The following is a 144179-nucleotide window of genomic DNA, read 5'->3' as shown; positions in this document are numbered from 1 at the left end:
TGCTTCAGTGCTGCTCAGGTGGTTTGTAGGTGAGGAGGAATACAGCAAAGACAGTGCTCCTCAACTAGGAGGTGGAGTTAACTAACACAGAGCTAGTCCCAAATGAAAGTCCCCCTCTGAGCCTGAGCCTGCCAGTTGGAGCACACACACCTGCAGGACACCACACAACTCTCAACAGAGATGTTACCTGAGATCCTGGAAGCAGTACAGCTTTGCTGGCATGCAACGCTGGGGCCATGTCAGAACTCTCTTGCTCCCTGGGGCATCCCCATGTGACTGCACTACGCGCTGTGAGCTCCCGTACAGGTGTCCTCATTTCCTCAGCTGCACTTAGGGATGGCAATTCCCAACTGGAGCAGAAGAGAAGTTCAGTAAGATTTATGAATTGTCCTGCTGTGGCAGTGGAAGCCCAAAGGAGAGCTGAGGTAACACACGTGCTGTTTTATGCAAAATAAGGGAATGGGAGAGCTAAAAATCAGCACTGAAAAAGCTAACAGGTGAGTTGAAGTATGGCTGATCCGAACAGCAGCTCTGAGCTCTTCTTATTTTTACCAGAACATTCTGTTACATATTTTTAGAACAAACTTATTTTACTTATGACAGAAAAGAGGAGAAATAAGGAGAACAGAAACCTTCCAAAAGGCCATCAGTGAAGCGCAGAAACAATACCAGAATTAAGCAGCAAGCAGTAGATGCAAACAGAAAGAAAGTCTAACATAATGCAAATGTTTGTAACTATGGAGATAATGTACTATGAAGCAACCTGCTTATAACAAAATTTCACTTACTGGATTACTTCAAGTATTTAATAACTTGTAGTACTGCCAAAGCTCAGACTAAACTATAGTTATTTTCCCTGTCAAAAGCTATTCAGCTGTGCAATGTCAAGTCACCAGAAGTGTTCTTTATTGCATCCGTATGAGAAAAACCCAACCACATTTCATTTTCGTAGGGTAACAGTTTTCTTCTTGTTAGCATGCTATGAATGTTCTTATAGATCCAAAAAAAAACCCAAACCCTCATGTTTGAAACAAAATGTTGGAATGGTTCAAATTTAAAATAGTTTGTGTTTGTTTGTTTGACTGGGAAGACGATGAGCAATCGAGCTGTGTGATCACAAACAACACAGACTGGTGACAAAGCAAATCAACTTACGAAACAGAGCTTTAGTTGGGAAGAATTTATATAAATATATCCACTGGGGGTGTTTATCCTCCAGGGGGGCCTTAGAGCTGCCTTCCCATACATGAAGGAAACCTCTTTACTCTGCTCTTGTCAGACCCCACCTGGAGTACTGTGTGCAGTTCTGGAGCCCCCAACACAAGAAGGACATCAAACTGTTGGAACAAGTCCTGAGGAGGGCTATGAAGATGATTAGAGGGCTGCAGCAGCTCTGCTGTGAGGACAGGCTATGAGTTGGGGTTCTTCAGCCTGGAGAAGAGAAGGCCTTGAGGAGACCTTGGAGTGGCCAAATGGGAAAGGTTCATCTGCTTATAAAGTTGTACCATCTTGTGAAATGAAGTAGATTGTCTGACTTTCAGAACACACAAGAGGTTTGCAGGTGCAGGTCATACGTACGAGGTTAGCCTTTTTGACGTTCTACCTGATCTTTCGCCTTCGACATAGTAACTTGTTAAAATGCCTATGAAAGTGTCTCTTGCCTCTTGTTGTACCTGATAGTTCAGTTCAAAACTAAAATACTGCAGCCACCAATCTTAGAAAAACTGTAATTTAGGACTTTTCTTGAGGTATATTGACTGGTGGCAGATGAAGCCTTCTATGAGCTGTAGTCTAACAAGCTGTTGAAGATACACAATCTTCTCACCTGCAGCTTTGACCCAATATTTTTCTGTCCTCTTCAGAACAGCAGTAATACTGAACTAGGTGCCTTTGGAATTATTGGTCAGCTACCATACACATTTAAGCAGCTACTGAAGGCACAGCATAATTTAGAAGGTCTGCCTCCTCGAGGCTTTCTGTGTGCACATGGGAACATGGCATGTTCCACATATGGGGTGCTTTTGTGATCTAGGACCAGCTGCGTTGGTTTGAGGCTGATGAAAGAAATTAGATCATTGGTTGTAAAAAGAAAATAACAATGAAGTCTGTATCACCCATTGGTTTGCTAAAAGGGGTAAAAAGCCAAATTGTAAATAATTCTGCTCTCTTTGCTCCTGAGCACTTGCTCCCTCTGCTTCTCTCTCATCTCTTCCACTAACCTTGGCTGACCAGGTAATAGGTAAGCCTTGCTGGTTGTTTTCTGTTTGGGAAAGAGAGTGACATTGGCCCCTTCTGGGCTTCTTTTGTTTGTCTGGGAGAGGAATTTACCCTGTATGTATATATATATATGTGTGTGTGTATAGATTGTATATATAATATACATATAAAAAATTAATCACCCTGTATTGCTGTATTATTTCTAAATTGTATATAACTGTAAATACACCTATGTTATATACATATGCTTGTAAATTTAGCTTTGCTGTAAATATAGCTTTAGCTTATTTCCAATCTGCCTGAGTTGGTCTGGTGAATTTCAATTGGAGGGGGAAGTTTCCCAACCCATTACGTCAGCATAAGGTCAGATTCTGGCCATGTTTTCATCAGGTTTCGGTGAATATGCACTCAAATGATAGGAGGATGAAGCGGATTTGGACATTCCCTGTCTTGCCTTCTCATGCAGGCAAAGGCTACAGGTTTTAACATCCTTGCTTTTACAGACTTGAAACCCCACAGAATTGTTTTGCCAGTTCTTTATCTCAACCTGGAACATGCAAGCAGAAAATTCTTCCTTTTCTGCACTCCATTCATTGTTTAAAATGCTCTGATACAGTAGAAAGCCTTAGTTTGCACTTGTGCTTTTATAGTGCCATACTGACAAAACTGAATTGTGGAAAATAAAAATCTTCAGTTCTGATTCTGACTACTTTATTTTGTTCTCATTTAATTTGTCCACAACTGATGGACAAATGCATGCAGAGCCTTTGCAGATTTGTGTCAGCATTGTGATGGAGAGCTCTGGGCCTTTAACTACAGAATAATAACCAGGAGGGAACTGCTGCTTTGCTTATGTAGAGAACTCTAAATTACTTTCTAAGAAAACCATGCCTGTGCAGACATCAAGGCAAAGCATTTGTTTCAATGCCATTCATATAGCTATCATGTACTTTTATGCTTTAATGTCAGCCACTGCTTAGCCCATCTGTCTGATCTACAGAATTGCACATGCAGGGGATTATATTTAGCCAAACATATCTGGCACTCTTTTTTTAATACAATGTCTTGCATGAAAGAAAGTCACAGAGACTGAGGTCCATAGAGGGAAAAGGACCAGAAAACAACTTTAGAGATTGCAGGTAGAGGAGTGGGAATAAGGAAAGCTAGAGGTAGTTTCTCCCCAAAAGTATGAAAGTACAGGGAATAATCTGTGTGCTGCCACATGGAAACCATAGGAAGAAGGCATCAAGATAAAGTTAACAGAAGCATTTACAAGAAACATATGGCTTGTAGGGAAGGCAACACACAGAAGGAATGCAAAAGCTGGTGAAGAAGCTCTAACAGCTGATATCATCACAGAAATAGACAGGAACTTCTGAAAGACAAGATGGTGCCACTGCTATTTCTTGAGATAAATAAGCAGCAAAAGAGCTGTCAATACCAGGACTTTAGACTGAACAGCTAGCAAATCTTTTACTACACCCATATGTAAGGAAATTGACAAATAGAGTTATGCAGGTATTCATTATTCAACATCAGATTGTGGAGAGAAAACAACAAATACTCCCAATGCTGTGTATTTGCCACAAACTTGGGTTTGCACTGATGCCATTCCCTGCACAGTTCTCAAGAACTGTTTCTCAAAAGTCTGCTCTAACTGAATTCAGTAGAGCAACTTACATCAATTTTAATGTAGAAGGGTTGGGTTGTTTTTTTTTTCCAATTAGGATATAAAAAGTTACCTCTTTACAGTTCATCTCCTGGAATACATTTATTTTTAAAGTGTGTTTTTGAGAGATTATTTTAAACACATAGGTAGCCTGTTAGCCTTTTTATCTTGCTGGGTTATTACCACAGAATTAGCAATAGCAGAACCATCTATGGCACATTTAGTATTCAGTACAGACTTTGCTGAGCCCTAAGGGAATATAATCCAGCAATGAAGGAAAAATATTCCTCTTTTCTTTTTCCACTGGGTTGCTTTCATTTCCTCTTGCCTTCCACTGGAAGACATCAGAGTTTCCCAAGAGAGGCCAGCTTCAGAGTCTGAAAGCCAAATGACCTAGAACAGAGAGACCTGTGGCATTATTACTCCTTTTTTATACCCATTCAGCTTCTCCTGCTTGTAAAAGCTATAGACAGGAACGAAGAGGAAATGTTTGCTAAATATTCCACTTGATCACAGGCAGAAGCTACACTGCGAGGTTGTATTTACTTTATCGTACATGAAGTCTTGTGCAAATGAACCAATATTAATGCAGGTAGACAGGATACAAAGGCAACCAGCAGGTCAAGAGTGCAGTAAACTTGACATGCCTGTCTGCATAGCTTGTCCTTAGCACAGAAGACTGTGCATCACTGGGAAGAAATTACAGTGAGCAGTTAGCCCTCGAGTAAGATGATAAAATAGCCCATCAAAATCTTATAACTAAAATTCCAAGTGTTTGAAGTAAAGGTTTAGAATAGTTCTGGTTTTCTTCCTTGGTGTTTTGAAATTACAGGGTGTGATGAAACCTTATTTTACTTACACCTCCCTATCTCATGAAAGGTCACATTAGCATGATAGGATTATGTGAATATTACTTGAAGACAGTAAATTATCACATTATTTTTACACATGCTGTTGTTAGGATTTCAGAAAGCAGATGGCAAAATCCCAAACTTAAGCAAAGTGTAAACTGCTCTGTCAGAGCTATGGTGCTCTGGGCTTACAATTCCCTTAGCATTTGCTTCATAGAAAATAATTCTTGTGCAGCTTTTGCCTTCAGAGCTTGCCATGGAGAAGAGGATTTTTCCCACATAACTTCTACTATTTAAAAAATCAGTTTTGGCTAAAGTCACTGTCTCAATTACTAAAGAGCTCCTGATCCAGCCTGATCTAGGGTAGGGTGTACCTGCCCATGGCAGGGCAGTTGGAACTACATGATCCTTGTGGTCCCTTCCAACCCTGACTGATTGTATGATTCTATGATCCCCAAAAGCTTCATTTCTTCTCAATCTAGAAGCTGTTAAGTCAGTGGCAATGTCACCCACCTCTGCCCTCAGGTGAGTACCAAGGCCAGACACCTAGACTTGTAACTACCTGTTCGTTCTTCTGACTGGTTTGAAATCCTTCTTCCTGCTAGGAACAGTGGGATCACCCTTTCTAGCCAAGTAAAACTGAAATCCCCAAGTGTAACAGAGGGTCTGTGGACAGTCAGCTGCTTGGGAGTGACTCGGCTCTTCTGTGAGAGAAGGAAGAAAAAGAATTCTGCAGAAGATGCCACAGGGGAGCCAGAAGAGGCTGCTAGTTTGGATATGTAGCACTGGAGCCCCAAACAACTTAGGCAGGCCTGTGCCACACTGCTGCTGCTATTTTGTGGGAAAGAGAGATGGGGAACAAATTAGTCTTTGGAAATGGTACTGCATCTAATGTTCATCCATTGTGCCATTAGCCACTGACCTGGCTAGCTCTGCTTGCCCCTTACTTCCTCCAGGCTGGAACAACGTCGTCTTGACATCTACATCCACTAACATTCAAGAGGCCATCAAGCACAGTTTACACTCTAAAGAACAAAACCAATCCCATATGATCTAGATGCAAGGAAGATCTATGTTGGTGATGAAATGTCTCTCCTATCAGTTGTGGTTTCATGCATGTTTATCAGATGCAGGTAGCAAACAGTAAGGAACTTTCCAAACTGTAGATATCATCTCTTCAAATAGATGGAGCAGGGTAGACTTAGGTTAGGCATAAGGAAGAATTTCTTTCTTTACATTCCTCCACAGAGATTTTTATATGAGGAAAGCAACAAATGTTACATTTAAATTGTTTTTAGCAAGCTGTTGGAGGCTATTGGCTGAGTGCACAGCTGGAAACACAGAGAATGGGCACAAAGCCTGTACATAAAGGGAAGTGGACTGTCTCATCTGGTCTAAATCACTTTGACTTTATAGAAGGTTTTCAGTTTATACCAGCTGAGGACACAGCTCTAATATCAAGAAGGGAGGGAAAGGAAAGGAAATAGAAAGAGGAGAGGAGAGAGGAGAGAGGAGAGAGGAGAGAGGAGAGAGGAGAGAGGAGAGAGGAGAGAGGAGAGAGGAGAGAGGAGAGAGGAGAGAGGAGAGAGGAGAGAGGAGAGAGGAGAGAGGAGAGAGGAGAGAGGAGAGAGGAGAGAGGAGAGAGGAGAGAGGAGAGAGGAAATGCCATCTTCAGAAATCAAGATATGGAATCAGCAAATTTTACTCCTACAAGTAATCCTTGAAACCACATCTAACTTTGGGACTTCAATGGGATTACTCAGTAATAAGCAGAGCAGGGCTAGCACATTTTAGATTAATAATTTCCATAGTGTTTTCCAGGGTCAGCCTGCAGAGTCATTCAGTTACATTTGCCCAAAGCTACATAAATGAATAAACTCAGAAAACAGAATCTGTTCTCTGGCTAATATAAATAAGAGAGGTAAAACCGTAGAGCACAGATGGGGACAGAAGTGCAAGGAAACAATTAAAGATTTAAGAAACACTTTAAGTATGCACAGCATTAATTCTTCCAGGGACTGTCTTCCAAGGACAACTCAAGGAAGCAGGGTCTGTTTTCAAAATAAATGTTAGTTCCTTGGCCTGAAGCACAGGAAAACATTGATGAAAGAGACAGCCATTGGTTTACTACACATTTTCAGGATTACTGATCTTTTCTGCCACATAAGTGATTGAAATTAATTATTAATCAATGAAATTAATTATTAATCAATTAATTATTAAACAATGTAACTTTTAAACAGCAGTGACTTAAGATTCCACTATTTTGACCTTGGGTTGGCAATGCATTTTTCTGTATTGACTTCAAGAGAAGCAGTTTAAACAAGCGCCTCAGCTTCTAGCAGTTCATCTGGATTGAGAACAGCAATGAGTTTCCATGAGCAAAACAAAAGTCTTACTTGGAAGTGTCATTTGGAAAAATTCCTTTTCTTCCTTGCTTTTGTGAACCTGGGGATTCACTGAGTTCCCAGTCACACTAGTGAAAATCCCACATTAGTCTAAACCCATGTAAGGATTTGAGTGCACCAGAGGGAAAATCCAAGGGGAAGTGTTATGTGAACAGCACATGCTGCAGGCACCTGGTTAAGCAGGTCACCTTGAGTCTTGAGTTCAGCTTTAAGGGACACACAGTTCAGAAGAAAAGTACATTGAGCAAATCCTGGTGACAGAGGTAAGATGGCCTGAGATGGAATGGGATATGAGAGGCTCAGAAGAGCACAACATAAAGAAGAGATGACTGCCAACCCAGAGACAATCCATGCAAAAAGGATTCTGCAGCTGACATCCTTTGTCCTATGTCATCACAAAGAATCCTAAACAGACTTCCTGGACACAAGCATCTTGCTGTCTGCATGTTGAACAGTCTACCTGAATACACACACATTGGTGAAAGAGCACAGGTTTGTTTAGGTCTGTGTGTCCACACCTGCCCTGACCATTGGGTCCAACCCCAGAGAGGTGCTCTAAACGGAGGAGGAGGATGTGTTGGGGCAAAGCAGCATGAGTTTCTTACCATGTAGCAGGATGGCATGTGTTTGCACAGTAGGTCTGCACCCTTCCAGGAAGTGTCAGATATAAATGAACTCATAATTCACCCTAAACATGCACAGTACAGCTGGGACTTATGCCACAGATGTCTGACACCAGTGCAGAGCATCCAGCATGCTCCTGAAGCACAGGACTCACCCCTACACTTCTGGTAGAAACCTATACTGCCAGTGCTTCAGAAGTCCTGGGTTGCCCAGCATTCAGACACATAAATAGCATGTATCTAAAGCTGGGTTTGATAATCATGGTCTTTTATCCAACAGCCAAAGGGCTAAATCACTCACACACTCCACTGCTCTGCCTGCCCTGCCAGAAAGGCATGCCTTCTCAGCAAGTGCTGTAGCCTTCTAAATAGAAGTCTTCCTTACATGGCTTTCTCAGTCTGTTCTTGAACGTGTGCCATCTTGTAGAACTACCTAAATGGTTTCTGACAGAGAGAATTTCATGCAGATTTTCACTTTCTCTGAGATTTGTAATGTTGAGCATCATCATATCAGTCAATTCTGTGAGATAACAAATGTTTAATTAAAATAAGACAGCCTCGATGCAGAAAATATATTAATTGCCTATCCCTCTGCAGTTATGCACACTGATAGAATTATCATCAAACTTATTGTGTTGGCCTGGCAGATGGCAAAGACCCAAAATTCAGCAAGCAGTAGAAATAAATGAATCTGGTTATCTCACACAGACATGAGTGTCCAAATCACTGAATTAAAGGTAAGCTGTGTAGCATCACCATAGCCACCACAGGGGAAACAAGTAAACATGAAATGCTACCCAGTAGTGATCCCCCAGCAAAGAAAATCACTTCACAGAATCATAGAATTGTCAGGGCTGAAAGGGACCTCAAGGATCATCCAGTTCCAACACCCCTGCTATGGGCAGAGACACCTCACACTAGATCAGATTGCTCACAGCCACATCCAGTCTGGTCTTAAAGACCTCTAGGGATGGAGCTTTTACCATTTCCTGAGCAATCTGTTCCAACCTCATGGTGAAGAACTTCTTCCTAACATCTAGTCCGAATCTAATCACTTCCAGTTTTGCTCCATCCCCCTTAGTCCTGTCACTACCCAGCATCCTAAGAAGTCTGTCACTATCTTCCATCTATCTTCCCTATGCCATATTCCATCTGTCTTTGTGGAAGTTTTCTCATGCCTAGAACGGTCAGTTTTCCACTCCAAGTTTATTTGGGTCTCTCAGTTCCATTATTTCAGGTGCTAAATCTATTCTAGTAAAGTGGGTTTTTTTTCAGTTTTTCTTCTGTATTTTCTTATAGATTACAATGTAGGTGCACCTGGAGAAGAGGCCATGCTTCTCTAGAACAATGAAGTCCATGAAGCAGTTGATGACCCATAAGTCACACCTTCATAGAATCATAGAATCAACCAGATTGGAAGAGACCTCCAAGATCATCCAGTCCAACCTAGCACCCAGCCCTCTTCAAGCAACTAGACCAGAGAAAACAAAGGTTGATCCACCACTGCCAGACAATCCAGTCTGGAGGTTAATCAGTTCAGGCATCACATCATATTTATTTAGCTACATTTCTACTGCACAACAAGCTGCTTACTACTGATTAAGATATGGTGTTATGCCACATAAACACACCAGTTTGTCCAGTGATAGTTTCAGCTTTCTAGCATGGCATGAATCATTTCTATCTAGCTATAAGCTCAGTGATGCAATCAAATACCGGAGACTATGGTACCAGAGACTTCTTTTATCACAGTATCACAGTATCACCAAGGTTGGAAGAGAAATTAATCACCTTTCAAGAAAGTCCCCAAAGCAAAAGTTGGATATCATCACTGGCAACCTGGCTGAAAAATTGGGTTTCACTTTTGTGGCATAAGAAACCACCTTCAATTAGCATGAGAAACAATCCATCCTGCCATAAGATCACTGTTAAAATCAAATATGACAGCACTTCTGAGTGCATAACTGTTTCAGAGAACTTCTAGAGATCTAAATTCCCCCACTTACAGAAGTCAGAGGGTTCAGCTGTTTAGTTCTATCTACTTTGAAATCAGCCTTAAATACATAAGGATACCACACAGATTCCCAGAATGGCATGGACCCACTTTTAAGTTAGAGGAGACCACATTGATTATCAAGTCTGATCTCCTGCAGGCTTTGTGGGAAGAATGTTTTTTTAGTAAAGGCATATTTTGAGCAACCTCAAGCAAATTCAACTGTTTGTTTCACACAGTGGTATAAAAATACAAGAATGAACTGGAAAAAAATCATAGTTGCAGTTCCCATAATTACAGCTGTGGTTTAGAGAAGACCAGAATGATGGCTGTCATGTAAGCCTTTTACATTTTTCCTAATTAAAATGGGTCTAAGCTTTCTCATAACTCTCTGCTGGTGGTCTGGTTATGTGACCACAAACTTTTTATTCTCTTACCTCATTGCCATCAGAGCCAAGTAAAACTTGTTTGTAGGTCTTCTGGAATGCATATTACATTTATTGCTGGACTGCATAGTTTTTTAGTAATTAAATAGATCTCAGAGAGCTCACTGAACCTGGCTTTGCAGCCAGAAGGAAGCAAAGGGGATGGTGTGGAGCAGAGGGCCAAGTGCAGGGTTCTACAGTTTGACCACAGCAACCCCAAGCAGTGCTACAGGCTGGAGACAGAGTGGCTGGAGAGCAGTCAGGAAGAAAGAGACCTGGGGGTACTGGTAGATAGTAGCTGAAGATGAGCCAGCAGTGTGCCCAGGTGGCCAAGAGAGCCAATGGCATCCTGGCCTGCATCAGGAACAGTGTGGCCAGTAGGACAAGGAAGGTTATTCTGCCTCTGTACTGAGCACTGATCAGGCCACACCTTGAGTGCTGTGTCCAGTTCTGGGCTCCTCAATTCAAGAGAGATGTTGAGATACTGCAACGTGTCCACAGGAGGGCGACAAAGCTGCTGAGGGGCCTGGAGCACAGCCCTGTGAGGAGAGGCTGAGGGAGCTGGGGGTGTGCAGCCTGCAGAAGAGGAGGCTCAGGGCAGACCTCATTGCTGTCTGCAACTACCTGAAGGGAGACTATAGCCAGGTGGGGGTTGATCTCTCCTCCCAGACAACCAGCAACAGAACAAAGGGACACGGTCTCAAGTTGTGCCAGGGCAGGTACAGGCTGGATGTTAGGAGGAAGTTCTTCAGAGAGAGGGTGATTGGCATTGGAATGGGCTGCCCAGGGAGGTGGTGGAGTCACCATCCCTGGAGGTGTTCAAGCAAAGCCTGGCTGAGGCACTTAATGTCATGGTCTAATTGATTGGACAGGGCTGGGTGCTAGGTTGGACTGGATGATCTTGGAGGTCTCTTCCAACCTGGTTGATTCTATGATTCTAATGGCATGCAGCAGCCTAAGGAAAACTACATAAAGCAGGAAGGGTGGTAGGGCAAATGCTAGATACAGGGAGAGAATCAGAGCATCAGCTAGAGATTGATTGCAGAAGTCACAGAGCTAGCTGGAGGTGATGGAGAAGCAAGAGAAGCAAGTTCCTCCTCCTTTGGAGGATGAGCAAAGCAAGAGATCAGACAGACACAAATAACCCAGATCATCTTAGGAGACATGTAAAAGGTGCAGTTTTAAAAGGAGTGGTGAGAGGTTGGCAGAAATGACAGAGAATAGTAAAAACAGTTAGTGGTGACAGAAAGGAACTAGTCTGTTTCAGCTTAATGTATGCAAGGTCTCAAATGCTATACAGTATATAGAAACTTAAAAATTACCATTGCCAAGGTAATTTCCTCCCCATCTGGGAACATGTTTTCTACTTTCATTTTGTTGTCATTGTTGCTAGTTTTGATGGGTTGTTTTTGAGTCACAGGGTTCAAAAACATGCAAAGCTGCAAAAAGAAGAGACCGAAAATTAGCTTATTACTATAATAATGCCTATGAAGAACATAACACTGGAAGTATAAATGCAAATGTATATCAGTAAAATTTTTAAGCAGTGATTTCAACACAGAAACAATTAGAAGGAATTTTTCACCACAGGTGCATTCTTGTTTTTTTGCCTTGTTTGTTTGTTTGTTTGTTCTGTTTTATTTGGTGGAGTTTTTGTTTGCTTGCTTTAATGGAATGGATATAAAATAACTGCATTAGGGTGACAACGTTGCATTGCTGTGGCTTAACAGGTGTTTGTAGCTAGAACTGTTGAATTTTTCTGTTTATAGCAACAGGTTCAAATACTTTAAAAACGTCTTTCAGGAGCTGATCAGCAATATACTTCTAGATTCAGTGATGAGATTCCAGTCAGCTTATTGCTGAGATCCAAATCAAAGCCACGAAAGAGTTACTCTCCAAGGTTCTCTTTGCAGCTGAAAAGTGGCTGTGTTAAAAATAGTCATGTGATGGACATTCCTTTTCCTGCACTGCCAACACAATGTCATCTAAGTAAATCCATACCATATTCATTTTTTTTCAGTGACATTTATCCAACACCACTGCCAATTCCAAATTAGTTTGGAGTTCACATTTAAAACACAGCACCCTGTTATAGAGAAATAATAGTGAAAGCCTGTCAATTCAGGCCAGGGGTATAGAGTAAGTAAAAGAGGACAACAGATACATTTAAATCACAGTGTTTGAGACCATGGTTATTGCAGAGCTGAGTGGACAGCTTGTTTGACAACAGGAATAAGCATCACTACTAAATTCTGTGATGCTGAGAAAAGATTGCAGAAAGATACCTGAGTTTTGAAAAGGCAGTTGCTGTGCTGTTAAGTGTCACCTCACATTTAGAGCTCTGAAACTGCCAGGGAAGTTTTCACAAAGCAGAAGCAAATGAATTCTGAAGTCTGATCATCTCTGGCACCCTTACACTTTCTCAGATGACATTTCTGCCAGTAGCCTCTCAACGAAATGCTCTCTGACATACATATTTGCACTTCTAACCAATCTCAGAATCTCTGTACCTTAAAAATCTGATGCCCATTTTGTATGCTGGAAAGCAAGACATGGGGATTCAATTAACTGTATTTGTAGAAAGCTTCAATGTTGAAACCAGGAGAAAAATACCAACAGTAATATTTTTAGGCTTCTGCTACTACTAAAGCAAAACAGAACAGCACAGCTTGTGGTACTTTATGGTTCTGATCTTCTTAAGAGTTCCTGGCTCTTTCCTAGAGCTGCAGTTCTGGGTGCCCAGCCCCTTCCAAAACTAGATCTATTTTTATGCATTCAGCAGAGAGTCTTCCAAATCAAAAGCCTATCTCAGTTCTCCCTGTCCTGATCTCCATCATTACCACTCAAGAAAGGGCTTCTTGCAACTGTGCTTAAAACCATTTAAACTTAACTGGCATTTTATAGAGTGTCTTGACTCTGTTACCTCGTGGACATATTAAAGCCCAAACAAAAGCACAAATCTTAAACTCTTTAGCTACTAAACAAAACCACTCTGAGGAATTTTGAAGATGTTCACAGCCTTTGTAATTTGGGAAGCGTGGACCGCCCATCAGCTTCTCTCAAGCCTGAATCTCCTTCTGGCTTGAACATATGTGGGCCAGCTGCCTGCCCTTGATAGAAGGAGTTAGTTTTGAATCCCACTTTCTGTAATATTGGGTTAGATATTTGTCTGAAGGACATCTTGGCATCTGCAAATAAACATCACATTGGGAAAGGCTTTGTGTAGATCCTCAGCCGTTTATAGGAGAGCAGGATGCTTCTGAATAAAGCACTAAATTTAGACTGAAACTTCTCATTCACCAAAACAAAAAACTATTCCTTTCCCCCCCCCCCCCCCTTTTTCCCCCAATCATTAAAAAAATCTTTCTTCTTGTATTTACCAAACCAATTCAGCTTTCTCCTTGAGTGTAATAGCACAAATTGTTCATCCAGGACCAAGGAGAAGGTAAGCAGCAAATATATGCTCAATTTATTAATTTTTTTATCCAGCCAGGATGTGTCTTCTGCTGAGTACTTCCAACTCTTCTAGTGAATAGAAAAGGGTGTTCAATGTTCTTTAAACTAACTTTGATGCAACTTGGAAACAATTAAACAGGAGCTCACTAAACAGGGGTCATACTAATTGCAGTCTATAAAACTTACGAAATGAGTAATTAGCTGTACTAGTAGTTATGCATAGTAAAAAAAAAATGGGGGGGGGGGGGGGGTGTGACACAAAAAAAACCCAACCAACCAAAAACACCACGAACAAACAAAACCAGTAAAAATCCTGCTTTTTAAAAAGTGAGACTCTGGTTTGCATTATTCTGCTGCACTGAAAATGTGTATTTCCTCACAAAACAACTTTTCAGCTGATGTAGCACTGTAAGTGGATATTATTGCTTTAAGTGGTTATGTTATTACATTACTGAGTATAAGCATAAATGAGGGCAGATTTTGTGATGTTGAAGTGATAGGGAGAGGATAGGGCCAGGTAGGTGGAAAGAACCTCTATATCACTTCCAGAAAGGATGCTCTCTAGAATTTGTCTGTTCCCTCAGGAACATTCACAATTCAAAGTCACTGATTTTAAAATCATGGAAAATGTAAATTCTATGTCACTGAAAATCTTTTGAGTCTTAGCCTCTGTTAGTAGGATGTAGGAATTTTAAATTATGGAAAACATAAATTGTGTGCCATTGAAAATGTTCAAGTTCTAGCCTCTGTTACTAGGATATAGCCCCACAGAAAGAAATTTTACATTTCTGTATGCCAGTAATGATTTCAAGCACATATATATCTTGAAAAGCAACAGAAGAGAAAGAGCTATGCAGTGTACACCATAGAAGACATCAATACTGCAATTGTAGTGGGGGAAGAACTGTGTGCAACCACTGTGACCAGGTTGTGCTAACATTACTGTACAGTCTTTTCATCTGCCTGTCTGAACAGATCATGTCCTAATTCCCAATACTAAGTTCCTTCTATGGGGTTCCTACATAGGCATGCCAGGATAACACAGAAGTATTTGCCTGGCCTGGAAACAGAAGGCAGCTATGATGATAGTGTTCTGTGAGATGCTATTTTCATTCCCTTTTAGGTAACACTGGATACTTACCTATACACAAAGTTTGGCTCCAACACAAGAGGCCGTAGTAGAACTTACAAATAATATTCCAGCGTGCTCTACAACTCACAGAACCATAGCAACTTTGTTTCCAACCAAGATACAGAAATACTGTTGCTGAGTTAAACGTTCTGCCTACCTTTAGGTGGTGTCGCTGGGGCAAAGTCCTCTGTTTCAGAGAGATGGCAAACTGCAGATTACCCCTCTGGTACCTGGATCACAGTATGCTTTTCTCAATGACTTTGAAGAAATTGTCCATCTGGCATAACTTGATTATGCATTATCTTGAGACATGACAACATTATTGTTACTACCATCATTTCTTCAACATGCTTCAGACCTTAAACTGCCTAGCACTGCTCGAGCTCTTCCTGGTGATGCCAGTGACAGGACAAGGGGCAATGGGTGGAAGCTGAGGCACAGAAGCTCCACATAAACATGAGACAGAGTTTTTTTCACTGTGAGGGTGACAGACCACTGAAAAGGCTGCCCAGGGGGGTGTGGAGTCTCCCTCTCTGGAGATATGCAAGACCTGTGTGGATGTGTTCCTGTGTAATCTGGTACAGGTGATCCTGCTGTGGCAGGGGGGTTGGACTGGATGAGCTTTTGAGGTCCCTTCCAGACCCTGACATTCTGTGAATTAGAGACAAAAGCAGACATTTTTTAGGGTTTTGGCAGCTGGGTGGAGAAACAACACATGTGTTAGGAACATATGGTCTTGATGGGCACACATTTAGTCATTTTCACTTTCCAGAAATACAATATTGGCTCTGAGTTGGTAAAACAGTGAGTTGCTCTCTTTCATTTTGGCAGAGCAGGAGACTCTCATGCTCTTTAATATCTGGTGATATTTGTAGTAAAGCTTATATTGCCTAGATACCACAGGAGTCTTCCTCTAGTATAAGACATACAAATAGTTATTGAGGAGGACATCAATATAATAATCAAGACTTGAAATCTCATTTCTGCAGCCTGCCATACTGATCCTAATAAGATGACTTCCTTAAGCAATGTTATGGACAGTGAGTGTGACTCAGTCCTCTGGTTGATGTGTAGATGGGAGGAAATGCTGATTAAATAAGCTAAAAGGTTTAACAGCCAAAGGCTGCAGACCAGCCTATCCTTCATGCCCTCCTTCTCGTTGAAAAACTGTCATCATTAATTACAGTGGAGCACAGGGATCTCTGTTGGAAAGGGCCTTGTCATTGGTGTGGAGAGGGAATGACTGGTAGCTGGAAGACAAAGCAAGGATGTCATAACTGTACCAGCCATCAGGAATGAAACAGTAAGTGGAAAAGAGAAGAGGCAGCAAGAAGGCTTTTCATGCCATGTGGTTTGGACACATACATGACTCTTTCAGGACATTGGTTAAGTCTGCAATGCTACCTTTATGACCTCAAATTCCTTTTAGGCTGAAATGTTGCTGAATGCTTTTCATTTACTAAATTCATCAGTAAATATTGATTTCTTACTGTGTTTTCATGAAGCTTCCCAAATATGAGGAACTTCCTTGAAGATGATAACAAAAAAGGAAAATTAAGTCACATTTACACAAAAGTTTCCTTGTACATCAAACATGCCTAAAGAAGGGGGGGGAAAGAAGCATATTATGTAAGATTATTTTTTACAGAGGAAGATTTTAAACGATTGTGAAACAGTCCATTTCTGGAGCCTTATTTTTTTTCTGTAAGTGTAGAAACTCAGTTTAAAGAGACTTCCCTGTTATTATGTACACACTGTACAAGAGCAGCAGATTCCTGTGGTGGTGTGTGCCGAGCAGACTCATTGCGTGGGCATTTGTGTGGACTCAAGAGAGAAAACAAAGCTGTAATGATTAATGAAATGTTTTCCGAGTATGCAGGTCTCTCTTTCCACCTTTCCTCTCCCTCCTCTGGCCAGGCAAAGGTCAGGGGGAAGATAAGCATGGAATGGAATAAAGCAGTGTGGCAGCAGTGATTGACAAAAAGGCATAAACTTTACAGTTTGCCTTAAAAACCCTCAGCAAGCCCAACTACCCTCAGACATACTGCCTCAGTGCCCTCCCTGCTAAGGAGGAGAGGGAGAATGTTGTCCAGCCATGGTTTGCTGGGTAGAAAGGTGAACAAGTTTGTTTCCCTCCAAGTGGAAAGGTACTAAAACCAGAAGAACCATTTTGCTATGGACATTGAGAGACTGCATCCTTCTCACACCCAGTTTGCCCAAGCACTTACACATGTGCACACTCACCTTTCTCCTGGGACACTACTGAAGAAAGGATAGCAAAAGCTGACAGCCAAAGAAATCCTGGTTCAGCAAAGCAGCAAGTGTTAAACATTTAGATCTTTAAGCCTTCCAAGTAGAATCACAGAAAGTTACAAATTGAAATGGACCTTCAGGATATCATTGAGTCCAAGTCTCTCTGCCAAAGCAGGATGACTGAGGGCAGGCCACACAGGAACACATCCATGTGGGTTTTGAAGTCTTCAGAGAAGGAGAATCCACTACTTCCTAGGCAGCCTCTTTCAGTGCTCCATCACTCTCGCTGTAAAGAAGTGGCTCTTCATGTTGGGGTGGAACCTTCTGTGTTCTAGCTTGTACCCATTGTTTCTTGTCCTGTCACTGAGCACCACCAAAAAGAGACTGTCACCTTCATCTTGACACCCACCTCTCAGATATCTATAGATATTGATAAGATCCCCTCTTAGCCTTCTCTTCTCAAGACTAAACAGCCTCAGGTCTCTCAGTCTTTCTTCATAGGAGAGATGTTCACATCCCTCAGCCGTCCTTGTAGCTCTCCACTGGAGTCTCTCCGGCAGGTCCCTGTCTCTCTTTAGTTGTGGAGCCCAAACTGGACACTGTGTTCCAGATGCAGTCTCAGTAGGGCAGAGCAGAGGAAGAGGAGAATCTCCTTAGACCTGCTGGACACACTTTTTTTAATGCACCCTAGAATACCTTTGGCCCTCTTGACCACAAGGCCACATTGCTATCCGATGGATAACTTGCTGTCCACTAGAACTCCAAGGTCTTTCTCCATGGAGCTCCTTTCCAGCAGGACAGCTCCTAAGGTACAGGCAAAAGATTTTGATGAAAATTATTAGTTTCAATCAAACAAACAATCCTTGACATAAGACCAAACAGCAGACAGTGGTTCTACAGCTGAGATATGGGAAACTTTAAAAGAAGCCAACACAACATAAAACTAAATCCTCCCTTTTACCTTATAACTGTTCACCACAGAACACAGCATGTGGCTTTCTTGCACCCTGGTGAGCAGCACCGCCTGCACATTTGCTGTACTGGAAGGTCACACAGCACTGCCAGAGAGCAAGCGAGCTGTCAAGCTTTCAGTGATGGACATTTCCACACAGCTCCATTCAGTGACTAGAGGCAGCTTAGGGTAGCAGGTTCTCAATCTCGATAGGATACACGACACCACTCCTGCTTCAGCAGATATGCTGCACATAACCCATGCACTTAGAAGCTCTCCTGAGCTGTCAGTTTGAAGGCAAATGGAAAGTTCATCAATGGTTCAAAAATGCTTTTTGTGGGCCACTGTTGTTTATGTTGGGCTGTTCACTCCAGAGGCTATTTTGGAATGTGCTGTCATTGGGGTTTGAGGTTTTTCAGAAGAAAACCCCTGGTTTGTATTTACATTTAACATACTCTTTTTAAGGAGAAAGGGGAGAGTCATTTCTTTTGTATATTTAGCCAAGATGCACTTTATTGTTACATTTTCAGTTCTTTATCCTGCTGTGCCTCATATTTTTAAGTCTTTGGTCTAAAACATATACTATGGGCCACTGAGGGAGATTTTGTTTCTCCTTTGCCCACCTCACTCCCACACCCCCAAATAGAAGGAAGTTGTATTGTCTGAAGTAAACATCTTAGCCCCAAGGAAATGAGAGGATAATATGATATAGCCTCAGATACCTACAGGATTAGAAAACCAAAAAATAGTGAAATCAAGAATGAAAATTATTTCCTTTTGAAAAAATAAATAATTTTAAATTCCACAAAAGTGTTCATAACATTTAAAATTATCATGTCCTTTATCCATGGGATTATACATCCCACTTCTTTCCAGCAAGGGACCTGTTTAACCTGTAGGCTGGAGTGGTAGTTGTAATTCTCTTGGTAAGTGGCAAGGGAGTCAGTGGGCTGTAATGTGATACAGACTTGTGGTCTTGTTTAGCAAAAACACATAAAAGTAATCTTTGCCACTCTGCAGCTTTTGATTCCCTGTGATAGTATTTTATACATGAATCATGTTCATTTGTCAATGGGTAACAGCTTTTATGTCCAATATTCATGGATTAATATAACTAAGAAGTACAAGTAGGAAAAAAAAAAACTAGATTTCAGGCAATCAGAATCTTAAGAGTACAGGCTAAGTAAATTCAGAAAAGATGACTAAATAATACCTCTACTATCTAATGTTTCCCATTTTTTAGTTAAAATATTAGAACTTAGCAAATGTGAGAGTTAAATCTATTATGCTACAGTTTCTCTATCATTTCTGGTGCTGCAAAATTTAGCAACATTTTTGGTTATCCTTAACTGTAATCTGGGGGGGGGGGAATAGGAGACTAAGAACTAGAACTACATTCTCCCCCACTTGTAGACTAGAAAATGGCTTGGCCAGAACAGAGGATCAGGGTCAGTATGCTTTTATTTTGACACAAAACAACGTAGCCCATTTAAGCTTAGGGGAAAGACATTGCATTTAGATGGATTTTCAGTACAGACCACAGAGAGGCTATTCTGTACTTTAAATTAACAAGGACACGCATTCCAAATTGTGCTCTGAAGAGGATCTGGCTTTGGTGGGGAGAAGTTTGTTGCTACCACAACAAGGACTTATGAAATATTTTAATAAACAGTAAGGCTTTGTCTGAAGAGAGAGCCTTGACAGCCAGTATGCAGAACTCAGATATATGCACAATATGTTCGAACTGAAACACTGTTGTATTCTGAGAAGCCATGGCAGACTAGTGGCTGAGATCCTTATTTACACAATTGTGCACTTATTGAAGTGGCCTTTCCCACAGCACTTTCAGAGGGGATTTAACTCCATGCCAGTCATGTTTTCTCCTATCTTCTAGTCTGATGGGAGCATTTTTTACCCCTTAAGTAACAAGGGGTTTTGTGTGGGAAAATGTTTTCTCATTATACCTTGTAAAGAAAGGATCTCTCGCTCTGAAAGCTCATTTTGTCATTAGTTGCTCTAATCCCATGTTCTGTGTGCATGCTTATTCCAAGGAATACCCTCAAACATTTATGGATCATAGTTTCTCTCTGTTAAGGTTGCTGAAAAACTTCTCAGGAAAGCATTTATGGTGTAAAAACTGTATCATTTCTTCCTAGCTCACTTAGTACAAGAGAGAGAAAATTTGGAAATCCTTAAATTTGTTTTACCAAAACCTCTGCCCTGTTCTGGGCTTTGAATATCCACAATTCTGGCCATCCATGAGCGACATCAGGCTCAAAAGAGACTGGAATTCAGAATCAGATCTCTGGTTACAGCAGCATGGACATTGCTGAATGGTTCACACAGGAGGACATACTCTGACACCGCTTTCTATCTCTGCAATCTGCTAGGAAAGATAGATGGGAAAAAAAATCTGCTTGGTACACTTACATAGAGAATGAAAGTCATGGAGACTCCCTTGGAGTTTCATGACTCATTAATGAAGATTAATTTTGCCCTCCAAGCTGTCTCATTGTTTACATCCACTGAAGTCACACATAACGTTTCCATTGACTTCAGAGGGAGTTGGATGGCGCTAGTGAGGTTCTTATAGTTTCAGAAAGCCATCCAACTCTGTCACTGGATTCAAGAATTTGGCTTGAAAAGTCGTTTTATATGTGGGTTTATTACTGTGGTACTAAACAGAGCCACTTGTAGGTACCAAGATGTTTTGTCTTCTCCTCACATTGTAGTTATATGTATGATCTTAGTGCCATGGTCTAGTTGAGCGGAGAGGGTTGGGTGCTAGGTTGGACTGGATGATCTTGGAGGTCTCTTCCAACCTGGTTCACTCTATGATTCTATGATCTCACATCACTAATTAAGATCAAATGCTCTCTTTATAATCCTGTCATTAATAAACTGTAAAAATCCTCTCCAGAACAAAGCTAAGGAAAAATCCACTGCAAAGACCACTCGTAAGAGCATAATCTTTTGGGTTTTTTTTACTGCTGGCTTTCAGATGCTGCCTCAGGGACTTCATCTGGGTGGTCAAGTAATTCTGCCTGATGAGTAATAAACAAATAATTCTACACTCAATTCTGTTCTATTCCCACTGAGTGGTAGCTCCTTATGCAAGCAGATCCACTTCAGTATTTAGGCATGCAGTTAATCCTAGCTATTTATATAGCTAGATACCACTCCCTGAAACAAAGGATACAGCATTAGGTCATGCATTTAGAAGTAGAAAATTGCCTAATAAAATGCAAAACCTCCTGTGTTGAAAAGATAGGCATTATATTCAGGACTCAGACACCAAGCTAAATACAATTTTCAGTTAAAAATAAAGCTTCACTTCACATCTAAATGCATTTTCTAATCTGAGTGGGACAGTTGTGAAATTTGTATTCATGTGTTTTGAGTAACAGGGACTGTTTTAACAAGTGGGTTATCACTGCTGCTTGGATCTTTCACACAGTCAGGTACTAATGCTCACATCAGCTTTTCTTGGTGCTAAGAATGTTTCATTGGACTCAAGATGAATCTAAAATCAAGTACATTTTGCTGTGCCTTAAGATGAATCTAAAATCAAGTACATTTTCCTGTGCCTTAAGATGAATCTCTGTTGACTTTTTTTAATGCTCGTTTATGTTCCAGGGCAACAACACTTCAAAAAACTTTCTTCCTGGTCTTAATAATTTGTAATTGTAATAACACAAGTGTTAGGAATGATGATAAAGAATTATAAATTTATATCAAAGAGGGTAAGATAATTCCCAGGAACTATGTGCATTTCAGGGCTACTGTGGTAATTGGCACCTGTATTTTAACTCCAGAGTTAGCATCATAGAACTGTTGTGGTTGGAAAAGACCTATTAGATTGTCAAGTCCAACTGTTATCTAACTCTTCCAAGTCTGGGGCTAAACTATGTCCCTTAGCATCACAAAAAACTTCCAGGTATGGAGATCCAACCACCTCCCTGGGGAGTCTATTCCAGTGTTTGAGAATCTTTTCAATGAAGTTTCTTTAATATTCAATCTAAAAATCCCCTAGTGTGACTTGAGGCCATTTCCTCTCATTCTGTCACTTGTTACTAGGGAGAAGAGACCAACACTCACCTCACTACAAGAGAGAGAGGTTTCACCTCAGCCTCTTCTTCTCCAGGCTAAACAACCACAGTTCCCACAAGTGCTCCTCACCAGATCTGTTCTCCAGACTCTTCATCAGCTTTCTTGCCCTTCTCTGGATATGTTCCAGCACCTCCGTGTTCTTTTTTTCCATCAAGGGGCCCAAAACTAAACTCAGTACTCGAGGTGTGGCCTCACCAGTGCTGAGTATAGGGGATAATATCTTCTCCTGTCTTGCTCATCACACTATTACTGATACAAGCCAGGATGCTGTTGGTCTTCTTGGCCACCTGGTCACACAGGGACACAAAGGGGGAAAACAACACATGGAAGAGGTAATGAATATCCTGATTAATATTACAATAATAAAGGAAGATAGAATAAATCAATTATTCTCCGTGGCTTTTGGGCAGGCTCTGCCTTGCCATAGCTTGATTCTCCAGAATGACTACTACATTGTCATCAAACAAATAAAATGTGGGAAGATCACAGCTACCAACTTTTAACTCTTGTAAGACATATTCCTTGGTTTGGGATCTATCAGTGGCCTGTTAAGCTTTTATCCTTTACTAGTTTAGCTCATCCATTGTGGTTTCTTTCAAGAATTTTAAAGTTTAAAGCACAGACTGTGAGCTATAAAGGGTAGAATTTAGTTCCCATGTATGAACAGGGGATGTGTGTGGAGAAAATTTCTTCTCTAGTGCTCTGCTTTCTTGCTGAATTCACTGGGAACAGTAGAAGTTCAGAAAATCTGAAAACAAATCTCTGCTATTTAAGCCACTTAAACCACTGCAATTCTGAATTTTGTTGTCCAAGCACATTAATTCAAATTAGCATAATAAATTGAGCATTTTGGGGCTTGGCTCAAGAGATCCTTTAAAATCTGGTTTGCCTATTGATTCCTTGGATGCTAACTATCACAGCCTTTTTTCCCTGTAAAGCAGTCTAGAATAGAATGAGAACGAGCAGTGTTTGACAAGAAACAGAAGTATGCAATGTGAAACACTGAAAGCTCACATTCTCCCTCACCTCCACTAAGGGTTTCTTCTCTCTATTTTTACCCCCACCCAAGAAAGTGGAATTCTGGAGGCACCACCCCAGCTCTTTAAAAGCCTGTCTATAAGGGAAGCTGTTGCTTCATTTAGGACAGAAAACAGAAGGACTTCTTTTTTTCCTAGATATAACCATAAATCTCAGTGGAAGGCATCAGTCCCAGTTCATTGTGCCACAAGGCTGACTTCTGCATCTCACTGGTTTCTTTGAAGTCATCCGAGCAGATGAGGGAAGTGATTTGGGACATAGCTGTGCCCTATGATGAAATCTACATTTTTAATAGAACTCTGAAGGCATCCTTGCAGAGTGTGTGCACCAGTCACATCACTCTTCTGCTCATTTAAGGTAGTGCCTCTTCTTTGTTGCTACTACTTATGACTCGACCATGTACAATTTCTCCTAATGGAAAAGCCACAAGGCACAAAATTACTTGAATTTTGGTGTCCACACCTATTATACAGTGCTACTGTCAACTCCAATGGGAGTAGAGCTGTTAGAGCCACACCATTCTATGACAGAAAGGCAACTCTGGTTTAAGGTACATAGATACAGGAACACAAAGGCATGGCTGTACTAAAGAAAAACAACATACAAACCAACCAAAACACGTAGTTAAGGGACAGATATCATGCAGCGGTTTTAGCTCTTGGAAGTTCACTTGAGTGCTATGGAAGCTAAAATATCACTTGGTGTGGAATAGCACAAATGAGGCTGAGAGAGATGCACAAACCCTGAACAATCAGGAGTAAAATCCATGACCAGACACCCAGCAAGCCAGCTGCTATGTCCTAATGTCCTTCTTGAATAAACAGTGGCAAAAAAAAAAAAGATGCAGCACATCACTGAGGACAATGCTGCTATATTACTTGTCCTGGGAAGCATATGATGTCAGAAGGTCCATCAGACTACAAACAGAACTTTTTAGCACAAGACCTTACCCTCACCTAGAGATGTCCAGAAACAAAGATGAGTGGACTTGTGATGGGTGATTAGTGTGACCTCAAGGTGCAACACAGTGGCGACTCACACTGAGGGGGTTTAATTCAATCAACAGTAAAGCACTGTTGTTTTGCCATAAGAGGCAGAGAAAAGTGAGAGCAGAGAGAGGAAAAATAAAGAGGGAGGGAGAGGTCTGTAGCTACCAACAATGCGAGGGTCTCAAAGACATCTCTGGTCCCAGGATGAGTCCTGCTGATGCTTCTGATCTCTTCTTCTCTTCTTGATCTTGTTGTTGCAGCCTCCTTCAGTTGTTCTTCTCATTAAAAAAAAAACAAAAAACAAACAACGAAACACCTTTTTGTGTATCTAAGGAGACATCCTTTACATCCAATTTCACACCTGCCAATGACTGAACTCCACTTCTCTCCATCCCTCATGGCCCCCATGAGTAAGGCTTCCATGCATGCCCAAGGAGGCATGCCCAAGGCATGGTCTGCCTTGGAGGCAGGAAGCCTGAGGCCAGGAGATGTATTTTCATGTTATAATGACTTTATAATGAGCAAAGTTCACTTAAGTTCATGGTTTCCTTAACAACACCAAAGACATCAGCCTCTTACAACAGTACTTCCATTCTTTATTCTGAAGTCTTAGACAATGGAATCCTCCACCACACCTGGCACATATGGACCATTGGTATCAGGTTGATCTACTCCCACAGAGGCCCACATCTATACCACATTCTATTGTGCGGGATCAGTAACTTACTATGGGATAGGTCACTGCAAAAACTCTTGCTTTTAGCCTGAATTTTAGCCATGTCCTTGGGGTAAAGGGGTCCCAGTTCATGATGACAATGATTCTAGAATCATAGAATCAACCAGGTTGGAAGAGACCTCAGTCCAACCTATCACCCAGCCCTAGCCAACCAACTAGACCATGGCACTAAGTGCCTCATCCAGTCTTTACTTCAACACCTCCAGGGATGGTGACTCCACCACCTCCCTGGGCAGCCCATTCCAATGCCAATCACTCTCTCTGGCAACAACTTCCCCCTAACATCCAGCCGATACCTGTCCCCCAGCACAGCTTGAGACTGTATCCCCTTGTTCTGTTGCTGGTTGCCTGGCAGAAGAGACCAACCCCCACCTGGCTACAACCTCCCTTCAGGTAGCTAAAGACAGCAGATAGATAATGCTCTTCAGAAGATGCTGCTCTTCAGATCATTGTATTACAATCCTTGCAATAAGAAAGCAAACTTTGCCACCTTTCACGTAGGTAACTATCATGATCTGATGCCTCAACTTCTGACAAAATTCAATCTTACATTAAAATGTTTCAAAGCAGGAGGTCCTCCATCTAAAAACACAAAATATAAATGTGATATTGTATTTTGGTGAGACACAAAAATGTAACTGAAGACACTAAAATAAAATGCAGAAAATAATTTTGGAGAAGCTGCTTTAATTAGAATGACATCAAAGAGTCCTTTACTGTATCTTGTCTTAAGTAAGCATGCTGTCACTCTAATGGACTGGTTTTAATTTATCCAAAGCACTCAGAGGGGATAATTTATACTGCCATATTTCTGGTGAACACATTTAGGACTAATTTTGCTTTCCTGAAAGGCACAACAGGTTTTTGCTGACTGAACTGACATGCAAAACGTTCCCTTATAAGTCCACAACTTTGAACAAGCTATTTAACTTGGATACTCCAGTCAAGCACCTGCAACCCAAATCAGAATCTATTGCTTTCAGTTTAAAAAAAAGCCTTTTCACTTTCTTGGGTTTTGGGGGGCATTAAAGTTTTTGTTGTTGCTTGTACTGTGTGGGGGGGTTGTTTGCTTTTTTGGTTGTTGGTTTTGGGTTTTTCTGGGGGGTAGTTGTTTGTTTTGGTTTTGTTGGTGGTTTGTTTTTTCTTTTCACCTTGCATGTTTCATTCACTGCTTAATTCATAGAAGCATAGAATCATAGAATCAAACAGGTTGGAAGAGACCTCCAAGACCATCCAGTCCAACCTAGCACCCAATCAACTTCACCATGGCACTAAGTGCCTCATCCAGTCTTTTCTTCAACACCAGCAGGGACGGCAACTCCACCAGCTCCCTGGGCAGCCTATTCCAATGCCAACCACTCTCTCTGGGAAGCACTTCCTCCTAACATTCAGCCTATACCTGCCCCATCACAACTTGAGACCGTGTCCCCTTGTTCAGATTGCTGGTTCTCAAGGAGATTTGTGGGATGGTCATCCCGAGAGCCAGAGGAGCAAATACTCCACAGTTGTTTGCTGCCACTTCAGCCACACCAAGGCAACCCTTTACAGGAAGGGAGGTTTTTGCTTTGGATGGTTTTCTAAATGCTTTCATTAGTTCACTGAATAGCCCCACACACTGCTGCTCTTGGACAATGAGGATGAGGTATCTCAATAGCTTAAACCAATCTAAACCAGCTCTGCCATGATCCTCCCTCCCTTTCTCTCACAATCTCCACTTCTCTTACGCTGGTGGTGATGGTTCCCAGTGACTGGGAGCTGGTTCAAAGGGCTTAACTAAAACCTCTCAGGGCTTTCTCTAGGGTTTCCTGGCACTCTCATTGCCAAGAGTGGTGCAAGAGAGGCTGTGGGGGAGCTAAAGCTAAGTATTAAGATGAGACCACGGCTGTGCTGACTCAGATTGGTTTAATTTGTCACAGAAGTACAACCTGAGGGTATGGTAAACACTATCATAGGGGATACAAGGTGCCAAGGCAGAGGGGGGGAGTGGAAACTTCTGAAGTCAGCTTTTCCAGCAATACCAACATCTTTAGTAATTTCAGCCACAGGGCTAAGATTGGTATAGGTGGAGCCTGTAGCTGCTTACAGTATGTCCTGCCACAGCTGCACCCCCTGCATGTTCTCAGGCTGCCCATTCCAGTAAGAGGGGAAGTAGTGGGAGCCAGAAGGCCATCAGGTTTGCCACAGCTAGGAGACTGAGAAACCTCTAGAGGCCATATTCAGGCAGCTTTTAAGTTCTTTTCTTCTTTTAAGTAAAATAATTGTTAAAGACACTGCTTGCTACACCATTTCACAAGTTGGGTTGCTGCCTTTCTTTCTAGGCTTCCACTTCTTGCATCTACAGTATACTAAGAAGTATTAACAACCAACCCTATCACTTGGATCTTTTCTTCCCGTGATTTCTCACTGGGAATATTTCTCTACCTTTTGAGAGCAGAACTGCAGATCAAAGTGAACATTCAGGACTCTCATTCACCTACCAAAAGGAGTTTATGTTCAGGCAGAGAAAACAGTCAAGCCTGCAAGGAAAATGCTACATCTGGTCAGCAGAGAACTGCAGATTCCCTTTACAGACACAGCACTGTGAAAACTGATTCACAGTGAGGTTTTCAAACCCTCTTCTAAGCACCACATTTGAAAACAAGGATTGCCCCATACACTGAATTTATGCCTTCAGGGAATGGTGATTTGAGAAGCATTCCAGAATTGGAAGAGACAAGTCATCAAGGCCAAAATCAACAGTATCATGGAGGAATTCAATTATGTTCCACACAAATTAATCTAAAAACAGAGGGAAGGGGAAAAAATAATAATGGCACTTATATAAGTTATTTGTTTTGGCAAGTATCCTGCTCTATTCAATTCCATAGGAGCTGCTAGAGAGTTTATGGAAGTTCAACATTTTTATTTCAATCCTTTTGGCCCATTTCAGAGGACAGTGACCTGTGGGGAGTATTATGAATGCTTACTCAGAAAAATAGCTGAAATACCACTGTTCACTGTGACTGTTCAAATGAGAATAAAGAATGATTTAACTTCTGGCCATGACCAAAGATGAATGACAATAGATAATGTGGGGTTCCTGTCTCAGTAGACATTCACTTCAGCATCTGCCACAATCAACAATAGAAGGAAATAGTGGAAACCCATAGCAGGATTTCCTTGACAATTCACTTTTATTCTTTCTTCCCTAAATTCCCTTTATTCTTGCCTAGTAAAAATTGTATACATCAGTAGGAGCTGGAAGGAATGAAACTTCAGGTCTGAAAATGCTTCAATCCATCAGCAAGGAGGTGTGGCAGCTGGTCAGTCTGCTTTCACAGAGGAAGGAAGACACAGCCTTCACTCTGAGTCGTGAGAAGCAGCCAAGGAGGGAAACATCCATGCTTAGATATAAAAACCAGTAGAGTAAAGCCCTAGAGAAAAGTTATGCATAGAAGGTGCCATTATGCAAAGCTGCTCAGTCACCAGTGTCCAGCAAACATCAATGTGTATCTGCATTGACAACAAGAAGATGAGACACTGCCTGTATATGCCTTAACAACTGGTGGATTGTAATAGAAGCAAATCTTTAGAGGCAAAAGGTTGTTCCTGAGGAACTCAGTTTCAACACTTCATCCATTAGAAAGGGTGGATTAGTCTGGCCCAACAGGTCAGAGCTGCTATGAACACAATGAGGAGCTTCACTGGATCTTTTAATTTGAAAGCTCTCCAGTTTGGTCCACATTGTAATATGGTCTTTGAGCAAAAAAATTGCTAAAAGTGGGTGTAAGAGGAATTCATTTCTGAAACTAACTCCTGACATGAACTAAAATGGCAATGCAGACAGACCTACAGCAGCTGTTCTTCCTCTGCTTCTCTAGCGAAGGGATTGTGAGATTAACATCCTGATAAAAGCCAGAAAGTGATATGATGACCTTGGAAAGGAATTACCAATGATGATCTTTGGAAAGTCAGACATTATCACCCTCCCCTGGTTTCACATCAGAGGGGTGACATCTGGTCAGGAGTTGTGAGATCACAGCAAACCCACTGCTGAGAATACCCAAGCAACTATAACATGACACTAGTTCTCCATCACAAAGGAAAACACCTGTGTGAGAGAGTATATAGTTTAACCACGTAATACATCTCCAATGAAAATCACTCCTATCCATCACTTCTACAAGCTTTTTGAAGTTTCTTACAGAATGAAGGCTAAAAATGTTTCACCAGAGAAGAGTATCATGAGCAGAGTTGGTGAAAATAAATGTTCTCTTTCTATTCCTTTTCTTGTTCAGAGTTTATTGCGATTCATCGTAATAGCACAAACACCACCAGCAACACTTAGTTGCACAAGTAAGATGCAGGATACTGAATCAGGTCTTGTTTGGCTGCCTGGCTTTTTCTGAGTTAGCAGCAGGCTCCAAATAAAACACTTTGAAGAGCTCAGAAAGACTATTGTGAAAAAAAAGGTTGCTATGCAATAGTGTCTTCTACCCACTGTTGAACAGTAATGAAGCCAAGCCTCTGGAAATGCCAGTCATTTATCTCCAGAAGACCAGAGGAAAAACAGTTCTTTTTGGAGGAGACATGAAAAACTAACCTGGAAAATGCATGCTGTGCCCATCCTGCTGACATACACTATATAAGAAACAAAAAGGAAAAGAGGCTGATCCTTGACTCTGGCTTGGCTGTTTGGCCAGAAATGTAAAGCAGGCAATGTTAGTTTTCTGTCTCTGTATATACATCAGCAGAAGAAATCAAGAATTATGGCTGGAACAACAGTCTCATTATACACAGTGAAACTCTTCTTGTAAAAGACTTGGGATGCTTACATCTTTAGGAATATGTGGGCCTAGTTAATCATCTGAAATCCATCCCAATCTGTATTTCTTGATTTAGCAAGCTCATGAAGCCATTGAGTGGTTTTAATTCTGGTTTTGTGTATTTTTTTTTCCACATGGATAGCTAAGCAGCATCAGGCTGTTCGATACCATCATTTTTAATTCACTGAAGGCAGGGAAAGACACAGATTGAAGTGCTTCATGCACCATAATTTTGGAAATAAATACATAAATAAAATAAAGCAAAGCAGCAACAATCCCCCCCCACACACACACACAAACCAGGATCAATTGAATTTAGTACAAGACCTGACTAATTTCATTGGAGCTGAGATTTTTCTGTGGTCCAGGGAATGAGAATAGTTCTTTCCTTTAGTCTTTTTTGCCTTGCAGTGCCAATATCATGACATTTGACTCTATTGCTGGCATTTAATGTGTGTCAACCAACACGAGTCCCATTATCATAAAAATTCTTATTCTAAGGGGAGGTATTTTTCATTACTGTTATTATTTTAATTAAAATCCATCTAGCAACACCCACACAACTGGATCATGGTTCTCTGGCCTGTTGGAATTGGATGACACCAAGGAAATCTTTGAATGACCATTTTCATTCACTTTCAAACAAGAACTCTTTCTCTTATGCTACAGCTTCTGCTTTCAGAATTTGCACAGATGATGACTTCTGAAAATTTCCAAGGCAGCATTAAGCAAGAAACCCAGTGAACCTGTGGGTTCAAAGGCTGCTGAACGAGACACCTTTATGCCTTATCAACTTCCCTGGAGGTGTTCAAGAAAAGACTGGATGGGGCACTTACTGCCATGGTCTAGTTGATTGTTGATAGGTTGGACTGGATGATCTTGGAGGTCTCTTCCAACCTGGTTGATTCTATGGTTCTATGATTTGATCTTTTTGAACAAAGCTCTTGGGTTGGGAGAAGCACGAGGAAAATTAATACACGAAAAGATACACTTTGCTGTTAAGTCATTCTAACTTTGATTAATGAGAGCTTTTTTCTTCTATCAGTGATCAAAGCTTCCACTGAAACTAAATAGCATACATAATACTGGATGAAACTGCAAACCCTAGCCTCAAGGGAAGCCTCCAAAAGTGCACATGTGCGCACACACAGAGGCACTACCATCTCTCAAAATACTTCTACATGGCTATCTCTGAGCAGATCTGGGGATATCTCAAAGCTGATATGACTGTACTGAAATTAGACACTTTGTAAAAGGGTTTGGAACGAGCAGATGGGAACATGTGGCCAAACTCATCTCACCTGTATCAGTGCAGATTAAGATGGATTTTGTTGGGGTTTTTCTGACAAGCTGCAGAAATTGTACCAAATAATTCAGTTTCTGGGAAAATGGTGCTTTTGCAGACCTGTGTTTCACCTGGCAAAACATTTCAAACAGGAAAGCATTTTTGGCATTTTGCTCAGAAAGCATTTCCATTTTGAAACTGACTTTTTTCCCCCTCCTTTGATATAAAAAAAGTGTTACATAGATCAAAAATAAACTGAAATTTATGGATCATTTCTTTGACCTTTTTGCAAATGGGAAAAATCTCACATCAAGTTGTCAGTTCTATTTCTGAGAAAAAAGAAAGGCAAACAGGTAACTTAATACAGTGCCCTAGTCAGCTCAACACTATCCTAACTGTGGCAATGCACTCACTTTCCATGTGTCAGGTTTGCTTAAGCCCTAAAATCAATTAACATTTTCGGATTGTTTCATTTCCCAGATCAGAAATGGCCTCCAGCAAATGTTACAAATTCCTTAAAGATTTCTTGTATTTAAATAAAGGAAATTACATGGAGCTTTACAGAAAATTTATACTCATAGGCTCAGATTAAAGACAGCAGATTCCCACTTGCAGTGAGTACATTTTTCATTACTTGAACAGCACAAAGTTAGTGTATAGACAAGGTCATTACTATTTATCTTCATTTTAACTTTCCATTTGCCTTCTAGGAAGATTTAAAGCCTTCTTAACATAAACCATGAAACAAAACCTATGTTATGCTGCCATTGTTGCTTGCAACAACCTTTCAATAATATGGTAAATTAAGGGTTTGTTGCAAACAGAGCTCAGTGCACTCAGCCAGATCCCACTGGCCTGCAATTCCAGCTCTGACAAACCAACTAATCTTACACATCTGGCCAAAAGGGAGTTAAAAATTGCAGTCCTTGAGCTAACTCCTTTTGAGCTGAAATGACAATCCATTTTCTCTACTCAAGAACAGAAGCAGATGCTTGTAGTCAAAACTGCACTGCCTATGAGGGCATCTCTGCAACTACCTTACTACTGCAGACTCTCTTTATTTACTTTGTGTTGACAACTTTCACATTTTTTCAGTCTAAGCTTGGTCTGGATTTGTGAAAAGAGGAGGAAAAAAAAGAGTGAACCACTGAGTATGCATTTTTTCTCCAAATGACCTTTAAAAATATCTTTATAAGACCATAAATATTACTGATTTTTAGCCTTGAGAGTTTACCTTTTTAGCTTAAACTCCAGTTCTGGTAAGACACAAATTCACATTCTGACAGTTTGTTTACAGGAGGCTCACTGCAATAATAATAATAATAATAATAATAATAATAATGTAGTACACTTAGCAGCTTATCAGGGTACCATACAACATTATTGATTATTGAGGAGCTTTTAACATACAGGCTTGATGTTATGTGTACACATACAGACCCCTATTGCTTTGCTCAGTTGAGCAACCTTCAACATTGTTATGACTCCCAGTATCACTTCACAGCCAAGACTGCATGATGGAGTCAAAGAGCTGATCCAGCATTCTCTAAAGTCAACAGAGATCCCCCCAGTCATTGAAGTTATTACTTCTTGATTTCTTTTTGCCTTTGTAAAGCATATGAAACTTTATCTTCCATGTTTAGTCTTCCCTGAAAGATGGAATTTTTAAGGGTTAAATAGCCCCATGAATTGTAGCATGGAGTGCTCTTTACAAGGTTTTAAGAGGTGGTAAAGTAGGTCCTCCAATTGTGATTTCATTTTCTCAATTATCTATTTATCTAGGTTAGACCAATAGATAGCTACCCAGATTAAACAAGTAGCTATCTAGGACAGGAGAAGAGAGAGAGTGAAAATATCAGTCCTAGGTAGACAGGCTGGACTGATGACGTTATTATCGGCTTTGTATTTGCTTACATCAGGCACAGGAAAAACACTTTAAACCCCTCTGTTTTCAACAGTAAAGCTGAAGAATGACCATGGGTTCAAGTTGTTCGCTGAATTTTACTGGATAACATGCCTATTGAATATTGTTGTCACACACATAAGTCACTGGGAAAAAGCAGCAGTTATGTATTGCCAGCTTTCGTAAGGACAGAAAGGGTATTTACTGCCAGGCCACCACTGTTAACAAGTTCTCAGACCTTCCCCACATGCTCTGAAGGACTCAGTCATTGTGTTGGAACTGCAGTGCATTTCCTTCCCAAACTTGAGGCAGGAAACAGGAGCACAAGGGAACAAAAGAGGAAAGAGAAGTCCAGAGATAGTTCCATTATAACCACATGTGACACCGCAAAATGTTTCCGTTCTCTTCCTCCATAAACCCATCTAAATAAAACTAAGCTATAAAGCAGGCCAAGAAGTCATCTTTATCCCTCCTTGGAGATGTCCTGTTTTACTCCATATTTAAACTTTTTTCATGTTATTGGTACATTTACTTTTTTTCCTTTCCTGCTTAGCAAAGCCTCTGAAATGCCTGATTAGCCAACCAGGAAAAAGGAAACCATCCTGATTACCTCCCTCTCATTTTAAAGGGGATTCAGTGGATTTATTGCTTTAAAATGCCTTTCTTTTTTTTTTAAACTTATTTCACATTAGTGATCATTTTCTCCTGGAAAAGTAATCACTCTAGTCTAGCAATTGAAGATTAATAAATTACTCTTATTGCTAAACCAAAGTCACTGGAAGAATGCCTTCACTTCAAGCCTCAATGGATTCCAGCAGGCTTTGTATTGGGATCTCTAGGGGAAGCATAATATGACACTAAACAGATTTTCCAGTAATCACATTTATTCCTTTCTCCCAGTGCAACAAGGCACATCAAACATCACTCCTTAGTCATCAAGAATCTTTTTAGCCCTCCAAGTATACTTGTCCCAGTTAAATGCATTTACAAGCACCTTAAGGATATAGTTTAAGAGCTCCCCTCACTAATGTAGAAACATGAAAAAAATTACTTCACACTTCCACTGAAACAGTTAAGTGATGAAATTTCAGAAGGATCTTTCCATAGCAGGATTGGAAGTATTACCTCTGGGTTAATGCATATACCAAAGGAAATTAAAAGAGATTGCAAAGCAAAAGTAAAAGTAGAATTAGCTCTTACTGGAGTCAGTGGCAGAATTCCTTTAAAGTGCAGTAAGACATGGCCAGTCCCCAGCAGCCTGGATTCACTACAAAGCCAAGGGAGATTTCAAAACATAAGCAATAAATATAAGGAACAGCAAAATAAATATTAACACTGAGAAGTTCAAAATCGTGCCTACTCATATTTAAAATACATCTCCAACTGCAGATTTAAATTTGTTTCTACCATTAGTATCTATGTTATTAATACAAAGTAAGGATCTATTTTCTTAGTCTAATTAGCTTTCTTTTTTTTTTTGTCACAGTCTACATGCAGCATAAATGCATTCATATTTGTATATATCTTCACCATGTGTGCCTGCAGAGAGGAAAGGACCCTAGCTACATGGGCAGGAAACAGAAAATGTTCCATTTTCCAAGTTTATCCTTGCCTTCAAATCATTACACTGCCAGATTTTATCAGGAACGCTGCCTTAAAAAAGTTAAAGACAATTTCAGTTCCAGATGGAGTCTACAGTGATGTTACAAAGATAATATAAGGAACAGAAAGTGGAAGCAGATGTGTCATTTTCACAGAGATGGATTACATTAGCCTAAAACTCTCCCAATGTTATGTGAATTGTGACATCTGCAGCAGTATTTTCAGACCTGAGCAGACTTCTTTCCCTCACTCTGTGGATTTTCTGGTTTGGATGGTCATTTCTTTCTCTACAGCTTCATAGCCTGATCCTCTTACTGACTGCAGGACTCCTCAAAATCAATTCCCAACAGAATCATAGAATTGACCAGGTTGGAAGACACCTCCAAGATCATCCAGTCCAACCTAGCACCCAGCCCTAGCCAGTCAACTAGACCATGGCACTAAGTGCCTCAGCCAGGCTTTGCTTGAGCACCTCCAGCGACGATGACTCCACCACTTCCCTGGGCAGCCCATTCCAATGCCAATCACTCTCTCTGGCAAGAACTTCCTCCTAACATCCAGCCTAGACCTCCCCTGGCACAACTTGAGACTGTGTCCCTTTGTTCTGTTGCTGCTTGCCTCCACCTGGCTACAGCCTCCCTTCAGGTAGTCATAGACAGCAACGAGGTCTGCTCTGAGCCTCCTCTTCTGCAGGCTGCACACCCCCAGCTCCCTCAGCCTCTCCTCACAGGGCTGTGCTCCAGGACTCTCACAGCTTTGTCGCCCTCCTGTGGACACGTTGCAGTATTGCAACATCTCTCTTGAATTGAGGAGCCCAGAACTGGTCACAGCACTCAAGGTATGACCTGACCAGTGCTGAGTACAGGGGCAGAATAACCTCCCTTGTCCTACTGGACACACTGCTCCTGATCCGGGCCAGGATGCCATTGGCTCTCTTGGCCACCTGGGCACACTGCTGGCTCATGTTCAGCTACTATCTACCAGTACCCCCAGGTCCCTTTCTTTCTGGCTGCTCTCCAGCCACTCTGTAGTACACACTTACTTGCAATTTCAGCCACAGACAAACCATGACTGCACTCATTAGACATACGAGTTACTATTTTATTTCTAAAGCAAAAAGACAAAACTGAATGCCTTAGAAAAGCCATCCTCTGACCCCACTCACAGGACTGCCACCACCTTTACACCATCATTAGATTCTCTGCTGTGTGGCTATAGCTTCTTATAACCTTGAGGGAATGACCTTCCTGTATGAAAATTAGCTCATCATAGAATCAGTCAGGACTGGAAGGGACCACAAGGATCATCTAGTTCCAACACCCTTGTCATGGGCAGGGAACACCTCACACTAGATCAGACTGCCTAGAGCCTCATTCAGCTTGGCCTTAAACACCTCCAAGGATGGGGCTTCACCCACCTCCCTAAGCAACCTGTTCCAGGGTCTCACCACCCTTATGCTGAAGAACTTCTTAACATCCAGTCTAAATCTCCCCATTTCTAGTTTTGTTCCATTCCTCCAAGTCTTACCACTACCTGATAGGTATCTATCAGATATTACCAGACAGGTATCCTATCTGTCCTGCTTTACATGAGGAACCTGAGCCTGTCTTTTTCATTTGGTTTCCTTCCTGGCCAATCTTATTGCCCTCTAAGTACTCTATCAGAAATAATTTTTTTTTTTGTTTGGTGGAGTATTTTTTTGTTTGGTTTGGTTTTGGTCTTTCATATCTGTTTTCACTTTCCCCTTGAGCCAGAGGTTTGTTTTGCTTTGTTTGGGTGGTTTGGGTGTTTTTTTTTAACCAATATGGCCTTCTCTCTCAATTGTGGCTTTTGGAGCACTTAGTAAGCTATTCCTAAGCAGCTCTCAATTATCATTCACATTTTTCTTTTCAAATGCTTTCTCCCCTGTGACTTAGCTCTTAATTGCTTTCAGTTTTATGAAGCAGTTCTTTCAAAGCACTAAGGGGGAGGGGTGATTTTTTTTTAATGGTTTTTCCTAGTTTGAACACTGTTTTGCTTCCATGCACTCAATGTAATATTACTGAAGATGCAAAGCTAAGCATTAGCTACCACTGGATTTAAATTTGTGTTTTACCTACCAAGGTAAAATGCAGCAGAGGGTTTGATATTCCAAAAACATTTTCCAAATTAAGAGATGGGGGGGAGAAAAAAAAAAAAAAAAAAGCAAAACTTTAAATCCTACAATTTTTATGATGTTGAAAATAGGCATTTAAAGCACTATCATTAGTGCTGCAATATTCTTAGGAGAAAAGCGTAATTGAAACCAGTGTGATTTGTAATTTTTTACCAGACAAGCAGATAAATCTTTTTTTCTATAAGACTGGTCAGATCTTTTCAAAAGACACACTCACAACGGTACTTCAGCTTTCCATTGTTGTGGGAATCTCTCTTTTGGATGCTCAGTGAAAAGGCTGTCAGGCTTTTCAATAGAGCATCCAACCTTTTAGGGAACCGGGAGGAGAATGGTGTTTTGAGAGAGCAAAAGTACATCAGTGCTGAACTACATCTCATCGGTAGATCAATAGGCAAGCTGTGTCATCAAGCTGAATTGACAGATGCTTCAGTTTGCTCAGAATTAGAGCTAGATGACAATTATATGTGTGTGTGTGTGTGTATGTATGTATGTGTTTAGAATACATCCAACCCCAAATTTTTAAATCAATTCAGTGGTGCCATGGGGAAAAACAAGAAAGACTGAGAAAAAAAAAAACACATTCTTTTTTTGTGCTTCTAGTCGAAGTTAAGTGCACATGAATGTGGTATTTATTGCTGACTCACTGGAATAAGTACAGAAATTTCTCCCAAGTGTTGCATAATTCAATTATGGGCTTTGTTTAATGATTCAGAGCACACTTCAGATCATTTTTCCAATGATCTTCTTAACTAAATAATCACTATTCTCTCCTTAACAAGATTAAAAGATATCTAGTAACTCGCATGAATTACAAGAGAATTAGTCAAAGTAGTCACTTGAATAGATCCAGTGTGAAACAGGCTGAAGTAATTTGGGTGCCAAGATCAACTTCCAAGTTATTGCAAGGAAGCTCTGAAACTATTAAGACTGAGTTGAAAGATTGTCAAGATCATACTGCCAAGTAATTTTAATGAATTAGTTGAAAGAGGTGAGGGATGGTCACTTATCGGACCAAAACTGGCAGCCTTCAGGTCTAGAGGCATATCAAAAGTGGAACACCTCTGCTATGAGCATAGGCTGAGGGAGCTGGGGTTATTTGACCTAGAGAAGCAAGGAGTTCAGGGGGCCCTTATAGCTGCCTTCCAGTACCTGAAAGGATCTTACAGGAAGGCTGGAGAGGGACTTTTCATAAAGGTGCCTAACAATAGGACAAGGGGAATGGTTTTAAGATGAGGGAGAGTAGGTTTAGACTGGATCTTAGGAAGAAGTTCTGCAGTACGAGAGTGTGCCACTCCAGAATAGGCTGCCCAGGGAGGTTGTGGATGCCACTTCCCTGGGGGTGTTTGGGGCCAGGTTGGATGAGACATTGAGCAGCCCAGTTGAGAGGCATCTCTTCCCGTTGCAAGGAGGTTGGAGCAGATGATCTCTAAAGTCCCTTCCAACCTAAGCCATTCTATGACTCCATGATCCTGCGATTCTACAAAAAGTGTTTTGATGTACACGGTTTGGATTCAACTACATCTCTCAGCACTGATGTTTCCTCTATGCCTGGGCAGTAATAATGCTTACGAAGGGACCTGAGTGGAAGGGAGAGTGTTTGTTTTACAGGGTAGGCATGGAGATGTCTGTTCTTCAGTGGCAATCACACTGACACATCAGCTGCTCTGCTGAGTGTTCCCAGTTGAGAAGTATTTCCAGAATAAGAGCAGAGTTAGATGGTCAGCCACTTCCATTCTGTGTACCAGAGGGAAAGTACAAAATGTTCCAATCAGTTAGTCTGCATATCACTTATCATGGCAAGAAGTGAATAGTTTAAAAAGGTAAGAAGATCAAATGTTTCCTTTTCTCAGTTTGCTAACTGATTTGAAGGAAATGAAAGAATACAAAGTGGTTAGAAATAAAAATGCTATTTGAGTTGAAAGGAAAAAGAGATGTGTTTTTTAAAAGGAGATGTCACAGACTGAATTTTGATGTAGAGAAAGAACTTCCCTCAAAGTCTCTGTAGTAAGAGCCTCAAACAAAAATTAGACTTAAGGAGAGTGATTAATACTTGCCTCTAATACCTCAACGAGTACAATAATGTCTATACCTGTGGGGACATTGGTTCCATTTATTAAAAAGTTTTAAATCTGCATCATATTGTTCCTAAATAAGTGTCTGACCAACCAAGTTGCAGAGTGATGTTAGAGGTGGTACCTTCAGTCATTCCTTTTCCTCACTTCATGTTAAAGCACAACATATTAATTGGATATAAGAACAGATCGCAAATCCACTTTCCCATGTCCCAAGGCAATGGACCTAATTATTAAGCTATAAAGTAATTTTTTTTTGGGCTTTGAAAAATAGATAGCTTGCATAACATGGCACCACTGACAGAAGAGGGTATCCTGTAACAGGATCCTTTGGAGAAGATGACTAGAGAAATCTCCCAAGCGCAGGTTATCTATTTTGTGTGTGCAACACTGTTAAAACTTTGTGGAGCTGAAAAGTGCTCAAGATCTAAATATTTCCTCTGTCTGAAAAAGTCCTCTGATGTCTGGTTATTATTCAGAAGTCTGCTCAACCCTCTTCTACCAAACACTATTGAATGATGACTCCTACATGATTACTCTGTATTAGGAACCCTAGAAATCACACACCTAGAAACAAACTTTCAACAAACCAAGGCAAGGGAAAGTCAAGTTTCTTGATCACAAGCATCACTAAGCAAAAGGCAGGGCACTGATAGGGGTTTAGCCAAGCCAGCCAAGCTTCTGATGCACATCCAACAACAAGAGTGTGTTTTTTGCCAGTCATCACTGGCAGTTGCTGCACCAGGGCCTGGATCAGATTTCCAGCTCTCCATCCTCTGCACGAGTACCAAAATTGCAATTTGGCTACTATTATGAATGTTGTCCACAATGAAATTATTTAAAGCTTGCAGTTATTAAAGTTTTCCTGCACAGGTATAGCAAGAAAGACCCAGTGAAACCATTCAGTATTCCTGCAGGCTTCTGCCAGATTTCCATATGCCATCTGTCCGCTGGAGCTCCACTGTATGCTAAGTCTCTGCACTGCTAAGGCCCAGTAAAATGGTTGGTGATCTTCTCTGTCTCCAATACCCACATTGCTAACACCAGCTCAAGAGCTGTGCTTTCTATTGTCAATTTCCATTTTACAGCACTACTGTTAGTCCCTAGCTGCCCGATGAGTCACCTTCCTTCCTTAGCAGTTCCATGCTAGATAGTGACACTGGGAATCTCAGCTTTTCAAAAGGGATGCTCTAAAGTGTGTTTTGAGGTTCCAGTCACCTCCCCAGCAACAAAGCATAAGTATGACAAAGGACAGGAGAGATGACAGAGGAGGAAAGGGAATGGAGATATCTAATGATGAAGAGATACCAAGAGAAAAAGAAAAATATATACTTGCATACAGACATATATAAGCAAATTAAAAAGGAAGTCAATGAGAAGGCAAAACAAATCAAAACCAGAAGTAAGATTCAAAAAATGGTAGTGGAAAAGATTACAATATAGCCAGGTAGGGGTTTGCCCCTTCTCCCAGGAAACCAGCAATAGAACAAGGGGACACAGTCTCAAGTTGTGCTGGGGAAAGTATAGGCTGGATATTAGGAGGAAGTTCTTCACAGAGAGAGTGATTTCCCATTGGAATGGGCTGCCCAGGGAGGTGGTGGAGGCACCGTCCCTGGAGGTGTTGAAGAAAAGCCTGGCTGAGGCACTTAGTGCCATGGTCTAGTTGACTGGCTAGGGCTGGGTGCTAGGTTGGACTGGATGATCTTGGAGGTCTCTTCCAACCTGGTTGATTCTATGATTCTATCAGTATTTTTTTTCCCTGGTGTAAACAAAGAGCAGTATCAAAAGGCATTACAGTTTTTCTGCTGATGCAGGAAAAAAATCCTAGCTCCACTGAAGTGAATAGCAAAAATATTTATGACAATTTCAATACAGGATCATCATCCCTGGTTTTACAAAAGGTACAAGCAGAATATTTCCAACCTGATCAGACCACTAAAATTTGAAAAGTTGTAATAAAAGAGAGAGAAAATACCACAGATTGAAAAAGTTTAATTAGGAAGTCATGATGGATTGTGTCAGCTTTCCTTCTATTCAAAATTTAATCTGATGTAAATCTGAAGCTGACAAGGGTAATGATGATTAGGAGAAAATACAAAACAAATGCCCCTCTCATTTCATTCTCATTTATGCATTGTTATATGCTTCAGCTGGCTTTCAAACAAATTGGGCAGAGGGAGAGCTCTGAAAGAAGTAGCAGCTCATCTGATTGCCAGCAGTTTTCCAGAATAAAGAGGAAAACATGTTTTATTTACAGAAAATCAGCTGCTTCAAAGCGGCAGAATATGTCTGCAAGAAAGAAAAACAGCGTCTATGGTGACTATAGTTAAGAGGCTGAAGCTCTGCAATTGAAAAAGCATCCCCTCTAAATGAATAAGACATGTAGGAGATCTCTTTCCTCCGCTGGTAATGGGCACAGACAGCGATGCAGTGTCACAGCTGCCCCTCTCCCCATGCCAGTGACAGCAGTGATACTGTTGATGAAAAAGAGATTTCCCTGGGTGCACGCAGTGCTCAAAACCCAAATAGAAAGGGACAGTGTCAATGAGTTATTTTAATAACCATAGGAAAGCTGAGGAGATTGTCGGGGAAATGAGGGCTGCAGGGAGAGAGACTGCACTGAAGACTGAAGGAGATGTATCAAAATTCTGGAATCAAGGGCAAAACTCCTCCTGGCATCTACAGGGCTAGAGGCTCACCCACAGAGTGTAAAAGTGAATGCAAAACTTACTAGAGTGAGCAAGTTGTATCCACAACAGAAATAATTCTGTCAGGGAATCATGCCTCCTAATAAACCTGTTACAATGATTTAAAAGCAAATCTCCTCATTGCCTACTAAAGATGGTGTAAACAAAGCTTAAAATGACCATGACAAAAAAGAAATTAGGGACTGCTTGATATGGCAGCATGTTGTTTTGTGACAAGACTTCCTCCTGAGCTGAACAATCTGAAATAAACTTCAGAGCACAAGACAGATATGTCACTTCAAGTATGTCAGGGGAGCTGCTGTGGATAATCTCCCTACACACCCAGGGACCCGTGTGAGTGAGGGTCTTCCCAAGCTCCAGCATAACTGAATAACATATCTTTAGCAAGCCTTGGTCAGAACACACTAATTAATCACCTTATTTTACCTAGTAATAGGAGTAATGTTACCACTGAAATAAAATGGCAGGGGCACCAAAAACACAGAGGAGTAGTAGCTTGGATGAGAAGCTTACATCCTGGTTTCCAACAGCTAAAATCTGTGCCAGCTTCTTCCCTCTCTGCTCATTTTCCCCTACTGAAAAGTGGCAGTGATTGATGTCTTCTCCCACCCAAAGTATGCTGCGGTTATTGCTCCTTATGGTTAGAATTAAGCTAACAGCCCAGCTCAAACACTCACCCGTTTAGATGAAGTATTTATTAGCCATGAATCCCTCTGTTCTTACACCACCTCAAAGTTCTTGTGTACGTCACTGAGGAACAGAAAGGGAAGGACTCTGGTGTTCGATTGGAGGCTCCAGCACCAAACCCTCTAATAAGGAGAGCAAGCATGGAACAGCTCTGAAGGCCCAGATGTTTAAACCATATGAAGCTGCAGAAAATCATAAAGAGCAGTTGAATTACAAAGGAGGGGAGGACACAATGTTTGTCTATGGTTACACTACTGTAAACTTTGAAATCTGTACTATGGAATCCATTAGGAAGCCCATAACTTTGATTTAAAAGTAATGGTTGTAAGGTTCTTACTTGGCTGTTATTTATGGTATAACGAGAAGGTACGTTACTAGAATCCCACAAACTCCAGAGATGGATTTCATTAAAACCATCCTGATGAAGAGTAAAACTGAAGGAAAAAGGAAATAACCATTTTTATTTCATGCCAATTTATTTTCATAGGGGGCTTTGCACAGCAGAAACCTAGGAAGATGAAAAGAAGGGGGAAACTTTTCTCTTTCCTCCATAGGAGAGCAGAGCTTTTTAATGGTACTTGAAGGGCGGAAATTACCTACTTCCAGTTGCTTCTATATTAAGAATCTGGCTACATATCCAAGACTTGTCTGAAAAATCAAAGCAATGTACAAATTCAGATCAGGATTGATTTGTCAACATATTGGTTAAATAGAAAATTTGTTGCTAAAGAATGGGCTGTTAAAATGAGTACTTGAAAGTCTGCCCTGGTAGGGTCCTTCAGGGACAGAACTCAGATGCTCGCCTTGCCTTCCTCCCTGCTCCCCTCCTGCTCTCCCTTTTCTCTACTCTGACAGCTGTCCTGGGGAAGCAGAAATCGCAAGACCACTAAGGCTTTGGTCATTCTTTCAGGTCATCTTTTCACTCCAAAAGGCCCACAGACCAAGTCTGCACAAGGTGAAACCAAGACTGTTGAGGTCTTTGAATATTTCAGGAGGCTTCTCTTCTCACTAGACTCAACGGAACCCCAGAAACTCACTCATCCACCCCTGCCCACAACTGTTCCTGTTACAGTGGTTCTTTCAAGACAGAGCTCTTCCAGGAAGACTACTATGACCAGAGCAAAGCAACTGTCTTCTCTTACTGATTCAACTTCAAAATAAGCACCAGGGGAAGGAGATTGACAGAAGCCTGGAGGCCTCATCTTCTCAGTAATAAACCAGAGCTGCACCAATGTTAACACAGGGTGCACAGTGGGAAAGCTCGGCTCCTCTCCTCTCACAATACAGGGTGGTTCATGCTTGTGCTATCACGAGAAAGATGAAGGGTCACATAGCATCACTTTGTGGAGTGCAGGTGAGAAAGGAATGGATGATCAAGCACTTGCATGTGATTATCTTATGAAGACTGGGGAAGGATACAATCCTTCCTGAACTGTTAACTGTCTAGTGTTATAATTCAGGACATGATGCTGTCTATAGCTGTGTTACAGTAAATAGAGGAGGTTCTTTTCTCAAACTCTCTATTTTCTAGTTCAAATGGCCACTTGCCCCCAACTAGTTCCATGATGCTGCTTTCCTCCACTCTAGATGATGTCATGCTACTTTTGGCTTCCCAAAGCTTGCTAGTGCTTTTCTACTGACAGCCCACGCCCATCACCTCCCAAGGCAAAGGACTAGTGCTGGGTGCAGCCTTCCTGCTGAGTGCTCAACCACCCTCAGGTCAGAGGAGCTAAAGCTCTTCTGGCCTCATTGGTCCTTTGATTCTAAGCCATAATTATATTTTCCAATGACAGGTTGTATCAGTAGCAAAGTAGTCATAATTTGAGCTTTCTTCTCCTCAGTTGTTGCCTACTGATGCACTCCTGGCTCATTGTTCCTAGGTGTGAGCCTTTGTGCTCCATGTTAATGTACACCTATACCCCTGTGGATGGTTGGAGTCCACCCACTCTTCCACTCTAGCAGCCTCATGTTTCAGTCCTTACCCCCATTAGCAGCATTGCCCAAATCTGTGTCACCTACTCATTTTGCAAGGGCTGCCAGTGCATTGTGCTGACACTCACAGCACACTGAAAGCTTGGCTCTGCAAACAAACCACATCTTACCAAATACCTGGAAAATTAGCTATTTTTGTATTGCAGCTTTTCACTATGAAGTTGCATCCACTGGAGCACACATGTGCTTCTCAGATGTACTCCCATGTTCACACAGAATATGAGCATTTAAAAAGTAGGTTATAAAACTGCTCGGTCATTTTGGTAACTTCACACTCTCAGCTATTAAATTAATAGCTTGAGCAGCTGATCTTTTTTTTTTTGTTGAGATGATATGTTCTCAGACAGACTGTAAATCCAAATTATGAAGAGACTCTGATTCTCTCATTCCTTGTTCCAATTGTAATGTTTTAAACTGTGGATGTTGATTTATTAGGAGGTAAATAGTCGTTGTGAGAAAATAAGAGCCATGAAGTCCTTTTCAGTCACTTATTTTTAAATCTACAGATTCTTTGACCATCACTGCCTTACAGTGACACCTTCTGGAAATTCTATGAGGAAAGGGAGAGCGGCTCCAAGGAGGAGCAGCATGTGTAGGATGGCTGTGAAACGGCACAGATCCACTTTGGAGCACTCCTTTCTGGCAGGCTTCCGAAGTTGCAATACCTATGCAGTGCTGTTGTATCCATTATGCAACTTTGGCTCTAGTTAAGAAAATGAACTTATCCTTAGGCCGTGAATCTGGTCGTATTTGTTTTGTTCCATAAAAACATTCACATGTATTGTGCCAGTAGTATTGTATCCTTCTTAGCATCTCAGAGGTAAAAAACAACCCAGCAGAAATTATTTTTGTTGGATTAAAACTATTTTGTTTCAAATCCTCTTTAAAAGCATTGGTCTATCTTGAGAAGGATGCTTGTGTTAATGCTAAATTCTTCAAGGAAGAAGAGTAGTTGAAGTACACACACTTCTAACTCAGACAATGAAACACAGGGAGGAGAAAGTCAAAATTCATTAGAAAAGGACAGCAGAAGAGACAAGAACACATTTTCTATTTCTAGACAGCAGTTCAGCTCTGTTACACAGCTCCCAGATTCATCCTCTGCTCTCTCATTTAACTTAAAAGGGAGATACACTGGCATCAGCAGCAGTTTCTGAGGCCACTCTCAATGTGCTGTTGCAAGAGCAGCTCTGTTGTGTCCCACTCAACTTACAAACAAGAAGAGCTTTGAGGTTGGTTGCCATTTAAGCAAGCACAAGTTTTACAAGCAAGGTCTGGGATGTGGGCACGGCTACATTTGGTTTGTCAGTGGTGCCTGCTCAGGAATGGTGTAGGAGTAAAGACAGTTTATTGCAAAAAGCTGAAATCTAACTGAAAGCAGAGCCCTAGGCTCCCACAAAGAGTAGGGCAGGCTGAGGTTCCAGATTCTCAGCTATGGACGTCACAAGCAAGAACTCCAAAATGTCTCAACATCCTTGCAGCTGATGACCCCAGTGCCATGAGTCTTCACCCACTTGTGTAACAGTGCAAGCTGTAAATTTCCAGCTCACTAGTTAGTATACGTAAGCATGAAATCAGCACAACCATGATGATTTAAACCAGATGAGGATCTGACCTTCAGTTTGGACAAAGGAGCACATGGGAGAGGAAATTGTATTATATGGGAAAGAGCCATTACAACTGCAACAACAAAGCATTAGGGAGGTGAGATCAGCTGTATTCACAGAGGACTGAACCTTGTGCCCAAAGCCACCAGGGATCATTGACACTGACAGCCCAAGCACAACATCTTCAGTGCTGCTACCACCAAGCCTTCAATCCTGAGAGATTGTGCAGGCTGGCAGTACTGTGTGGCAGACCCTGGCCTGATCTGCTGGTTGTGCAGACAGGCCATGTCCACCTCAGCTGCATCCACCATGGGGACATCTCAGGCTTGCGATCCCCAAAGATGTTTAGGCTACACAATTGGCTCATCTGGTCCCACCATGGAACTGGCCCATGGTCAAAATTTGCATTCATTCTCAAGAAAATGAAAATCATCCCAGTGCTGCCAGCAAGAGAGGATTTCAGTCTGTAAGAGCCTGCTGAATTCACAGCTGAGAGCTTCCCAGTGAAAATCAACCAAATTATTAATGTATTTCTAAAGGCTTCCATTATCCTTTGTGTTTCGATAGATCCTTTTTCTTATCCCATCTTACCCAACCAGTCTCAAAAATTGATTGTACTTATATTGCAAAGGGAGTCAAGGAGGCTTTCCTATGCAGACAGTTTCCAGCAGAAAAGAGGAAAAGAATACATGGAGCAGTAAAAGAAATCTCCTGTAATCAAGATTCATCATGGATTTAATCTAAAACCCATGACATTTCCAGACCTGTGATTTTCATTTCTTATAATGGATTTATAGTTGGGTCCTCCAACCTCAGCTAGAAGGTGAGGTGCTCAGGTGACAAATCCCCAAGAGCTGGGGGATTCAGAGCTGTAGGATTTGTAATAATGCAATCTCATCGTGTCTATGTTATTCTAAAGGCTGTGCCCTCTTGTACCAATGCAAGGAGTGCCAGGAGAGATCACAAGGTTGGGTGTGATAGTGGGTATTATGGGGACTGCGAGATAGAAGGAAACGTAACACGTAATCACTGGACCAGGAAAAGGAGGAGAAGCAGCAGGCATGATCTGAAAAGAGTGAGGAGAGACCAGTAGAGTGATTTGCATGGAAGGAGCTTAGAGCTGAAATGCAAGCAGATGGCTATCATAGAATTTGATTTGCTTTTTTTAAAAATAATGGTAATCAGATTTATCACAACAAACTCAGACCATTTTCTGGCAGCAATATATGCCCTTGCTGAGACTCCAGAAATGCCACAGCGGTAAAAGCGCTAGAGAAACTGGAAGAAGAAAAGGCTTTTGTAAGGAACAGCTTGAGACAGTGACTGTGGGTTTTTCTTTTCACTTAGGTTCTGCTGAGTGTTCAGCAAAAGCTACTCAGACACAAGGGATGTAGGTATTTTTCACTGAAAACTATGAGTCACATAGTTATGACAAGAAGTTAATTTCAGCCTAGGTGTAAACCATTGATCTTGAAACAATGAAATTAAAGAGAAGAAGAGAGAGGGAAACTGACACAGAAAGAGAGTGAACTTGTATATTTGCAAAAGACAACATGCTGGCTGGCATCACTCAGGGAAGGACAGGGAGTCTTCTGTACTGTATATAGAGTTCCTATAAGCTGCCCCTCATAAAATATGCAAGCTTCTTTTCTAGAAACAATCTTCAAAAAGGAGCCTTCTACTGTAATAGTAATCCATATTCATTTACTACAACAATAACAGAAGTCAGTTTGCCAGTTGGTGTTTTGCTTTTACTATAAAGCCTGAAATGGAAACTGTGGCCTTGATGAAAACTGTAAAATTCCAGTAAATGGGATTAGTCATCCTTTTGTGTGCCCCAGTTCCACATATCAAATAACAAGCAGTGACACCCTCAGCTACCAAGTAGAAGCAAACAGACTTCAAAAAGGGGGAAAAAAAAGCCACAGAGAGGATGAGTAACATTTGACATTTTCATGTCCGGAATTTCTGTAAATGTCTCTCTCCCAGAGGAAAAATATCTTCCAAAATATTTAGTTCATTGTGGTATTTCTCTTTGATATAGCACTGTGAAACCCAGAGGGGAGAGAAACCCTTAATGAAAACATCTTAATATATAGTTAACCCTTTGCAACCCAGGGTGGTTTAAGACATTTAAGGCGGCCCAGAGAGGCTGTGGGGTCTCCTTCCCTAGATACTTTCAAGACCCACCTGGATGCATTCCTGCATGATCTGTCTTAGGTGATCCTGCTTTGGCAGTGGAGTTAGACTCAATCTCAAAAGGTTCCTTCCAACCTCTACCATCCTACGATTCTGTGATTCCAAATCAAGGTTAGGATAGCAGATGGTAAAGCGGAACAGATTTCAATCCAAAAAACTGGCAGTTGTGAACTGCTCCCTGCCTTTTAATTTCACCCTCAAGAGAAGAATTCCATTGATGAAGAAGCTACAATCACACAAATATCATATGCTTAATTACTTTGGTTTTGATGGAATATGAACCTCATAGATTGACTTTCTTCATGTCTTGGTCCTGTAGTACATTGAGTCAAGCCTGCTGCCTTCTGCTGCTTGTGCATGCATGACAAACACATTGAAAAGGTTGTGTATGCAAGTTTTTGAGTTGATTATCTGTTCTTACTGAATAAAGCACCCAACTTTCATAAGATTTCAGCATACTGCATGAACTTTAAGCCAATTTCCAGTGCAAACATGCTTCCAAGCATGTTGTGTAACAAGGTTTTAGTATGATGATCCATAGTCAAATTACAGGACAATAAAAATTTGTTTAAAATATGTAGCTACAAATTTCAGAAACTGGATCAACGTGAAGTCAACTGTACCAAACTCAAATCCTTAGTGCTTTTGTTATTTTAGCTTCATGCCATGGATCAGTAATAAAAATCCCAACATAATACCACACTAGCATCAGTTAAATCCTCACAAATACCAGTAAGTTCACAGCATTTGAAAGACTCTAAGTCATTTATCTCCATCTTGCAAGAAAGCCATGCACCACAGCAACACCACTCTTCAGGCTGTTCCTTCAGAAACTCAGCCCTAGACATCTTCCCTAGGTAATGTTGGCATAAAAGCTGGAATGGGAGAGCTCTGACCTGCAGGATGCCCATGGCCTGTTTCTAAATGGCCACTTGAAGTGCAGAGAGTGGTATGAATCCTGGAATTGCAAGATGTTGCCATAAAGGGCTACATCTCAGTCTTCCCCTGCAGTCCAATTGGCCCAATAGGACACTGTGTAGGTGAATAATGGACTAAGCTTTCATAAAGCCATCTACTCTGCTTCTCTTTGGCACCCACAGCAGCAGGTTTGCACCTCAAAATACCATGTTTGAAATAATAGTCCCAGAAAACTAGTCCCTACAAGAATGGTGATTACCACATTCCTATTAGGAAGGATGAAAATTTACCTTGTCCTTTGAGACAGAGGGGAGAAACCATACTACATAAGCAGGTAATTCTTTGTGCATTCCGTGCAAGCCTTTTAAGGACCTTAGACTGCAATCCATAGTATTTCAGTGCTTGGTTTTCACAGGTTTGTCTTGTATTTGATAGAAGCTTGTTCCAAAGGAGCAGAAAGTTGAATGAAGAAAGTTAAGGTACCCTTCACTGTCCCAGTTGTTGAACCACAGATCATGCCAGGCAACATCTGTGGATGAAAGCGCAGCTGAAACAGGCTGGCCAATGTAGTTTATACAGCAGCAGGAAGAGGTTGTGTTCTCCAGGCTCACAGTACTTACAGCAGCACAGGCAGAGGGAGCACACGTGTTGCACAACGCCTGGCAAACCCAAGTCAGGCTGGAGGCAGAGCTGGCAACAGTGCCAGCAGAAAATCCCAAATGAAATGTCCTCAAAGTTCTTCTTTTAAGCTACAGCTGGTTGCCAACTGTTCAACAGCTGCAGAGGAGGAAGAGGAGGAATAGGGAAACTTTACGATTTAACAGCATATAGCTATGGTACAACTAATTTCAGAGAGGCATGAAGGAAGAATGAAAATACATTAAACATACATTGCCCTCCTCACAATTTAAAACAAAATAAGAGAACTGTAGCAAAATAACAGGACCACTGAGCAGCATGAAGCTTCTGAGCCACATGAAATAACACATCAGCACAGGTTACACTGTTTGCTGGAGAGGAAAAGGAAGAGAGTTAACAGCTCTACAAATATCCACAGGAGATTTTTTTAAGCCCACAAAACACAAATGCACAAACCCCAGAAATTGTGACATTTAAAGAAAGCAAAGGAACATGGGCAGATGACTCAGGACACCTGAATCAGAGCATGATTACCAAATGAGACATAAGATTCATCACTACTCTGCTTTTTGCTCACAGCATCCGCTGACATGAAGACGTATTACCCATTAAGCTAAATTAAGATGCACAAAGGAAGAGTGGCTTCTGGGAAGAATTTCCAGTACAGCCACACAGGCATGAGTAGCATAGGCCATGCAGTTTGATACAGAGCAGACCCACTACAGAATAAAAATGAGTATCAGAGCTTCACGCTTCCCCAGGCTGCCTGCTTTAGCAGGCCAATAGGTACTGCACAAGGAGAAAAGCATGTTGCTGCTTTTCTAAACCTACTGATATGGGAGATTCAAACTCATATGCTGGCAATTTCCTCATTAGCACAGCACTAGTGCACTATTTGCAGATTAAGTTACTAGCCAGCATGTGCACTATGTCCCTAAGCTGGCCCTTAATAGGAACATATTGACACACACTCCAGCAGATGGAACGCGTTAGATGTTAAATATAAAAGTTGTTGTTGTTTTTAGAAGTCTACGTAACTTCACATACACACAAAATAACATCCCACAGACTGCATATTAATCATGTTTACTGTTCTCTGGAGAGTATTAGTAGACTTTGAAGTTAGCCTACTGTGCCAAGCTTCTGTCAGTTGAAGGCATAAATTTTCTTCTTTGCCTCTTGTTTAACTTTTTCTTTTTCTCCCCACACCCAACCCTCAAAGAAGCAAGGTTGGAATGGAAATAGCTTATGAGATGTACGAATGGGTGACTTGACTTTGAAGGTATGCTATCTAGTAACCAAAACACCATTTCCACTCAGATAGGTGTCTTCTTGACTCATTCTGCAACAGAATGAAATTAATCCAAAAGTAGAATTCTACCCATTAGCACACCATTACATAGCCAAACTCCAAATCTAAGGCTGCAAGTTACCTTTAGAAAGCTGTGATTATGAATTAAGCATCTGAGATACGATTTCTGCAACAGTGACCAACAGACCTCCTTTAAGGAGGGACATGTTTTACATCATAGAATCATTAAGATCAGAAAAGGCCTCTATTGGAAAAAGCCTCTAAGATCATCAAGTCCAACCACCATCACTTCCATCAGCAATACACCATGTCCCAGAGTGCCACATCGTCTTCAGTGATGGTGACTCCAACGCTTCCCTGGGCACAGCTCAAGGCCGTTTCCTGTGATGGTCCTGCTTGAGGTTAGTCATGATAAGGCCACAGAAGTCCCTAGGTCTCGAGGGGACTGCCCTGGCACTTGCTTAGGATAATGCTGTCTCTAGGCTTTTCTCTGTATTCCAGTGCTAACGCTCTTGTTTGCTACACATCAGTTTGACATTGACTTGCACAGGCTGAAGGAAAGGATCACTGTAAACTACACTCTGGTTTAGAAAAACACCATCCCTTTCTCTTGCCAGAGCAAGTGTCCTTTTGTGTCAATCTACCCCACCTTCAAAAATGCTTTCCAGAATAGCAGTGAAAATGCCATATAGGAACAAAAAAAAACGTTCCAGTCATGAAAAAACTGCAGCTGCTGGAACATAATGACAAGATGTGCTGACAAAACAGCACAGAAAGCCATGCAGCACGTCCTTCCTACCTTAAGGCACGATGCCATCTATCAGTTGAAAACCCATCAGCTGATGTAGGTATGCACAGACATGGCATCAACAGGAAAATGTCTCCAGGACAGTCTGCAAGTGGCTAATGCTCCTGGCATCTCATGCATCATGAGAATCCTGGTACAGTGGGAATATTGCTTGAGATTCTCTTGGCAAGAGTTGCTGAGAATTACCACAAATGCCATGTGGAAAAGCATTTACTAGACATCAAAGCATAAGCTCTGCTTGATAAGAACAGCTCAGGAAAGTCAATCTAAGCCTTACATATTTCCGCCATTAAAAACAGTCACCATCAGGGCAACAACTAAACCAAACAGTACAAAGCCATAACCCCATTCCTTCACTCAGAAGAGAGACATGGACTGCATATGGACAAGAAAGACACACTGAATATTCCCTGCAGTTCCATTTGTAATCCACAGATTGTTTGTAGCTATGCAAAGCTGAGATCTATCTCAATCTGCACTGCATTTTTAAACTTAGACTTCTGATTCTGACTGCCTGAACTGTACTAAAGCAAGCTGCCTACAGTAGCCCGAAATCAGTGATGTGCATACATGACCCTTAGTCTATTTTTCATAGCAAAGAATGACTAGAGTCAATAGCTGCCATCTGACTGCAGTTGTTTAAGATCAAAGATAGCTCTCTCAGCTGGAAAGAAGGGGGGGAAATTGCCTTAAAAGCTCAGAGTCTTTTTCCTCTCCCTTCCCAAAAGGCAGCCTGCCCACAGCTAATCAAACAGAAATTAAAATAGTGTGCAGAAAGAAAAAGTGCATCTGAAGCTACCAGAAGCACCAAAAATAGCAAATCTGGCAACACATACTAAAGCATTTCAAGAATATTAACAGCTATCTTTATTTACTTATTTTGGTGTGAAGTGGTGTGGGGTTTTTTTTGCATAGTCAGTGTTACAAGTCAACCTGGTGAGTGAACCTCCTCCTTCAGGATGGAACTTGGGCCACCATCCTGGGTGGAGGAATCACGAAGGGTCTTCTCTATGCAGCCATCATGGGAAGCTGTTCAAACACTACTTTTGTTGACTGATGGTAGGTTGGGAATGTATAAAAGACAAGAATGGGAGCATGGAGGGGTGTGGGTGTTTCAAATAGAGATGTGACAGAGAAGATTGCCTCTCAAGATCTGGGAAATTATCCTTAAGTCAACAATACCTGGAAAGTCATTGGTTGACTCACCAATGGGCAAGTAAATGTTTCATTGTTTTTTGTTTCTTTTTTCCCAGGACATGTAGCTGAGCAAATAAAGGCTTTTGACCATCTGAGTTGTGAGATTCCATGCCAAGGACAGTGCTCACTCTCAGAAACATGAGGTTTGGAAGGTACCCATCTCCATCCCCTTGGAGATGCCTGTTCCATGCTGTGCCTATAAACACTTGAGTCCCAAAACTTTACCCCAGCTTGAGATCCTCACCATTTTCTACTTTGCTTTCTTTTTCTTGTGTGTGTGTGTGGCATTGTCTGAGGATAAGAACCTCAGATTTTATCAGAACATTTGTAAAAAGATTAAAGAAAAATGCCACATTCATTTGGAAACTGAATAAACCATAAGACTTTCTAGTTTGAGGCCTTCCCATTACATTCTAAAGACACACTGAAGAGGAAATATACTGGTAGGTCAGACTAGTTAGTGTCACATCATGCTGTGAAAGATTGTACCATCAAAACAAATGTATGTTTTTTCACAAAGGAGTAAAATTAGGGTAACAAGAAGCTACCTGAACTCTTTCTTCCCATTTCTTTTATCTCAAATGTAACCTCATAGGAGTATCATTTAGTGAATTAAACAGAACAACCAAAAGGAAGAAAATGCCTGCCAGCACGCTTATTGCATCCTTATTCTTCATGTGCCCAGAGTATACACACTCTTTCACCCACAATCCAGTATGGGTAAAGATATAAGATCAGAGACTGTTTTGAAGGCTTTAGAATTTGTTTTCACTTTGAACAGGCTAATTATCAGGGCTAAGATACAATGCAGAGGCAGTTTTTTGATGAAGCTGAAATTGCCACTCTCCTGGGCTGGGAAAGGATATTACTTAGAGGCCTCTATTAGTCACCAAAGCATTTTTCTCTTAAATGTGTGAAGTTTTGACCTTGGAGGTCAGTGATAGACTGTGCATCTGTTGTTGCTTGGTTTTCCTGAAAACTTGTAACTAAGCACTCAGGCTGATGTTTTCCTGATTGCATTTCCTTTCTACAACAACTTGCCCTGCCCCACTCAAGAAGGGATTCAGACAGCCTAGAAGTGCTTTTTGAGACACTCAGGACAGAGTCTGCTCCATTATTAGAAAGGAGGAGAACACAGAGAGGCAGGAGGAGAACAGAGAGAGGAAGGAAGAGAAAATGTCTTAAAAGAAGAGTGAAAAAGGAAAAAAAAAAACTATCCTACAACAGGATCCAGTCAGCTTGTGCCAGGCCACAAGGGAGCACAGTGTTTCTAATACAAGCCAGGATGCCATCGGCTTTCTTGGCCACCTGGGCACACTGCTGATGCATATTTAATCGACTGTCAACAAATACCCCCGGGTCCCTCTCTGAGCCACAGCTTTCCAACCACACCTCCCCAAGTCTCTAACCTACCATGGGGTAAAATTACAGCAATTGCTACCAAAATTAACAAAAAAACCCCTTCAGAAATAAATATAAAAGTTTTGAGAAAGAATTCAAACAAATGGGGTAAAACTGCAAAGAACAAGTTCTTCTCTAAGACTCTTTTCTCCTTGCAAAAGACATCAAAGCAGGAAGCAAAGCAGTGTGACACATTGAGGATATAGATGGTAAGTGTTCTTGCTGCCAGTAACTATTTTGATCTCAAATGTGTGTTTCAGATGGCTTATACAGAAGGAAGGGGTGGGGGTGGGGGGGGGAATTGTACAGAAGTATAGAACTCACTTCAGCTAAATACAGAGGCACAATTTCTTTTCTTTTCTTTTTTTTTTTTTTGGCTTTTCCTTCCATACAACTCAAATTGCTCCTTTTATATGTGTGCATACTTTAAAGCAAATACCCTCCAAAACGTGTTTGCATTTATTCCAGCTGTGACACACAAGAAAGGCTAAACACTGAGTATCCTGTACATATCTTCTATGTTTAAGCCCCAATGCTTTACACTCCACAGCTTTGCAAAGTTATACAATCACTCTACATGGAGAAACTCAGCTGCTGTTTACCCTCCCAGCTGAGCATGGTTATCAAGACAGTGCCTAAAATCACTCAGAATCACAGAATAGTTAGTGGTTGGAAACAGCCTCCAGAGATCATCTAGCACAACCACTCTGCTAGAGCAAGATTTTACCATGTTAAAAAGCAGCCTCCAAGAAACAGAAAGCAGTCTCCCAAGTCACCATGGAGATGATAGATACAACATATGGATGTTTCAAATTCAGATCTCAGATTTCAAAGTTTCTTTTTCAAGAGAGAAAGAGAGAAAGAGAGAAAGAGAGAAAGAGAGAAAGAGAGAAAGAGAGAAAGAGAGAAAGAGAGACAGAGAGATAGAGAGAGAGATAGTGAGAGAGAAAGAGAGATAGAGAGATAGAGAGAGAGAGAGATAGAGAGAAAGAGAGAGAAAGAGAGAGATAGAGAGTGAAAGAGGGAAAGAGAGAGAGAGAGAAAGAGAGAAAGAGAGAGAAAGAGAGAAAGAGAGAAAGAGAGAAAGAGAGAAAGAGAGAAAGAGAGAAAGAGAGAAAGAGAGAGAAAGAGAGAAAGCGAGAAAGAGAGAAAGCGAGAAAGAGAGAAAGAGAGAAAGAGAGAAAGAGAGAAAGAGAGAAAGAGAGAAAGAGAGAAAGAGAGAAAGAGAGAAAGAGAGAAAGAGAGAAAGAGAGAAAGAGAAGTTCAGCTGCACTTGATTTCCTGTTGTCATATCCTTAAACCCTGCCAGTGAAAATGTGACTTAGGAATAGCATTAAATGCACATGCTGCTCCTGTGAGTGTGCTTGAGCATAAACCAAATTTATACAGACACAGAATGGGAAACTTTTCAGAGAGGTCACAAAAAATAACTCACACTAGCTTTATAAGAATTTATATACTTGGGGAAAAAACAACCATAAATTAAGTCCATGATGTGATCTGTATCACCTTCTGGCAACAATAATTTGCTAAACAGACAAACCTTTGCACAGTAGCACGCTGTCTGATAAATGTCCAAGTATTTCAGGCTTGATATCCAAGAAAATGTTCTTCTCTTTCATACATTTTATGATACCACTGCAGAAGCTGTAAATGCATTTGGCAGAGGGTTGTATACATTTGCTAATCCTTCCTCGTTCGCTAGATGGCACCAGCAATCCATCTGCTAACGAAGAACAGAATCACAGCATTAACCAGGTGGGAAAAGACCTCTGAGATCATGGATTCCAACCTATCACCTAACCCTTCTAATTAAACCATGGCACTAACTGCCTCATCCAGTCTCCTTTTAAACACCTCCATGGATGGTGACTCCACCACCTTTCCGGGCAGCCTATTGCAATGCCAATCATTCTTTCTGTGAAGAATTTCTTTCTTATGTTCAGCCTAAACCTGCCCTGGTGCAGTTTGAGGCTGTGTCCTCTTGTTCTGTCACTGGGTGCCTAGGAGGAGAGACCAACCCCACCTGGCTACAACGTCCTTTCAGATAGTTGTAAAGAGCCTCCTCTTCTCCAGGCTGAACATCCTCAGCCTCTCCTCTTAGGGCTGTGCTCCAGCCTCCTCACCAGCATTGTTGCCCTTCTCTGAACATGCATTCAAAGCTCACTGATGTTTTTGCCTGCAAAGCAATTATGGCTTTCAGCCGTCTCTAAAAGTTCTTCTAGGTTTTACCTTGTCATGTTTTCCCATCTTGAGGACAAAAGGAGTTATTCAAAACACATATGGGAGTTAAATGCAGCACATACCTCTGTCACTTTATAATGCCCTGCATGGTGATACAACCACACAAAATGAAAGATCCATCACAGAGGGGAAAGAAACAACTGATATGTATCTGAAGCTTGACTTAAAGTGCTCATGCTTTACACGAGTTTTAAACTGTTGGTGAAGGAAAAATAAAATAACAAATTCTGAAGCAAGGCAGCAGGGGGGAAGAGATGTCAGTTTCTAAGTGTTATGGAGCCTGAGTTGTAATAAAAATACATAATCCTTATTTTGTTAGTAATCAACAACCAAATGGCTACAAAAACTTACAGCAATAGCCTGTGCAGAAGAGGTTTGCTTATCTTTATTGAGAATCCTATGTGAAAATGAGAGGAAATGAAGTTAAAGCCCAAGGTCTCTTAACCTGAAGAGTTAATATCATGGGATATTAGAGAGAACCCAGTGCTCTCCACCGAGGATCACACAGTAAGAGGAGAGCAGATGTGCCAGCCCAAGAGTTTCTCACTAAAGCATGCAGAAAAGATTGATGGAGTCAAGAACATCTCATAGTAGCCTTCCAGTATTGGAAGGAGGCCTACAGGAAGACTGGGGAGGGACTATTTACAAGGTCTTGTAAGGACAGGATGAGGAGTAATGGGTTTAAACTGGCAGAGGGGAGATTTAAACTAGATGTTAGGATGAAGTTCTTTACACTGAGGATGGTGAGACACTGGAATAGATTTCCCAGGGAAGTTGTGGATGCCCCCCTCCGGGAGGTGTTCAAGACCTTGAGCGACTTGTTCTAGTGGGAAGTGTCCCTACCTATGGCAGGGGATTGGAACTAGATGATCTTTGAGGTCTCTATCCACCTAAACCATTCTATGAAATTCAGCCTGGTCTCTAGCATTTGTTTGGAAAGAGAACAACTTGCAAAGCTGATTATAAAGAGAAAGGCAGGAGAAGAAGGAGGGGAAAAAAAAAAAACCACAAAACCAAACCAACCAACCCACACTGATTTTCCTTTGCTGGCCAAGGAAAGCAGCAACCTTTGCTGCATACCTCTCCTGTTTCTCCAGCACACTTGGTGGATTACTCTCCCTGGAGACCCCAGCAGCTTGCCCACGGGCCGTGGACATGGTGGGTGCCCACAGGGAAGGAAAAAGCAAAGCCAAAATAAGAAATGCTGTGGCACTGGTTAGTCCAAATGAAGGCCCAATGGTTGTCTATAGAAAGCCAGTGCCTGGTTCCCTCAGAGATCTTCTCTTTGATGTAATGGCCACAGACAGGTTCTGCTATACAGCTCCTTTACATTTTCACAGCAGACAGAGCCTGTATGCATGAGAAACAGTTTTTTAAGTGATCTGTGGCCTAGCTTTGAAATATCTGGAGGCTATTGTAAGTGAGATGTAGAAGGGAAGCCAGATTGCCAATGCAGGTCTGACAGGTACTCAGTAGCTAGGAAAGAAGTGCACAAGGCTCTTGAAAAGGCTTATGAAAGCCACAATTCACATCTAATTGGTGCATCACAGAAAAGATCCATTCACATGTGTGTCTCAGACAATGTACTCCAGCCTTGCTCAGAAAGTAAATCATGCACCAGGTTTCCAGATGATCAAGAGGCCTTTAGGATTGTGTTTTCAAAGGCACTTAGCAGTTTTGAGACTTCTGAAAAATCTAGATCTTAGGTGATGAAATAGGAGATGAGATAAATCTGACTCTGGGAAGATGTTAGACCCATAAATATTAGAGATGAAAATCCCTGTTAAACCACCCCTTCCGTATCAAATGCTTGCAGCACTTCCATGCAAGGCCCTTTTTAAAATCACATATTAATATTCATGGGAGTGGGTGCTTCTGAGTAGTTCCTAAGGACCTTTAAAAGTATTTATTTGAATGTTTTTCTTCTTGCAGTTTGTCACTTGCTCACATATCAGAAGTTCAGAGAAAGGCACAGAGCACCACTGTGCTCACAAACAGCTCACTGAATAGTCCCTCTGCAGCTGTAACTCAGCAGGAAAGCTAAGCTGCTTGGATGTGTTAATTAGTTGGCAGCTCTCCTCAAATTTTCAGCAGCAGTGCCTAGTGCTATAGGTCTGTCTCCAGGCATACACTTTCATTCTGCTGTTTCACTGAGCAAATCCTGTGAAAGGAAGAACAAGCGCTCAGTTTAAGAGGAGTTAATGCATTACTTTATGAGCACTTCATAGCTGAGAGTCTAAAGTCTTCCTTTCAGTGATGTAACTGAGACAGCTGCAAAATGCTAATAATGACCTCCACTAAAGAAGTCAGTTGGTTCAGCCCAATTCCCAGCAGAGGACTAACACAGCTATATCTACCCTTTACCTATCTGACCTAGCCCAGGGAAGGACACAGTGTATGTCAGCCTTGTCCCACAGAAGCTGCAGACAACCTGCTGTACCTGAGTGAGGTTAACCCCACAAATGTGACACTGCAGCTACAGCATGACTGGATGTCCCTGTCACACAAACCACTCAGGAGCATTTGGGCGGGTTGGACTAGATAACCTTTGGAGGTCACTTCCATTCTGTAAATCTATGATTTGCAGTCTCCAACTACCATCAGTTCATTAAACATGGAACCTGGGCAACTTTTTTGTCCTGTTTCATGCTGTGTCAGTGCCTCATCTCCTCCTCCTTCGCATGTCACCCAAAACCATAACTGTAAGAAGAGGACTTTTATTTTTTGTTTTAAATTCCAAGTAGTACCTGGAACAAATAGCTCACCTGGTTCTTATTCAAGGCAAGATTTTCTAAGCTCTGGTTCTGTACATTTACTGAGTTAGTTTAAATACCTTTTGGAGTATCACGCTAAGTTTCCTCTATGCTGAGGATGCTTGCAGACAGCACCTTCCATGGTGTGTGCACTACCCAGTTTTTAGAAACAATGTTAAGACAAAACCAAAGTCACTTCTGAGCACTGGAGGAGTTCAGTTTCCAAAAGCTTGGGAATTTTCTTTTCCTATGATTCACCAATAAACAGCAAGTAATTTGTACCAGCAGCATTATTTCTACCTCTGCTTCTCACACTCCATAAACACACTGAGCAAGATTCTTTCATGAGCAGATTTTCATCTGGCTCCATTGGAGAACTGCTGAACTACCTGATCTGACATTGTATTTGCTGTTTTATCACAGAATCACAGAATATCAGGGGATGGAAGGGACCTCAGAAGATCATCCAGTCCAAAGCCCCTGCAAAACAGGATCTACCTATACCAGGTCACACAGGAATGCAGCATTGCTGGCTCCATTGAAGAAGTGCTGAACTACCTGATCAATGAAGTGACTTGTTTCTGGCATTGTGTTTGCTGCTTTATCACAGAAAAACAGAATGCCAGAGGCTGGAAGTGACCTCTGCCAGAGCAGAATCACTGAGACCAGATCACACAGGAACTCGTCCAGGTGGATTGTGAATATCTCCAGAGACAGAGACTCCACACCCGACTTGGGCAGCCCGTTCCAGTCCTCTGTCACCCTCACAGGGAAAATCCAAGTTCCTCATGTTTACATGGGACTTCCTGTGCCTCGACTTCCACCCATTGCCCCTTGTCCTGTCAGTGTGCATCACTGAGCAGAGCCTGGCTCCATCCTCCTGGCACTCACCTTTTACATATTTAGAAACATGAATGAGGCCACCCCTCAGTCTCCTCCAAGGTAGACAGCCCCAGCTCCCTCAGTCTCTCCTCGTAAGAGAGGTGTTCCATTGCCTTCATCATCTTTGTGGCTCTGTGATGAACTCTCAAGTAGTTCCACGTCCCTCTTGAACTGGGAGGCCCAGAAGTGGACACAGTACTCCAGATGCAGCCTCATCAGGCAGATGGGCAGGAGAACCTCTTTCCACATACTAGCCACAGCCCTTTTAACGTACTCCAGAATGGCCCTTGCCCTCCCAGCCACAAGAGCACATTGAGGTGGTCATCAGCCTTAATGGCTGGAACCAGCCTCCTGTTGGACCCCCAAACACACCTTCTACTGACAAGGGCCCAAGGGACATGTCTCAGCTCAGCATTGGATGTCTGGTCCCTGCCATGTTACAGGTTCTGGCTCCTGACTGGGGCTGGAACTTGCACTGCAGAGCTGCTCTCCTGGCTGGAGCCCTCAGCCCTGTGTCAGAGCTTGTGCAGAACTCAGCATCACACAGCAGAACTGCACTCTCCTGCAGTTCTCTGCCTTCACCATGAGTCGAGGAACCAAGAGCCTGTTACTGGCCTGAAATGCCAGGGCTTTTCCAGATCCCAAACACTTGAAAGGACACAAACCACAAGGGATACAAGTGCAACCAGGATTTGACTTAATTTTATGCTCCATTTATTTAGTATGCCAGGTTTTGTATGCTGGATTTTTAAGGTTTGTTTAGGGGTTTTATAATGGTTGTAAGTTAAGGAGTTTTTTGTTAGACTTTCAAGGCTTATCAGGCTCTTCTGCTGAGGCATTTTCGGGTTGTTAGATTTTTTTTTTGTTCGATGTTTTGTTATTTAGATGGTTTAGGTTTGTTAGATTTTTGGGGTTAGATTTTTGATGTTTGTTAAGAGGTTTTGTTTAAACTTTAAGGGGTTTTTTTTTTGTTCATTTTTTGAATGTTTGTTGGAGGGTTAATTTTTTACGATCATTAGGTTTGTAATGTTGGTTAGTTGTTTTTTTTTCTAGTTCTGGTTAAGAGTTTTGAGGTTTGGTTTGCTTAGGTTTTTTTCATTTGATTAGGGTTTTTTTTTTTTGTAGAATGTAACATTTATCAGGTTTTCCAAGTAAGGTCTTCTTGGTTAGATTGGTTAGAGAGGTTGCTCTCTTCTCTCAGGTGCCCAGCGCCAGAACGAGAGGACACAGCCTCAAGCTGCGCCAGGGGAAATTTAGGCTTGAGGTGAGGAGAAAGTTCTTCACTGAGAGAGTCATTGGGCACTGGAATGGGCTGCCCGGGGAGGTGGTGGAGTCGCCGTCCCTGGAGCTGTTCAAGGCAAGGTTGGACGTGGCACTTGGTGCCATGGTCTAGCCTTGAGCTCTGTGGTAAAGGGTTGGACTTGATGATCTGTGAGGTCTCTTCCAACCCTGATGATACTGTGATTTAGGTCTATGCTAATTTTGTTTCTTTGTTTTTAGGTTAGTTAAGGGTTTTGTTAGATGTTTAAGTTTGTTAGGGTGTATTGGTTGTATTTTCCAGGTCTGTTAGATGGTTTCGGTTTGTGAGATTTCTTTTTGTTACATTTTTTACATGGGTTATATTTTTTTAGGCTACCTTTATTTTAGGTTTCTTAGGGTTTTTTTAAGGTTGTTAGGGTTTTTTAAAGTTTCTGAGGGTTTTTTTTAAGGTTGTTAGGGTTTTAAAGTTTCTTAGGGTTTTTTTTAGTTTCTTAGTGGATTTTAATGTTTGTTAGAGATTTTTTAAGTTTCTAAGGAATTTTTTAAGTTTGTTTGGGGATTTTTAAAAGTTTTTTAGGGCATTTAAAGTTTGTTAGGGGTGCTTTTAAGTTTATTTGGTGGTTTTGTTTAATTGTTTGGTTTTTTAAGTTTGTTGATTTTTTTTTTAATTTCTAAGCTTTTTTAAAGTTTTTTTTTTAAAGTTTCTTAGGGTTTCTTTAAAGTTTGTTAGTTTTTTTTTTGTTAGGGTTTTTTAAAGTTTCTTAGGTTTTTTTAAGTTTGTTAGGAGTTTGTTAGGGCTTTTTTAAGTTTGTTTCTTTGTTCTAAAGTTTGTTAGGGTTTATTTTAAGTTTGTCAGGGATTTTCAAGTTAGGGGTTTTTATAAGTTTGTTATGGTCTTTTACAGTTTGCTGGGGTTTTTTCAAGTTTTTTTCCTTTTTTTAAAAGTTTGTTAGGGTTTTTTTTAAGTTTGTTGGGGTTTTTTATGTTTCTTTTTTTTCAGTTGGGGTTTTTTTAATACTTTGTTAGTGTTTTTTACGTTTATTAGGGGGTTGGTAGGGCTATTTTAAGTTTGTTCGGGTTTTTTTACAGCTTGTCAGGGATTTCAAAGTTTGTTAGGTTTTTTGATACGTTTGTTATGGTTTTTTTACAGTTTGTTAGTTTTTTTTAAGTTTGGGGGGGTTAAAAGTTTGTTAGGGTTTTAAGTTTGTTAGGGTATTATGTTTGTTAGGGTTTTTTTAAGTTTGTTAGGGTTTTTTTTAAGTTTGTTAGGGTTTTTTAGTTTGTTAGGGTTTATTATACATTTCTTATCCTTTTTTTCAAGTTTGTTAGGGTTTTTTTGAAGTTTGGGATTTTTTAAGTTTGTTCGGGTTTTTTTACAGCTTGTCAGGGATTTCAAAGTTTGTTAGGTTTTTTGATACATTTGTTATGGTTTTTTTACAGCTTGTTAGTGTTTTTTGAAGTTTGGGGTTTTTTAAGTTTGGAGGGTTTAAAAGTTTGTTAGGGTTTTACATCTGTTAAGCTTTTTTTTAAAGTTTGTTAGGGTTTTTTTTAAGTTTCTTAGGTTTTTTTAAAGTTTGTTAGGGTTTTTTATACATTTCTTATCCTTTTTCTAAAGTTTGTTAGGATTTTTTTGAAGTTTGGGGTTTTTTTTGTTAGGGTTTTTTTAAAGTTAGGGTTTTTTTAAGTTTCTTAGGGGTTTGGTAAGGCTATTTTAAGTTTGTTAGGGTTTTTTTACAGCTTGTCAGGGATTTCAACATTTGTTAGGTTTTTTAATACATTTGTTATGGTTTTTTTACATCTTGTTAGTGTTTTTTAAAGTTTGGGGGGTTTAAAAGTTTGTTAGGGTTTTACGTTTGTTAAGGTTTTTTTAAAGTTTGTTAGGGTTTTTTTAAAGTTTGTTAGGGTTTTTTTAAAGTTTGTTAGGGTTTTTTTAAAGTTTGTTAGGGTTTTTTTAAAGTTTGTTAGGGGTTTTTTAAAGTTTGTTAGGGGTTTTTTAAAGTTTGTTAGGGGTTTTTTAAAGTTTGTTAGGGTTTTGTATACGTTTCTTATCCTTTTTTTAAAGTTTGTTAGGATTTTTTTGAAGTTTGGGGTTTTTTAAGTTTGTAAGGGTTTTTTTAAAGTTAGGGCATTTTTAAAGTATGTTAGGGGGTTGTTAGGGCAATTTTAAGCTTGTTAGGGGTTTTTTAAGTTTGTCAGGGATTTCAAAGTTTGTTAGGTTTTGTGATACATTTGTTATGTTTTTTTTTACAGCTTGTTAGTGTTTTTTAAAGTTTGGGGTTTTTTTAAGTTTGGGGGGGTTAAAAGTTTGTTAGGGTTTTACGTTTGTTAGGGTTTTATGTTTGTTAAGGTTTTTTTAAAGTTTGTTAGGGTTTTTTAAAGTTTCTTAGGGTTATTTAAAGTTTCTTAGGGTTTTTTATACGTTTGTTATCCTTTTTTTAAAGTTTGTTAGGACTTTTTTGAAGTTTGGGGGTTTTTTAAGCTTGTTAGGGTTTTTTTACAGCTTGTCAGAGATGTCAAAGTTTGTTAGTTTTTTTATATGTTTGTTGTTTTTTTTTACAGTTTCTTAGTTTTTTTTTAAGTTTGGGGTTTTTTTACGTTTGGAGGGTTTGAAAGTTTGTTAGGGTTTTACATTTTTTAGGGTTTTCTAAAGTTTGTTAGGGTTTTTTATATGTTTGTTATCCTTTTTTTAAAGTTTGTTAGTTTTTTTTTAAAATTGGGTTTTTTAAAGTTTGTTAGGGTTTTTTTTACAGCTTGTCAGGGATTTCAAAGTTTGTTAGGTTTTTTGATACGTTTGTTATGGTTTTTTTACATCTTGTTAGTGTTTTTTAAAGTCTGGGTTTTTTTTAAGTTTGGAGGGTTTAAAAGTTTGTTAGGGTTTTACGTTTGTTAAGGTTTTTTTTTAAGTTTGTTAGGGTTTTTTATACATTTGTTATCCTTTTTTTAAAGTTTGTTAGGGTTTTTTTTAAGTTAGGGGATTTTTTTAAGTTTCTTAGGGGTTTGGTAGGGCTATTTTAAGTTTGTTAGGGTTTTTTTACAGGGTTTTTTTTTTTAAGTTTGGGGTTTTTTTAAGTTTAGAGAGTTTAAAAGTTTGTTAGGGTTTTACATTTGTTAGGGTTTTTTTAAAGTTTCTTAGATTTTTTTAAAAGTTTCTTAGGGTTTTTTTAAAGTTTCTCAGGTTTTTTTATACATTTGTTATCCCTTTTTTAAAGTTTGTTAGGATTTTTTTGAAGTTTGTTTTTTTTTAAAGTTTGTTAGGTTTTTTTTAAAGTAGGGGATTTTTTAAGTTTGTTAGGGGTTTCATGAAGTTTGTTAGGTGTGGGAGAATTCTCCCGCAGCAGGACATGGACTGTAAACATGAGAACTTGTGATGGGAGAATGTCCTTGAGCTGGAAGCTACAGTGAGCAACACACGCACACCACACCTGCAGAGGGGACTGGACCTGCCGGCCCCTGGGGCAGACACAGCTACAGGGGGCTGAGCCTGCCAGCCCCCTGGGGTGGGAACCACAGGTTGTTTTGGCACAGGGCAACCTATCTGCACCTTGCACGTGGCTCTGGACCAGTCTGTACTGTCCACTTGTGCCAGCCCCAGGCTGATTGTATACACCTCCTCTGAGCACTATGTAAGAGGCCTTGCTACCCTAATAAAGTGTACTGATGCATAGAAGCTGCTGAGTTGAGTAAGTTCGTTAGGGGTTGTTTAAACTTTCTTAGGGTTTTTTTTTACGTTTCTTAGGAATTTTTTTACGTTTCTTAGGAATTTTTTTTACATTTCTTAGTGGCTTTTTTTTATGTTTCTTAGGGGTTTTTTTACGTTTCTTAGGGGTTTTTTTTATGTTTCTTAGGGGTTTTTTAAGTTTGTCAGGGGTTTGTTAAAGTTTGTTAGTGTTTTTTTAAGTTTGGGGTTTGTTTTTAAGTTTGGGGGGGTTAAAAGTTTGTTAGGGTTTTTTTTTAAGTTTGTTAGGGGCTCTTTTAAGTTTGATGGGTTTTTTTTTAAGTTTATTAGGTTTATTTGTAATTTTGTTATCTTTTTTAAAAGTCTGCTCATTTTTGGTATAGTTTGCCGGGGTTTTCTAAGTTTGTTAAGGTTTAAAGTTTATTTGAGTTTTATTTCATTTGCTAGGGGGTTTGTTCAGTTTGCTAGGGGGTTTGTTAAGTTTGCTAGGGGGTTTGTTACTGTTTCTTAGAGCTTTTTTATGTTTGTTAGGATTTTTTTTTAACTGTGTTAGGAATTTTTTTTGTTTCTTAGGGTTTTTTTAAAGTTTCTTAGGTTTTTTTAAGTTGGGGATTTTTTAATACTGTTAGGGGTTTACGTTTTTTAGGTTTTTTAAGTTTGCCAGGGGTTTGTTAATGTTAACGTTTGTTAGTGTTATTTTTAAGTTTGGGGTTTTTTTTTAGTTTGGGGGTTTTGAAAGTTAAGGGTTTTTTAAGTTTGTTAGGGTTTTTGATAAGTTTGTTGTTTTTTTATAAGTTTGTTATAATTTTTTGATGCTTGCTAGGGTTTTCTTTAAGTTTGTTAGGGGTTTTCTAAGTTTGCGAGGGTTTTTTTAAGTTTTTTTAGGGCTTTTTAAATTTTTTGGTTTTTTTTTTGGTTTGGGGTTTTTAAAGTTTGTGAGGGTTTTTTTATAGTTTGTTAAGGGGTTTTTAGAGTTTGTTAGGTTTTTTTGTACTTTGTTAGAGTTTTTTACGTTTGATAGGGTTTTTTAATGTTTTTTTTTCATTTATTAGGGGTTTTAAGTTTGTTAGGGGTTTTGTAAGTTTGCGAGGGTTTCATAAAAGTTTTTTAGTTTTTTTTTTTTAAGTTTATTTGGTGTTTTTTTTAGTTTGTTTTTTTTTAAGTTTGTTAGGGTTTTTTATAGTTTCTCAAGGTTTTTTTAAGGTTTGTTAGGTTTTTTTAGAGTTTGTTAAGGGGTTTTTAAAGTTTGTTAGGGTTTTTTATAGTTTCTTAAGGGGTTTTTAAGGTTTGGGGTTTTTTTTTATAGTTTGTTAAGGGGTTTTTAGAGTTTGTTAGGGTTTTTTATAGTTTCTTAAGGGGTTTTTAAGGTTTGTTAGGGTTTTTTTTATAGTTTGTTAAGGGGTTTTTAGAGTTTGTTAGGTTTTTTTTATAGTTTGTTAAGGGGTTTTTAGAGTTTGTTAGGGGTTTTTGTACTTTGTTAGAGTTTTTTAAGTTTGATAGGGTTTTCATAAAGTTATTTTTTTCATTTCTTAGGGGTTTTTTAAGTTTGTTAGGGGATTTCTAAGTTTGCTAGGTTTCTGTAAAAGTTTTTTAGGGTTTTTTAGAGTTTATTTGTGGTTTCTTTTTTAGTTTGTTAGGTTTTTTTTAAATTTCTTATGTTTTTTTAAAGTTTGTTATGGATTTTTAAGTTTATCTTTTTTTATAAGTTTGGGGGTTTTTTATAAGTTTGTTATCTTTTTTTATAAGTTTGTTGTCTTTTTTATAAGTTTGTTATAGCTTTTAAAAAGTTTGCTAGGGTTTTTTTGTTTAGTTTTCAGGGTGTTTTAAAGTTTGGGGTTTTTGAAAGTTTGTTAGGGTTTTTTTTTAAAGTTTATTTGGGTTTTGTTTAATTGGTTTTTTTAACATTTGTTAGGTATTTTTTATAGTTTGTTAAGGGTTTTTTACAGTTTGTTGGGGTTTTTTAAGGTTTCTTAGGGAATTTTTAAAGTTTGTTAGGGTGTTTTTAAGTTTCTAAGGAATTTTTTAACTTTGTTAGCGGATTTAAAGTTTGTTAGGGGTTTTTTAATTTTCTAAGGAATTTTTAAAGTTTTTAAGGGATTTTTTATGTTTGTTAGGGTTTTTTCCAAGTGTGTTAGTGTTTTTTTCAAGCGTGTTAGTGTTTTCTTTAACTTTGTTAGGGTTTTTTAAAGTTTGTTAGGGGATGTTTTGTGTTTGTTAGGGGATTTTTAGAATTTTTTTCTTTTAAAGTTTGTTACTTTTTTAAGTTTGTTAGGGGTTTGTTAAAGTTTGTTACTTTTCTAAGTTTGTTAGGGGTTTGTTAAAGTTTTTTTTTTTTTAAGTTTGTTAAAGTTTGGTGTTTTTTTTAAAGTTTGTTAGGGGTTTGTTAAGGTTTGTTACTTTTTTTAAAGTTTGTTAGAGGTTTGTTAAAGTTTGTTAGGGGTTTGTTAAACTTTGTTACTTTTTTTAAAGTTTGTTAGGGGTTTGTTAAAGTTTGTTACTTTTTTTTAAAGTTTGTTAGGGGTTTGTTAAAGTTTGTTAGGTTTTTTTCGGGTTTTTTAAAAGTTAGGGCATTTTTTAGGTTTGTTAGGGGTTTTTTAAACTTTGCTAGGGTTTTTTAAAGTTTGTTAGGGGTCTTTTTACAGTTTGGGTTTTTTTTAACTTTTTAAGTTTTTTTCGGGTTTGTTAGGGTTTTTTAGTCTGTTAGGGGGTTGTTAAAGTTTGTTAGTTTTTTTTTAAGCTCGGGTTTTTTTATAAGTTTGTTAGGGTTCTTTATGTTAGGGGTTTTTTTAAGATTTTAGGGTTTTTTTTTAAACTTTGTTAGGGTCTTTTTACGTTTGTTAGGGTTTTTTCAAGTTTGTTAGGGTTTTTTTCAAGTGTGTTAGAGTTTTCTTCAATTTTGTTAGTGTTTTTACAAGTTTGTTAGTGTTTTTTTCAAGTTTGTTAGTGGTTTTTTCAAGTGTGTTATGGTTTTTTTCAAGTGTGTTAGGGTTTTCTTCAAGTTTGTTAGTGTTTTTACAAGTGTGTTTGTGTTTTCTTCAAGTGTGTTAGGGTTTTCTTTAACTTTGCTAGGGTTTTTTAAGTTTGTTAGGGTTTTGTAAAGTTTGTTAGGGTTTTTTAAAGTTTGTTAGGGTTTTGTAAAGTTTGTTAGGGTTTTGTAAAGTTTGTTAGGGGTTCTTTAAATTTTGTTAGGGGATGTTTTGTGTTTGGTAGGAGATTTTTAGATTTTTTTTAAGTTTGTTAGTTTTTTTAAAGTTTGTTAGGGGTTTGTTAAAGTTTGTTACCTTTTTTTATATTTGTTAGGGGTTCGTTAAAGTTTGTTAGGGTTTTTTTCGGGTTTTTTAAAAGTTAGGGCATTTTTTAGGTTTGTTAGGAGTTTTTTAAACTTTGCTAGGGGTTTTTTAAGTTTGTTAGGGGTCTTTTTACAGTTTGGGTTTTTTTTTTCACTTTTTAAGGTATTTTTCAAGTTTGTTAGGGATTTTTTAAAGTTTGTTAGGGGTTTTTAAGTCTGTTAGGGCTTTGTTAAAGTTTGTTCGTTTTTTTTAAGTTTGGGGTTTTTTAAAAGTTTGTTAGGGTTTTTTATGTTAGGGTTTTTTTAAAAGTTTTTAGGGTTTTTAAAAACGTTGTTAGGGTCTTTTTAAGTTTGTTAGGGTCTTTTAAAGTTTGTTAGGGTCTTTTTAACATTTCTTAGGGGTTTTTATGCTTGTTAGGGTTTTTTTAAACTTTGTTAGGATTTTTTTTTACGTTTCTTAGGGTTTTTAAAAGTTTGTTAGGGGTTAAGTGTCTTAGGTTTTTTTTAAGCTTGTTAGGGTTTTTTTAATTTGTTTGGGTGTTTTTTCAACTTTGTTAGGGGGTTAAGTTTCTTAGGATTTTTTAAAGTTTGTTCGTTTTTTTTTAAGTTTGGGGGGTTTAGAAGTTTGTTAGGGTTTTTTTAAACTTTGCTAGGGTTTTTTTTTCAATTTGTTAGAGGTCTTTTTACAGTTTGGGGGTTTTTTAACTTTTTAAGGTATTTTTGAAGTTTGTTAGGGATTTTTAAAAGTTTGTTAGGGGGTTTTATGTTAGGAGGTTTTTTTAAGATTTTAGGGTTTTTTAAAAAACTTTATTAGGGTCTTTTTAAGTTAGTTAGTGGATTGTTAAACTTTGATAGGGTGTTTTTTAACATTTCTTAGGGTTTTTTATGCTTGTTAGGGTTTTTTAAAACTTTGTTAGGATTTTTTTTTACGTTTCTTAGGGTTTTTAAAAGTTTGTTAGGGGTTAAGTGTCTTAGGTTTTTTTAAGCTTGTTAGCGTTTTTTTAAATTTGTTTGGGTGTTTTTTCAACTTTGTTAGGGGTTAAGTTTCTTAGGATTTTTTTAAAGTTTGTGGTTTTTTTTTTTAAGTTTGGGGGGTTTAGAAGTTTGTTAGGGTTTTTTAAAACTTTGCTAGGGGTTTTTTAAGTTTGTTAGGGGTCTTTCTACAGTTTGGGGTTTTTTAAAGTTTGTTTGGGATTTTTTTAAGTTTGTTAGGGGATTTTTAAAAGGGCTTTTTAAAGTTTGTTAGTTTTTTTAAGTCTGTTAGGGGTTTGTTAGAGTTTGTTAGGTTTTTTTCTATAAGTTTGGGGGGTTTTATGTTTGTTAGGTTTTTTTTTTAAAGTTTGATAGGGTTTTTTTAGAAGTTTGTTAGGGTCTTTTTTTAAAGTTTGTTAGGGTTTTTTTAAACATTTCTTAGGGGTTTTTATGTTAGGGTTTTTTTTAAACTTTGTTAGGATTTTTTTTTAAGTTTCTTACCTTTTTAAAAAGTTTCTTAGGTATTTTCTAAGTTTCTTGGGTATTTTTTAAAGTTTGTTAAGTGTTCTTTTAGGTTTGTTAGGGTTTTTTACAGTTTGTTAGGGTTTTTTTTTAAGTTTGTTTTGCTTTTTTTACTGTTTGTTAGGGTTTTTTAAAGTTTGTTAGGTTTTGGTTTAAGTTGCCTGCTGCGAGATTGCACTGGGCAAGAGAGACAAGGGCATGCATGGTGCTTTAGAGGTGCCAAAGCAGCAGCAAGAACCTAGCCAAAAGAGCCTGCAGAAGCCCTGACAAGGAGCTGTGATCAGCGCTACAGAACCAGAATCAAATCTGGGAGCCTACAAAGATTTCTGGTCCTGCCTATGCAGCCTGAGAGCCACATTTGTGCAGCATGAGCAGAGGCACCTGGCCAGAATGGCCCAAAAGAGGCCTGGGCAAGGAGCTGTGCTCAGTGCTGCACAGGAAGGCAAAAAACCCCCGGGGACACTTAAGAGTCCCTTGTGAGGGAAAAAAAGCCTTCCTCCCTCTTCCTGGGGCATGAGCAGCAGGCAGTAGCCCGGCCCGAAGGGAGCGGAGGAGCCCTACCAAGTGGTCATGCTCAATGCTGCAGAGGAAGGCAAAAAACCCCCAGGGCTCAGTGCCAGTCTGCCCCGGGGGAAAAAATTCCTTCCTGACCCCAGTGCTGGCGATCGGCTACTCCCTGAGCATTGCGGCATGACCTGCTGCCTCCTCCCACAGGCTTCTCATGCCTCCAGGAGATGCCCAAGCCCTCTGCTCCCTCCAGCTAGAGCCATTATCTCAGGGGCTTCCCGGAGCGGCTACATGTCCCTGGCCTGCTAGGCTCTGGGGACAGGAATCCTTCCCGTGCCTGGCAGGACACCTTTGGGTGCTCCAAAGCACTGGGACCCCTCCAACATCTCTACCAACCCATTGCTTACGACTACAACTGCTACTGCTGCCTCTGCAGGGGATGGCGATGGTGAGCGCTGCAGGCTTCCCGAAGAACATCTTCTCTTGGTCTTGCCGTGCAGCTGGAGAAGCCTCAGGCACTTCCAGGAACTGGTGGCTGTCCTCATCTGCAGCAGCCTGCTCTAGCTTTGCTCTTCCTCTCTCAGCCCTCCCCAAGGAATTGCAGCAGCTCCTCAAAGCCCTCCTCTGGGATGTGCACAGGCTGCCCCTGGGCCAGGTCTGGCAGCAGGCACCGCAGGACGCTCCCTTTTAAAGCCTCCCCGACGCCGGCAGTGCCGTTGCCAGGTGCCGGCTCTGTGACATCAGGGCCACAGGGCCCCGCCCGGCACTGTGCCGCTCACCGCCCCCGGCCCAGCGTCCTGCCCAGGAAGCCTTCGGGGAGCAGGCTTCAAGGCATCCCCTATGGCCAGGAGACGTGGGGGGCCTGTCCCTGCCCTTGCTAGGCCATTCGCTGGGCCTCCTGCTGGGCAGCCCTGCTGTGTTCTCTGCTGCTCAGCCCCCAAGGACAAGCCCTGTGCTGCTTCTCCTCCCTCAGGCCATGACAGAAACCAATCTTGCAGCCCACAGACAGGCCCTAGCAGCCGGCCCTGCTCGGCGCCACAGCCAGCACCCGTGAGGCTCCCTTGGTCTGCCTGCCCCTCTGAGTCGGTGCCCACATCTGTGGGGACAGAGCCGTTCTGGCTGTGGACACTGAAGTGCTCAGGGCCTCACTGTACCGGCTGAGTGCTCGCAGCTCTGTGCGGCCTCAGAGGGTTCATGGCAGAGCACTGAAGGAGCCAGCAGCTGGCACAGCAGAATCCCTGCTCAAGCAGCTGCAAAAGAGATCTCCAAAGCCAGTCCCTGCTGCTGGAAGCTCTCCTGTGTCATTCCAGTTTTCAAGAGGGCTGTGAGGGGAGATGCAGGGAAATAAAGAGCTGTTGCTGCTCTGCCCTCAGACCTGGAGGAACTCAGCAGAATCTCCTGCTGGGTGCTCTAGAGAGGCCTGTAAAGAGCGAGTCAGGCTGCAGGCACCAGCACCATGGCTCCTGAAGGGCAAATCCTGGTTGAGAAGTGTGCTGTCTTTCTGACTGCTGGGTGAAGTTTTTTCTGAGTTTTAGTAAGGCTTTTGGTAGAATCATAGAATCATCCAGGCTGGAAAGGAGCTCTGAGATAATCAAGTTGAGACATTTTGCACACTCCACCAAGTGTCACTCCCCCATGTCCCCAGGCACCAGATGTGTTTGGCTCTTAAACACATCCAGGGATCGTGGTTCTACTGCCTTCCTGGGCAGCCCATTCCAGTGCCTGACAACCCTTCCTGTGAAAGAAAGGTTCTTGGTGTCCAGCCTAAACCTCCCCTGGAGCAGCTTGAGGCCATTCCCTCTCATTCTGTCTTTAGTTGCTGCCTCCTTTCTGGTAGCTGCAGAGAGCAATGAGGTCTCCCCTCACAGCGTCCTTTCCTGTGGACTACACAGCCGCAGCTCCCTTGGCGGCTCCTCACAGGACTTGTTCTCCAGCTCAGCAGCCCTTCTCTGTACCCGCTCCAGTGCCTCCATCTCCCTCCTCTGCTGCAGTGCCCCAAACTCAACGCAGCACTCGAGATGTGGCCTGAGCAGCCTTGAGCACAGCTCCTGTCCCTCCCAGCAGCCTATGGACAAGGTGCCTGACAGTGGCCCGAGCAGGTACACAGTGTGCTGGGTGAGGAGCTGGCTGGGCAGCAGGGCTAAGAAAGGACTGCAGGCTACACCCAGGTGGCATTTGCTGCCTTATCACAGATTCACAGAATGTCAGGAGCTGGAAGGGACCTCAAAGGATCACAGAGTCCAACTCCCCCTCCAGAGCAGGCTCACACAGGACAGACCAGATCACACTGGAATGTGTCTAGGTGGGTTTTGAGTATCTCCAGAGACAGAGACTCCACATGCCCCTTGGGCAGCCTGTTCCAGGGTTCTGTCACCCTCACAGTGGAAAACGATTTCCTCATGTTTACGTGGAACTTCTTGTGCACAGACTTCCACCCACTGCCCCTTGTCCTCAATAAGAGAATCACTCTTGGATTGGAGCTGATGAGCAGTGCAAGTGTTAACCCATAGAGCTATAATACTGATCTATTATCACAGTGCTTAGATAAATATTTGCTAGCTTCATTTCCAGGCATTATATAGGGGAAATAAGAAATTAGGAAAGCTAAGTATTACTGGTTCACATCCACATTGATTAAACTATCTCTTGGAAACAACAATTATAAAGAGATCAACTCTGAAATGTTTGCCCTTTCTTATCCCCACAGGAGAATCTGAGTCATTACACTGCCCTTTCCCTTTTTCAGCCAGCAAAGACAGCTCTAACTAGTTGAACTTCCCAAACCTGTAATTGATTAATATCTCTGTATTCTATATTAATTAATTCCTAGAATGCAGAGGGGCATACAAGCAGCCACAGAGCTGGCTAAAGGCCATGAACATCCTTCACTGTGATTTCAGTGGCTTTCCTCTCCCCAAACACCACAGGCTCATCATGGCAGGGGAGCTCAGTCTCTGCCCAGCCACGAAGTTACTGAGCAGATAGCCAGAAAATCAGACAATAATACTTACTGTCATATTGACTCATACTGGGGTTTGTCTGTGGTTTCTTGTTTTTTAAATAAAGAAATCTCAAAATTGCAAATGCAACCCATGCAGATTCTTTTCCAAGCCCTGCCCAGAAGGTGGCAAGCTTGTTTCGTATCTGTGACATTTCCAGCCAGACTCCTGCCAGCAGGACTCGGACTTGTGGCCTGCAGAATGAAGGAAAAAAATAATCAAACAAAAAACCCCCAAACCCAAACAACTACTCAGTTTTAAACTGACAACTACAGGCTAACTTTAGGTACAAAAACAGAAGGAAAAACAACCTTCTCATCTCTAGAGGTGAAAGTATCATAAAACCAAAAACAATGTAAGTTGTTCTTGGTAGATAAAGTTATTATCACAGTATCACCAAGGTTGGAAGAGACCTCACAGATCATCAAGTCCAACCCTTTACCACAGAGCTCACGGCTAGACCATGGCACCAAGTGCCATGTCCAGTCCTGCCTTGAACAGCTCCAGGGATGGCAACTCCACCACCTCCCTGGGCAGCATTCAGCTGTCCTTGTACTTTATTACAGCTAGGTCTGAGAAACTGATCACAGGTCAACTTTATAGGCAGAACTTTTCAAGTGGAAGGCTGTGCAATGGAAAGTTTTTTGCTTCTTTGCTAAAGGTGCAGTTTGCCTGCCTCACAAAATGAACTTAGAGGAGCTCTGTACAGCAGAGAGAACATAAATTTTGCTTCCTGGATGAACATGGAGTAACTCAAAAGCAATGGGTACCTGAACACACACAAAGAAAAGACAGTTATTTGTGTAGATATTTGACCAAAAAAAGAGCATGTGACAAAGCAATTCAGCCTTGGTTTGCAGGGGAAAAAAAGAGACTAATTTCCCACCTCAACACCTTACTCAGTGAAAGAAATGGGAGACTTGCAACAGATGAATAACACTGGTAAAGGGGCTAAAGAGCAAGCCTTAAGTGGAGAGGCTGAGAGAACTGGGATCCTTTAGCTAGAGGAAACTGAGGGGAGACCTCATCACTCTCTACAACTATGTATGTATCATCCTTAACAGGGAGCAGGGCAAGACCAACTAGGATCTGCCCAGGACATCCTTCAGCAGCAGAGGCTTCAGTTGATTTAGCTGCACTGTAAAAGGTCTGCTGCATTATTCCCACCACCACACTGGAGTGCAGAGTGGAGCTGTGTATGACTAATTTACAAAAGACAGGGCAGGAGTTGTTCATCTCAGACAGAAACCTTTAACTAGGCACTGCTGTATCTAGGTAGCAGGGATTTTGTAGAACAGAGAGGCAATTGTTTTGGCAGTCTCATTTTATTGATTTATTTGGGTAAACTATCCAGAGCTGATAAAATAAATCTCTGTGTTTTCTCCTGTGTGGAACCTTGCTGCACTTTCAACTGGGAAACCTTGCTTCTCTTGACTGAACATATGGCTGGGGCTCTCAAGAGAAACATTCCACCAAATTCCTCTTCCTTCCTATTCCTCACAGGAATATGACATGTCACTTCTCCTTACAGATTTAGTTTGAATGTTACTCCTCATGACTGTTCAAGATGTACTGGGACAGAAATATTTAGCATAGCAACTCCCTTTTTACTTCAGGAAAGGGAGAAGACTTTTATAAGTGATCCTACTTCTGAATCAAGTGCTTTACATGTTTTTATGATGGGATTTCTCCACACTTAGAAAAACACCAGTTCATCAGGAGATAGTGCATTCCCCCACTGGTTACTTCCCTTCCAGGCTTCACTTTAATTTTCTTGGCACGACAATCTCAGGCAGCAGCATCCTTCAGCAGAGAGAATGGAAGACAGCAGCCTCCACAGGCTGACCCACACATGCTGGAGGTTTACTTGAGAGTTCTGTCAGCAGCAATAGGAAGACAGGGAAAATTATTTTTCCTCTCAGCCCTGTGACAGTGTTTTGAAAAGACAGCGCTCAGTGTAAGGGTTAAAAACAAACACGGAAAAGTGAGTTGGTTGCATAGGGCTAGGCAATAGGTTAGACTGGATGAGCTGGGAGGTCTATTCCAACCCAGTTGACTCTACGATGATTCTAAGTTAAGGGAGAGCCAGCAAGTCAGAAATCTCTTCTAGCATTTTTATACAATCCTCTCACTTGGAGTTTACCTGAAAGATCTGTCAAAATCAGGTACTACCATCCACATAATTTTACTCACATTAGTGTCAGTAAGTGGCAGAAGTAAGTATGGGCAAACAAGCTAAAGCCACTGGACCTGATAATTCTATTACATCAAACCTGCAAGACTAGGGGAGAGGAAAAAGGATATACAGAAATTCAAAACACAGAGAAGCTTCCAATTTCAGTAGCACAGTATTGCTAAGTATCAAGGAGAGCAAATGTGTACAAAACCCAAATCTCTATCTACTTTAGGTAGGTAAATCTCACACACTGCACCAGAGTCATTAACACAACGCTGCTGTGAGCAGACCCAGGTCTCAGCAGTAGCCACCAGGCTTCAACTGGGCATCAGACTCTTTGCTCCACATTTGCTTAAAGAAATGTTTGTTGCACACAAAGTAGGGTCTAAGAGGAATACAAAATAGTAAAAAGAAAGGAAAGAGTGAAGGGAAAAAATAACCTTAAAACATCTACTGCTAATCAAAATGAGAGTCGGAAGGTGCAATATCACATGCCAAAAACTGGCAAAGAGGACTTTTCAGACTCAGCTATTGTCATGGACTGAGTTGGATCTGCTGCAGTGATTCATACCATGCTGCAGTCATCTGCTGCTTCGAAAAATCAAAGTGCTAACTCAAACAAAGTAGTAAGGGACTTGAAGCTCAGGTTGCAACATGGGAGGCTTCCTGTTCCTGCTTCTGTGCTTTGGCTTTGTGAGTGTTGGCTCTTTTCTGCTGGCATGGCAGCACAAGGTGGGGGAGCTAGGCACCACTGGTTTTGGTTTTCTGGTTTATGCTGTTTCTTCCTTGTATTTCACTGCACCCTTTTGCAAATAGGCTAAACTAAGCTAACAATGCATTGTGTTATTAGATTATTAGCTACAGTAATTATGCATCACGACTAGGCAATCTTACGTTACATTATACTCATCTCTTTATCTCAAGTCTGAGTTGTGTGGTACTTTTCCCCTCACGTTAGTGCTGGGGGAGCAGAAAGTTCAGCCCTTCTTCTGAACTTTTACAAGCTATGGGGTCTCCCTGCAGCTTAATTTTTCCCAGTTACTGCTAGGAAACTAAACCCACCATGTAGTCTGAAAACAGCTACAGCAGGAAAGCAGAAAACTAGAATAGTCTAAGTTAAAAATATGATCTTTGTGACAGCACTCTGGAGAGGTAGGATTGCACTAGCCAAGGTCAAGGGGAAAAGCAAGCTACAGTATCCTATATGATGATAGCCTTGATATGCATTGAGTTTCAAGCTTCAAGCAGCAACCGGCTGTGACAAGAGTGACTTTTCCCAAAATTCCTCTTTAGTCATCATGGGCAAGCAGAGGCATACTAAAAATCAAACCCTGAGAACAAAAAGGCCTTTTCTTTGCCAATATTCATCCTATACCCATGAAATACAAGCAGAACAAAGGTCTCTTGCCCAGTAGGTGCTTGTACAGACACACAGAGGCGAGAGACTGACAAAAGAAGGCAACACCAGAGAACAACCTGCTGAAACTAAGTAGTGTATCAGGCCATCCTTAATACAAACAAGGCAATTACTCTGGGGTTGGGGAAAAGAGGACAGAGTTTCCAGAGCTTCCTTACACAGGCCCTGCAAGCTGCCAGGGCTGACAGCTTAGCCACCGCTTCCATCCAGGTCTTCGCCCTTTCCACCTCCAAGATCATGTGCCAGATGCTTGTTCTGTCAACACCATCTGCAACCACAGACTGCACTGATCAAAATCATTCCTAAACTAAACCATGTCCAACTTATTTTTCCCCCCATGAAGTCACAAAGGAATAAAAGGAAATAAAATAGAAATAAAAACCAAAGTCATCAAAACCAAACTTACAAAAAAAAAAAAACCAAAAAAAAAAACCCAAACCAAAACAACCTTCATGTGGCTCCTCAGCTTAGGACTGACTTTCAGAAATATGTTTTCATTCTACTTCATTATTATTCACAGACAGCAGTTAATATATTCACAATATTCACCTATGGAGAGGAAAAGCAGCAAGATCATTTAACACAGGGAATGTGTCACTATACAGGGTCTCTCCCAAATTAAAATGTCAAAGCAGTCATATTCTTGCACCAGTAACAGCAAGCTAGGAACTGAATTTTGTGAGACAAAGAGCTCATCAGGATGGAAGCAGGTTTCAGTGGTAAATCAGAGCTGTTAACTTAGATTAAGCTTCTGCAGAGCAAATTACCAGCCTCTTTAATAAGACCCACCACAACATGTAAATGCTGTCATTTTCAGAGAGCTGACAGAAGACAAGAAATACTTGCTCAGGGAGAACAGGGCTGGGCAGTTTTCTTCTTTCATGACCTGGAACACTAAGATCCTGCACAAAGGGAAGCTCTGGATATAAAACTGATTTCTGTATCTTGCAAACTCAGCATCTTTCAGTCTGTCTCTTAATTTTGCCAGACAGCTATGCAGCTTATTTTCAGAGATAGCTGCTCTAGGGAAGAAGGATTACGCTCTTACAGCCTAAGGGCGAAGAAATTCAATTTGCTACCTCCCTGAACATCACTTTGGGAGTGCCTTAAACTTTTCTGGGGCACGGAGGGTGGGATGCTGGATTTCTCCAATCCTGCTATTTTTTTGTGTGCTTACACAGAGAAGGGAAGGAAAACATAGCCCTTACATGTGACACACTCACAGCACAACTGCCAGGCAGCCTCTTCTGCAAATACCATTAGGAACTTTTCTGTTCTAAACCCCACAAACTTAAATCAACATTAGCACCATAATTATTGCAAAGCTGCTGAATGGGCTGCTCTGTTACCTAAAGTCCATTTTAATCCCAAAACAACATAGTTAGGATGGGAAAGACTTTTCAAAGGCATTTGAAGTATGTATACTCCATTTCAGGTCCAGGGAATCAAATTACCAGCCTGTAAGCGAGATAAGGCAGCAAGAGAGCGCGGAGACCCCGGGTGACTGTGGGACCTGGGTAATTTGCTCAGCTCAGTCTTTGAGCAAAGCCCCCAGCAACACCAGCTGGAACGTGTGCACTGCAGTCCTTGACAGCTGGGAGGAGAAAAGGCCAGTCACAAATTAAATTAAGAGGTGTAATATACTGTGAGAAGAAAAACAAATTGAGATTGTGAAAACAGGTGCCAACTGACATTTACTCAATACTCAGTCACACTTTCCTTTCTCTCTGTGTGATTAGCAGCTAAGCTGAATTAGGATAGATTTCATGCTTCTGTGACCTTCTAGAACCCCCCTACAGAAAAAGAAAAACACCTGTAGCTAGAAGGGTTTTTTTTTTCCAAGAGGGTAAAAGTGCCTAACTACTGTGGAGCTGAGTTGGCCAGACTGACACAGTAAGACAAAAACACATATTTGTGGCAAATGACTACAATTAGATCAACTGGGTTTTTTTTTTTTGCACAATTAGCCCAACACAGGGCTTTAAAATTAGCTCCAGGCTGACAAAATAAAGGATTTATTATCTGCATCATTCAAGGCTGTCTTAACGCAGTTATTGTTCAGAGAATAAGCTGAACCCCTGGGCACTATCCTGGAGTTCTTGGGAAGAGCTGAAGTGAAACACAGTGGACTCAGCCACTCTTGCAGAGCCTCCTTCTGTTTCTGTGCCTCTGAAAGGAGGAACATGATTTCACATTGGCTTCATTCAGGGCTCCCTGAAAGAGGTGCTTCAGCTGGCAGGCTGCAGGAGGTGACTCCAATACTGCTACACCCGAACATCATATCCCCAGCAGAGCTATAGGCTGGGCACGCTGCATGCTAGGAAACAAACTTCTTCCACTGCCTGGGCAGCCCCTCCTGTAGAAGCACTGGGTCTCCCATGAGCTCAGTGCTGAGCCTGGCCAGTCGCAGCTGCAGGGCTCACGGGAGGTTTCTCAAGGCTTCTCCTGCTCAGGGCAGGCTCCACATAACTGGGTCTACCGCAGATTTTCAGCAAATTGACCTAAAAACAAACCAGTTGTTTCTCTTGAGCCAATTCACATGCCAAGAAGGTCCTTGACTTGCAAAAAAAACCCCAACAAACCAAAAAAATCAAACCCAACAACCCAGCCCTTCTGGCAGCATAACATTAAGTAGATGATGCGCCAGGTCTAACTGCTAAACCAATCCAAGACAACCCCCTCATACACTCCCAGCTTCAGTAAGTTCAGCAAAGCCTCCTGTGAAACAAAAGGAGGTCACTAAGCAGGGTCTGTGGCCACAGAGAAACTTCCAAAGCAGGCATTTCCCCCTCTCCCCAAAGCACCTGCATCACCAGAACAAACAACACTGCTGAAGCTCATCATTGGCTCTGCAAGGATATACCCACCTGGGATCAGACTTGGCTGCAGCAAATATTCAGCCCCATTTTGTAGGGCTCAGAAACACACTCGCTCCCTGCTCCCCTCAAACCTAACTACAAAACACGAACCACCACCATCAACACAACCCCCAACGTGCTGCAACAGAGGTCCCAAGTGGGTCAGGAAGGGCTACACCTTTTGCCTTTCTTTAAGCTCACTGACTTTACATGACAATGTGAAGTTCTGGGGCTGCTAAAGGCAGCAGCACTGAATTAACATTTTTCCTCGCAGGTCTCCACAGCTGAACAGAGGATGGCAGGCATGTACCATAAGACTGCTTGGTGCAGACATCAGGGGCTGTAGAAATAGTTCACATTCTCTGGCCTTCAGTTTCATGATCATTATCATAATGTTTTTGCTTATTCCTTGCACACCTGCTGTGTGTCAGTTTTCCTCCACTGCTGCTCCACTACCCCACACACTGCTCATACTTACATATACATTCATATTCTGGATTCCAAGCAGATCTCAGGCACTATTGGCCCATCACACGCTGATAAAAAAAAAAACATAGCACATCAAATGCTTTGTAGAGAAAGAGGAATGTAGACAGGGAACATGGTTCAGAGTTAGATTAAATGAGAACAGAGCTCTGAAACTTGCTGTTATGAAGTTTTGCATTGAAATTCATAAATATTTCTGAAGTATTTGTTTTCACCTCATACAACCAACTACACTTTACAAAAAGTCAGCAGCAAATCAAGGCAAGGGACAAGCTCCTTCAGTTCTGAAGCCATAAACCATAACCAAAACACTCTGCAGGGAGAAATAAGAACAAATGGAAGGGGTGTAGGTCTAAGAACTACAACATCTGACTTCTTTTGTAACCTCTACAATTCAAGGGGAGCTATACATGGAGTTTGATCCTCTTTATCCCATTTCTTCCTAACTGCACTCAGTAACTTCATTGCTCATCCACAAGTAACTTACAAATTCATAGGTTGCATTGGATTGGAAGTGACCCTCAAAGGTTACCTTGTCCAAACCCCTTGCAGTGAGCAGGGAGTCTACCAACTATATCAGGATGCCCAGGGCCACACTGACTCTGATCTTGAGTGTCTACAGAGACAGGGCCTCAACCACATCCCTGGGAAGCCTGTTCCAGTATTTTACTGAACTATTTAATGCCATCATAGAATTACGAAGACTGGACAAAACCTTTAAGATCACAAAGTCCAACCACAACCTGACTACCATGACCACTTGAAGTCCTTGAAAACAGAAAAGAAAATGCTGTCTTTGGAAATCCAGTTCCAACCTTACCTTCAAACCAAAATGTAAGTCTATTAACCTGCTAAAATGAGATGACCTCTGCAGAGAAAGTTTTGAACCTACACCAGTGCTGGATGGCTATTAAAAAAACAAACAAAACAAAACAAAACAACACAACAAAGCAAGTAGTAAAGGTTTTTCAAGTTCTGGCCATTCTGTTCATGGAGTAACAAGCAACTCACAGAACCATCTCCCACAGAAACAGAAAGCATTCCTAATGTCCATGCTTTCATGAGAATGTCTTACCTAAACTGTGGTTAAGCTGGTAACACAAAAGTCAGCATCACACACAGAACAGTAGTGGTTGGAAGGGACCTAAAAGGATCACCTAGTCCAAGCATCTCTTAACTCAGCATTAGTAAGTTTCTCTACCTCAAGCTGAGACAAGTTGGCACAAAGACTCAAGAGAGGACTCAGGACTCACTTTTGAAACTGCTATAGTGAGAAAGAGCAAGTCAGGCTTTGAAAGCTGCATTCCTCATTCCCAAAAGCTTGACTGCCAACAAATTCAATACAATCTCATTCTTAAGATCAGCCTCAGAATTGATGCACTATTCCAGTTCTGAAATGTGAAATGAGGATTCCAGATAGTCCTTTCTGAACGAGGTACGAAATAATTTGACCCATGCAGATTATCCCAAAGTGCCAGAGTAATTGAAACAGTTATTTGAGATATTTGAATACAAAACTATTCAGTGTACAAAACTGCAGTAGCATAGATGTTTCAAGTGCTTCATGAAAATAAAGCTTAATTTCTTGCAAAATACATAACAAAAGTGAGCTTGCTTGCAGTATAGAATTTCCTTTCTGCAAGAGACAGATCATGAAATTTGTAGCTCAATAATGCAGTGCAGAGTGATGCTGATTATTGAACTTTACAGACTCTTTAGCAATCTTCATTCACTGGACAGCAAAACAAATCAGACCATGTGACAGAGTGGGGACTTAAGCCACAGAAACATATTACCCTGACTTTAAAAGTTTATCATGGAGTTAATTTTTTGCCATGAAGTTATCCCTGGATAATAGCTTCAAAAAATGAGAACTTGCAATAGTCTAGATGGGTCTGCATCTTGTATCAAAAGCATCTAAGCTAGTGAAAGCAGTGAACATTTCATTCTAGGGCCACAGAATTAACATCTCTGTAGCTCAAGACATCTTTCTGAAACATGCGAAACAGCTGGAACAAATATATCAAGGGTAACAATTGCACTTCCATGATAGATCCAGTTACTGCAAAAACAAACCCTAGGGGAAAAGCTAAAGACACACAACAACAACATGAAAAAGCTCAACCCTGCTACACCATCCAGTTTTGGCACAAGTCCTTTTGAAACACAGGACTCTGCAAATGCTGGTTGAAAATGATTGTAGAGAGTAATTTGTTGAAAGCAAAATCAGTTTATAAAGGTTTCTCAAAGAAAATCTCTCCAAACCAAGAAACGCCACCACAAAACTAACTAAAGGGAATAAGTGCTGTATTTAACAGCACTTATCTTCACTAACACCTCCCTGCAGACCTGAGGAACCTGCTAGCGAGGAAGTGATTTTAAGAATAATCAGAGACAAATAATCATCTTGTTAATACTTTATTAGTGTATTTTTTTAGCTTTCTATTGGACAGAACATAAAGGCAAACTCCAGAAAATAAAATTAAAAAAAACAAAACCAACCAAACCAAAAACCTCAGAGTCCACTGCCGTTCAGCAGAAGTGACCACGGCAGTTTGCTTCATGTCCATCCTTTGTTACAGAAACGAGAGGAGGCGGGAAAAGCATCAATAGAACGATTAGGCACACAGCTGACACTTACTGTACAATGATATTTATAACAGCTATATTCATGAGATGTGCTCTTCAGATTACTCCCTTGGAATACATGAGCCCTGTTCAGATGAGCAAGGATCACTGAGAACAAGGGAATTAACAACAGAGTAACAAATAAAAGACTTTTAAAACAAGTCCTTAAACTAATGCAACAACAGAATGCAAAGTTGTTCAGCTGTGAAAACATTTGTTGGTTTGGTTTTGGTTTTTAACCTAGACTTCAAACCATTAAAAACTCACTTATTTTACACTTACTCAAATACACATGCATTAAACGAAAATATTGCACAAAATTCAAATTTAGATTGTGGAATTCGTCCATTTTCTTTATTTTGGTACACATTCTGGTAGCACTTAAAATGTACTGTTTAGTTCTATCAAACACCAGCAGCACAAGCTTGAGGATGAACCGAAGGAAAAATTTAATTGCTCCTTTTCTCTTATAAATAATTAAGGCTAAAAACAAGTGCATTTGTTGACAATGGCACAACTTTCAGCAGCCAGCCCCAGCATCCAAAGGCCAGAAGGTACACCCAGCCACTCAAGTGCTGCGTATTAACATTCAATTTTGGAGACTTCCCAGGATAACAGGCTGCATGGTTTGACAGGGCAGGTATTTTAAATCGTCGACAGGAAAGCCATTAAGAGACAAAACTCTGTTTAACAAAAAAAAGGTATTCATTTGTGATAATTGTTGCCAGCCAACAGGCACCACTGAATTAGGAAGCCACATTCTGTAATCGAATACAGAAGACAAAGTTCAATACATATATACGTACGCACACACGCGTATATAAATGTGTGCATAGGTGTATATATATGCAATAAATTCATTAATTAAAAGACTAATAAACACGGTGTATTATGTTCAGTTCACATTCCTAAAGATATTATTTTCTTACAGAAAGGTACCAGATAATTAAAAAAGCACTCCCAAATTTGCACGTGATCACTATTCTCATGGTACCTACAGGGAGATAAAAGGTTCCACAGATGCGACAGAAGAGTATTTGAAGTGTCACCTTTCCTACTGCATAACAAATTCAGTGATTCAAAAGACAAATTAGATTTGGTAGGATTGATGATATGTTGACTATATCGCCACGAACAACTGCTGAAGGACCTTTCAGCCGGCAGATGTCAGGGGTGCTGGAGCACCTTGACATCAGAGGAAGAGAGAGGCATGTAAACAATAGGAGCTGGCTACGTTTGATTACATAGAACTCAAGAATTTTGTTAAGTTCAACAGCACTTAAATCATCACACTTCTACAGAACCTGCAGAGAGGAAGGGGGAAGGGTTCTTACATATTTACCGACGTGTTTTCCTAGGGATTATAAAAGAGATTTCATTTACAGTATTTAGTTTTGCAGTAAAGGAAGAAAAACAGAGAACAAGTGCACTTGAGCCCATGCATACTGTAGGAGAATGTCAACAGTACAAGATGATCATCATTAAGCAGTATGATAGAAGGCTACATTGCATTAATAGAGTCCATGAGAAAAAAAATGATCTCTATAGAGGCTTCAGTCCATTTAACTAGGTCCTCTGAGAGCCTTCTGTCTTCCCTCAGAACGCTTTCATAAAAGGTCTATGTTCCTCCCTCACATAAAAGGATCATTTGTTCCCATTAAGATCTAAGTTCCTACAGAGATCCTCGATCAACAACTGTCTCTTACCCTGTGTTCAGCGTTCAGAAAGAAACAGACCCTATGGGATTACTTTCTAGTCACCCAGACAGTGGTGCTCAAACAGTAGGGGACTATGAAAACACAAACTGGGATATGCTGTGGCCAAACAGGATTATTCAGTCATTTGGTTTTAATTGGACGGAAACTCTTCAATGAAACTAACCAGATGGACGTGGGGCCTCGATTTCAAATTGGTATTAAAATTTACACTATGCAAAACAATAAAAAAAAATATTTAAAAAAATATTGCAGTTTTATCTCCTTTTTATTTTCATATATACACTGAGATGCAGTCAGGAATTTCCAAGTGTTTGCCAATGACTAATGAAATCCTTTCCCTGTGAGGAACCAACAAATTCTAGTATTTTTCCATAAGAGGCTTAGACACTAAAGGGTAGGGAATCTTTCCATTGAGCAGGACATCCAAATAGTCTCAAATTTAGCGGAGAGCTGTGTGTAAACTATATCTTAGTGCAATTTCCTTCTAACGTGATGTCTATTCTTTTTGAAACTTGTACCCCCTTCCTTCTAACAACCATCAGCTTGACCTGTATTCACCAGCTGAACGTAAATATGATGGCCCTTCTCCACTGAAGTTACATGCAGTATGTATGCCAGGTGCTATAAGAGCAGCATATAGCCCTTAAAGCTACAGAATAATCAGAATAAAGGGTTTATTTCTACTGTACCTCTGCCTTCACTAAAATCTCCATTAGATCTAATGTTAGTTTATTTTTCAAAACAAGAAAGGTGAAGTAAATGTAACATAAAAGCCACATTACCTCAACTTTTCTTTAATAAATGTACTTTTATGATGGGACTATAACTATTTCTGCCTTCTCCTATGAACCTGCTGTTCCAGAGACTGCTTTTCCTGCTAGCTCAGCCATCACAGGAATGTTAAAAAGAGCCTTACAGAGCCTCAACAGTCGTAGCAGAACAATTCCACCCGATTCTCAGACATTGCACTATCTCCCAGTGCCAATACATCTTTGTCTTCCACTGTATCACCACAGTTGTGCTTTACTTGGACAGTCTGGCACTTCTCATTGCTGGTAAAACATCGACTCAGGAACGGAAGGAATCAGCACTCTTCTATACTGGGCTAAAATTCTTCTCAATGTCGCATGAACACGCACCAAATTAAGACACACAAACCCTTCTGGTAGTGGTTGAATTACAAGTGAAGATGAGAAGATCCACAGGTCTTACAGATGCATTAATAATCTAATATGTGACACTAGAAGACTGGTGCAGAAATAACAGCATGTGAGTTTGAAGCCCCAGAGAATCTGCCCAAGTAATTAGTCCTGGACAAACATACACCAGCTTAGTAGGTTTGAAGTGTCACCTTTTCTGCAAGGAAGGCGCTTGAGTAGAATGTAGTCTCTGCTTATACCTCTGCATCTGCTTTGACCGTGAATGCAGTTTGTTGAAGAGCTCATGGAACTTATTTTGTGGAAATAAGGTTTCTAGAAATCTCTCTAGAAACACATACACCATTCTCTTATTCAGTTGAGTGTGCTGGAACATTTCAAAAACCCGGAGAATGCCTTTCCGTGTTGTCTCGGCGCCTATGATGTGTTTCAGTTCATCTGCAAAAAATGAAAGTTACACTCAAGTTTGAACTAAATTCTGATTCTGTGCTAACAACAATCTGAGTATTAAGTCTTTCAAATTACACAGATGGAAATTTGATGCAGCAGTGCCTCTATGCTACATAACCTGACAAAACTAGGAGGTCTCTTAGAGCAGTAAAGACTTTTGACAATTACTTCACTTCACCTATGTGGGACCATGTTATTTGACATGAAATCAGGCTGTACTGCAGCAAAGGCATTCCATGCAAACTTAAATCTGCTAGTGAAACTAAATACTGGGTTAGTGCTGAAACAACTACAGCTGCAAAGTCACAGTATTCACATATTCAGTGCTTAAGTTATTAAAGAAATCTATTTTAAAATGTAAGTATAGTTCAGAAGTTGACATTTCTGTTCAACAATCAACAAGAACACTGACATTAATTCTAGCAATAACATACGATAAGAATTATTAAGTTTCAATCCCTGACTCGCTTACCTGGCATTACCTCCAGTAATTTGGTCTTCCCTGCCACTCTTGTTCTCATTCTAATAGCTTTGTCCCTCTGTGGAACAGTCTCTGCTAAAATGCCATTTGGCCAAAAAGCATCTCTGTAACAGAAACAAATCTGTCAAAACACATTAAAATTTTATCAAGTGGAAGGCTCTTTTTAATCCCTCAAAGCTATCTCAAAACCAATACAAGAAAGTAATTTACACACAACCTAACATGCACACTTCAAGTATCAGAAATGAGAAAAGACAAAAAAAGACATCAAAAGCAAGAAGCACAACATATTCAACCTATCTACAGCTCTCAGAGGCATTTTAGTAAGGAAATCAGATGAAAGGAAAAAAAAATCAATAAATCATCCCATCAAAAACACTGTATGTAACAGAGTTGCTACATATATTACATGTGAAATTTGTGTTTCACAGTTGGTCTCTTGTCACTGAGACTCTAGGCATGGGTCTATTAATTGCTTTAGATCTCTGACAGTAATTCACCCATCGACAATCAGAGGAAGAGGAGAAAACTCAAAAATATTCTTCATATGACAATTTACAATTTGTGTGTGCCAAGTGGGAGAAAGTCACAGCAGTATACACTCAAACTGAAGCTCTCTACAGTAACAAAGAAAAAGAACGGGAAGGATACACAGCTACTAGACATCAGTTGGCAAATACATAGCAATATTTAACATCTACAGTAGTCATACCTGAAGCGTTTCACCGCATCTGCTACTTGCTCAGGAGAAGTCATCCAGTCAACATGATCAACTATTTTTCTACGAATGAAAGCAACAAGTCTCTCTCATTTGATTTTTAAAACAGAGAACAAATAAGTGTAGCATTTGAAAGAGCACTCTAGGCCAAAAATACACTTGCAGCTTTGTTCAACTCTCTAAGTCCTACTAAAAAAATGCACAGCAGGAAGGCAAATAATGATTGCCAAGATGAAAATCTAAACTCACTAATCACTGCTAAAGCCAAAGCTGCCTTCTTTTAGAGCAAATGTATGATGATTAAGCAGGACTGAAAACTGATGCTGTGCCTCCCATTAGCATTAGGTAAGCGCTCTGCTTGTACAGCTCTCTTCAAGTTGTTTCTATAAGCAAACAACCTACTTAAAATCTCAAGTTCCCATGCTCACCTATGTAGTTACTCATGTCTTTAACAGGACATATACACAGATCATAGCAGTAACTCATGGCTTTGACTGGAGATACACACAGATTATATCCTTTCATCTCTAGTCATCAACACTCAATACTCAAATCTAGTATGTTTATACAGAAACTATTTATGCATCTGTATCATCATAATCTCACAATTATTTCTTTAACAAATTGAATTAAGAAGCAGGAAACCCCATTTCTGCTGCAAAATACCATTAAACCCCAACAATCTGCTAGGGCAAGGTATGACTGCAGAATCAAAGGAAGCTTTATCTGGGAGAGTTCCAAATGCAGAAGCAAAATAAGGAGTTCTGCACACTTCTCTACAACAAGAAAACAGAATATTGTAGGATAAGTAGTGTGCAATCTGAAAACAGCAGTAAGTATTCAGAGCTGCTGACCAAGGCAGCATGTTTTCAGAAGCACAAGGTGTGAAGATTATTGCTGTGTGACTACAAGGAATTGTTTGCAATCTACCCAGGGCTATTATTACATGGCAGTATCACTACTGACACCACAAGAACTATATATACATTTAACAGTGATGATAGAAAGATGAAACACACTTGTGAAAGGTAAAGAAGTAATACAGTGACAAATGTCCTGAAAATGTAGCAGGGAACTACTTTTCACCTATCAGAAATGAAGTTTTTGATATGATACGCAGCACTAATCCAAAGTGACAATTTAATGCCAATCCTGCTTCTAGATTATTTTTTGTTCTGAATTTTATTTACCTTTCATAACCAAATTAATGGGAATGTCTGGATAGAGATTTCTAAGCTAAGGGCAAGAAAAACTACTTATTTGGTACTATAAGGTTTAATTGTATTTGCATTAAAGAAAGGTGTATGTGAATTACAGAGAATATGGGGGGCAGAACAGACTCTTTAACAGACCATTCCATTCCTTTCAATCTTTTAAAACATGAGACCAAAAACGTAACACAGACACTCAGTAGTGTGTAATCAAACAATTTGGTAGTGTCAGTGGCATCAAAGAGATGCAAAGAGAAGTAGTGGAGAAAATAAACAGTATCGACAACAAAGCAAAACAGGGCAAAAGGTATAATCACCATCAGTATTGTTACGTGCACAGTAATGTGAACTCATGTTGGTAAAGTGCTCTTTTGGAAGTTCTCTGGCATGTAAGCATTTCTGGAATTTGTCTTTCAGCAATGTTTTGTGTTTAATCTCTTCAAAGGGAAAGGAATGCAGATCTAAAAATCACAGTAACACTACTAATTATTTACAGATGCACTCTACACTCCTACACAATCACTCTAGATACAAATCCCAGTACCTATTTATTGTATCACCATATGTTGCTCTAATAAGTTGCTGAAGCAGATTTTTTATATTTCTTCTCAACCATTGATTCCTTTCCTTTAAATCAAACACTTCATCCATAAGGAGGAGCATTACTCTCAGTGGAATATTGTCATCTACCTGATGAAGAGAGTAAAAGTATCATCAGCAAATTTATTGCAGTTGAAGAAAATTGTAGTTTTGGTAGCTACTTCAGAAGCAGAATGATGACAGAAACACTTTGCTGTCTCTTACTGGAACTATGAAACCTTCCCTAAAACTTCTGTAACATCACTAACAGCAAAGAAAGATGAATATAGATAAACTAGGCTTAAATAATTTAAAATACAAACAAGAAGAAACAGCTAAGCCACAAAAGCTGAAAGACCTTAAGGCAATATATCCTAAGAAGTGCTTCTTCCTGACCTCTTCCTGTGGTAGCTGTCCTTTCAACTGCCTAACACAAAAACTCCACAAGGAGCTTTTCTTCAGCATCTTTTTCTCATGGATGCGCTGTGCCAAATTGAGAACCTCCTTAGAACAATGATTCCGCACTGCAATGAACCAGCTTTTAGGTACCATGCTAAGTCGCACAGCTATTAACTGCTTTTATGTCTGCAGATTGGGACAAACATCATCACCTTAAGAAGAGATGTTACAGAGATTGGACTACAAAGAAAATATGGAAATCCTAACCCAGAGGATTCAGTAACTATGCAAAAGCTTTTAAAGATGGATGGCATACACTTGGCAGTAACTGACAATACTTTTTTCCAATATTAAACTTAGAATGTACTAAATTCTGTAGTGTAAAAGGATTAGGTTTTCATCTTTGTTGACATTAAGGTTTCTCTTTTAGATTCTCATGGCCTCTTTATATGCCAAAATACCAGCCTATATTCTTAAGCTATAGAATAGAAGGGCAGCCTGTGGAGTTATGGTTGTATCTCACAAGAGATCACAAATTTATCTCAAATACAACAAATGAATTTGAATTTTTAACCAATTCATTATTTAAATTTGAAGCTTATTAAAAATTTCTAGAACAGCAAGGTAAGACCAAACATCACTTTCAGAATTTTGGTTCATATTTGAAATGTGATATAGCTCTATGTGGCAGAGTAGCAATTTGCTGAAGCAGACTGTTGATCCTTCACTAAAAGCAACAAAATCTCATAGCTATGTGGACATGTTTTTGTGAACTACACAAGTACATCTGCACACACAACTGGAAGAGAGTGGATTTGTAATCCAGTTGGAGGTTCTGCAGATCCATGCCTCACTTCTAGCACTTCTCCACATAAAATTACATTTGCACTGCCATAATTTTTTTCCAAGTGATTGCAAATTGTGATTAATCTTTAAAAAGGCAGTTTAGAGTTCAAAGGTTATAGAACATTTGAAATTCGCCTTCAGAAACACTTAGTGTGTTAACTTGGAAGCTATCACGAATTGTATCTTCTATTCATGGCAAAGAGCAATGAAATATATGTAGAGAAGCAGCTTGTGTGCTTAAATGATAGTAGTTTGTTTTGCCTGTGTGAAAAAGAAGCGATATAGGTACCAGAGATACATGTTTGTAATGATGAATTCATGGATACAGAGTGATATATTGGGAAAAAAGGTGAAAAAGAAAACACAGAAGAACTCGAAGCTATGTTATTTGAAAAGCACATCTACTGTGCCATAATAGCAGTTCTGCACATGAAGGCAAACTGGAATGCTTTGATGTGGCCAAAACCCCAAAATAAGAAAGGCAGAACAGGTGCAGATTTGTGACCATAGCAAATTGCATTTAATCACTGGTAATTTTACAGCCTTTCTGTCCTACTTGAGAGAGAATGGTTTTTCCCCCCCAGTTATCTTCACATGTATGATCAATGCTTCAATTAAAACTACAGCAAAATAGCATAGTTTGTAATGACATCGAGAGCTCAAACATCGCTTTCAAGCTGTCAATATTGCTACTATATATATTTCAGGCATCCATATACTAAGATTTTATTAATTAGAAAAACATTCTGAGGGTTTTCCCACAAAAACATAGCAAGCACTACATCTGATTCATTAAACAGATGCTCCCTAAAAGGTCACCTCAGATATTAGAATCCATAATATGCCAGTGATGTTAAGAGTGTAGTATCCCACTGTCTTTGAAAAGACAAAAATAGGAAGGAGGAGAGAAGAGAACCCAACCCAACCAACCCCCATCCATAATCCACAAAACACAGAAGCAGCAGAATGTATACTCTGTTATTCCCTAGTTGTTCAAACCGCTTTAGTACTAACAAAGAGGTTGTGATCTGTAAGGAAGCAATGAAGTTGCTTTTTAATGAAGATAAGAACTGTAAGTGCCTAGTATATGAGAAACCAATAAATATGTAGTTTAACATATGCAGCTCAACTTGGTTTTAGAGAAGACAGCACTGGAATGATAAATGTCAGACTCACATTGTCATCAATTGGTGCTGCAACACGGCAATGGTCAGGATCTGAATAGGTTTTCTGAATCAAAGGAGGCACCTACAATGAAAAAAGGCAATGTTTATAGAATACAAAATATTTCAGATTGCCAATAAATCATATCCATTTCATAATCTATTTGATTATCAAAATGAAAACCAACTATCTGGTCAAAAGTCAGTGACATACTGCTGCAGATGAATGAAGAACAATCCTTTCACCTTCCAACACAAAGCCTATAAGTATTCTCCTACAGCTATCGAAGTTATCAACACCTTTAAAACAAATCCACACATTTTCTCAAGTGCCTAGTGCTTCAACTGAAAAACTCCTAAAAAAACTCTATGGGAAGAGTATTTCTTCTTATATTTCTTCTTGGTCTTAAGCCCTGCCTAGTCACAGACTTCCAGTGAGCATAACTGGGAAGTTAGTCACACAGGGGAGAACTAACCAGCAATGAGGATGTTCAGAGACAATCTTTTTATCTCACAAGCAATGGAAAAACACCCCACAAGAAACAACCCATCCCCACACTCCAGATTTATTATTCCCTTTCATGGATTAAGGGTCAACCCATCTTGGTTACTGTTCTACATCTGTCGCATATCTGGTTTGGTAATACAAAATGGAACAATCTCTGATCAGCAATCTTACGACAGATGTAAGTAAGGTAAGATGGATGTGTTAGGAAGGTTACTACTATGATAGAACTGCTAGATAGTATGTCAAAGTACCGTTCATCACCTCTAAGAAATTACATTTTAGGAATATACAAAAGATAAAGAAAGATGGCAGGAAACAGAAAGAAAATCTGAATTTATTAGAAACAGAATTCAGCAGAAATAAGCAGAAAAGAAGCTATCTCCTTATTCCAAGTTTCATCATATTTTCCCTCCTAATGAAAGCAGCAGATGCAGCAAACTAGTTTTATGAGAATGGCTGGTAAAAACACATCAGCAACACTCCTCTTCTCAAATGGCTGCACTGAAGTAAGTGGAGAAAGATCACTGTAACAGTCGGTAGATGCCATCTTAAAACGTGTTTCTCGATGGCAAAGAGAACTCCCTGTTTGTACTACAACGACTGCTGAACCCCAGGAAGAGTACGAGTACAAACCAGACTGCTTTCCAAAGGACTTGACTCCATTATAGCACACAATATCAGTTTAAGTGAGTCCACAGCTAATCTCCTATTAATTCACTAGTAGTTGTTAACTACCAAATATTTTCTTACCTTGAAAAATGATTGCTTGATGTCTTGTCCCAGTCTCTCTGACATTTTACCCATGTTGTCTGACATTTTAGTCATTCCCTCTGCCAGGCTGTCAGGGAGAGACTTGACTGCATTTGATACGTTTCTCATAGAGTTACGCAGTGGGTTTACAAACGTGTCCATCTGAAGGGGAAGATGTTTAACCAGAACTGTATAATCTATGAGGACACCAGCATATTAATGCACTATGAGAAGTATCACACCATTCCAGAGAACAATAATATAAAGAACAACTGAAATTGCTGAACTTCATTACAGGAAGTTTTAGCCTTACTTTAATTTGTATTTCCTATTCCTCACAGCCCACTGTAACTATTTATATCTTTCAACAGATTTTTTTCCTGAGTCATTTCAATTTCCCATTCCTCAGCTTTTCTTAGCTTCAATTTATTTTCCTTTTCTTCTCCATTCAATGCCATTTCTCCCTGCCAAGCTTCCTGTTTCCAGATGTCTCACTTCAGGCTTTCAATTCCTCATCTTTGAAATATGCCTCTTTTGAACAGTAATGGAGTAATGTGCTTTAATATCATGGCAAGCATAATTAGAAATACAGTATTTCCATAGAAACTCTTACAATTTGCCTTTCAGTATACATTCTACATTCTGTCCAGAGGCACAAATACTAGCATCATGCCCTGAAATTTATGATGAAACTGATAAGCTAGAAATCAAATCTTAGTCGTTACATAAACCTCAATAAGTATTTAGCTGTTTCATGTTAACTACTCCAGGAACACAGGAAGAATAACTTCAACTGACAATACAGTTGCAGATGCTGGTTATATCAAAATCACTGAGAGTTGAGAAATAGCTGTATTTGCAAAGCAGACACCCACACAAAGTGGTCAAATGAACAAAGAATCACTTGTCTAAAGAGAGTCTGGTGGCTTATAAAAAAAGGAGGTGCACAGCTCAAAGTTCTGAATCCTTACAATGGCTAAACACATCAACACATGCTTTTGGAGGGAAATGCATTTAATCTTTTGGATTGAAGAGTGGAGAGCATGGTAACAGCAACAAATACAGAGAAAAGAATTGAAAAAAAGAAAATTAGAAGGAATGATAAAGAAAACACACCAAAACAACAACCAAAAAAGTCACAGATGCGTGACAGAAATTAACTTTCAATGAACACAAATTAGCCTTTGTGCAAAACATAGTGACTGATTTGAAAAACTTATCCTGTTGTCATACAAATAAATTTAGCTGCTATAAAAAGGCTAAATCTTTGCTTCCATATGTGCTCAGATACTTTGACACTCAACACATTAAAGCAGCTCATTTGCAAACTGTTTTGAAAATGCTACATAGCAGTTTAGTATCAGTTCAACGTCTCTGCTTATTGCAATCACTGCACTAATAAATGCTATAAAGTTCCCTTGAGAGTGCAAAACATTCTTACCTTTCGTGCAAAATCTCCCTTCCCTTTGCTATAAGCCTTATTCTCTAGGAAGTCATACACATAATGGGCTAAAGCTGGAGAAGCCTTCATCATTTCGGGATTTAACAAGAGCTGAGTAAAACAAGTTTTAAGAAGTGCTTTTTAATAACAAAAAAGGCCACATCATTCAATTGAGTAGAAGTTTGCCATGCACAGAGACAGCGAATTAATGCAATACACTCGTTCTAAATTTTATTCCAACATCACACTATTCTCAAGAAGAAAACAACACATTTCTTGGTAATTTCAGCAACTTTAACTAGCATGTTAATCACAGCATCTCACACAAGAATACCCACAAACTCAAAAATTAACAGTCAAACCTCCTCTCAAACTCCCAAGAATAAAAAGAAACAGAAACCAAACCAACCAACCCACCCCAAGAAAAAGCATCAAAACAAATAAACTTCAGCAAGCTGAAAAAAAAACCCAAAACCCACAAACCTGTGACTGTAAAGATATTGCTATTAAAAATGGCCACATACCTCAACAGGAAAACAAAAACCTCTAAACAGAGGAATCAACTGTCACATAATTTTGTGTTCATTATTTATTAATACATACATTTGTTTGGTTAATATAATTTGAGCACTAAATGACCAGAAAGTCCCTATGAAGTTAGGCAACTTTATTCCTTTAAATGATCTCATAAAGGCCCTATCTGAACAGACTAGCTATGCGGCTGTTCACCACTCACAGAACAGATGCTGCACCAGTTCTTATGCAACAGAAGAAAGCAACCACAAATATGAGCACAATGAAACAAAATTCACTTGTGTAGACCCTAAAACCAATACAGCTGAAACTTCATCAGCTCAGAAAAGCTGGGTCAGAACCATCTGAGAAGAATGAAACAGTAAAGGTAAACTTAGTAGGTAACATGAAGTTCTTATATTGTTCACCCACAATACAGTAGCATGGTTTCTACCTCAGAAAAAAGAACTCCAACCTAGAACACAACCACTAAAACCCCATAACAGCTTACCTGCAAATAGGCATTTAAATCTTTCTTCCTCTTTTCCAAAAAGTCTCTGTCCATATTGTTAAATGTCTTTTTGCCAGGAAGTTTCAGTATATTTGCAAGGTTTTCAAACTAGAAAAGAGAGAAGATGTTCTTGTTCTGTTTCAGAAGTTTCAAATCACCATATTAGGTCAGAAACTACAGAGGTCACTATTTTCATCTCCTCTATATAACACCTGACAACTTCTGCATCAAGCCCAGAACTAGATTTCTTGAAATAAAAGGTAGGCCATCAAGAACACACAGAGAGGAATTCTCAGGAGACCATCGAGGGCAAAATTTAGTTTCTGAATATGCATCTGATACTCACTTTTGAAATACAGACTAGTATAGTGTGCAAATTATTCCTGTTGTCAGGGCACAAAGGTTTAGGAGCAGGATTTATCACTGCTATTTGTACAGAAGTTAGCAGGGTTATGAGACTACATCAAGAGAACTTGTATATCTTCCTAGAACATTTTGCCTCTCCTCTCCTGATCAAAGCTAGTAAAGACATATTAGGTTTGCATCCGTGGAGCGGTTGGCCTCACCCACTCCACAAAGTTTATGGTGAATAAGCCATCCCCTGTGCTTCTTCTCCAGGTAATGACAGTGACTGGCACTGGCTCATGCTGCTTTCATTTTACAGATAGAAAACCAAGTTTTCAGGGAAATGTCAGGGAAAGAAGAGGCCCTAACACAAAAATTAAGAAGTAACAAGTATAAAATTCAGAGATTTAGGATTATGCACACAGAATCCAGGCTTCCTGTAAATCACAAGTAGTATTCTAAAGGAGGCAGAGAAAGAGTCAAGTGTCCAGGCTTTAAGGAATAACCTGGAAAAAAGGTTGCATCCTTTTCTCTCTAAGGACCACCACGAAATTACAAACTTAATGAGACATTGACTTCATTCAGTCTCTCCAAGGTGTCTTTTTGCAGAGACATTCTTAAACTCTGGAAAGGTCCCAAAGCTCACACTGCATTTATGGCCTGAGGAAGCACTAAACAGTAATTCCAACTTCCCAAATGCAATCCCCTTGCAAACAGGTCACACACACAAAAATAACTGATCAGAAAATGGTCTAGTTTTCATCTGGACACTTTAAGCAGAAGCAATGTAAGCAAAGAACAGCCTCTGGTTTAAATACAGATATCCAACTCAAATCATTCAAAAATAATACTCATAACATGACTAAAGAAAACAGTATGAATCTATATGGTATTTTAAGGAAAAAGAGCTCATAGAGGTACAGTGCAGAGTTACTCCATCCAATGGAATCAAAGGTAGCTATTTTCTCTCAAAAACTAACAAGAAGGGTGTTCAGTGTGACATTCCTGTGCCTACAAATTGTGCAGGAACGTCTATTTTACTGTCAAAACAAAGCAAAATTGATGGGAGCTTCTGAGATGCTACAATGAAACATGAGGATTTAATTTTTATAATCTAGATACTGGAGGATAGGTTTCCATTTTCTGTAAACTCAAGATGACTCAGATTAGCAACAAGAACTTTTTGAGCATTCATATTCTGTACTTTTTTGCTTCTGTCATTTTTTCCTAGTCTTTTACTGGTAGATTATGCCATTGGAATGGGCTGCCCAGGGAGGTGGTGGAGTCACCGTCCCTGGAGGTGTTCAAGAAAAGCCTGGATGAGGCACTTAGTGCCATGGTCTGGTTGACTGAATAGGGCTGGGTGGTAGGTTGGCCTGGATGATCTTGGAGGTCTCTTCCAACCTGGCTGATTCTATGATTAGATTGAAATGATTGCCCAGTATCAGCAGAATATTAACTCACTGTAAGGTCAGGGAACTTATACCTTCTACCAACAAGACTATTCAAAAATAGTTAATTTAAAAAATAGTAACAAAATAATAAATCTGAAGTACAAAAATTGGTATTTGAAATTTACTGACAGCGTGCCAAAATAATCAAAAAAGAAAGTCGGCCTTGGTTTGTAATACAAATGTTCAGCAGTGTTTGCTTTTTTAATTAAAGCCTTTTCCACTTTTACTGCTCTTGTGACTTCACAGTGCTAACCTCTGCCCACACAGAATTTGTTCTCTATGCCTATCTATTAATAAACAAAGCAGAGGGATGCAGTCCCACACGTTTGCTTAGTTCAGAGGTTACACAGCCAAATTTGACTTCTCCATCGGCTTGGTTTAAAAGTGTTTAATCCTCTTAAAAGCAGTGCACTTTACCCACTTTTTGTGTCAGCTTGTTTTTTGTACTGGCCAATGACTTAACGTCTCTATTTTTAATTCTTTTATTTCAGGAGGGTTAAGAGTCTGAGAATACAAGTACAGCAATAAAAGGCAGACTGTCTACCAGGACACTGAACTGCAAACAGCTGCCCCTTTTGAGACCTCACAGTTTTACTTAATATTTCCTTATCACTTCACTTAAAACCTAAATACCCATTTCCCAAGCCCAGTTTTGACTTCTTAACCTCTGTAACAAATGAAAAATGCCAGCAGTTGAGATCAATAACATTTCCCGAGCAAGGGGCCTGGGGTTGTTCAGCCTGGAGAAGGCAAGATTCAGGGGACACCTGACAGCAGCCTTTCAGTACCTGAAGGGAGCCTACAAGGATGCAGAGGGACCGTTTACAAAGGCCTAGAGTGATCGAAAAAGGGGAATGGACTCAAACTAGAAAAGAGTAGATTTAGACTGGATTTTTGGAACAAGTTCTTTACCATGAGGGTAATGGAACACTGGAACAGACTGCCTGGGGAGGTAGTTGAGGCTGCATCCTTGGAGATAATCAACATCAGGTTCAACAGGGCTCTGGAAAACCTGATCTAATGGAGAATGTCCCTGTTCACTGCATGACGGTTGGACTACATGACCTTTGGAGGACCTTCCAACCTAAACCATTCCATGATTTTAAAGTAAAATTAAGCAAAGGGGGCATGGGAGGGGAAAGCTAAATCACACTTTCTTTTGTTAGTGCAATTATACAGTTATCAGATAGAAACTACATAAATGGACCTGTAATCTGCTCAATGCAAATAACATTGGGATATAAATGATTAAAAGGCACTCTTTTATGGAAAATAATACAGTCCTGTAACTCCAGTTCTTAGGTTTGAGAAAGCCAATGCTCGTTCCATACCATCACACAGAAAGAAGTACCTTTCAAAGAACTCTTTAAAGATACTTAGGAGACTCATTACCTGTTCAGTGATCCTCATGTGAAAGTCGTGGAAGTCACTGTAGCGCCGATACGTCTTCCACATCTCTTCGCTGTTTGGAGTTCGCCGATGGACTGTGATGGCATACAGGGCGTACGTCTTGCCGTGGTCGTTACACACTCCTGCCACAGCATATGGGTCATAGTCAGCATAGACTAGTAGTTTGAAAACAAAAACAAAAGAGGAACAAACAGAAAGAAGGAAGACGAAAGGACACAAACATGAAGCAAAGAAATGTCTGGAATGACAGACTTGAGACACAAAAATGGACATGCAAGCAGAAGAATAAGCCATCTCTTAATCCAGAACACTCTGCAGGTGATACCCTCCAGAAACTTATTATGCAAACTTAGAGATTAAGCAGCCTCACACAAGTTTCATTGACATGCAAAGGAAAGAATAGAAAAGGTTTTTAACTTGTAAAAATAGTAAGTAGATCTTTAAAAAACAATTTTCAACTAACTCAAGATATGGGTGAAAGGCAGCTGTGAAACCGGAAGAAAGTCCAGTCTGCAAAGTACTGTAATGAAGTTGCAAGTCTGTCCATCAAAACAAAAATCCACCCCACTGTGAATACAAAAGGTAGTGCTAGCAAGCTGTAAGGATTTGGGTTTGTTATTAACATCAGCAGTTCATTATTAACCAGAAGATAAAAGATACCTCCAGAAAAAACAGAGACTTGTATTTCTCATTTGCAAATGAGGTGAAGAGGGAGAGAGTTTAATATTATCTTACAACGTGAACCTCTACATATGCACTTGTGAAGTGCAATGAGAACAAGTGTAGAGTCCTGCACGTGGGGTGAAATAACATCAGGCTCCAGTACAGGTATGAGGTCGACCTGCTGAAAAGCAGCTCCAAAGAGAAAGACCTTGGAGTCCTACCAGACAGTAAGAAATCTATGGCACAGCAACGTGCCCTTGTGGCCAAGAAGACAAATGGTATCCTGGGATGCAATAATAAAACTCTGTAAGGCAGGTCTAGGGAGGTTCTCCTTCCCCTCTGCTCTGCCCTGGTGCGACCACACCTGGAATACTGTGTCCAAGTTTTGGGCTCTCCAACTCAAGAAAACCAGGGACCTACCTACTAGGTAGAGTCCAGTGAAGAGCTACAAGGATGATCAATGGATTTGAACACCTCTCCTATGAATAAAGACTGAGAGACCTGAGACTGTTTAGTCTTGAGAAAAGAAGGCTGAGAGGGATCTTATCAACATCTATAAATTATCTGAGGGGTGTATGGCAAGAGGAAGAGAACAGGCTCTTTACAGTGGCACCTAATAATGGGACAAGGAATAATGGATATAAGCTAGAACACAGGAAATTCTACCTCAACACAAGGAGAAACTTCATTACTGTGAGGGTGATGGAGCACTGTAACAGTCTGCCCAAAGAGGCTGTGGAGTCTCCACTGGAGACTTCCAAAGCCAACCTGGATGTACTCCTGTGTGGCCTGTTTCAGGTGATGCTGCTTTGGCAGGGGGCTTGGATTCAAGGGACCTCCAAAGGTCCCTTCCAACCCTAAACACTGCAATACCCCTGGTACCACTGGAGTACTACAGATTCAGAGTCAAGCTGATAGTTACTAACACACATTGCCATGAAAATTGCAAGTTTGCCATAATTTGTGTGTTTTCATGTTTACTTTTTTTCTTAAATCAAAATGAGACATCTAAGTTTAATCCAGAAAAAAATACATGCCATTTTGATTTTTTTTAAAGTTGTGATTCTTAACTTTTATATTAGTTTTCACCATCTGTGAGGACTGATTACATGAGACTTGGATTGCAGCATGCTCTCATACTAGGTTGGAGTAACAGTTTAATTAAAATGTCAAGTAGTTGAATTCTTGCTCACAGCTCAACTGTCTGCTATACAAAGTCTGTTGAGCAGTAAGATCTACCAAAAAAATCTGAAGATCAATTCACAATTTAATTACCCAGTGCGATCTCATCCAATTAGAATATTTACAAGTAATACATGAGATATTTTTAGTATTTATGGTCAGGCAATAAAAATATTTGCTGCTAGGCTAACTTTTCAAAAGATAACCAAGAAGTCACCATTTTAAGGACTGAAGTTACTATCTTACTTTAAGCTAAGTCATTATGGAAATACAAAAAGCAAGGGAAAATATTGTAAGTAGTAAACAGTCAAGTTAGAAGTGTGACTACAGAGACATCTTTCACAACTTATTCTTTAAATAATTGTTAAAACAGATGATAATTTATATTAACTTACATTTTATTAATCAATGGCCCTCCAAAGGCATGAATTTAAGATTTTAAGTACAGATATGAAGTTGACCTACAGCACCAGTGCTGTATGGCCTTCCATGGGAAATACAAACTCGAATGTTTCATGAGGTTAAAATAAATGAAAGAATTAGGATTTCTGGGGTCTTTCATATTAAATCAAAATAAATGGTGGAAGACAAGTAGCAGCCATCATAACAGAGGCTCTTACCAGTATCTGAGATGTATGCGTGGAGTTGAACAGTCTCATCAGATGGGACACTTGAAAGGTCATCCAAGGACTGCAGAATGGGAGAAGAGACACAGAAAATAGGCAACAGACAGTAAGATTACAGATACATCTTATCTGAGAGATGCTTTTGATTCATCTATTCAATTTTCAAACTTTCACTAATAAAATAGCTTAATGTGTGTTTGCATTACCTGGTTACTAAAACTATTCTTTTACACATAGTGCAAGACCCTTCATCTCCCCCACCACTCGCAGTTTCAATATCATAGAATCAGCCAGGTTGGAAGAGAACTCCAAGATCATCCAGTCCAACCTAGCACCCAGCCCTGTCCAATCAACTAGACCGCGGCACTAAGTGCCTCATCCAGGCTTTTCTTGAACACCTTCAGGGACAGTGACTCCACCAGCTCCCTGGGCAGCCCATTCCAATGACAAATCACTCTCTCTGTGAAGAGTTTCCTCCTAACATCCAGCTCTAACACAAGTACAGTACTTTCTTTGACCTAGTCTATGTTCAAGTGACCTTTGGAGAGCAATAACCTGTAAGGTGTGTTCTATACTGCAGTGTCTGAATTTAGGAGCCAAGTATCACCTGTTGGCTAAGTGCTTGACATTGAGAGCTCTAGGACTTGATTATCAGTAAGATGGAAGGGATGTTATTAAAGAAGACAACTAACTGTCAACTGCTCTAATATTATTTGCTATAAAATACTAACATGAAATTACTGATACTTTTAAATAGGCAACATTATTTATCTTCCTGCTTCCATTCATTGCCACTGACAGTTTAGTCCTCTTCCACATAACAGATTGGGGTTCAAGCTGACAAACACAAATGACTGCCAGAACCTCAGTCCAGCCATTTCTGCTACCATTCAATGTCTTAGATATGCAACACCTGTGTAACTATTTATTCAATACAAAAGCAGCAAGTAAAGCTCAGTTATGAATCCACTTAGATGAAATCTGCAAGAGTCTATAAATATTCACAATGCTTTTATACCACTTCAAATACACCTTACTGGTTTGATATACTATATTAAAGTGTCAAACTAAAAGGCAGAAATGAAGAAAATAATTTTGTACAATAATTTTTGCTCAAAATAGCTTTGAGCTTCTCTTCCAAATAACCTTAAAGTGCATTCTTACAATGAAAATATAAATTGTAGGCAATGTATTGTGTGATAGAAGCTTAAGAAAAGAGTCAGTTGCTGTGGCAAGGCACTTTACAGCAATGATTAACACAAATAGAAATGGTTGAAATTTGAACAGATAGCACATATTCATATTTAATATACCCTAATATCTTTGGCATTAGGTATAATCACAGGAATATAAGTAATTAACAACCAAAAATACTGCATCCCAACCCAATCTTATTTAATACATTGCCATTAGCAGAAAGTACAGAAATTCCCTGACCTTTGAAGTAACCTTTCCACGGTCTATTTTTCTTCATGTAACTGACTAACACAAGGGAGCTAAACTATGTGTACAGAAGTTTACTTTTGACATGGAATTCAGCCAGGAAAAACTAATCTACCAGTATTCAAACACCTGTAAAAGCACTGAAACCCCTGAACAATATAGACTGCAGAAAGCAGAAGTTCTTCTGCATAAACAGAGATTTATTATGCATTTCTGCTAGAAAGTTCTTCACTCTATAAAAATAATAAATGTAGCATTTTGCAAATGGCTTTTCCACAACAGTAAAATTCAAGACTATGAATTTTCCCATGCAAGTATTTATTTGTATTCCTTCAGTGCTTGATAAAGGATTAAAGAATTTCCAGCTTAGTTTATAAAGGTCACACGAGACCAAGCAGCAGACAACCACTAGATTAGACATGGAAATGCCAAGTCTCCATCTATAAAACCTGTCTTTGATATGTGACAACATTGATAGAAAGTGTGCTTAAGAGACAATTGAGACATCTTTTAAGAGATTAGTCAATTAAAACAGTCTCTTGTGAAGGGATACCAGAACTGGATGCAAATTTATAAAAATATGGCCAAAATAAGTTTTCCTTCAGCATCTGACAGGAGTTTGCATAAATTCTGTTGGCTATCTCTTCTCTTTGTATTTCGAAGTGTAAACGAGAGAACAACAGGCCTCCATGAACAATCCTCACATGCACACACATTTTTCTTAAAGGTATTGCTTCACAGAATAACCTCTATTCCCTTGCATGACCTAACCAATACACCGACATTCATGCAGCTACAGCATCTTCCAAGAATTAGAAAGGTCCATGAATCACAGTAAGCCAGGAATCAAAGAATGTTAGAGGTCATCTAAGTCCAACCCCTCTGCCCAAGCAGGATCACATAAGGCAGATCACTCAGGAACCAGAAGAGTTTGGAAAGTCTCCAAAGAAAAGAGACTTCACAATCTCTCTGGCTAGCCTGCTCCAGTCATTCTCACCACAAAGAAGAGTCTGCTTGTGCTGAAGTGAAAACCCCTGTGTTCCAGCTTGTACCCATTGATCCTTGTCTTATCAACGGGCACCACTGAAAAGACTGGCACCTTCATCTTAACACCCACTCCTCAGATATTCATACATGGTTTTAACACTCCCCTATATCCTTCTTCTCCCATGACTAAACAACCCCAACTCTCTGTATTTCTTCATAGGAGAGATGTTCAAGTGCCCCCAGCCATCCCTGTAGCTCTCTTGTTGGACTCTCTCCAGCAGTTCCCTCTCTCTAGAACTGGGGAGCTCAAAACTGGATAGAGTATTCCAGGTGTGGTCTCACCAGGAAATTGCATACAGATTGCAAACTTTACTGAAACAAAGAGATTAGGAAAAATACTCTCATAGCACAAATGAGACCTGTGTATCTTGTTTCTTTAGACTCTATGTAGCTGAACTACAAGTAAGTTGAAGGGAAGAAAATATATGAAAATTTATTACTTTTGCTTTCTAAATAACAGTGATTTAATTTTCAGTTTGAAATATTTTAAACCCAGTAAGAGTTATGGTGGACAGATTATTTGGAAAATGTCTGGTAGAAGTAGATGTACAGTTGTCTTCACACATATGGAACCACCAGAACATGCAGAAGCATGTTTCAAATAGTTAAGTATATTTATGTATCAAAGAAAAGACTCTCACGAACTGACTCAGACAAGAATTGCTTAAAAAATACCAAAACCTTGAACTGGTCAGAGTAGAAAACAGAGATTCATATTTAGAATATAACTCCAGATACTTGTTTCCAAATCAAGTCTTAACTCAAAAATAGCAACCTTTAAAAAATAATAAAAATTTAAATGCCTCATGCACTCCACTTTAAATGAATCCTTTGAGATTTCAAAGGATTTGTTCTCACCTATTATACCCTAACTCCAAATTTCTGACTATTTGGAAAATCTAACAGGGACAATACAGTATGTTTTGCACGAGTTAACTAGGGATTATTATAATTTTTGTGAGAAACAATGCAATAATGTCATTAAACAGAGAGAAGCACAAAAGGGAAAGCTTTATTTCACAGATTAATTGATACCTTAAGTGTTTCAATTTAATTCAAGAAGCTTTTTCAGAAATTAAACTGCAGTGAGCTAAAACCTATAACATATCTAATTTAAACCAATTTATTACATTTTCCCTACTGTTGGGGGAAAAACATGAATTAAAAAAAATCCAAGCACTTACCAGATTTATGCTGCCAGTAGGAGATCCATTAAAAGATTCTGGAAGCAGTGAGGAAGGGGAAAGTTCAAAACAGAATAGGACTTTTTTTTTTTCCCATGTAAGGCTATATACAAGAAATAAAAGTGCAGTAACAAACCGTTATAGAAAATAATGGACAGCTGTAGTATTGGGCAAAATGTTGCACCCAAAATAAAAGCACTTCAAGTTTCCAATAAAGACACCTAAAGGAAAATGTAAGTAAGTTTAAAAAGCTACAGTTGTAAAATGAGCAGTCAAAAAAACCCTTCCTTTTTAAGCCTGTATCTTCCTTTATTCAGGAGTCAGTTTAACGGTAAATCGATTTTCATTAAATTTGTATTTCAGTTACTGAGAATAAATTGCTTTATAAATCCATATCTCTGATGTACTTTCAAACTCCATTTCCAGATTAAGAATATAATTATAGATTAAAGCAACCCCAACATGCTAAAGAGCTTCAAATATTGCTGAATAAAAAATGAGAATGAAGAGTCACACATTTACTTTATGGATGCTCTTTTTACCAAAACTCAACAAAAAAATACATGCATGAGGTTAATGAAGTGACTAGAGTAAAAAAAAAAATAATTCCCCAAATCCAAGGAGGAAACATTAATTTCAAAATCAGAGATAGTACAAGAACTTTCATAGAAGATCAGGCTGGAAGGGACTTCATGGACCGTGTGGCCCAATCTTTCTTTGCTAAAGCATGGTCTAGACAAGATGGTCCAGCAGCTTCTGCAGCTGAACCTTCACAGTGCCCCAATGCAGGGAAGTGCTGTAGTTCCCAAGGAAGATTATTTGAAGATTTTCAAAAAACAGGCCAAAAAGAGAGGTGACAGCCCATGACAATGCAGATCCATCTTCTCCTGGCCCAGCCAAAATGACAACATCAAAACTATGACTTAAAACACTCTGTCCATTGAGCCATGCTCCTCTAAGCCGTTCTGCAAGCAACTCTCCACATCTGATTTAACTGCCTCATGAACAAAGATGCTGACTAGTGCCCAACTCCCTGACTCTGGTCTCATGCTGAGTGGCATTCCCTGCCCATCCCCAGCCCATAGAAGGGCTGTGGAATTGCCCAGCCCATTCCTCACCTGCCCGAGATAGTCCAGTGTCCAAACGAGCTTGTATACCATGCATATGAGTTCTCAAAAAGCGTGGATAATTTTATTTCCATATTAAAGCAGAAAAAGGAAAGGTCCCAAGAAATCCCCCTTAGCTCACCTCCTTCACCATCATCTGATCCTCTGAAACTCGGATCCTTCAGCATATCCAGCTCAGCCAACATACGCACATACAGCGCATTCTGTTTGAACGAAGGGTAGAATCTTTCATCTTGCAGCATCAATTCATACACCTAATTGAAACAAAACTATCAACCTGAGAAACACTCACTACATTTCTTAACTCATGAGACAAGCTTTCAGAAATTCTATTTGACCATTGCATCTGTGCATCCTACCATGCATCTCTGGGCTTCCTAAAAGAAGCATTGTGAAATCTCAATTTACTCTTCACAGGAAGGTTGTGAGAACTAACAGTGCCAGAAGTATAAACGGTCTCAGAATATGCCTAACTAGTGAGACATGCAGGCATAGGAAGGGAAGTAGCATATTAACTGTGTATTTTTCCCTTCTCTCCTCTTAACCCTTCCAATTCCACAAAAAACATATGTGGTCTCTATCCATTTCACCACAGGTTCTCTCCGTTTCCCTCTTTGTTTATAAATTACAAATGTAAGCCCACAAACATTTAGGGGGAGTGCTGAAAAGAGGGAAAGGAAGGGAGAGATGCTACTGCATGCTATTTGTCCATAGAATTCCAGTCCAGTCAATACAATATAATCCTAAATCACAAAGATTTAACCACACTACCTCAACAAGTCTTCTATATAGCTGATATAGTGTGTGTATATATATATATGAAAAACACACATATATCTATATGTAGTGGAATTAATCCATAATGTTTGGGTATTCATGTCTAGAATATTTTAATGATTGTTTGTTGCTGGGTTTGGGTTTTTTTTTTCATAGAGCACTTTGGACAAATATTATCACCTGGTAAGAATGAAAAAAAAATTCCTGCAGGTTTAAGTTAGTTTCTTGTGCAATATGACGATTTTATGCTCTTCAGCAGAAATCACACACAACACCCTTCTCATCTACTCTGGGCAATTCATGTTTCACATGGTGGTTTTATTAGTCTTAAATGTGGGTCTCAAGTGCAGTAAGAGTGATTCTAGGTTCTACTGCTCATGTAACTAATTTTTAGCATGAATGAGAATGTTAATGACTTAAAGGAAAAAACAATTAGACTGGGTATATAATTTAATGGCAAAATATTAATTATTCATAAAAAATAGATTTGAGTGATAAAGTCTTCGTATGCAGGTAGTAAAAAGACTTGTTTTATCTTCATCACTTTGAAGAAGCAATTGCTACACTGTGCAGGCTAGCAGAAACAACAGTGGAATTAACTCTTCCAAAGACAGACTTTAATATGGCACCATGAAAACACCTACCTTTGAAAAAGAGTTAAAACTGGTCCAAAAATTGTACCACTTCATTATTCTACCCACATACATTTCTTAAGTTGATTCATAAACGATAATTCCTTAATTCTAAACTGTGCTTCTTAATTTCACTCCTCCTGCCCACTCTCTTGAAAACCATGGACTACAAACAGCTGAACAGAAATTGGCAATTTGGAATATAATGTTTACAGAAGAGGAAACTGGTAAAACAGGTTTTAGGTTTCAGATAAGTTCCTTCCTCTTTTTGTCAGTGTCTATAGCGAGGTTTGATATTCAACAGCATTAAAACATCTTACGAAATACAAGATGAATACAGCATACCTTTCTCTGAATATCATCAAAGATTTCAGGTGTTGGATCCTCATGGTTCAATGTTTCTGCCAGTTTTGCTACTAAGTTGTCATCAATATTAACTCTTGGAGACGCCTGCCACAGAAATCTGAATCAACTTTTGCAGCACAAAAAAAGAGAAAGTTTCTATTTTCACAAATAGAATCCAGTAAAGTTCTGCAATTCTTCTTGCTAAGTGTCTCTAGAAAACACAACAGATGTCAAACTCCCTCCTCTCTCTAAAGTTCAGAATTTTTATTAAAGCCCACAAGTTTCAGGATTCAATACAAAAAGACATCACCTAAAAAACAATTTAAGCACATTATTTTAAAGCAATACCTAAACCAGGTTTACTCAGCCTTAAAGACAGATTTTATTTATTTATGAGTAGAAATACCTAGACTCAGAAATGAAGCAGAAGCCAATAAGGAAGTAAATGAATGAAGTCCTGAAACACCTGAGAAAAGGCTAACGGATTGTCAACTCTGCCAACATCTGGAAGGATTATCATAGTAGCTATTTATGCAGACCAGCTACCAGCATACTAAACTATCTCTCATCAGATTCCCAGTTAATTCTTCTGGTATTTCAAACTACTGCTCTTTAAGTATCCTTTCAGATGGGCCCAAATTCACTTGCTTGCCTCACTTTTTGTAACACAGTTAAGCCAGCACTGAACCAGACCCAACGCAGCTCATCTGACAGTAGAGCTTAGAGGCTGAGTTTATCCACTCTGGAACAGATCTAGCATTAGGTGGCTTCCGACTTCAAACTGGCAAGCATTCAGTCAGCTAAAAAACCCATCAGAGGAAGTTCTGCACAGACCACCATGTGGGTGGACTACTGAGATGAAAAAACAAAGTGAAAGAAATGATGCAGAAAGAAGCTTCACAGGATATTTGAGGGATAATATGTGGAGGGAAGGTTCCGAGTGAGTTGAGAGGTGCTTTTCATGCACGCACAAATTCAGAACAAAGAGGCTTTGTCAACACAAGTTGACAAGTGTTTTCTCTCACCAGAAAACTACATGAAACATTCAGGCTTAGCTTATTGAAAGGCACCCAATGGTGATAGTTGAGCAGTTTACACAGATAATCCTAGAGAGGCACAGAAAGTTACTTCACTTGAAAACTCAATCTTAATCCAAAAGTTTGTAAAAACACTGAGTTGCATTTATATGAAAAAAAAAAACCAACCACAATAAAAAAGTTATTCTTGGAGTGTGAGGGAGTTGAGGGTAGAGTGAAAATAACGGAAAGGACATCACATACAAAGAGACAAAACGTCTTATTCTATCTCCATATTTTCTCAAGTTAATTCTAGAAAGTCAGCTTCTGATGAACAATATTCAGTGCATCTGATGGGACAGTCAGAGCTAATATGAGTTTTTTTAAATAGACAGAGGAGAAAAAAATAAAGAGGAAAACATTTCTTTAACTGTTTGACATAAGGAGAGTGAAGATACACAACTAGAAACTCAAACATCAACTTGTAAGTAGATCACATCTATTTCACATTAAGGTAGAGTTGTAACTACCCAAGAAGCACGTGTACAAAGAATAAATTCTAAACACTACAGAAATAAATTATTCCAACCTTTTCTGATAAATATTGCTCATAAACTCCAAAAGCAGCTGCTCTTAATAGACCCTTGGTTTGATTAGTCTGATGTTTTCCATCTTTCTGCCGGCTTTGAAGTACCTCCAGCTGTTGCTGTGCTGTAACCCTGTATCCTTCCACTGTCATCCAGAAAAACAGATGTGCTTGGCCACCAGTCTGCTGCATGTAATCTACAGAAAAAAGCACCACACAGACATAGTCCTTGTTGTGCATCTTGGAATAAGAAGTCTCTATGACATTAACGTCAAAATCTGGTTAAGTATTTCAAGTATTTGTGATCTAGTCTGAAAATAAGAAATTCCATACACATATTGGTGATCATCGGCAAACAAAAACGGGAGCAGAGTTGGAGAACTAAGCACTGAATCCTAAACTGCACATATGTATAAGTGAATTCATCATTAACGTGTTTGGGTAACAGGTCTGTATAGCTGAACACAAGCTGAGAGGAAGATCAAACTGGAGTACTAACTAATCATGTATATAGAACCACAGAGTCATTTAAGTTGGACAAGACCTTCAAAATCACCTTCAATTCATTAATCTAATGTCCCTCAGCACCACACTTACACATCTTTTAAGTATCTTCAGGGATGGCAACTCAGCCACTTTCCTGGGCAGCCTCCTCCAATGCTTAATAACTGTGCAGTGACAGACCAAAACACACTGCAACAGTCCTATGGAGAGATCAGTATTGGAAGAAGCTTGATACAAGCTTCTGGAAGCACTGAGTATGGGGTTCTGAACCGTTAAAGACTGATTCACAAAAAAAGGTTTTGGTTCCCTCTAACAAGGGACTTACCCACATTTAGCTCACAGTAAATTGTAATTAGTGATTTCAAGTGTAAGTCCTGTGATTTAGAATATTCTTTTATGAATAAAGAAGATCAGATAAATTAACACTTACCCATAAAAAATTGTAGTGCAACATTGTCTACCAGAATATGGTCCAAAGGGACTGTGCAAAGTTTTCCAAAGTTTGCTGCCAGTTTCACAGTATCTATTTCCTGTAAGAAACAGTTCAGTGTTTTATTTTTTTAATTAAGTTTTCCAAAACTTCTATTTACTACAAAGCAGACATACTAAAAGTAATTTACATTACAAAAAAACAAAGCAGCCTCTCAATGGTTAGTTGCTTTCAGTCGGTAATAGACGCACATCTAGGTCTTGCTCTCCTAACTGCTTGCCTTCTGCTACATAGGAAGCTAGCTTCTAACACTGCTGTTCCTGTAGTACCATAAAAGCCAAATTAGCCCCAAATCCCTCACCGAAACTGACAGGAGTATGAAAATTAATTAGCAAGATGAACTAATTTCAGCATTTCATAGAATCACAGAATAACCTGGGTCGGAAAAGACCTCCACACTGAAAATACATAACTAACTTTAGTTGTGGAATGTAGTGTGCATCAAACCATACAATTAAAAAGCAAGGCTGAATAAAAGTCATTCATATCTTCACTATTTCAGAACTGAAAAAAAACCCCAAACTCTAGAACACTTACTTTTCCTGACTGCAACCTCTGAATTCTTGAATCACATACTTTAATAACATATAATAAACTGTTTATTTGATTTTTTATAGTGTTGATATCTGAAAGCACAAAAGAAAGAAGATTAAGCAAGGCACTTTTGCACAAAAACACTTGTTCAGAAATGCTCTTAAAATATCACACTAGAAGTTTTTTTTTTTCCCATTAAAATACCTTACTGATGGATATACACAAAAAGTATTTCTCTCACTTTTTCAGATTAACTAAAGTATTATCAAACTTCAGAACCACCAGGCATAACTCAATTCAGCAGAATTGTATTTAATATAACCAATTGGTCTGTGGTGTTATTTGCTCTTTTTTATTAATACAAACCGGACAAATAATTATGAAGATTTCACAGAATCATCAGGGTTGGAAGGGACCTCAAGGATCATCTAGTTCCACTCCCCTGCCATGGGCAGGGACATCTCACACTGGATCAGGTTGCTCGGAGTCACATCCAGTCTGGCCTTAAAAACCTCCAGGGACGGGGCTCCTACCACCTTCCTGGGCAACCTGTTCTACTGTCTCACGACTCTCATGGTGAAGAGCTTCTTCCTAACATCTGGTCTGACATGTAACCACTTCTAGTTTTGCTCCATTCCCCCTAGTCCTATCCCTACCTGACCCTAACAAGTCTCTCACCAGCTTTCTTGTAGGCCCCATAAGATACTGGCAGGCCACAATAAGGGCTCAGACACTTCTCTCCAGACTGAACAGCCTCAACTTTTAACACTTCATATATAATGTATTTTCTACTACGCATCACCAGAGTGAATATTCTTCAGAGATCATGCTGCTAAATGCAGTTCATTTTGTAAAGCAATATAGCACTAACCATCTCCTGCTGTATCTAGAGATCGAAGATATTGCAATTCTTCACTTGCTTTATCTTTCACTGCTTCCAACTCTCCTATATTATCACTTAATTTAATAATATTCATAAAGGCCTCATAGTTACAGTTGGAATCACGAATCTGAAACAGAAAAATTGTACAGTGTGAATAATGCGAAAAAAGCTAAATGCATAGGACATGATTTTTCGTTAAGTGGATCATAATTTCTACAACAATCCTTAATTTCCTAACACTATTATTGAATTTTGAAGTTTTTCATATTGAATCTTCCTCATCTTTCCCCTAGCACGTTACTCCTGATCTCAGAAAGCAATTATAAGAAATAATATTTTGGGACATCGGCATCTTAACAGAAAGCTTTATAAAAACCTCAGCATTCTATCTTTGGATGCACCCAGGGGCAGAGCTCAGTAAATAAAGAATGAGGCCAAGTTACAAAGAAAGAACATGTGTAGGAGTAAAGGGGAAACAAAAATTGGAAGGCATGGTCCATATAAGCAGCAGTATTTTTTCCTGTAGAAAATCAGCATGCAAACTTCACATTAAATGGAGGTGGCAGGAATGAAGGAAACTTGTACATGTACACTTGAATTCATTCCTTATATGACTTTCACTCTGAAATCCAAGCATAGCATGTGAATGCACACTACAACATATATGAACAGGCAGAGAGAACACTGGAAATGGAAAATAAATAAATGGGACTCATGACCTATCAGAGAAAAAAGTTTGAACTTGCTTTGCAAAAAAAATGGTAACATTAATTAACATATGTGTATTCTATTTAGGTTAATTCTACCCATTTTACTACTTCTGAAAACACTTGGGGATTGGGTTTTTTTAAGCAAGAAAAGATTTTGTTTCTTCCCATTCATTTAAATTAAGGATTACCACAAACATCCCTTAACCAATCACCCTTAAAGTCTTCACTCGGAGACAAAGAATTCCAGTCTTACTACTTGTCATTCTGAAGGTCTACTAATCTTTGAAGGACACGCTGCAGAAACAGTCAAGGAACAAAAACTTCCAGGGCTACTGCCCTACTTCTTGAACAGCTAAGTAAAACAGTCAGAGGAGTCTAACCTTACACTTCTGTCATACATCTCTCCTTAGCCAGGCAACTTTTACCAAACAACCACAATGAAATACAGATACACACATTCACTAACTCTTAAAGTTTAATATAGCAGCCATAAATTCGCCATCTCTGCCAGTACATCCATTGGTAACTCTCCTACCAGGTACCTGTCTGCCCTGATTACAGGGAACACACTCAAAGCTTTATATAAAAATATTCTGGAAATATCATTCATTTTAAATATTATAAATCTTACCATCCATATGACATACTGATTAATATAATCAGGATCACTGAGCTGGTTTATTAATGGAAGAAGAATTCCTCGGGAGAGGATTTCCTGGAAACAAAAAAGTAGAGTAAATTTTATGCATTTATCCATAAGCCTAATACAACTGCAATGACTTAAAAATCACTCTGTAGAGGCTAAATATAAAAAGGGTAAATTACAGAAAACCTTCAACAGTCACTAGCACTCATTTCCTTCCAATTAACATTGGAAGATACTAATACCTCAAGAAAAACAAGATTCATTTTATCAGGCTTTTCAAACAGTGCTACAGGTAAAATAAATTTCACAAACATTTTACCAGCAAAGAACAGCTTGTGTGAATACTTATCAAAATTGCACTGTGTTTAAAGTAACCTAACATTAAGTAAGTTTCACACAATAAAATAGGAAACCAAAGAATTGGGATGGCTTTTAGAATTTGCACTTACCCTGACAAAGTATCGCATGATCTTGTTCTGGAAGTCTCCAGGAGGTAGCAATATATACAGTAAAACCTCACACAGATCCCTTAGGAATCCTAGGGAGCAAGAACAAAAAACCCATCAGCACAATTTGATATTATCTTATCTCACATCTTACCTGGTATCATTAAAAACAACAGAAAAATCCTTAAATTCCAATATGCTCACACATGTTTATTTTTACAGTCCTAGCATCGCAGTAACATCATTAAGACCAGACACAAGCAGCACTGATGCTAACACAACTGATACCAGCTCAAAATGAAGACCAAAATAAGGGCAAATTCCAAGAGCCAAAATACTAACTCCAATGTATTTTCTTTGTCTGATATATCCAGGGCTTTTTCACCCTGTCCTTCACACTCTGCCTAAAAAGATAAACTGAGTTTTATGAATGAAGACTATGGAATAGTGATAAAGAAGGCAGATATATGAAAACAGCATAAAGAATCTGCAAAGCCATCCCCTGCCTCACAGAAAACACATTTCTGTTGCAAAATTCTTCCACTGGAAAAAGGAGTAGTTACATACATACCATGCCATAATTATGTACAAAATGGAGGAAATATATAGAAGTATAGTAGGCAATCATATTTTCAGTTATATGCTAGGATTTCAGTGTATGTCATATTGTAAATAGAATTGTTACTATTTTGATTTAGGCTGCTAAACTAAAGTAACTTCAGAAGACAATATTGACAGACCTTCTTCATCTTTGGGAGAAGTGCAGACTAGATCACGACAGACTTCTTTTTCCATTTCAACTTCAACCTCAAAGAATGTATCTACAAGTTCCTCAGCTTGGTCTGTACAGCAGAAAAAGAAACATACTTTATTTGTAAAGATTAGAGCTTGAGAGTAACCTTCAGCTACAAAATATATTTCACATATGTAAGCTACTTTTCTACTTGGACTTAGCTCAAAAGACATCCATATCATTACCTTTCATCTGATCACCTTTCTCTGCTATTCTTTGCTGAGCTTTTCTGAAAACTCGAAGATGAGTGCCGAAGTCATCAACAAGTCGTGTAGTAAAATAAGGCTGCCAGTCTGTTTCCTTAGACCTATAGAAAGACATTCATGAAAATTTATTACTTCATCCTGAGCACCAACAACAGTAAAACATTTCTGTTGTGGTGTTAGGTTAGAGGCTGGACTCAACCTCAGAGGTCTTTTCCAGTCTCAGTAACTCTGTGATTCAACTTCTCTTTCCTCCTTGACAAAAACTATACTGATGGTAAACAGAAAAGCAAAGAAGCAAGTTAGAGACATTCTTGTGATATCCATGCCCCACTAGCCCAACTAAAAAGGCACTTTTATGTTATAGGCTTAATGAAATTAGATGTTAGTGATGCCTTTACTCTGCACTAAGTATTCCACTACCTGAACTCTCTCAGGTATCTACTTTGTAATAGCAGAATCCCCCTATAATGCTTTGCTTTTTTGTGTTTGTTCCCTCACCTGCTTTTTAACCTTGAAGAGAGAGAAAAGGAAAAGGAACTGTGGGAGAAAGGGAGGCCTACTGCAAATCTGGATGTAGAAATAAGAAGCAGAGCTGTCTCAAAGAGTAGTTCAATGAAAACATCAATAATCCAGATCCTTCTACACAACCAGCAAATGACAAACCCACTAGATGGCGGCGTTACACCACAAAACGCAAAAGTGCAACTCAAACTAAAACCAAACACTCCATTATATTCGTTCTTTCCAGAAGCTCATGGAGTACATGAAATTAGAGGTGATGGTACCAATGGAACGGGGCTGCCCAGGGAGGTGGTGGACTCACCGTCCCTGGAGACGTTCAAGAAAAGACTGGATGGGGAACAGTGTCATGTTCTAGTTGACTGGATAGGGCTGGGTGATAGGTTAGCCTGGATGATCTTGGAGGTCTCTTCCAACATGGTTGATTCTATAATCTAAGACTGCTTAAGATACAGCCAACTATAGTCATTATAAATACACTAGATTTTTTTTTTTCTTAATAACAACTGCTGCAGCCCTGTCAAAACAGTCTGATTGTACAGAACACAAGAGCACAAGAGTGGTGGCTATGTCTGAAGAGCTGTAGTACTGTAAGAAAAAAACTGTACTATAACTTCACCTGCTTTGACACAAACCCAGTGCATGACATTGTTCAATGAAGCAATTCTGCCAGACAAAACCACTAAAGTTTGGCTGCCAGATCTACCCTACGTGAACACAAGATTACTGTTTTCCAGTCTTCTAAGATTTCCATTATTTCACAATCACTAAGATTTTATTGTAACTACTTTTTCTAGCTCTCCACCTTTGATCTTTCATAGTCAACAGGGGATAGCATCTCAAAATTGTTATCAACTTTATTATGTTTAGGTGATACACGACTACTTCTGAAGAGATAACTGACAGCCACCAGCACAGTGGGACGAATACCTGAAATCATTACTTATAGTAGCAGATGGATACAAAGCTACACAGTACCTGGACTGGGGAATTAGTCATACTAAAGATGATCTAAAAATTTCCCAGACAAGTTCCTTGACTTCCTGCTATTTGATTAAGCAACAGCAGGAAAAACATCCAACAACCAGCAAATGGTCCATTTGTTCTGAATCAACCCTATTTTAAAGGAAGATTTATATATGTGATGCATTTTGTTTACCAGATATCTGGTCCTTTCAAAATCCTCACTGTTCTTACATACTGCAAAGCAATACCACTCTGACTTTCAAGACTTGCCTCGGGAACGGCCTTACAGTTTATAGGAAGCAAACTCACGTACAAAAGTGCGATGATTCATGCAACTCAGTGCTTAAGCCGCAGGAAAATAAAGCTATCAGGTAATCTTAGACATTAATCTAAATTTTTAAGAGGCCATTTTGTGTAAGACCACAGACTACAAATATGATCTCTATCCATTCCTTAAGCAGCCAGAAAAGGCTGTAGGGCTTCCATTATCTTTTAATGTTTTACATGTTCTTTCTGTGAAATGCACTCAACTATGTCAATAGACGTGACCATTCATCTCCTACCCCAAAGTCCAAGGAGATGTTTATATAGTGTATTAGTGCAAATATAAACACACCTACCTGGCAGAAAACTGAACAAGTGCATATTGAAGAGCCTGTCTGATTTCCAGAAGAAATGATTCATCATCACTTAGTGTGTAATACCAATACTGCACATAGTCTCTCAGGGAAAACTGGATTACCTGAAATTGGAAAGGAAAAGCATAAAATATGTACTAATGAACAAAAGATAACAATACATAAAATAGCTTTTTGTGCCTGATAATGCAACAGCAGTCTTCTTACAAGATTAACATACTCCCCCCTACCATCATGAAATGAGTGAAGCAATACAACTCACTTACTGATACCTCTTTTTGTTGTTTTGCATGGAGAAACTGCAATATACAGAAAACAGACTCAAATATTGGCTAAAGTTCTGGTCCATCCTCAGTGTTTTTTCACTTTCCACGCTCAAAAATACAATAAAAGTTTCTCATCATCTACTTATCTCTCAGACAGATACTACAGTCAATACTTGCAAAAATAAATCTAGGTTTAATAGTGCTGGTCAGAACTTACCTGTTGTAAAGGCTCATCAATGATATTTGCACCCGTCAGTCTTCTGTCAATCTTAATAGGTCTGGCTTCACGTTTCATTTCTTCTATGCACTTAAGATTAGGAAATGTAACTTAGCAGGATTTAACTATAATCAAAAAATCAGCTCTAATGCTTATGACATGTATATTTCCAGTAACATCTTTATACGACTTTTTCCCTATTGTTACAGTAGGCAAGATATAATCACAACATCATAGAATGGCTTGGGCTGGAAAGGACCTTTGAAGGTTATTGAGTCCAATCTCCTGTAGTGAGTATGGACATCTTCAACTAGATTAGGTTATTCAGAGCTCCATCCAACCTGACCTTGAACATTAACAGCAATGGAACATCTATCACCTCTGCAGGCAACAGAATAATCTGTAATTTTCACTATGTGGTAAATAATGGTGAAGAACTAACCTGGAAACCGACTTCTTAATTACTGTAAAGTAGCAGCTTCACCAAAATACTAGATTAGAAGGAAACAACACTCAACTACTTATAAAATGAGATAGAGTGGACACAACCAGATAGCTTGTGAGTAAGATTATGTACCTTCTGTAAAATCTCATGCACTTATGCTGGTTGCTTGTTTCTAGCCATTTCTTTCTCCATCTCACTTTATTCTATACATAGGAAATCGCTGCTTGACAGACCAATCTCTAAAAATTAAATCAATGTGGGGGTACAAAATTATTTTATAGAAGGATTGGCAACTCAGAGCAGTTAACTCCAAGAATGACTTCTATGAGAGCTGACTTTTGGAAAGCAATACTGACAAAAGAACACCCTTTATCAGTGCTTCTCTGAGTGACCTTATACCATATTTTCCTATGAACTTAAGATGAAATCTGTAATAAAGCCTTTCTTTTCCCCAGAAATTACAACCTGTGTTACTGTTAAAAAAAATAAAAACAAGTTATTTTAATCCTTGATCTAGAGAGAAAGTTAAAATTGTATTGGAAACATAGAAGAGCTGCTAGAAAACTTAAATGAAAAAGTTGTATACCATAGTTCCAATGTTTGTACTCTACATGACTGTCCTTAACTATCTCTCATTCAAACCATATAAAAGTAAAAGGCAGTGAAAAAAACCTGAGGCCAGAAAACATTCCTCCTACTAATTGGCTCTATAACAACATGAAAGTATTTTGTTCTAAAATCTGTAATTACTTCAACTTTCAAGAGAATGGCTCAATGCTACTTTGATATTAATGAATAAAGATGACTCCTATTCAAACAATACTCCAATAAATTTGCAAAGTATTTTTGTCTTGACAGTGTCTGAAACACCAAACCAATACTGAATGGACCTACTGCATGCTGAGCACAGTTAATTTGAATTGCCAAGCATTTTTTTTTAATTGAGTTCTGAAGTTTCAGGGCCCAATGCATAAAACCACATCTGGAAAAATACAGACGAAAAAAGCAGAAAATAAAGAAGCAGCCAGAAAAACCAAACAAAACAAACAAAAAGAAGATCACAGAGAGACTACCTAAGGTTAATTGGTAAAAATCTGAATGTACATAAGCTTGTACAATTCAGGTTTCGCTCTGGACTTCAGGAAGTCATCTTCTCCAATCTCCTGTTCCAGAGCAAATGCGGTTGGACCATTCTTTCATACTCTTTTTTCTCTCTAGTGAAATGTTTACATAAATGCAGCAGAATTTCATCTTCTTTTGATTGTCTCTGAAGACCTCTACAATTTAGAACATCTGCTTTTATTTCATTGCAGCTACAACAATTGACCAAGTTCTCACTTGGAAAGCATTACCAGTTTTAAAGCCTGGTTTTCCAGACACTTACAAGACTGACTTAAAGGAAAGACCCAACTCACAGGATCCTTCTATTTGACTGTAATTTCACATATATTAGTCTGACATACTCCACCAGTATTAAACCATTCATTAGCAAAAATTAGTATCACTTGTTAAATCTAACACCTGCCTATTTCATTGTAGGGAGGTAGGAAGCACTTCGCAGGAATGTGAGATATGAAGAACATTCATTGTTCAAGAAAGATTTTAAACATTAAAATAATTTCAAATAAAAGAAAATACTTTCTAATTATGGCAAGCGAGCAGAAATTTGGCACAAAAAAGTCAAATCAGGATCCCAAGCACAGCACATTTGGTTTTGGTTAAGACTTAATATCTTCTTGCACTGCTACCAAAAAGCTCAGCTAAACTAGCTAATACTATTTTAATACAATGGCAGAGGAAAAACAAAGAATTAAAAGACACTACTGTCAAAAACAAACAGATTTCAGTTGGAGAACAACTTCAAACAGCATTTGGTAAAACAGCTAAAAATAAATACCTCTGTACTACAAAACATAAATCCAAAGATTAGTCAAGAAAGGACATCTGAGAAGTGATGTGCCCATAAGCGAACCAGAAGTCAAACTACTGAGCTTGCAGAGACTGCACAAAGAAAAAATTCACAACCTTTTACTCCTTTATGATGTGGCCAGAGCATACATGTGTACTCATGTCAAAAGGTATCATTAAAAAATGTAACATTTACAAGACAGAAAAACTTGTAGATCAGCTCTCAAAACACAAGACTTTATGACCCATATAATATACACACTGAAGACTACTCAGAGTCCTAAAATGTGCAGAAATTAACATAACAGAATCATTAATTGATTGTTGCCTTGCCCTTTCTGAGCCCTGAACACCCCATTTTTTCATCTGGATCAGTGACATTCCCTGTATGGTTTAGAATATACTTATGTTCCAAATCTAGCTCAACAGAACACAAGATTGAAGTGAAAAGGCCACATACCAACTAAGCTATGAACCAACCACAAAGGAAGTTCTGCCATTAGAAACCATACTGCTGAGTCACAAAATAAATGTCTATGTGGTACTGATAGGAAAGCCAGACACTTCTCCCTCCTCCCCTTCATAGAAAACATGAAGTCTGGTGTCCTGACAGTTAAGAAAGGGCAGCATGTTTCACTCAAAACAGTTGTGAGAGTAAGTATAACACAACTAGCAATCTTTGGATAAACTTTTCTCTATTCTGATGAGTGCAAATGGATTAGACAAAGATATAATCTAAACTGAGCTGCCTAGGTATGTTGGTTCACAAACCAGCAATTCTATGGGCACATATTAGCTACTAAGAATTTATTTTACACTAAACACATGCAGATTTATCCAGTTAGGAAACCTGAATTTAAGTCCAAGCACCAAAATGTGTCTGTTCAGAATAAGCGTTGAAAAGAAGATACCCTTGTTCCTCCACATCTAAGTATTTCCACAATTTTTCCTTTCTCTTAGACAAAGACAACTTCTACATTCCTGAAGCACTCTAAGTCAAGACTTCATCATTTTAGTAGTTAGACAAGCAACTTTCTAACCATGAACAACGCAAAGAATCAAACCTGGAGAGATTACAGATCTGGTGATGGAAGAATCCTATGTTGTCATGACAATCTTGCAAGATAAAGCTCCCACCAAAAAACCCACCACACACAAGTACTGTAGACAGGAATGGTTTAGTAATTCCTTCACAGGCAATACTAGCCAGTTACATCTTAGTCATTTCTCATAATAAAGCCAGAAACAATACTTCAAACAAGCTTTCCATAAACATTTAAAAACTTGTTTCAAAATGGGAAAATGGTGTATTTCACTTGCACATTGCAGCTGACTCAAAACATAAACCTGTGCTCTTTTATCTTGGGAAGTGGGTACAATCCTTAGATTATTAGTGACAATCTATTTTTCAACATTTATAAAATCTGAACTAAAATTTAACATCAGAAGATTCTGCTTACCTTAGGGATCCCAACTGATGTACAAGGAAGAAATGAATGTTCACACTGCTCAAGATATTTTTCCGAGTTGCTTTTTCCAAATAAAAGAGTAACCACAAAACCTCTGAAATGACAGAAGAAAGACCAGCTAGCACAGCATCCATCTTGGACTCAATCTCTAGAGGTCCCTTTCAACCCATAAAGTTCTGTGAAACTCATGAGAAAAAAATCTACAGGGTAACTGAAGTCAAACACAAGGCACTGGGTTTTTGGGGTCTTCTGTGTTGCTGGTTTGGAGGGTTTTTGGATTATTTTATGTTGTCTTTAATTGAATTCAGCACACAAAACCTAAACAATTTTATTTTAAAAGAATGTTAGAGCAGAAGTTCTTTGTCTTCTTCCCTCATAATTCTACAAAGATATTAAAATTATAACTTACTGTTAAGCAGGACAGCATTTCATTTTATTATTGCTTTATTTATAACAAAGGCATAAGGGAAAAAAACAACCATTACAAAGACTCAGTCTTGCTGCAACAGCAACAATTTACAGCTCATGACATGAGGGCACAAACCCACATAAACATAAAGCTGGCTTTACTAAAAAGCAGATTGAAATCTAGAGGCTGTGACAATTATATCATAATCAAAGTATGCAGTCTTTGAAAAGTAAATCATAAAAAAGTAGCTGTGATGCTCAGACTGGCCTTGGGATGGCTAAACAAGCATCACTTTTTACCCAAATTTCAAAGCATTACATTTACAAGCCAGCTGACCAATATTTGTAACCACAGGAATTCCAAGCCATTAAAGGCTTGAAATATGCTGGACTTGCTACATATGAGAACAAAAAGTAAAAACTAGGTCCAATTACTCTGCTGCTCCAGATACTTAAAGATAGCTTAGCATCATTGCTTCTAGTAACATCATAATCCAGTTTGAGGACAAAAACTTGCTTAGAAAAATCTCCATATTAGTTTCACTGCACTTAAAAGTTAACTGATGTTTTGGTTTATGTGTTTTTGTTCGGATGTTTCAGGCTTTTTTTGAGGGGGCTCTTTTTGTTTGGTTGGTTTTGGTTTGTTTTTAAATAGGAAAATTCAGGGTTTTGTTTCATCATTTACCACTTTTATAATAGAAAACTATCTTCTTTTAAAAAAGCAGCATACACAAAATGCTTTTATTTTCCTAATCAGTTTTTATTTCCATCATATACCAGCAAGTTAGGGAGAAGCAAGGAAGAGAGAATGTGCATTTCTTCTTTTATTCAAAAGGATTGAACCCTTAGAAATACTAGATATTATCCATCTGTTTTCTCTCAAACATGATGACACTCTTAAAGTTAATGACTTATTAAAAAAACACCATCATGCTACCAGTATAGTTTTAAAGTCATCCTTCCAGATTTCTTTAAGCATCTTCATTTTTGAACTAGAAATGCCAGGAGTTTCTGCCTCTACATCAGAAAAGAATAGCTTTTATTCCCAACTTAAGTTCTTATGAACATTAGAGAATACATAGCCTGAGTGTAATACAAAGAATTAGAACATATAGACCATAACGCATATTAGAATATAACACAGCCTGCCGGCTAACCAAAAACTTTTGGTGTAAACACTGAACTAATTCTTCAAGAGGATATTCAATACATAAATGAAAAATTACTTTTGTCTCGTCTAAATAAATACAGCAGAAAAAGGGAGAAATTGTATTTTACTGAAATCTTTGTTGTGCAGGTTTTCCAAAGATTATTGGAAGGCCAGCTTTTCACAGGGACAGATCAACAAGAGAACAAAAGCAAAAGCCAGAAATATGGAGACTGCAGATTTGCCAGTTTCCCCTCGAGTCTGAAAAGTCACAACCTCAGTTGAATGCTTTGTGAAAGTCAAAAAGCAACTTCCCTATTTAGTCAGCAATTACAATCACCAATGTAGGCAGCCAGTCACTATGGATGTGATTAAGCATCAATAATTATGTTTTTTGATGACAGTGCAAATTCCTTTAAATGACAAAGCAACTCATGGGCCAAGAAATTTCAGTTCTTACATCAGAAGCTTTATTTTACTTAAGATTGAAAGAGAAAAGAGCATAAGTTAAGAAACATTCATGGTATGAAAGGAAAGGCAGATGGTAAAAGACAGGCTCAGCTCTCAGGTTAAGAGGTTTGACAAATACTTCACATAAAGGCAAAACAATATTTCATTAGCACGTTGTAATAGTCTTGGCTGCACTCGATAAAGAAATAGTATCTACCAAAGGTAGAAGGCCCAAGAAAGAGCTCAGCTCTAAGTGCTTGAGTGACCAGATTCTGAATTGATGTACTAAAACACAAACAGCTAACATTTTATAAATGAGTCTTGAAATAAAAAGAAATTAAATAAAAAGAAATGAAACACAGAGAACTTCTGACTTGAAGCTTTCACTGATACATACAAATGAATTTAGTATCCTCCTGTGCACAGAAACAATAGAACAACAACAAGCTTTGTGCAAACACGTTTAAGAGTAAACAAACAGCAACTAAATAACACCTAACAGGAGTAGTGAAACTGTATAAACAGACTGATTATGTTGATATACCTATGGTACCACCATCATTTTCCTTCACAACTCACTGGCATACAATTTAAATGCTTAGGTCAATACTAAGAATGCAACCAGCCACAATTCAAAATTTTCTTTTGCTTGAACTGCGAAAATGGGATAGAATTGGAGTCTCAGATAGCACAAGTCAGGAACTTTTGATACACACCACTATTTCTGAGCAAGTATAAAATGTTACAAGACTGTGTGACAAATGGGATAAAATCTCAGGTTTCAACATCGAATTCCACCATAAAAATTCATGTTCAAAATTGTTACTTTACTCCAGATAAGGGTATAGTAATTATTAAGCACACTATTACAATCATAAACCAAAATGAGATTTTATCAATTTAGATAAATTATGTTATAATATGTAATTGCTAATCATAATGTTTTGAAATAGCTTTTTCATTTAATTTGTTTGTCTGTAGAGGAAAGATGGCCAAGTATTTTGCCTAACTTCATGGGAATTAATTAAAAAGAAAAAGCAGCAAGAGTAATTCAGATATAAATCTATTTGACCTAGCTAGCACTCACTGTTCTGCAAGCTGAATGTTAAAACTTAAAGTAGGCATATCACTCTGAAAATCATTAATAGTGTAAAAAATGGGCTGCACATGTTGAAATAATGAACTAAAGACACACTGGAAGGGCTGACTCTTCACCTCTCTCTTCAGAAGTAATCATGCAATAGGGAGATAGACATTGATTCTGCTTTAGCAGATATGCAACCACAAGACTGATTTCTCCTTTAGAAGATTGGTGTTCACTGACTAGCTAAAAAAATGAACCAAAGCAGAGATGATTTGAAAATAAGCAAGCTTAGGTACTAAAGGCAGTCTCAGGGCAAGAGCACATCTGATTTCAGACACACTCCATGAGAAACTGCTTTGCCCATTTAGCTTGGAAAAGTCAAGCAATTGAAACTGAGCAAGAAAGAGGGATAAACTTTGAAGAAATTAGTACATCCTACTTTGGCTTTCATACTACAAATACTAAGGAAGTGGTAACACTAAACAGTGAATGGATGAACTCTTGGCCTTTGGATGAACTCTTCTGCCTCTTTTCCCTGGACAAACACAGCAAAATGAGCTAATCATACAGGTATTAAGACATAAGACAAAAGCCTTTACTTAAGTTGACCTTACTTCAACTAATCCTTTTCTGTATCAGACTAACTACTTTCAGGGATAGAATTTCAAGTATAATATAGCTGAAAGCCCAAGTATGCTGGCTTTAATATCAGCCACTAAACTATTACATTTTGTGATGAGACACACAAGAGAATATTTCCATTCTGTACTGTATTCAGTAAGGATGTTAAAAGTGTTTCAGAGAAGAGAAAACTATAGTCCAAACACCCTATTAGAAGTCAAGTAGGTCTTGGAGAACCTAGAAAGGTTACTGTCCTGAAGATTAGTCTTGAGAGAGAGGAAGAAGGAATATCTCAGTAATACATTTGGACCTGGCATTAGAAATAAAAGCCTTTATGGCTACAAGGCAGATAATATAATACAGACTGTAATGACGGTGCTGAAGAGTACAGAAACAGAACTTCTCAAGTGCAGAATATCACATAGAATTCACTTGAGATTTTTCAGAGCAAATGATTTGCTGAAACACACATTGAAAACTTACTTTACTAGTAAATTATACAAAACACTAAATAGTATACTTACCCAACCACAAAGCAGAGGATATAAAATGCAAAATAAAATATAGCGAAGGGTCCAAAAGTTACTAGAAAAAGCACAAGGCCAAGACTTCCCCATCCCCATATGGAAAGACTGGTCTGTAAATAAGAACACAAGGAAAATAAATCATTAATTTAACATTCACACTACTGAAAGCCTCTAAAGCAGTATTTGTAGTTTTTACAAAGCATGGTATGTGCTAATAACAGTTTTCCTTTTCTCTAGGCCAAGTCAGCTGCAGTACCTAAAATAGTGTTCCTTTCTCCAGTCAAGTCACAAATAGGTCAGATTCATCAATTACTGGGTTCAAGTTTACTGTTACTCTTTCTTTTACATAAGACAGAGCAAGAACATTCAAATAATTGCTTGAAATAGCTAAATATAATTCTGTTTTAAAAATCAGAAAATTTAAAAACCAGAACAATCAGGTTTGTACTTTGTTCATGCAGGCATTACCACATTCCTAGAAGAGATATGGCTTAGCAGGCAGGATTGATACATAAGGACTAGAGGAGGACAAAGGTTGTTTGGAAAGCCCTTGGTGCAGCTGAGGGCAGCACAGGAGCACCTCTTGGGCAGGAGGGATTTTACAAGTGGTGTCTTGAATAAAATAGAAAGCAAAACTTCACCTTTGCTGGTAGATTCACCAAAAGCATGAAAACAGCAATATTCAAGTTACTGTGCCAATACAGGTTACAGTACAGTATAAGTGCATTCACAGATACGCATATATAGAAAGAGACTGGGTCCATTTAGAGAGGGATCCAGATCGAGAACTAGACAGAGATGCATGTCAGTGTATATATATATACACACACACATGCAGAGCAACTTAAGAATGAGGTAGGGAACATCTGACTGAACTAAGCTACCATAGTTTTAGACATTCACAAAGCTATGATGCAGCCAGCAGAGATTATATAAAATTAATTCAATCTAGTCTCTAGTTCTATATGGAAAATGTATTTCAGCCAAGTCCCAAGGGTGTGAAACTGATGATGACAAGTATTTATAGGCCACTAAAACTGCTTCAGCTCTAAGATTCTCAACTTTTCTTTTTTTGTTGTCTAATTTACACCTTTCCCCCTAGTGATCAAATGACACTCTAATGGGAACACAGGCAACTGCTATGTCAACAAGTAACACCAAGAATCTATTTAAATGAACTCGTCTTGCAGTTTGACATCTAGAAAACAAGCAAAGATCGAACACCGTATCTGCAGAGAGCCTTCTTTAGCTTTTAGTATGAAAGACAGGGCAAGCTTGACTAGACCTCTTATTTATCTGAGGGGATTGTTTAGTTTTCATTGTTCTACCTTAAAAGCATGGGAATTTAAAAAAAAAAAAAACAACTTCCTCTCAAAAGTTCTAAAAATCCACTAAAGAATGAAAAATAATATTAAATAAGGGACCTACATATAGAAAGCCTCCTACCCGAGGCTTCATTTGTTTTCTGAGAGCAAGACATCAGACTGGCCAAAAGCATAATCACAGCTCCAAGGAGAAAACGTTTCATGATGTAAATTTAGTAATCAGAGTAATTTAATTCTTCCTACTTTATTATAAGTTCTATGGAACACTGAGATGAAATTCTATTTCTTCTTAATTAAAGTTTCTTAGCAAGACATGGAGAAGCTACACTGACTTCTTTTTGGATGCTTGAGGCTGGAAAAATTACATTCATCTACATACTTATGTTTAATTAAAAACTGGATTGTAAGTTATTCAATTCTCTTTAGGCTGAAAAGATATGACATTAGGTTATATTAACCATATAATCCACAGAGCTAAAATGTTGAAGATAGGTGCTACATTATGTAATTTTTTAAAAATTTGCCACAGCTGAGTACATTTTGTTGTAGATAAACTGCCTGGAGATTAAGAGACACCAGTCAAAAAAAACCAAACCTGGCAAATACAACAGTTAACTAGAAACAAGAGCTCTCATTATACATCCACATTACAAAACACAAAGAGGACTCCTTATATTCATGCCCTGTGAAGTACATTTTTAAACTTCTGCAGAGCACTACAAGTAAGAGACACACATAAAAGATAACATTTAATCATGGCATTTGTTAAAAAAAAATCACTAATCTTAATGGCATTATTAAAAAAAGTTTAAGTTCTACATATGAGAGAAGCATTCTAAATGACTTAATAAATCTTAATTAAGATAGCAGAACGCATATTCAGAGTTGGATGAATGCATAATTAACAAAGAAAGATCTGTAACTCTAATAAATATAAAACAGTGACCTTTTGTCCTATGCTCTAGTTTTGTAATTTTGCATATTGCTAGAGAGATTTAAATCTCATTTGGTATTTTAATAGGATTCCTTAAAACTCACACAACTTGTTACATTGCAGTAAGTACAACAGATATTGGCCCGAGTTCTTCTGTACTCTAGATGACTGGTTTACAGTCTGGCAGACTTTGAGACATTTAAAGGAACCTAACCATCAGTATGGTTCCCTCTAGGCAGACTGTAAAAAAAAAGTCCCAAAACTTTACACTTCTTAAAAGGGACTTCATAAGTTCAACTACCAGACAAAGCTGTTTAAAGTTACTTCAACACATCAAAATAAATTATTAAAAGAAAGTCCGAACATGACACAAATATATGAGTATGCAGCTGGTCACTATGGAACCAGCTCAGTAACTTAAATTCAGCCCCCACTACTTACACCTTATTTTCAAACACGTTCTTTATAATGCCCTTTTTTTTTTTTTGGAAGATTCACAAATTTACTGCCTAGCTTTACTCAAGTTAACTGCACGATGAATACTTTTTACTCTTAACAGAAAGAACCAGCCAGTCTTCTGGCTTGCACAGTGCCGTGAGAGATGGTATAGCACTGGTGCCTTAAGTCACAGCTATCCAGGTAGCCCTTTAGAAGCTGCCATATGGGCATATACTGCATGCATATACACATGCACGTATGTATACACCTAAAGGATCTTTGTTCCAATCAACTGTTTCACCTCATCAGTTTTAGCCACTTTTTTTAACCATCACTGGAAGCACCACAGATTAAGGCCTTCCATCACCAGTTCTCAGCTTTCATGTCTTACAAATGAAGACTTGCGCAGCATATCAGTAAGGTCACATACACAAAGGGCCAATGCAGCATCATAATCACACACAGCACAATTATGAACGTTCTTGCGTGGTGTGGAACTGCTTTAGCAAAATAAACTGCAACTGAGGTAAAGAGCTGCCTCTAAGGGCACTGAAGAACCTCAACAGGTGAGAGGAAACATACACCAATGCAAATACTCAAATAAGGTTGATTCAACTCTTATGGATAAAGTCATCACTTTGCAATGCCACATAGGGTTTTGGACTATGTTTTGTCTATTTTTCCCACCAATTTTTTTTCCCCCCACAGTATACAGTCCGCCATTATTAAGTTTGCAGATAACACCAAGTTGGAAGCATGGTGACAATTTGTTAGAGAGTAGGAGGATTCTGCAGAGGGACCTGGACAGGCAGGCACAGTCCAACACCATGAGTTTTAACAAGGCAAAGTGATGGGTTCCTCACTTCAGCCACAACAACCCCATGTAGCGCTACAGGCTGGAGACAGAGTGGCTGCAGAGCAGCCAGGCACAGAGGGACCTGGGGTACTTGTTGACAGCCAACTGTACATGAGCCAGCAGTGTGCCCAGGTGGCCAAGAAGGCCAACAGAATCCTGGCCTTTGTCACGAACAGTGTGGCCAGCAGGACCAGGGAGGTCATTCTGCCCTTACACTCAGTACTGGTTAGGCCACAGCTTGAGTATTGTGTCCAGTTGTGGGCCCCTCCATTCAGGAAAGATGTTGAGGTGCTTGAACAATTCAGAGAAGTGCGCCAGTACTGCTGAGGGGGCTGGAGCACAAGCCCTATGAGAAGAGGCTGAGGGAGCTGGGGTCATTCAGCCTGGAGAAGAGGAGGCTCAGGTGAGAGCTTATTGCTGTCTACAACTACCTGAAAAGAGATTGTGGCCAGGTGGGTGTTGGTCTCTTCTCCCAGGCATCCAGTGATAGAAGAAAAGGACACAGCCCCAAACTGTGCTAGAGCAGGTTCAGGCGGGATGTTAGGAAGAAGTTCTGCACAGGAACAGTGACTGCTCATTGGAACAGGCTGTCTGGGGAGGTGGTGGTGTGGTGGTTTAGCTAAGTAGAAGTGTCACGGTTTAGTTAAGTAGAAGTGTTAGGTGATAGGGTGGACTCAATGACCCTAGAGGTCTTTTCCAATCTGGTTAATTCTGTGATTCTGTAACTAGTAAAAGCAGCACATACTCTTGCATGCATCTGTTTTTCTTTGAGTTTTGCTTCCTAATTAAAGCAGCATTGTGATGGTTCCAGATGCATAGTTATGGCTAGCAGTGATATGCTAAGACTGATTACACACAACTGAACATGACTGTTCTCATAGCTTATGTAAATCCACAAGATGCACTGCCCAGGAACTGTGTACTAATTAAGGTTAGGAGAAGAAAAAAATCCCACTGAAACTTCACTTGCATGCAGCTATGTGTAATATCATTTACTAGTTATGAATTAGAATATTTCACATGCAAATTAGTAGGAGCACGACAAGTATTTAATGGGCCAACCACAACAGCAATGATTTACTCCAGCAAAAAAACACACAACTATGTTTTACTATACTTTAAGTAGCTTTAAAAGTTTTCTTATTCAGTTAATCCAGCTAATGAGCTTTGAAAGCTTTGCCGTTATTCCATCTCTAACCAAAATTCTCAGCCTTATATACCTTTCTCTAAAACAGTTCACCAAGGTAGCTTACAGGTTGGTTGGATTTAAAATGGTGCTATCAATTTTAACTTGCAACTGGCAGGAGGAATGCAAGTATTTCTACCTCAGTGCAAAACCCACATTACTCCAGAGGTCCAGCTGACAAGGCAGTCCTCTTCTTTCTCTTGTCTTCTATTTATCCTTCCCTTTCCACCAAACAGTAGACACATTTCCTCTCATACAGCTCTGAGTGCCACCGTTCTCCCATCCAGCCATAAGCTTCCTGTTCCAGGTACCCACTTTCTTCACAACCGCCCCACATACTGAGCAATTATGGTTTCAACTTTGGACACAGTTCCAGGACAGGGCTACAGAAATGCTAAGGACTGAAACCATCCACTTGTCAATCTTAGGGCTTCAGTAGAATACTACTTGAGTTTCACAGCTGTAGCATCCAACAAGTCCAAACAACTTCTGACTGTTTTCAGATTTGGTGGTTGAAACAAAATAATCAAACCATGGAAAGAACAGTGTAATTTAAAACCAAACTCCTGCTTCTTTGCTCACAAGACTTTTACTGTGTATATCCAATTACATTTCTGCATTCATATTTTTTAAGGCACGGTAGCTGACCTGTCCCTATACTAGACACTGATAAGCAAACAGTTCTTTTCCATCTGAGTAGGCTTTTTTGTTAGATTATTTTTAAAAATATGTTTTGTCAAGTGTGTTTAATGCCACCACTGGGCTTATGTAAAAACATATTTAAGAACTATCAAGGATTGCATATACAGTAGATGTCGAGTTAAATTTTCTTCATTCTACACATCTGCCTTTTAATTTGACTTCCACTTTGAGTATAAATGGAACGTGTTTATGTATAAACCTTTCTATAATTAAGGTGACTCATTTTTGTCAAGTGACTAAAACCATCATTCTAGGATTCAATTTACTGTCTCTTTACTAGCATAACAAGTACAACTGGAAAGCTTTATCAACTGGAGTGCAAATTTCATTTGTGGTGAAACTGTTACTGCTGTACTACTAGGAGAAATATTTAACAATTGTGAAACAAACCATTGACATCGTTCTAGTTACATTTTCCTCCCTGCCTGTTAGAATAATCAAGTAAAAGATGTGTCACATGGGATTTTTTAAAGAATTCTGCATATTCTTCCTGACATCACAGAAGGTCTCAACTTCTTCCTTCTTATCCTTTGGCCCTTTTCTTTCCTTAACTCAAAAAGGCAAGGCAAAACAAACCCTAAGCTGCACTCCCACTTCAGACTATGAAGAAATAATTGAAGTGAACCTACACATCAAATTAGGAGCTTCCTCCTAACATCCAGCCTATACATGAAACTAGGAAGTGGATTCTTTAAACTGACATTCATTTTACTAAGTTTTCAGTGCTAACAGCTATTTTATTATACAGCAGAACTATCAGCAAGGGACAGAAGGCTTCATTTAATGCAACCTTATTTTCAAAGCGGAAAATGTATTTATCTTATTATGGAAAACAAGAAGCCACTGTCCTAGACACATGCTTCCTTAGAAAAGGCTTACATTAAAACCTACTCTGAATCATATTCTAGTTTAAAAGGATGTGGAGTTTTGGTGCACTAGTTTGAGGCTAGCTGGAATATTTTAGTGATAGATTATAGGCTGAGAAAAGGAAACAATGGTAATGTCTACTTCAGTCATAGGCTTGCTGAGATGTGTAAGAACAACACAAAATACAGATAAGACAGTCGTTGGTGTGGGGCAGTTGGTGCCTATACTGTTCTCCCTGACCTGCTTTCTGTGCAATTAATCCTTCTGCTTTCTAACCTCCCTGGCCAATCCTCCAAACTCACCTTGCACGTCGTAAGGAAAACTCTGGGATAAAGTAGAGGGATAGAAAGAAGGTGGAAGTCCTCCCCTCCTGAGGACTCTGGTTTCTGGGAGGGCTGTTGTGTTTCTGTATTACCTTTAACTTGTATACTTCTGTCCGTAGCTGTAAATATTGTGAGTATCTGCCTGTATATTGTGCTAAGTTGTATATATAAAGCTTCATTTCTTAATTTCCAGCTGACTGAGTCTAGGCTGGGTGATTCCATAAAGGGGGAAAGGAGGGGGGCAGGTAACACTCAAACCATCACATTTGGTCAAGTTCAAAAGCAACTCTTGAACACACTGGATAATGACAGAAAATGAGACACAAGCTCACTTTCTTCAATATAACTAACTTCAAAGAAAGTGTTCTGGTTTTCTCTTAATTTGTAGCAATCTGTATTGACTTGTATCCAAGCCAGTTTATCCACGTGGATAGAAAACAGACAAGAAGGATTGAAGTATTTTGGATCACCTAAGCCTGCCCCTGTTTGAATCACCTTATTGCATGACAGGATCACCCAAGGTGACCCAAAATGAGAAAATAAATTAATCCCTCTAACTCTAGCTTGAATTGAAGCCAGTAAGATGATCAAGACTGTTCTATGTTCAGCCTCTGGATAAACAGATTACATCTATTTCAAGTTATGCTAAAGGGAAGAAAAGGGGAAGCCCCTACAACCTTCCTACAACCTTTATCAAGTCAGGGGAGGGGTCAAGTACTGCATATTTCATCAGTGATTACTGCTCAAGCATCATTTTAAGCTTTTTCCTTCTTGCCTAGAAATGCAGCAAGGAGTTATTTTGAAGTTTCTTTCATCATTGTTTTTTTTTTTTTTTTTAATTTCACTGCTAAAACAACCTGAACCTACTAAATGAATTCAAAGAATCATCAACTTGGCTTCTAGAACAATTTCTACCACTTAAAATTTCCAACATTTATCTTGGCAGAAACACACTGAACCTCTCTTAAGTTAAATCTAGCACATCATCTCTTATGTTTCATCTAACTAAAAAACCTGAAAGCAGAGCCCAGGGCTGCTGTGGAAACTGCTCAAGGTATGCTTCTAAGTTTATGCATACCTTGACAGCTATGCCTTCTGAAGGTAGAAAAGACATTTCTTCAGTTTTCAACTCCTACTCCATGCTAGTGGTAGTTTCAGCTGAGCACACTTTGGTCCAAGTGAAAAACAGCTGCCTGCTCCTTTAACTCACATCTCCACCATAATGCCCAAATTATGCCATTACCTATAGGATCTCATACTAAGAAAATATAAAGATTACATACAACTGCAGTAGAAGTTATGGTGGGTTTTTTCCCTTGTCTTTTCCTAAACAATTCATTATGTATGAAAATACCTTCACATTTTACACTGAGAAATAATCCATTTTTTGTTTCTACCATTCGATTTGTTTAGAAGCCTCTGTAAGCAGATAAGTATTTTAAAGCAAACTTAAAGCCAGTAGATTCTCTGAGTGGGAATATATGTTTCAATGACGATCTGCAGGCTGTTTGTGGGTTTTTACCAAGAATTAAACTTATTTTATGTGGGTTTATATGCTTCCATAAATACATAAACATTATACACACACACACAAAGCCCAGTATTTCAGTTTACTGTAGAAAGATTTAATCACTATCTTCTGAATAATCTTTTATTAGCCTTGCTTCCTGAGGTTATAAAATTTGTCACCTGAGTTTTATTTCTCTAATCCACCAGTACTATTATATCTGCTACCTGCAGCACAATTTTCAGGGTTCTCTGAACTACATTATCTTGCCAACTCCAAGAATAAACTGATTCGGATGCAGTACAGTACTTTACTGTGGCATTTTACTGTTTTAAAAGTACATACCACAATCTAAAATAGCCCAAATAAGCAACACCAGATAAAAAAGTTACTTCAAAAATATTAACAACATAAATTTAAAATATTTTTATCTGAGACTGGACTAAATATAAAGATAAGCTAATAGTCTTACTAGGTCATGTTACAAATGTGAAGGGAAATGGTAAAAAGCTATTTCACATTATCTATCATAATTGTCAGAACGAGTCCTTCAGTAACAGACGTGCTCAAAAAGACTAGAAATTAATTTCCACATTGTCCCTAGTGATCAAGGCTACAGTCAGTTATATCATCTTTTTGTGGAGTTATTTTGGTAAATGAAAGGACATCTTTAAAAGATCTCCAGAAAAAAAGTAATGTTTTTCTTCATTAAGGAGGATAAACAACAATGTAAAGCTCCAAAAGGAAAATGACATTGAATCTATCAGCTGTAATGCCTAATGGCACCTTGACTACAGGCAGTACTGCAACCAGTATTACAGAATTCAGAAAGCCAAAGCTCAACGCAAAGCCAAGATAAATTATCTGTCAAATTATACTGGCAGCAGAAGAGGATTTGCAAGAAGGAAGGTCCAGGCCAGGAAGGAAGAAAAACACATGCCAGTCAGCCTCACTCCTAACAAGGCCAACTTCCTATGAAGCATGCTTGCTGGATGAAGACAAAATAATCGTGAAAACAGATGTTGTAGAAAATGACAAAAAAGCTTTAAAAGGCTAGAATATGCCTCAGAACTTCCAGATCCTTGCAACTCTTCCTTCTGGATAGAGTATTGCCCAGTTGCATAAAATAAAACAAGAAAAAAAGGTTAGTTCAGTGTCTCCAATGTATTTAGTAGATCACACTATCAAAAGGAGATTGAAATTTCTTTAATGAGCAGTTCATAACACAACAAGCAGTGCCAAAAAACCAAACACACCACCAAAACAAACAAGCAAACAAAAAGAGGCATAAAACAGCTTTACTTAAGAGCCTTTTCCCAGTGGGGTAAATAAAACAGAAATATTAATAAAAACATTCCAAATCTTTCCACTCCACATGTTTAATGTTCCTTTTCTCAGTCCTTCATTCAATCCTTATTTCTTGTCTGCTTTACCCACTCACTTCCAATAGATGTTTGGTTTATCCTTTCTGGGAAAGCACACTTACATTACATGTTTCCTTCCAACTGTGCCACTTTGCCTTTCCCTCAGCACTGCTACTGAAAAAAAGATATTGCCTGCTGCCTCTGCAACCCCTAAGAAACTTCACAAGTTTTAACCTCTGGAGGTCCCTTTCCAGCCTCCAAAGTTCTGTGTTTGTGTGTGTGATTCGCTACACAGTGCTCCTGACAGGGACTACGGTGTGGTGCTCAGGAGCAGACAGAGTTGTTTCTCTAAGCAGACTGGAGCCTCCTATAATTTCTTCCAAGCCCTCACTCCGTAACTCCTTTCCATTTGGCCCCTCTATTGGAGCCAAGAGCCTGTTGAATATCCTAGCTGAGCTTCAAATAGTTGTCTTCTTCCTTACAATAAAATCAGGGCCCAGAGTTACTGTGCCAACTACTTCCTATCTCTCAGGTGCAGATATCTCCTGCTCTCAGTGACACTGAAGAAGGAAAGCAAGCATGAACACCTGCAAATGCATCTGCACCTTATAGAAAGGGCAACTCTATGAACTGAGTGGAGCACTTAATTCCCAAACATCAGGGCATGGAATATGTCCAACTCCTCAATGAATTTGGAGGAGGAGGGGAGGAAGGAAACCACAGAAATGGTACATCAAGTCTTGCCACTAAGACATCATGGTTATAGACTGAAACTAATTATAGATTAAACTAATTAAGTCATTTGAGCATCCAGCTCTCAAGGCAAGTTTACAGATGTTATCTTAAAACCTCAATCAGCGTCACTTGCTCAAGAGCATCAAGAATACAATATGAACCTAACTCAAGTGGAGCTAGGTACCCTTACTCATAAGTGTTCTGGAGGCAGAGGTCACAGTAGGAGCCATGGCATACCCTGTTCCCAATAGGACAGGTATTACATTGCATTTTGATTCACTTGAGATATAAACAGAAGGAAATGCAGGAAAGTGCTATGCACTTATTCACGCCAGATCATGCAGATGTTGATTTGGCAACTTCTCCCATGTTCCCACCCTCATACTGCTCCAGAAGGCTGGTTCATCAAAACAAAGCAATTCCTCACACAGCTGCTGCTTAGCTGCTAGACCTGATGCAACAAGTAGCATCACACCAGATTGTGCCTGGTGGTAGGAAAAAGCCTCTTTAATAGCAGACCATACTACTAGATATAATTAAGTTGATTGTGAAATGGTACTCTTCTGATGCATGCATGATACCGAAAGAAAAATATATGGCAAACCCACTGGCATCAGCAGTAAAAAAAAAACATATATAGAAGAAAAATAAAGGAGGCAAACAGAATCGCAACGAATAATAAACCAAAAGCACAAATAACAAGGTAACATCATACACAGACTAACCCAGGTATAGTAGTCCATATAGCAGCAACACTAACTTGGATCACTAGCAAACAGAAAAATGTTTTGCATAATGTGTAAAAAAATAAAGAATAAGAGAAACAGAAGTTATGGGCAAATCTTGAGAGAACATGAAGAGTGCAAGTATGATGTTATATTGGGATTCAAACAGAAAAATCACTTCCAATAGAAAACAAGAGAAAGGCGTATCAGTAAAATAAACAAAAATAGTAACGGGCAAGTGCAGAGCATCATTAAATGGAGGATTTAATAAAACAGGATAGCAAATAAATAACAGAAGATCTTAGAAACAAGAAGTTTGCCTTTGGTCTCACTATTACTAACATGTAGTCTTCTCAAGAACTCCTTAAGGGGCTTTAGGAGGGCAACCACTGACTCAAAGACACAAGATCAATACTATTTTAAGTCCAGACCTTTAAATCAACATAAATAAATAAAACTTATTTCAGAATTTTAGTCACACCTGCAAGACAAATTAATGCAGGCATGAAGCAAAAGAGAAAAATATAGTTGTAATACCATAAAGCAAGGTCCTGGAACTAAATACTTGCATATATTACATGAGAGTAAATTGCATTTAACAGGACTACAGCACAGTACTCAATTTAGGGAAAAGTAATGACTGCTAAAAGGAAAACCATTGCAAGGGCAAAAATTTTAAATAAAATCTTATTCTCTTAGCCATATGTCAACAGAGAAATAATAAAATTTTCATTGTTTTGATAAACACAAAACAGCATTTTTCCCAAGAATTTTAAACCTAAGCAATAAATCAACCGTAAGTTATTCTCATTTCATTGTATGTACCAGGTTGTATCTGTAATTGAGACACTGAATTGCAAGATTTATGATTTCCATAGCACTAGTATATGATGTTACTCCACGAAGTTAATCAAATCAGTTTCTTCACACTTGTGATCAGAATATCTGAGTAAATAATATAGATTACAAAGTTATTTCAAGTATGTTAAGAGGCTAGCTACCTCAGAGATATTAAGAAAGCTATCAAATATGCCAACATTTACTGGAAAAACTATAGCATTTTAGGGATAAAAAGAAGTTTAAAAAAGATTGCATACCAAAATAGTGCTGTAGTTTCAAGCACAAACAGTTTCTTCAGTGACTAAGGAATACACATCATTAGCACTGATCCTATTATTTTCCAGGCATCACAAAAATTGGTACATATGCTTCAAAAGCTGATACAATGTTATCAAACACTAAGAGAGTAGGGGAAACCAGAATAAACAAGGTTTTGATTTATTGAAAAGGACATGGCACGCAAAAGTTTGTGAAAAGGTGCCAGGCCTCTGACAGAAGAAAGGACCTGAGACTCAGCTCTCTTCCCAGTCTGCAGCAGCAGTTACCAGAATAGCAAGGCTTTGTCATGCTTCCAAATCAAACAAAACCCACAATCATTTTCATGATTAGCAAAACTTTAAAGCAATTGCTCTTTCTACGGTTATACAGGTCAGGTACTTATTTTAAGGCATAAACACCACCAGATCTTTATCTCATATTCACAGCCTGGGATGCCAGATGCTGAATGCAGGATGACTGGGATCTTGGAGGTCTCTTCCAACCTGATTGATTCTATGATCAAGCACTTTTTCCCCCCACTGCTTTCAGTGCCAATTAAGAGCTATAGAGAAATTACCCCAAGTTTGTGGCACTGTTTCATAATCAGTTGGTAAGCTGTGGTAAGAATTTCATGATGAACTTCTGGAGTACTGTCTACTTGGCCCAGTCTGATAGCACTGACAGGAAGAGTGAAAAGGCAGAGTGTCCTCCAGGATATGCATCAATGCAAACTTCCTGCATAAGTTCATTCCCTTCCATCCCAAACGACTGCCTAACTTGCCTGCTCGGAGGGACCAGCAGAAGGCTTCACTAAAGTTATTTCTAAGAATTCCAAAAAGATACTGAAGAGCAGAAATATATCAACTTAAAATAATGGTATTTACAAAGTAATAGCATTCTGACACAAACACATTTGTACAAAATTTAACTAGGATCACCCTGTTCCCTCCCAAAGCATGACGCTAAGGGAAGGCACAGGAAAACACCGTAACACAAGCATTTAAGCAACTAACACTCTTTGAATGAAAACTCTGAAATCCATGAATGCTCTTGGAAAGAAAATATTTAAAGCTTATCACTAGGTGTCTGTGAACTTTTAATTAGCCCATATTGCCCCTCACTTGAGCACCATTTCCACTTGTGAAATGTAACAAAAACAGTTCTTGACATTTAGTATTTCTGATTACCAAAAACTCTTCCAGTCAAATCAAGGCACAAAAAGAACATCATACAGGATATGGGATGAAAGAAGGGAATTAAAGGAAAGTAAGCAAGCAGAAATGAATTTATATTCTCTACATGCTGAACTAGTGGACTGATTACGGCACTCATGATACCTCCTGCTTCTTGAAATTTCTCTCTCATTTAACTGCAATTGTCAAATGCAATTGATTTTTCTATTATTCTGGCCTTGGCAAGCTCAGCCAAGCAATGGTGAAAAGCGCTAATGGTACTTCAAAATATTAATCCTTTAAGTGTTACCAATAACTTACAATGCCAGTGGTTTCTTGTTTCTAATAACAGCAACTGCCCCCATGCAAGTTCAAAGCAAAACATGCTTCGTCATCTTTGTCAGGGTGGGGAGAAAGGGACAAACATATTTAAAACAAAGATAATTCCCTAGAGTGCAACCAAACAGAGGAAATCACCATTTGGAGCTCCTTCAGCTATCTAACCAGACAAGCTATTGCTATTTTTATTGAACTAAGAAATTTTACATTTTCCTTACACACTATTTTGGGGAACAGCCCAGACTGACATTTTAGAATTGATGCAGAACTCTGCATCCAGTCTCAGACATTAAGGTCCAAATCTAGACTCTAAGAATAGTCCTGAGCACATAATGTTTTACTAAAAATCAGCAAAATAATTAAAAAGAAAAGCTAGGAATATATGACATCCATTCCTTGAAGATCAATTTTACTCATTTTACCATGCTTCATGTATTTTTTTAACTGATGCTCCACAAAACATGGAGTTATTTAATTGTTGCTATGACAGCTCTTTAGGGACACAATGCAGAGAAGCAATAGGGTAGCTATACAGAATACACTGAAGGAGAAAGAGAAGCTTTATATCTCCCAAAGACTTGTACTTCATGCTCCAGCTAGATCTCATCTGGAAAAACACTGGCCAGGCAAGGACTCAGCATACAAGTCTCACAGAAGGACAGAAAACTAGTTTCTTTCCACACCCTGATAATTGCCTACACATTAGAAGCTGTCTCTACCAGCAAAAGAGTTCAGTCACATGAACTTTCAACAACCATTTATAAAGGTACAGAAAAAAACCTGCAACAAAGCTATAGCATAGAGCAGTTGACTCTGTTCTGCATCTTTCAGAGCTGGATTAACATATACATTACAATGTGCTACTGTTGCAGCAATGCTAATTCATTATTATTCTAAAGCATGTTAAAACAAAGTGCTGACCTTTATTCTTAAAAATCAAGCTAATTTGCTCAGCTCTGCTCAAAAGCAGATCTCAATGGCTAGTAACCATCAAAACGTGTTAAACATCTCTTCTAAATAAGAAGTAGATTATTTAACAACATGGTAATACTATACGTACTTAGTGAATTATCTTGACCAGTTGCAATAAGAAGACATACTCATTTTCTTGGGCTCATTTTTAGTTGTGGACAAAAAGAGACGTTATTTGCCTGTATTACCAAATTTCATGAATCTCAATTGTCACTAGTACTCCTGCTAAGATAAATTTTGAACATCTTAAGTGCTGAGAAGAAAGCATCTCAAAGCAGTTCAGTAAGAAACTGGCAGAGGAAAAAAAAAAAAGGAATCTACACTTCACTTTTTGTAAAGTGGCCTCTTTAGAGGCTACACTGGCTGCAAATACAGCACAAGTCATCAATTTGAAAGACATTCTAAAACTTTCTGTAAACTAAGTCCCGTTGAAATCCTTTCTAATGCTTGCTCCCATCAGAATTTAAGACACTACTGACCAGCAAAAGTCACAGCTGTAAATCACTAGCTGACTCACTCACTATAGTCTACTACACAAAAGGTAAGAAATGTGAAGACAGCTGACTGAAAACACAAGAGAGAGACCATTGCAATTTGTGACTATCATGGCCTCTCAGACAAGAAAGTGCTGAAAGAGCAAGACACATGGAAACAGGCCACACTGGGTCTCAAAGAGCAAAAGGAGACATCTGATGGAAAAAAAAAAAAAAAAGGAAGGAGTGAAAAGACACAAAAAGGTCATCAGAACAGACCAGAGACATGATCGCTGAAGCGGGACATTGAACACATGCAGACAGAACTTACTCAAAATGACTACAGAAGTAAGTTCTGATGGCCGAGATGATGGAGAACTCGGGACTGATGTTTGCCAAGTAGGTAAGTAAGCGTAATATGCCTGGCATGCAATGACATGATTTCCAATGCAACGAAAATAAGAAGACCTGCAGTATGGACCAAATAAAAAACACACCCGGTATTTTTTCCTGTCGGGAAGTGCGATCTTCCCCTGAAATTACTGACTACAAGGTCCTGTATCCACACAAAACTGGACTGAATCTGCTGGGGTCTGCATATATGGATACAGTAAAGGATGTAGGAAACTGATCTTGAGAAACTCTAAGTTGTGTTTCAAATGTGTGACAACAATGTAAGTAGAACCAGACTCTGCCTTTCCTTCATGTTTAAAAGTATTTAAGAATAATACTGTCAACATAACAAAATTACAAAATTAACATTTGTAGCGGTGGGGAATATTTCTAAGTTTTTTATGACACCAAGAAATGAGACTGACCTTAGCCACTCTAGACAGCAGCAAACTACACAAGCCTGCAAGTACCCAAGATTTTTTTTAGATCTAATTTCACTATACATTCTTAAAGAAATAGTTAATTTGAAGAGAGGAAAGACAACAGATTTGCTGATTGTCCAGCATTCCCCCTTCGTGAAGTTATTAAGTTTAGGCAGCCTACAAACTCATCAAGTTTTCACTACTGTCCTACTCCAATGTCAGTCCAACCCACATTCCATCTCACTTTTCACATATAAACCAAGGAAACAGACAAACAAAAGAGTGACATCTAGGCAGTTGTAGGATACTATACATGTATCAGAAGGCTTTAAGCAATCTGCATCCTCCTGTGAACTAAGGAAAGGGTTTATGGGCAGGCCTGCATGTAGTTTTCACAAAGTAGTTTAGGCACCAAGTCATCATTGGAACACCCAAAAAAAGCATGCTGGAAAGGACTCCCAGTCCACATTTCAGGCTGGTCCTCTGACAGTCAAGAGCTGGCTGGCTGAAGAGCTCCTCAAAACTGTTTTTCAGACAAGTAAGCAAAGCCTGCAATTTTGAGAATAAGCCAGAACTTATTTCCCTTGGTAGAAACCAAGCCTGAAATATTTCACCCTGAAGTACTTTGTCTACGAAGTATTTCATACACAGGAACTAGATGTAAAGGACATCAGAACCTAGTCCTCCAAATGCCAAGGCTAAGTATTCCAATTGATCATCACATGGGTAAGCACTAGGTTTTGCCTCAAAAAGCCAAAGAATCAAGTACCATCCACACCGCTACAGCCATCATGGAACAGAATAGACAAGTATGAAACACCAACCCAGAACATTCTATGCCACCCTTAAAATAACCTGAATTACTTGAGCTAATGCTCATGCATCACACTCACTATTTAGCACAGATTATTAATCCTGACCATCCACCAAATACCCTTCATACAAAAATAGGTCATGCATTTTTACACGTTTAACACACTTGGCAAATTTTAATCTCCCAGGGAAATCTGAGAGCTCACGTCACTAGTATCAATTCCTTAATGCCCTAAAACTTTGAGCTGATGCAAATTAAGAGCTTCAGGATCCTTTTTCAGTTATCGCTCAGGAAATCAAAGCTAAATTTTTCCCGTGTCAGAAAGCAAGCCTTCACACTTCAAGACTTGAAACAATTCCGTTTTGGCCAAATAACCTTCATCACAGGATAAAAGGGCAATTTATAAAACACAGGTAATGCAATCATCATGTTGGAGAAGTGTCTGTAAGCCAGACACCTTGCTGACATATTAAAAATAGAAAATCAATCGTTCTTTGGTGAGTCAAGCCAGTACAGAGAAAAGTCTCATTTGCCCCTTTAAGTGCAGCTTTGGACACTGGAGCCTTTTCTAGCCCACAATGATCCTCAAATACCCGCTTGCCTCACAGCTTAGCTGCCCAGCTGCTTTGGGACAGAAGGCCCTCACTAGGGAAAGGCGAACCCAAGCAGCTAACTTCTACCAATTACCTATAACCACAAACTCCTGCAACAGCAAAACTGTTCGATTTAAGCCGTTTAAGAAGAAAGCAAATACGGATGCTTTACGAAGCTACCACAGAGGAGGAGGCCAGAGGGTCTGAAGTAGGTGCCGGCGGTCGGGGCCCGAGTGGAAACATCCTTTCGGCGAGGCCTAGGGCCGAGGCAGGCTCCCTTCTCCCCAGGTGTGCTGCTCCATAAACGGGGCCCGCCGCAGAAAAGCGGCCTCACCGACCCTCGCCGGCTGCGAAAGCCCAGCCGCCGGCAGATCGCAGGCGACGGAGGGCCCGCTCCGGCTGCCCGCCGTACGGGGCAGGCTCGGCGGGCCGGGCTCCGCTGCGGCGCTGGAGCGTCCCGCTCAAGTCTCGCCCTGCCGGCGGAGCACAGCGCCCAGCTGGGGAGGAGCGAGGGGAGATAAGAGGGGCACGGCCCTGCACTGAGCTCGCTCGCCGGCGCCTCTGCCCTTACCTCGGCCAAGGGGGAGGCTACCTGCTATCTAAGCAGGTCGGAGGCCTCAGCGAAGGGCAGAGTCGCCTCTCAGCCGCGGCGCGCAACCGCCCTTTCGGGCAGACGAAGAGCCGCTCCCTCCCCTCCCGCACCACACCGGCCGCGGCAGGGGTCTTACCTCTGCTAACATTATTACCCGCTGCGCTGCGGCGCCTCGGCGGCTCTAGCCCCGCAGCATGGTGAAGCCCGGCGGCCGCGCGGAAAACTCTCCCTCAGCCTGCTGGGAGGCGAGGCGAGCGCCGCCAGCCCCCTGCCGCCTTCCTCAGCGGCCACCCGCCGCCCCCAGCCCCGCAGCCGCCTTCGCAGCTCGGTCCGGAGAGGCCGCCATCTTGAGAAAGCTACGTGCGCCGCCGCCGCCGCTCCCCGCCCAGCGCGCCCGCCCATTGGGGCTGCGGGACGCGGGGCCGCCCCTGCCGGGCCACCTCATCGCTCGCCCCGCCCCGACCCGGGCCGCTGTTCTCCCAGCCCCTCCTTCTCCCTGTCTTGAGCGAAACGGGAGCAGTGTTGGAGGTGCCGCTCCGGGGTCCAGCCCCAGGGTTGTAGTCTGGCGGCCGGGAAGGCGCCGGAGCTGTGCGGTTTGGTAAATCCAAGGGCTGGGAATGTCTGGGGGGTCAGTGGTGGAGCCGGCGCCTGTCCCGCGGTGCAGCGGCCGTGAAACACTGCACAGCCCGAAGGGAGAAGTTGAAGGCAGCAGAACTTAAAACGCTGTTAAAGACCACCTGCTGTGGGTTTAGGGTTTTTTTTGCTCCCATAAGACGTTGGTGTGTCTTGTCTCTGAGCTCTTCGGCACCAGACAGCTGCTCTGACGATGCCAGTTGCAATATTTCTTCCAATTTCTGACCAAGCAGCGTGCCTTATCCACCAGTAATACATGCAGCACTGCATGTCTTTCCCTGCTCTAGATGTTAAGAAGACACGCATGTAAATGTGTTACCTAAAGTTTCGTTAAGTAGTGGCATAAACTGGAACAAAAATACATCTCAGAACTGGAGCCGTGTCTGCACCGCACCAGCGAGCCCTGCTCATGAGGTGCTGTACCCTCACAGCTCAGTGTCTGAGTGCAGGGAAAGATTCCAGTTATGAAACTTAGCGCTTTCTCTTGAGTCCTGCTCTGTGCGCGTTTGCTTGCTTGCTTTTTAACAAGACTTCAAAGTTACAAAGTTGACCTTAGGTGCATGAGAGTAGAAACAAGATGGATTTTTTTTCTGCATTGCCAGTAACAGAAAACGCGCACCAGAGAAGCAGCAATGGTTAGCAACGGAGATAGAGGAAAAGCAACACTTAGTTGGAGTTGTTCACAATAGAGAACCGAAGGCTTCTGGGACACCTTACAGTGTCCTTCCAGTACCTTAAGGAGGCCT

General features: G+C 39.6%; 1 protein-coding gene across 4 annotated transcripts; it reads right to left on the bottom strand.

Moving 5' to 3' along the window:
* Positions 1 to 82588: 82588 nt before the first annotated feature.
* Positions 82589 to 143162, bottom strand: SNX13 (sorting nexin 13). Of its 4 annotated transcripts, none has more exons than XM_064166909.1 (26): positions 142937 to 143162; positions 124968 to 125080; positions 120725 to 120827; positions 116912 to 117001; positions 116411 to 116532; positions 114285 to 114406; positions 114047 to 114148; positions 113310 to 113398; positions 112846 to 112929; positions 111493 to 111631; positions 110625 to 110713; positions 110028 to 110127; positions 109097 to 109290; positions 107492 to 107596; positions 105859 to 105991; positions 104611 to 104648; positions 100931 to 101000; positions 98448 to 98620; positions 95257 to 95364; positions 94233 to 94343; positions 92792 to 92953; positions 91547 to 91618; positions 89091 to 89236; positions 87330 to 87398; positions 86609 to 86721; positions 82589 to 86124 (listed from the first exon to the last, which is right to left on the bottom strand). In XM_064166909.1, exons 1-26 carry the CDS (start codon positions 142946 to 142948, stop codon positions 85877 to 85879), a joined length of 2907 nt encoding a protein of 968 aa, XP_064022979.1. In that variant the 5' UTR covers positions 142949 to 143162; the 3' UTR covers positions 82589 to 85876. The 4 variants fall into 4 exon arrangements, with proteins under 4 accessions (XP_064022979.1, XP_064022980.1, XP_064022981.1 ...); XM_064166910.1 differs by having other exon boundaries at positions 98448 to 98587; XM_064166911.1 differs by having other exon boundaries at positions 105859 to 105940.
* Positions 143163 to 144179: the final 1017 nt, after the last annotated feature.

The sequence above is a fragment of the Pogoniulus pusillus genome, chromosome 28, assembly GCF_015220805.1.
Source record: "Pogoniulus pusillus isolate bPogPus1 chromosome 28, bPogPus1.pri, whole genome shotgun sequence".
NCBI lineage: Eukaryota > Metazoa > Chordata > Aves > Piciformes > Lybiidae > Pogoniulus > Pogoniulus pusillus.
The sequence above is the reverse complement of the archived record's forward strand: the minus strand, read 5'-3'. Positions and strand labels throughout refer to the sequence as shown.

Bases quoted from the DNA above. Each gene is read 5' to 3' on its own strand.
- SNX13 (XM_064166909.1), bottom strand. The intron at 120,828-124,967 runs GTAAGTATACTA...CTGTCATTTCAG, and splicing joins ATCCTCTGCTTTGTGGTTGG to AGGTTTTGTGGTTACTCTTT. The intron at 109,291-110,027 runs GTAAGTGTTAAT...TTTTTTCTGTAG, and splicing joins TGCACTACAATTTTTTATGG to ATTACATGCAGCAGACTGGT.